Below are 144,179 nucleotides of genomic sequence, written 5' to 3' on the forward strand. Positions count from 1 at the left end.
CACTGAGAGGTCTGGGAAGGAGACTGAATGGCAGAGCTCCGCCATTAAGTCACCTTTTATGGAACGTTCAGTCACCTTTCAGTTAACTGAATGCTGTGGTTTTCCAGAGTTCTGTGTTTTACCTTGTTTACAATTTGTACTGTTTCCAGGATTTAAGAAATTAATCAATGTTAATTATCTTTAGTTAACTTTTTATTAATACAATGGGAAGTAATTTCGGTTTTGGTATCACAACCGAACAGAAATTTCTTGACAAAAAAAGACCACCTGATGTTATAATAGAAAGGATATAATCGTAAATAAGCATTAGTTTTCTCTTGTATAAAATACATGTATATTGGCACAACCCCATCTCCCATCCCTACCCCACCCCAGCAATCAAGGCGCCCCTAGTTTCTACAGGCCTGTTACAGTAAGCATAGAATAAACCGAAGGTAAAGTTACTTTTTGGATGAGGATTATGCTTATAAATCATGTAAATATTTTGAAAATAAAGGAGCTGCAATGTCCCAAGTAATACATTATATTTCTGGCTGTTATTCTAAAGAGCTGCTGTATTAAATGTTTCTTGACGACATATGACTTTTTTAAAATAATGTATATCAAAGTACATACAGAATAATATACAGTAATATTTTTAAAAAGTCTATGAAAAAGCTGTTGAATGTGATCTCATTACTTCATGATATATTGTTCTGAATTTTTTTGTACAACCAAAATATGATTTATTTGTAGAGACAATTGCAAATCTCTTCAAATCTGAGAGAAATCGATACCAGTAACTGAAAAGTAGATAGATATACATTGTATTAAACAAATCATTCCGGACAACGCTCTTGTTTACTGTTGACTGAACTTGCACTTAACACGTCCAGCTAGACAAGTCCCATGTCTCACATTTCACCGGTCAGGAAACCCTATACTTAACACCTTTTATGGAACTACTCACCGAGACTGGTCCCCTGTCTCGTATTTCATCGGCCAGGGAACCAAGCATGGCATTTTTTGCTTTAGACGCTATCTGGTGCTTTTCGTGACAATATTTCAGTCCTATAATGCAATCATATTTACCGTATCAATTATGCTAGAAGACTAAGGATGTAGTATTGATTCAGCGAGGGATTTAAAGAATACGCATTTAAAGCCCCTCCCCCCCCCCCAAAAAAAAAAAATAAAGTCTATATACCCACAATGATTTCAAGGCCAAGTCATAATTATATATGTCCAAATTAGCAGCCTGCATCAATAGCATGATGTTAAAGTGTCCAAAGTCATTGTCAAAAATGTTCAGATCAAGGTTTATAAGCTAATTTTCTTAATATTCTGTAAGAGGAATCCAACAACCAGACCAGAATCCACCCAGAAGCAGCAACATTTACTTTCGCGGTATGACCATGGAATATTATTGAAACATTCCTTCAGATCATGAGAAAAATGTTAATACAGTTCATTCCAATAAACGGTATTCAAGTTATAGTCGGTATATGGTATATATTTATTCATCTGTGACGAAATTACAAATTAGAAACTTTTAAAGTTATAGTAAATATGAGCAAAAGATGAACGTGATATATCTAAATGTCGAAAGAAGGCCACGGAAGTTTTTTTTTTTTTTTTTTTTTTTTTTTTAAAGTCAAACGTTCTACAATGTAGTATTTCATCTTTTCCATTTGTATTGAATAATTTTCAATTTGTATTGTATAATTTTTATTTGTATTCTATAATTTTCCATTCGTATTGTATAATTTTTCTTTCGTATTCTATACACTGTAATTCTATAATTTCTATAATTATTCTATAATTTCTATTTGTATTCTATAATTTTCCATTTCAATTGTATAAAAAATCATTTGAATTGTGTATTTTTTTTTTTAATTTGCATTCTATATTTTCCATTTGCATTGTATAATTTCTTATTTGTATTCGATAATTTTTCATTTGTATTGTATACAAATACATTTTGTATTGTTGGAAAACCTAGTCTCCAAATACATGTATACTACATAAATATTGTCAATGAGGAACTCCAGCATTTTTTGATAAGAACTTCAGAGAACTTGTGTGTAGAATCAGAATGATGTTTTATAAAAGTAATTTTGTAGATGACCAAGCACAAGATATGAAAATGTCAGTAAGTCCTACTGTTATTGAAAAAGCAGTTAACTATGATATCAAAATGCAATTCTAGGTACTGTAAACCAACTATTTTTCGCGTCAACTTTCATTCGCGATTTGTCACTTTGAAATCAATCCGCGACGATTAATTTTCACGACTGAGGAAACATTGTCTACAAATACAAAGCAAAATAAATGGTTTGCGGCGATTAATATTCGCGAGTTAAAGTAGGTCGCGAAACTCGCGAATATTTCTCGTATGCGAATAAAAGTTGGTTTACAGTATATGTTGAGTTCCTACCGAATCACTGTTTGTTCAAAAGATGGATCCCTTTTGATTAATATAAAATGTCCAAGAAGGAATAAAAAGACTTTCTTATGCATTCTTTGGTAAGAGCATGCGCTACGTACGAAACATTTCTAAAACGAGGCAAGCTATTAACAATTAAGTTGATTAAACAAGAATATGGACAGTATCGTTTAAAGTCAACATTTCGCAAAATTCTTTGGTCAAAATAATGACCTTTCCAGCAAATACAAGCTATCATTAAGTCGAATGTTGACTGACATTTTTCATACTTATTGTTAGGCCATTTTATTTTCACACTGAATTGTCTACGGATTTTTCCATTTGCCTGATCTCGATTAGGAGGGGTGTGACCGATCGACAGGGGATGCTTACTCCTCGGTGGCACCTGATCCCACCGTGTTTGCTCCAAATTTTATTGTTGCAATGGACTTTTGAGTTTGATTACTGTTCGTTATCTTTATATTTCTCCTTAAGAATTTTCTTGGGTATACACCTGTGATATGGACATATGTTCGTAGCTAGCAACCTTTTGATCCCATTCACCCTCGAAATGAAAAGTTGCCTGAATGCACTATGATGCATTGAGGTAAGCACTCCTGTCTGTTTTAGTATTCCACCAGAGTTGGAGTGTTTCAGCATTGTTTTAATTTTAAGATAGGGTTATTCAGGTGGAACACCACACATCTAAATCAAGACTATCTCTGCACGACATCAGTAACTTCCTTAAAAAATACAAATACAAATTACGCTGTATTAAAGATGGAGGGGAGATAGATCTGATTTGGTCTCATATGTTAGTGATGTATACGATACAAAACAATGATGCGTCGAATGGAGTCAGTTTATTGGAAGTATAATCAATTAACCGAATAGTGGTTGAATCAGCTGATTACCAGTGACATTTATTGACAATATTATGGTTATATGCCTTGCATTTTCACAGCAGCATAATTGAATAAAATACCTGGGTGGACTTCATTGTTTCGGACTGCTTTTTTATTGTTTCTCCACATAATGGATTAATATTTCGATGTTACTTTTATAGCAGTCCTAAACAATATATTTCATTAGAAATCTCAAGCATCTCGTGCTTTTAATAATATTTTTACCGCTAAGTGGCCGACTTTGAGTTGTTTTGTCTTCAGTGGATGCACTATGTTAAGATACAAAGAGTGATAAGTATTGTTATTTAAAATTCCATCTACTCGTAGTACACTCTTCAAACACTGTCACCGTTCACGGTAGCTCAGTCGGTAGAGCGCTCGCTCCGTGATCGGGAGGTCGTGAGTTCGAATCTCGGCCGCGACAGACCCAAGTCGATAAAATGGGTAGCAACTGTTCCTTCGCCATGCGCTCGGCACTTTGAAGTGAAAGTTGCGGGTCCTTCGGATGAGACCTTAAAAACCGAGGCCCCGTGTCACGGCAGGCGTTGGCACGATAAAGATCCCTCACTGCTCAATGGCCCTGAGTGCCGAGTAAAGGTCAAAATTTGAAGCCCTTCACCGGTATATGGTGACGTCTCTATATGAGTGAAAAATTCTCGAATGGGACGTAAAACAATACACAATCAATCAATCAAACACTGTCGAATCTATAAAGAACAGGAACAACATATAAGCAAAAAATGAAGGAAAAGGTTCAAATCAGTTCACTTCTTTAGGTTTGATCGACTATAGACGTTAATGGCCAATTAATATGCTATATGACAAACGTGATGACCAACATTTCCCATCAATTTACCATATTAATATAGTACATGTAATATTCCACTATCACCTACATATGACGTTCATGTTTCCCAAATTCAAGAGCATGCTTTGAGTATACGATCAATTCTTTAACCGAGGCAGGCTTCTGACAAATAAATTCATGATACAAGGCTTTTAAAATTCTCATTTGAATTCGGCATTTCGCAAATTCTATGGTCGTTAAAATGACGTTGTTTGCAAATACAATCTACTTCGAGTCGTATTTTGACTGACGTTTGATAACAATTGTTTGGCCATTTTTATACAAATTTTCACTTCTATCAGATTATTTGATCAATACAGAGGGCTCACGGCAGGTACGACCAGTCGACATAGGATGCATAATTATCATTAGGCACCTGATCCCACATCTGGTATTTCTAAGGTCTGTGTTTCGTCCTGTTAACGTTTTGTATCGTTTAAAGGATTTATGAAATTGATCACAGTTCATATATTTCAATGATTACAGTCTATGAGCAAAAATAACTTTCATCAATCTGTCATCTGATTATCTTATTTGTAACATTTTTTTCTCATCTGAAATTTCCACAGCTGTGTACAAACTGACCAAATAGAAATCTTCATAATGTCTAAAGGCCTTTAAGTAGCATTTTCATAGGAACAAAATCTCCATATTGTGGCTCCAAACTAAACAAAGAGTGAATTAAGATTTCTTATAAAGCACGTACACTATATAAATGCAAAAACTTTCAAACCCTTCTTGTTTAGCATCCAGAGTCTACATGAGAAAGTTGTATATTTTGTGTGAAATTGCTAGCTTGTTGTTCCTTACAAAATACATACATACATGTAGGTACTTTATTCAGTACCTATTCAAAGACTTTGGGGAAAGGGGTCTTTTTACACTCTAAATTTCTTTACTTATTTATCCCCTCATGGTTGCTCTTATCCTCTCAGAACAAATTTCAATTTACCCTGCATGGGGATGCTTGTAATTTGACAAGTCTAACATTTCTATTCCAAAAAAATCTGGCCCTAAGTCTCAACTTGCATACCCAAAATACACACCTGAGGATGGTTGCAGTGAGTGTGACCAGGCTTTCTCCTCCATGGCACCTGATCACATGCAACTCTGATATTTTAGAGGTCTGTGTTTGCTCTGCTCCCCATTTGTATTGTTTCAATGGACTTTTGAGCTTGATTATTGTTTGTTATCTCCATATTTCATTGTATATTGAAAAATACAATTTTATGTTGCTTTTCTGCATCAGATCTTAATGAGTATAATATATATCTTAAAATTGCATTCTGATTCAACACTGTAACTCTTATGCAGAACAAATCCAAGCAGTATCTGAACTCTAAATTTGATATTTACAGATATTGCTGATTGTGATATACTGTTTACCTCAATATGACTGGAAATTCTTATTAAATTGAATGCAAGATTAGTTAATATTTTCTTTCTTTTCTTTAAGTACATTGTAGTTTCTTTGCATTCTCAAAGAATATAAACATAGGTAATCAGAGATTACAGAGCTCACCTCAATGAATGTTGTCTTTAAGTAAGGCAAAGTCCCACACTAAACTAATAATCTAGGAGTGTGCATCCCTAGATGCAACATTTATGCAATTTTGGTCTGATAGGGCTTGCAGTTACTTGGGAATAGACTTATCTGAAAACTTAAAACTAGTCACTCATCCAGAAAATGTAAGTCAAATCCAGCATCCAAAGCAAGTTTTGAGATTGTTCGTCCCTTGATGCATCATCCATGCAAGTTTGGTTCAGATAGGCCTTCTAGTTACTTGGAAATGAGATCTGCTCCAAAAACTTTAATCTGGTTACTCATCTGGAAAATGTACGTCAGATCCAGCATCCGAAGCAAGTCCAGTAGTGTGAATCCTTAGATGTATCATCCATGCAAGTTTGGTCAATATAGGGTTTAAAGTTACTTGGAAATGAGATCTGCTCCAAAAACTTTAATCTGGTTATTCATCCAGAAAATATAAGTCAGATCCAGCATCTGAAGCAAGTTCAGTAGTGTGAATCCTTAGATGTATCATCCACGCAAGTTTGGTCAATATAGGGTTTATAGATACTTGGAAATGAGATCTGCTCCAAAAACTTTAATCTGGTCACTCATCCAGAAAATATAGGTCAGATCCAGCATCCGAAGCAAGTCCAGTACTGTGCATCCTGAGATGTATCATCCATGCAAGTTTGGTCAATATAGGGTTTAAAGTTACTTGGAAATGAGATCTGCTCCAAAAACTTTAACCTGGTCACTCATCTGGAAAATATAGGTCAGATCCAGCATCCGAAGCAAGTCCAGTAGTGTGCATCCTTAGATGTATCATCCATGCAAGTTTAGTCAATATAGGGCTTATAGTTACTTGGAAATGAGATCTGCTCCAAAAACTTTAACCTGGTCACTCATCTGGAAAATATAGGTCAGATCCAGTATCCGAAGCAATTCCAGTAGTGTGCATCCTTAGATGTATCATCCATGCAAGTTTAGTCAATATAGGGTTTATAGTTACTTGGAAATGAGATCTGCTCCAAAAACTTTAACCTGGTTACTCATCCAGAAAATATAGGTCAGATCCAGCATCCGAAGCAAGTCCAGTAGTGTACATCCTTAGATGTATCATCCATGCAAGTTTGGTCAATATAGGGTTTATAGATACTTGGAAATGACATGTGCTCCAAAAACTTTAACCTGGTCACTCATCTGGAAAATATAGGTCAGATTCAGCATCCGAAACAAGTCCAGTAGTGTGCATCCTTAAATGTATCATCCATGCAAGTTTGGTCAATATAGGGCTTATAGTTACTTGGAAATGAGATCTACTCCAAAAATCTTAACCTAGTCACTCATCTGGAAAATGTAGGTCAGATCCAGCATCCGAAGCAAGGGCTTATAGTTACTTGGAAATGAGACCTGCTTCAAAAACTTTAACCTGCTCCAAAAACTTTAACCTGCTCCAAAAACATTAACCTGGTCATTCTTTAGCTGATCTTGCAGCATCTGAAACCTGGTTCAGTGGTTCAAGAGAAGCTAAAAATGTTCAAAAGTTTACGACCGACGCACGTCGCACGACGGACGATGACGGACGAAAACAGATAGCAATAGGTCACCTGAGTGACTCAGGTGACCTAAAAATACAGATCTATTTATTTTCAAAATGAAAAGTTTATGCAGTATTTACAGATGAATTTTATGAGAATTTTTTTTAGTGCAACTGGCCTGTTTATTAGAATTCTGTAATTAACAACTGAAAAAAGAAATAATTATTTATTATACAAAATAGATGTATGAATAAATAAATCAGTAAGTGTTCAATAAGTGTTGTGTACACTAACACATATTTACAAACCCAATTCAATACACATACATGTAAAGACAATTACACATTCAGCATCCATTGTTCATTAAAACTTCCTAAAATTTAAATCTACAAACCAAGTCTGTTTTTTTCTACTTCCAAGCATTCTCTCTATTAATTAATTCCACACTTAAGTCAGAGTGATTCCCATTTTATTAATACCTAGATGCTTTCATCTTTCTATTAGTTTTGTAAATCAATATCATGGAGTTCAGAGTGTAGTACTTCAGAGGTGTTTAGGGTCTCACAGTAGTTGTTAGGGTATGACAGTGATCTTCAGGGTATTACAGTGGTATTCAGGGCACTACAGTGGTGGCCCGCCGCAGAGCCAGACACCCTGAGACTACATCACCTGTCATCATTCTAATCCGAGAAAATTCTTCCGCTGTTGCATACCTCAGTTTTGTCTCTGGATCTGTATAGTAAGCCTAAATAAAAATAATATTTTTAAAACTAGAAATATGCCCATAGGACATGAATGCCCCACTGAGGGTATATTAGTAATGCAACATGAAAATTTGTATCAATTTATGAAATTTGATGAGAATATCTTGAATAGTTTCTTTAAAATTGAAATTGAAATCTAAAAAGTTGGATATAGATGATAAATTCTTACCAAATTATGTATAAGTGCATAAGCTTACATAAATATATCTTAAACTTAATGGTTTCTTTAAAATTAAGCAAAATGCAGATTTTAGAAAAGTGAGGTCAAGGTCACAGGAAAGTACAAGGTCAACCGTTTTTGATGCAGTTGAATAGTTCTCACAAATACGTATCAGCATATTAAGTTTGATAAAATATTTTGAATGGTTTATTTAAACTGCGCTAAACACTACATTACAATAAATGAAGTTAAGGTCAAAGGAAAGGTCAAGGTCAAAAAATGTTGATGCAATTGAAAAGGTTACATCAGTATGTATTAGCATATGAAATTTGACACTAATTTTAGAAAAGTGAAGTCAAGGTCAAAGGAAAGGTCAAGGTCCAAAAATATTGATGCAGTTGAATAGATTACACCAGTATGTATCAGCAAATGAAGTTTGACACTCATTCAAGAAAAGTGAGGTCAAGGTCAAAGGAAAGGTCAAGGTCAAAAAAATGTTGATGCAGTTGAATAGCTTTCATCAGTATGTATCAGCATATGAAGTTTGATTACACTAAATTGAATGTTTCTTTAAAACTGAGCTAAACACTAATTTAAGAAAGTCAAAGGAAAGGTCAAAGTCAAAAAATGTTGATACAGTTGCATAGCTCTCATCAATATCTATCAGCATATAAGTTTGATAAAAATATCTTGGATAGTTTCTTTGAAACTGGGCTTTGAACAGAGCTAAACGCAAAGCATGACAGAAAGACAGACGGAAGGATGGAAGGACAGAAGGTGGACATGACAAACACTATATGCCCCGGCCATATTCATGGCGGGGCATAAAAAATCTTAGTTAAACTAATAGAGGTTTGTAACGTAACAAAATTATGTCTAGTATAAACTTTTGATCTTTAAAGAAGCGGTTATAAACACCTTGTAGAAAATATACACAGAATACACTGGAATAGATGGTTATTATATAATAAGTGGTGCCTTCCGAATCTTTCCTCTTTACCATCCAGGCAATATTTTCAAGGCATCATTTTTATAAAGTTGCACAAAGCAATTCAAGGAGAGTTTTTAATGGAAAAAAAGATAATTTATCAGGGTAAATTCCTCTGGGACAAAGCAGCAAGAATTACTGAAGTGCCACTTACTGGAAGTCCAGATATGTCAGAATATTTTTTCGCAGGTTTAAAGGAAGGTGGAGCATCAATAGAGCCATCTATACAAAATAAATGAAGTGCATCAAAATAATGTATTCCACTTATTTGTGTGGTACGACATACTTTATTGAACGTGATAAATGTAAAGAACAAGGTACGATTTCAATACAAATCTTGCCCTGTGTTTTTCTTAAAAATGAAAGTGATGTAAAAAATTAAAACTCTGCTTTCTGAATCATTGAAATTCCATGCAGAAAGATCGTACAAATCATTTTTCTCACATAGCCTTCTAAATGCTAATTGTGACGTCATAAACTTGTGCATTTTCCTGTATTTTCTCAAAAAGTTGCAGAAGACATCAATTTTCAATGGAATTTTCTTTCAGATAATATTGTCCACAGGCATCACCCACAAAGATTTTGAGATAAGTGATTTTTCAAAGAATTTTACACAACATATCCAAAAATTCAAGTGTTCAAGTGGGCGACAGCTGTGGACACTATTTTCTTAAGGAAAATAACCCTTGAAATGGGTCATTTTGAGACTTTTTCTGTTTAAAATAGAGAAATGCATCAAATTAATGACGTCATACTTCCATGATGGTACTCCTTCATGCCATATTCTTTCCTGATTTATCACAGTCATATACTCAACTAATACTTAAGCCAGTTTCAAAACCTTTTGAAAACATATAATTTTTAGGGCACAATAAAGCTAAAACCGTACCTTCTTCTTTAAGCATTAAGTTTGCATGTTTAAATTTTTAACATTTGAATTTACATGACAAATGTAAATTTAAACCCCCATATGATTTTGTCTTACATGTTACATCATCAGGTTTCCACGGTAACAATTTCTCTGCTGTGACAATTTGTTTCAAGTTCTTCCACACTCTCGATTTCTTACTTCCTGCATTTCCTTTGGTTGAATGCTATAAAATTAAATCACACTGATATTGTAAAACAGGATCACAAAAATAAATAGCTCCATCCAGTTTTTATTTCATTTTCTGGTCTCAGTTGACTTGTGTGTGGTTGGAAGATCATCAGGGGCATAGCTAGAACTTTGATGAAGTATAGGCACAAATTACCCTGTGTGCCGTGATGGGTCTGGGGGCCACCTAAGACCCCCAGCGGGTCCAGGGCAGTGCCCTGGTAGGGGGTTCAGGGGGGCAAAGTCCCCCGACAGAAAATGGATTTCACGATTTTAAGACCTCTGGGTGACAAATTCTGGGAATTTAAAATATAAAATTCTGGGTCTCTTTAAAAGGAAATTTTATATTAAGAAGAAAAGCTAAGAAAGTGCAGTCCAACTTTTTAACCAAAAATCTTTTGTTAGAAGAGTTTTCATATTTTTTCAGCGTAATCAAATTTAGAACATGAAGAAGAAAGTTAAGTCGCCCGCATGGCGCAGTGGTTAGAGTCATGGAGTAAGGAGTTGATCCTTACGTCCTGGGTTCAAATCCCACTGTGGGACGTGGAGACCAGTCCTTCTGATGAGACCATATAAACTGAGGTCCCGTGTCACAGTACCGGTAGGTGCTGTTATGAAAAAGATCCTCAATGGCCCTGAGTGCCGAGTACAGGTCAAAATTTGCAGCTCTCCACCTGCAAGTGGTGGCATCTCCATACAAGTGAAAAATTCTCCAGAGGGATGTTAAACAACAAATGAACATATTTAAAATGTATTAAAAAATAATGAGACACAAAGCAATGTTTTACAATAAATAATGAACAAATATATTTTTTTTTCAGAAAAAAGCTAGTCTACCCACAAAGAAGTGGTAAATTTGGTTGGACAGCCATAAAAAGAGGTAACTGCTGTTAAATCAAATTAATTAAAATGAAACTTAATACCACACATATCTTGTGAGTGTCAGGTTTTTTTTATATCTATATTTAATTACATGTACTTGCATATAGAAATTTCCAAGACATTTTATAAGAAGTCCTACAGTGAAACAGTCGGTTAACTATTGCAGGTTAAATTTACTTTGCACAGATCGATGGATATTTATACATTCATGATCTCTCTAGCAATGGAGAAAATGATATTTAGTCATTTATTTTCTTTCTTATTTTACAGTTTTGTTTCTAATTTTTTTCCTGAAAAAAATTAAGTGTAGGCACGTGCCTTAAGTGCCTAATGGCAGCTATTCCACTGATCATGTTTTCATTATAAGCAGTTGAACCGAGGTAAACAGAGTGAAAAACTCTCTAAGCATTTCTTCTGAAGTAATGATCTGTATAATCATGAATACTTCTAATATTATGACATTGAAATATAGTTGTTTAACATGTATATCATTGTCCCTGAAGATAGCTATGGATAAAGACATCAAATGAATGCAGACAATTTTCACTTTTTTTCAGAATAACTCAAACACGAGTCCCAAGGGCCTTGAATTGCTCTTCTGATAAACTGTACAACCTATCGCTTCTATTTGAAGCTTCTAAGTATCCTGTATATTTAGATAAAGCCTTGAAATTCCAAAGGTAGGTCATCATGACCTACATTTTAGATGAAACATTCTGAGAACCTAAGATGATTCTAAGCCAATTAGTACCTGAGAGTAGGTCATTGTGACCTACTTATCACATGTTATTCTCTAAGGACCCAAGATGCATCAACTAAGTTTGATGATTCTAAGCCAAATAATACCTAAAATATTTTTAAAAATTATAACAATAAAATTTCAAAAGTAGATCACAGTGACCTTTTTTCAGATGACATACTTTGAGGACCCAAGATGCATCAACTGACAAAGTTTGATGATTCTATGCCACTTAGTACCTGATATATTTAAATAAAGTCATAAAATTTCAAAAATAGGTCACAGTGACCTCCTTTTCAGTCGACTAAGTCTGCGGACCCAAGATGCATCAACTGACAAAGTTTGGTGATTCTAAGCCAATTAGTACCTAAAAATATTTAAATAAAGCAATAAAATTTCAAAAGTAGGTCATGGTGACCTACATTTCAGTCAACTTACTCCGAGGATCCAAGATGCATCAACTGACAAAGTTTGATGATTCTAAGCCAAATAGTACCCAAAAATATAAAATAGACATAAAATTTCAAAAGTAGGTCAAGGTGACCTACTTTTCAGTTGTCATACTCCGAGGACCCAAGATACATCAACTGTCAAAATTTGATGATTCTAAGTCAATTAGTACCTGAAATATTTAATTAAAGCCATAAATTTTCAAAAGTAGGTCACGGTGACCTACTTTTCAGTCGACCTACTCTGAAGACCCAAGATGCATCAACTGAGCAGACAAAGTTTGATGATTCTAAGTTAATTAGTACCCGAAATATTTAATTATAGTCATATAAATTAAAAAGTAGGTCATGGTATCTACTTTTCATTCAACCTACTCTGAGGACCCAAGATACATCAACTAACAAATTTTGATGATTCTAAGCCAAATATTACCCGAAAAATATTAAATACAGCCATAAGATTTCAAAAGTAGGTCAAGGTGACCTACTTTTCAGTTGTCGTACTTCAAGGACCCAAGATGCATCAACTGACAAAGTTTGATGATTCTAAGCCAATTAGTACCCAAAATATTTAATTATAGTCATATAAATTGAAAAGTAGGTCACGGTGAGCTACTTTTCAGTCGACCTACTCTGAGGACCCAAGATACATCAACTGACAAATTTTGATGATTCTAAGCCAAATAGTACCCTTAATATTTAAATATAGCCATAAAATTTCAAAAGTAGGTCACGGTGACCAACTTTTCAGTTGACGTTTTTTGAGGACCCAAGATGTATCAACTGAAAAGTTTTATGATCATAGGCCTTAAAATGTCCAAATTATGCTTCTAAGACGCTTTGAAATCGAATGCCTGCAAAGTTCAAAAAGTAGGTCACTGTGATCTACTTTTCAATAAATATGTTTTGAGGCCCCAAGATGCATCTACTTACAAGATTTAATGATTCTAAACCTCTCAGTATTCAAATTAATGACCTTTGACCTTTATTGTTTTGAAAAAGATCAGCCATAAAATTCAAAATATAGGTCAAGGTGAAGTACTCCGAGGACCCAAGATGCATCAACTGACAAAGTTTGAGGATCATAGGCCTTAAATTGTTCAAAATATGCCTCTAAATCATTTTGAAAAAGAATGGCGGCAAAATTTAAAGAATAGGTCACCGTGACCTACTTTTGAGTCAGCATGATATGAGGTCCTTAGATGCATCAACTGACAAGATTTGATGATCCTAGTCCTTATAGTGAGCAAAATATGAACATTTTAATAAAATGTAATTTTTGGTCAACTTTGAAGTGACTTTGAGACCACACCCTTTGCCCCAGGGTGATGCCTTGAACATTTTTAATCTACAACATATCCTCACCCTTTTGTATAAGTTTGCTGATTATCTGTCCAGTGGTTCTTGAGAAGAAGATTTTTTAGCAACCAGTACTTTGTTTCTATTTTCCTAATTATCTCCCTTTGTTTAAGGGTCACAACCCTAGTTTTAGTATAAACAAAAGCCCTTGGGCCTAGGATACCCTGTGACAAATTTGACAATAATTGGCCAAGGGGTTCTTGAGTTATGGCCCATATTCTAAACAGTTTACGCACACCGTACAAATGGCCATAGCATTAGCTCTTTGAGCCTTTGGCTCAGAAAAGCTAAAAATGAAAGTGTAGATGTACCGATAATGGAAAAAGTAAGAAGGCAATTTAACTTCAATTTACTGTTCAAGTGAAAAAAAGTAGCAGATGCCAGATGGAGCTGCTGAGCAGTTACTTGGTTCAGTGCATTGGTCAAATTGGCATCAATTCTAATATTTGGCATATACAATTACCTTTATTTGTTATCATGTGTATAATATGAACTTACGACAAATGTGGGATCTTTGAAGATGGGTATCTTGTCCTGGGTCTCTGTGGAAAATCTCTCTTGACTATCAACGATCACTTCCTCTGTCTCAACAGCAACAACGACGGTTTCCACCTTCACCTCTGCCTTCACAATGCTTTGTGTCTCTGGAGTCTTCTGTAATTTAACATGCACTTTAAATTGTTATGTCTCCTTATAAGATTGCAATTGTCTATATGATGTTAAACCCTTTTTCCATTCTGTATCCAAAGCATTTATAATAATGAAATGGCTCTATATTGTAAAAGTGTATCACAATCAGGGTTCTCCACATTTCAAAATTTAACCATGGAGGAAGCTGCGCGAAGGCGAGATGTGACCGAAAACACAGATGCGTGTTAGACTTCCTAACCTTCATTAATCAATGATTTATTTCATGAAACTTAACCACCGCAACACAAAAAGTTGAAATAACCAATAATTTTTTAAGCTAAAAAAAATATAAAAAGATTATTTATCTTACTTTACAAATGAACCAAAATTGGCCCAAAACTGTAAGAACATTTTGAACGAATTTCAAAACAATATTTTGATAGAGTAACCATGGCAACATTATTCAAAAACTAATATATACAGAATTGATGTTGCCTGTTGTATGAAACGTTTTATTAAATATGACTAAAACTGATGAATGGGTAGTAATTTGAAAAAAAGTTAACAGACACACAAACGAACAAACGAATGAACACCGACATCCTATCAAAGCCTAAGCTTTTTTAACGGCATGGTCTATAAAAACTTACTGATGGCATACATGGTAAAAGTAACTTAATATAACCAGGGGCATAAATTTGACATAACTGCTTCCTCTGTTCTGCTTTTTTTTTTCTAAACGTTCTTTTTTCTGCATATTGCATATTTTGGATCTGCTTCGTTTGCAACATAGCATATTGCAACTAGTATACCACGTACATGTGACATATTCTGTCAGTCACACCTTCACCACTTCAGAATGAAAGCTAGAAAGTCTCTGGTTTTATCATTCACTATAAGACATGATCAGACTAACTATAAGTCAATGTATCCTTTGTAAAGTCTTAAAATGTATTGAGAAATCTTTTGAGGAATAAATGAGTGGTTTGCAATAAAGAGGCCCAACAAAAGATGTCTAAAACGATTCATTAGAAAAGAAAAAAATTATCTCAAAGCAAACTATGTCTTAATTATTAGAGTAGGTTAATGACTGATAAATTTATAAAATACAAGGTTGTAGTGGGGGGTGTCTGAAATTGTGTTAGGTACCTGAGGTACCTAATTGTGGAAAGAAAAAGTAGGGGGTGTCTTATTTATTATCGACTTTTTTTTATAGCGAGCGCAGCGAGCGCGAAGCGCTGCTCGTCACTGTGAGCTCTTAAAGCAACGCCTGGGCGAAGAGAAAATTTGGACTTTGCACATTGATCCAAACGGATTTTTTTCCACAGTTACCTGTGGTCCCATAATACTATACGAATTGCATCTCGCCGCAAACAACGTTCTCGCGGTAACAAGAAGTTCCAAGAAAAAAATAAACACACCTTGATTTGATGGATGTATAGCAGATAAATAGTAGATTAAACCTTCATCAAAATTAGCACTGTTCAGACTTCGTTTTGGTAATGCAACTTACAAGCCACGTCATGTGACGTCAGAGTCTAGACGTATTAAATGTCATGTGCGATTTGAAGAGCCCGATCTAAATAAAATTGAATATAGGTATCTGTGCTCGCCCTAACGGTCGCACCGTCAACATATCATAAAACAGTCAGTTACAGAATACCATATGGAATCACCGATAATGAAATTTTTACAAACTCCCATTATAAGTAATGGTGGGCCCAGTGAGTTCAACAAGTTCTGTAGACTTAAGCACAAGAATTGAGGAAATTTGAACTGAAATCTGAATATTCGTCAAGCAAATTTTTAATGTGTGAATTAAACATTCCGAGATCCAGTTATTGCAGAGACCTTAAAGGCAGAAAAATTTATTTGCATCTTCTCTACTGTGAATGCCTTTCATTAAAAGATTGCACTATTTAGACTATGTTATGGAAGTGCACGCAACTAACTGACTAACATGCGACGCGATACTTGTGTCGCGATTCAATTTTTACAATACGATCATACATTTTAAAAAAGAAACAAATCATAAGATTAAAGAAAATATGTATTTGAATTTCAAAAGGCAAGTAAAAGGTGGTGATACAATAAAGAGCACTACTTGTGCTTCTGTAGATTAAATAGCACTTTGTTCGTGTCAATACTAGCAATGGCAGCCTGCTCTGAAACTTTCCCCTTCGCAATTTTCTCCCTTGTGTGTGTCAAACTATTAAAATGAGGTCGAACCCGATCTATTTCAAGGAGTAACTAAACTTGATTATAAAAAAACGTACCGAACCGAAAATCGAGGTAGTGAATCGAACATTGAACCGAGCAGTAATATTGAACAATATCGATATTTCGGTGAATCGTTTCAGCCTCACATGAGGCTTTAGTCTAGACTGTCTCGTGCGGTTTGAAGTTTGAAGAGGATCAATGTTAAAAGTGTAAGCCATGTAAAGGTTTTTGATGGTATACAACTGCCCACGCCCCAACGTTCGCACCATAGAACATAATATGCATGTAAGCTAGCTACTGAACGTACCCCCCCCCCCATCCATTCATCCCTGTTGTATATGGATAAACATCAAACGCCATACCTTTGTTGCATGTTCATTAGTCACTGAGGACGCTTTTTTCCGCTTTGTTGGAGTTGTTTCAGGGCTGATGTTTCTTGGAGGTTTAATTACTCTTTTACTTCGATTGGCAGCAGCACTCATTTCAACAGGATATCTAGTTTGCACTATAAATTTTTATCCTCGGATGGAATAATTATTTCCGTATTGTACGGTGTATGATCGAATCGCCCCACTAGGCTATCTATTTTCAAATATTATAATATGGTTGACACTATATCAGTCGTTATCTGAATGATCAGTTGTATCTTTGGAATTCTATGAGGCAGATTTACTTTACTTTATTACTTCCTCATATCATTTTTTTATCAGAGAAAGAGAGGGAGAGAAAATAGGTCAAAAATTGTTTAATTATGTTGGAAACATATAGTCCTACCAAAATGCTTCACTTAAAAATTATATGAAATCCAGTCAAAGTGCCCCCTAACAAAACCGTCCCGGTCAAAGTGTCCCCTGATTTTGGAGCAATACATCTTGATTTTACATGAGCTCTCCTAATTACCCCCCCCCCCCTTTCCAGAATGAGTTTTATAGATCACGCTAAAAAAGAATAATATTTACTAGGCTTTTTTATTGTGTTACCTGACCTTTTAAATAATGTATTCTAATCCTTTTCAAAAAAGCACTGAGTTTAATGATAAATAAAATCAACGAAAGAAAGAAATTTTTTTTGTCATTTCACCGATAATTTATGTTACAGTCACTTACAGTATATACTGTACTTTACTTTATATCTTAAGTCTAGAATTAAAGTTACCAATATTATATTCGTTTGTAACTGCAGCAGTTTTTTTCACCTGTTGCTATACCAAAAATTCTATAAACCATTACATAAATAGCCGGGTTTTTTTAGAGTTCTTCGCGACAAGTGTAAGTTTGGAAGCCAGTTGAGGTGTATAGTATACACTCGTATAGAGTTTCAACGTGTGTACCGAGGATCACGGCTACTGAATGTCCCAATATATTTTTCTTCTGAATAGGTGTAAAATATATTAATGAGGGAGTGACTCCATATATATACACGAGAAGATTCTGCAATTCATCGATATCCGGGATTTGATTGACAGGTAGAGCAAGTGGATTACGTGCGTGATGCGTTGAACTGATTCTGTTTTGTTTCGATTTATAAAAACTCGAGGTGAACTATGATTTTAAAAAAAAATTAAGAGAGAACGAGATATGTATATGAGAAGCGAAAAAAAAAAACCGGAAGGCTGAACCTGAAAGTAAAATCTCTCTCTCTCTCTCTCTCTCTCTCTCTCTCTCTCTCTATATCTTAACATTCTGAAATACGGAATTCAGAATCATTTTTAAGCATTATGAAAAAAAGTAAATTGTATATAATTTGAAGGAAAAAAAATTAGAATGCTGCATTGGCAGTTCAAGCGATTTTTTTTACGTTTCGTACCGATCGTAGAAGATTCATATAATAGCTATAGGGGGAAAAATCCCAGGTAGAAATACTGACACTTACATATTCGACAGTAATAAACGTTCAAATATTGAATTTTTACCCGATCCTTACACTTGTCACCTTTTCATAAAAGAAAATTATCATTATATGGCGTCTTCTAGTAGAAGACCACGGACTTCCTTCCTTCTGTACAGATTGATAAAATACTGACTATATTCATATATACGGCATATGAATATCATAATAAACTGACTCGACATTTTTATTTTTTCACCATTCTTATTTACGATTTAGTGATCAGAAAATGTTAAATTAGTTACCTGATATCAAAGTAAAATTATTGATCCGTATAGATCTATGTGTTGCATTAAGTTTAAAGACGATTTACTTGTATTTGGATCTATCGCATACATCAGAAATATAATAATTTGCACAATGGACATTGAATTTTTGTTTTCGTAATTTATTATCATTATTATACTATCTTAAATAATCGGTAATAAAAAATAAATAAGTATTATCCTTTTCAGTTCCATTGTTTCACTATCCATCCTTAAATTAAATCATTATTTTTCAAGTTTCATTATTTCTGTTTGAATTAAATTATTTGGATTGTGAAGCCTTAAGTCTGCTTGTCACAAGTTGTCAGAAATTCAACTTTGGGTTTTTAATCATTTCATTTTTTCTTCAAAATTATGACTCTTATCGAGAAGGCCTCCACGTGGCAAGAGCTGGGCAACGGTATTTTTTTTTTTTTTTTGGAGGGGGGGGGGGTTATTAAATGATACCGGAGAAAATTCTCAAAAATTTCTTGTATGATAAAAATATTTCTGTATTCTATATTAAAATAAAACCTAACAAAAGTCACCTGTTATATGGAAACTTTTCTGAGAGATTATCCAGTATATTATCCTATGAAATAATTGGGTTTAATAAATGGATTTTGAAGTTCAATATTCATCTTTGGGTTTAAATATTTTTTATATTTTTTCTTCAAAATTATTGCTCTTATTATATTATCATTAGTATACAAGTGAAATGGGAGATTTCTAAGCGGAAGCGTTTTGATCGGATCCCCGGGTAGAACAAAACATAGTGTATGTAGCATACTTGATTCTTATAGAATTCGGCCGAGCCGAACCAAGCCGGGTAAACCCCGGTACGCTCTTAGAATCAAGCGAACAGGCTCATATAAAGTAATAGAAATATTGTATTTCTATCGTAAAACATTATTTAGCACAGAAAAGGACTACACTTTTTGCAAATATGTTCATTTCACAAGCGTACCTCGATCAAAAGCTTACGTCTTAAAAAAAAACAACTTTCAACACTACTATCCCAAGGACGCCATGTTGAAGCCGCCCGAACCTATCAAATTTTCCCGCTCAATCGGCTCACCCGGCTTGATGCGTGCGCAATACCGGCTGAGAATCAAGTGTGTCGACGGTCATCGCCGGTTTACCCGGGCGCGCCGGATGGTCAGAATCAAGTATACTAATATAGACAGACAGCTACTGGCAATAGCAAAAGACGCCGTCACTGTAAACCGTCGATATAATGTAGCCTATTTAGTTGAATGATAGTGAGAGTATTGTCCATAACTTACTCATAAATCTTTCAGAAGGTCCTATGTGTGTGCGAGATTGGTTCCTCGACTGTTTATGGAGGAATAAAGGGAAAATCAAGTATGTGCATCAATGAAATCCCCGAATTTAAGTTTAGCAAAGAGGAAACGTGACGCTGCTTTAGACACTTTGACGTTATCATCCATGCGCCGTAAGGCGATACCACACATAACATAAAGTCTCATATTTTGTTTATTTGAGCAGATATCTATCTGAAAGGACTATATTCTGTAGTGGCCAGTATCTGCCCCCAAAATAAAACTTTGATGGAGAAATCTTTAATTATGTTCTAAGCCAGGTGGATATTTGCAGACTTCAAAGCATTAAATATTTTTATCAACTATGACATCATTAGTTAGATATGACGTCAATAAAATGACGTAAATTCCAAATTGCAATGATTTTGAGAGAAAATAGCGTATTTTACGTCGATATTTTGATTGGAAATTATCGAGCGCAGGTCTGCTCAGACTAGATCTTTTGATATAATGTGTAGAATGATAATATCAATGAAATATGTGAATATGGTACCTGAGCAAGCTTGCGCTCTATAAATACTATAGTCAAAATTGAACAAACTCTGTGTATTTTGGCCTCTATTTTAAAAATAACGGAAATCCAAATAGTTTGTGACGTCACAGAGACAAGAAAAGCCAACTATTTTTTCCAATTTCATAATACATTGTCTTAATTTGGATTATTTTAATACAATATATGCACTTTTTCTCATTTCAAGAGATTTTCAAAATTTGACTATTATGGGGGCAGGAATACGCCCTTACCGTATATAGTTCTTTGCTATATATATTGATGAAAAATGTACTAAAAAATAGCGAAAGATTTACAACGCAGTGATGAATATTTTTCAATCTATACAACTTGTCCACGATTTTACCGGACAACCCTCGTAAATTTATTTTTAAAAAATGCACATTGACACAGTATGTCTCTAAAGTAAATGCATGCATGTCTAATTATCATTTATATTTTATAATTATTTCTTATAAATTTAATTGTAATTCTGTGTTGCTTTTATAGATGTGCCAAAATGACTGATCAATGATCCTTGACTTTATAAAGAGGGATCAGCATGATCACTTGCATTGAAGATATGATTACAATGTCATGTAGTACATCATGTGAGGGTGCATCATCCCCCTGTCCACCCATAAGAATTTCTTTAACGCTAAAGATATACCAAAAAAAAATATTGCTTGTTTGTTTGTGTGTTGTTCAACGTTCCCTCTCGAGAATTTTTCACTCCTAAAGAGACACCACCACTTGCCGGTGGAGAGCTGCAAATTTTGACCTATACTCGGCACTGAGGGCCATTGAGCAGTGAGGGATCTTTTTCGTGCCAGCACCTGCTGCGACACGGGACCTCGGTTTATATGGTATATAATTACCGATTAAAATGCACACAATCTCAGCATACCTTTATGTGCAACAGAAATGAACTGTTAATATCTGACATTTTATGAAGGAATTATAGCCATTTACCCCAGTAAGAGTTATCTCTCTTCTCAGAGGGTTAACCAACCTTAAATAGCTACAATTCAAAATATATAATTGCAACTGGGTAATACACAGCTGAGCACTTTTTTCAGGGGAATCTTACTAAAAGCCCATACATTTGCTATATCTGAAACAAATTGCAATGGCCAAGAAGAATAATGAGAGACAATACACTTTTCACTTAATTTTATTGAGTGATATAATTTTTGTAGAAAGAAAATGACTGGAATGCTTTCACATTTAAATAAATGAAATTATTTAATTTGCGAGTACACGCCGATCAATTCATATGAATTTAAGACATACATATACATGTGACACACTGTTAAGTAAAAATTCATTAACTTGAACCACACTGATATGTTCATGCAGACACAACACAAAAGGCCTACAAATTTCCCCCAACTTTTCTTAAGAAAAAAGTCAAAAATGATTGAATTATAATTTCAACACTGTGCATAAGGAAAATGCTTTCAAATTGAATTGACACTGCTTCCCTCTTTTAAATTATATTTTTAGAAGAAAACTATCAAGTTCTTTACAAATTTTAATTTCTACAATCCTGCTCGCTTACTTTCAATTGACTTCATTAATAAATCATGTATGGAAACTTGCAATCAGATTAATAAACACATTTAATTAATTTTATGATTGCTAATATTGAAAAAAAAAAATACTGTAAAATCACTGATTTTCATGGGGACAAAATTTCATGCTCTGCCAAAAAATGCATGTATGTAGGTTCCTGTGGATTTCATTTCGTGGTTGAAGAAATTTACTTAACTGAACATTGCCAATTTTTTTCGTTTCATGGTGGACATGAATTAGTGGGTCTCTCCATACCTTAAAAACAATGAAAATTGAATTTCCGCAAAAATTAACGATTTCACGCTAATTAACATGGGTTTCTAAATACCCTAAGCTAAATGCTCTGCACAAATGTACGAGTTATTCCATAATCACCTTTTTACTAACTAAAATAAAATATATGTAATCATAATTTTTTTTTCTTGAAAAAACCTGTATCAGCAAACAATTCATTACCTTAAGTTTTACTTTATCTATATAGGCCTCAATACTGCAGTGCATATATTTCACATAACTACTACTACATTCACACAATACATTACAAAATTTAATGTTTTCTGAGCATATTATATAAATATGCAACTTTGTATAATAAATAAAAGATAAAAACTTTCTTTATGAAAATCAATTTTGAGAGATGCTTTTGAATTCAAAGATTACACATTTAGCATGTTTAGAAGTATACTTTCATAATTGTAAATAACATAGAAAGAGGCATATACATGTACACAAACACATTTTCAAAATTAAAAAAAAACAATAACACTATCAAAGACACATATTTAATACAAAAGAGTTAACTTCTTATATAAATCTCATACATACTAAACCAAAGTTATAATTTTATTTGCTGCCCCTTCCTGACAAGGGGATCACTTAATTTTGGGTTTATTGTTAGGTAAAATAAAATTTCTATACTGAAAATGTCCATAAATTACATTTTGAAGTACACTCATCAACTGATTAACAAAATCATAAATTACTGTGTTTAAAGCAAAGCTTCTGTAATTTTTTTTTTAAATCCTATTTTAGAATGTACTTAAATTAACTAACAAAATTAAACCAGTGCTAATTAAGATGCAAAATTATGATCATTGCCAAAGTAGAATGTAATTATGTTACGTATTAATAGAAAGTCAGACTGTCTATTAGTTATTTTATGAGTTTTGGGTTCAAAAGTAAAATCATTTTTGTTTAGAAACAGGTGCTGCAATACCATATTCTTATTTGGGTCAATCACAAATTTAACAAAGAAAATTTTAACTTTGGCCATTAAACAGTAATTTCTAAAACATAATAGACAGGTACCCTTTAGCCAGGACAAAATTTATACAATAATCCAACACATGAAAAGAGACAATAAACAAGCATCTGTTTGAAATTAACAGACAGAACAACATTAGAATTTTTGAAATTCTCTCAACATTTTTCCTTAAATTTTCTGTACCACGTACATTTCATCTAGCTATATCAAAATTTTAAGTTTTTTTTATAGCTTTCGACATTCTTCTTAACATTGGCACCAAAAGATAGTAATAAACATATACGAGGGCTGTTCGGAAATTATTGAGACATTGTGTATATTCTTCTTTCTAATGAACGTTTTTCGGTGAAAATTTGCATATACATTTGACAAACTCTAAGAAGTAATAAAAACAAGAAATATTTTAAAAATATTTTATTTCATCGTCTCAGTGGTATATTAATGTGTCAATGGTAGGGGTACCCGGCGCAGTCACGAAATCGGATATTGAAAATATGTAATACCAACATTAAAACTCCCGGTGAACCCATAGTAAGACCGAAAATAATTTAATTTATGTATATAATTTTTCAATTTAACTTTGACTTCATTTTGTGCAAGTTTGTTAGAATTTCGATCAGAAATACGGAGATCATTAAAAAATTTACGCGCAGTATAGCAATCTGATAACAACGACAACACGGATTTTGACGTCAAGGTGGAGCAGCGATCATACCTAAAATTTTGTGTAGCGGTATTGAGAACTCTTGTCCAGACTAAACGACCTGCTAAAACAATAACAATAAAACATGTCTAAGGGTTTGATTTTTTCATTGGTATATATTATTTTCTTACAAATAATTCAACCAGAGTAAAAACAAAAGCTCCGAATGACCATCAATAATTTCGGACTAAATAACGTTGACCCGCGTTGCATCACTCGAAACTGCATGATGCTAAGCCAACCTGTATTTGACATTTTGTGTATATTTTACACTGGGGTAGCAACAGCACACATTTAATTTTTTTAAAGAATCGATTAAGAATTATAAGAGACAGTTTGATTTTTGAAATGTTATATGTAATGACAGAGAAAGTAGATTGAACGCTTCCTGATCATTTCAGAATGAGAATATATCGGCTGACCTGACGTTAAAATGACGTAGCGATGCTGCTCCAGGTCAATAGACATATGCTTTTTTATAATTTCACCGGAATTTATTTAATTATCCTATAAATTACAAATTTTGTACATTTGTTTTATTTGTTCTGTAAAAAACGTTGACGAATTTTTATGAATTTATCTCTTTCCTTTGTGGTCTCAATAATTTTTGAACAGCCCTCGTATATCAATTGAGCCTATATAACCACATTATTTTATGGCAGATCGATCCTTTTCTTTATTATGTTCTGTATAAAGATATTGGCAGTATTTCTCCAGGCTTCTTTGGCCTCCGGCATCCTACAGATTTCTGGTAGAGTATCACAGATGTAGCCCTTGGGGCAGCAGTATGTGCCGCTCTTGCAGCAAACAGCCTACAAAACAGAAATTACATTCACATATCAATTTACTCTTACAGTATTTGGAAAAGAATTTTCAAATGAATGCACCCAATAGAATTATCCAACTTCATCTTTTTTTTTTTTAGATATTTATGACAGCTTTGATGCTAAATAATGTAATATGCATAAAAGAGGATTCAATTAAAAGTAGTATGGTATTTATAACCAATATGAATACATATTAATTGTATTGAAAGTTAGAACACTTCATGCAGCTCAATTTTCACTACAGGCTTTTTCCTCGGAGTAAAAAAGTAATATGAACATTGAAGAACAACAGAAATTTATTCTTAAAAAGGAGAAAGTGGATCTTGCTCACCTAAAAAAATTAAAAAGTATGAAAAAAGAATTTCAAAGTGCTCTTATATTTAAAATCAGGTTGATTAAGAAATTGTTTTATGCTCACATGATTATATGCACAGCACCCAAATTTGCCTTCTTTATTTTTGCAGCATGTATTTTTGTCTGGACAGCTTGTTGTCTGATCAGGACAAACAACACTATTTTCTTTTTTGGTGTTTTTTGTTTCTATATGAGGTCTCTTATGAGCAGGTTGTTTCTCAAACCAGTCCATGACTAAACTGGACCCTCTTTGACACTTTCCTGAGGACACTTCACAAGTAGTCCCAGAAGGGCAGCAGTGTTTACCATCACTACAGCATACAGCCTGAAAATACATTGCAAACATGCTGGAGAATCACTCACCTTAAGTGACAATTCATATAATTCTAATAAACCTTACCCCCTCCCCCCCCCCCCCAACTTTGGAGCTTTCCTGAATAAATGTATCAACATATTTATACATAATTATATATGCTTACACCAATGAATCTTACCTTTGGTAAGGGACAACATCCCCACTGTCCACTAGCAGTTTTACAGCAAGTCTGTCTATCCTTGCACTCATGCTGACCATCAGGACAGACCACATTTTCTGACCTCAGTAGAGCAGTTTGTTTCTCAAACCAGTCCATGACTAAACTTGACCCTCTTTTACATTTTCCTGAGGACACCTCACATTGAGTCCCAGAAGGACAGCAATGTTTACCATCACTACAGCACACAGCCTGAAAAAATACATTTCAAACATTGGAGGGTCAGATGTAAAAAATTTCACTATGTAAGCAAAGACTAGAAAATGAAAACTTACCTTTGGTATTGGACAACATCCCCACTGTCCACTGGACAGTTTACAGCAAGTCTGTCCATCTTTACATTCATGTTGACCATCAGGACAAACCACATTTTCTGACCTCAGTAGAGCAGGTTGTTTCTCAAACCAGTCCGTGACTAAACTTGACCCTCTTTTACATTTTCCTGAGGACACCTCACATTGAGTCCCAGAAGGACAGCAATGTTTACCATCACTACAGCACACAGCCTGAAAAAATACATTTCAAACATTGGAGGGTCAGATGTAAAAAATTTCACTATGTAAGCAAAGACTAGAAAATGAAAACTTACATTTGGTATTGGACAACATCCCCACTGTCCACTGGACAGTTTACAGCAAGTCTGTCCATCTTTACATTCATGTTGACCATCAGGACAAACCACATTTTCAGACCTCAGTAGAGCAGGTTGTTTCTCAAACCAGTCCATGACTAAATTGGACCCTCTTTGACACTTTCCTGAGGACACCTCACATGTAGTCCCAGAGGGACAACAGTGTTTACCATCACTACAGCACACAGCCTGAAACAAGAGACCCAAGGGCCTTGAATCACTCTTCTGAAACATAGGTAATCAAAGATTACGAAGCTCACCTCGACGAATGTTATCTACATGTAAGGCAAATTTCACATCATATTTTTTTTCTAGTTTGGGTACATCCCAAGATCAATATCCATGCAAGTTTGATTTAATTATAGACCTGCTCAAAAAACTTTTGACCTGTTTAGTAATCAAGAAAATTTTGGTCAGTTCCAACATCCAAAGCAAGTCTGGAAGTTTTCATCCTTAGATGCACCATCTATGCAAGTTTAATCATAACAGGCCATAATATTATATAGCTACTCCAAAAAATTACCCTGGTCACTCATCTGGAAAATGTACGTCAGATTCAGAATCCAAGGCAAGTCTGGAAGTGTCCATCCCTAGATACATCATCCATGCTAATTTGGTTAAAATATGGCTAAAATTCACTCATGTGGAAAATCTAGGTCAGTTCCAGCATTCGAAGCAGGTTGGTAAGTGTACATCCCTAGATGCATCATCCATGAAAGTTTGGTCAAGGTAGGGCTTATAGTTACTTGGGAACGAGACTACTCCTAAATCTAAACCTGGTCTCACATGTGGAAAATCTAGGTCAGATCCAGCATCCAAAGCAAGTGTGGTAGTGTCCATCCCAGGATGCATCATCCATGCAAGTTTGATCAGGGTAGGGCTTATAGTTACTTGGGAATGGACCTGCTCCTAAAACTTTAACCTGGTCACTCATCCAGAAAATCTAGGTCAGATCCAGCATCCAAAGCAAGTGTGGTAGTGTCCATCCCTAGATGCATCATCCATGCAAGTTTGGTCCAGGTAGGGCTTATAGTTACTTGGGAATGGGACTTGCTCCTAAAACTTTAACCTGGGACGCCGACGCCGACGGTATAGCATAAGCTCATCTCGACTTCGTCGAGGTGAGCTAAAAATTGTACAACCTATCACTTCTATCTGATGCAATTAGTATCCTGTATGTTAAGATAAAGCCTTGAAATTCCAAAAGTGGGTCATCATGACCTACATTTTAGTTTAAACACCCAAGATGAATCAATTGACAAAGTGTGATGATTCGAAGCCCCTTATTATCTCAAATATTCAGATATATCCATGAGATTATGAGATTCCTAACTTTGGTAAACATATGCATAGACCCAAAAATGCCTCAACTGACAAAGTTTGATCATTTTAAGACTCTTATTATTTGAAATATTTAGATGTTGCCTTGCAATTCAAAAGTACGTCACTGTGACCACTTTTTAGTTGACACATTCTGAGGACCCAAGATGCATCAACTGACAAAGATTGATGATTCTTAGCCAATTAGTATCTGAAACATTTAAATATTGCCATAAAATTTCAAAAGAAGGTCATGGTGACCCACTTTTCAGTTGTCGTTCTTTGAAGACCCAAGATGCATCAACTGACAAAGCTTGATGATTCTTAGCCAATAAGGACCTGAGAAATTTAAATATAGCCATAAAATTTCAAAAGTAGGTCACAGTGACCTACTTTCTGGTTGATGTTCTCCAAGGACCCAAGATGCATCAATTGACAAAGTTTGATGATTCAAATCCAATTTATTCTTGAGTTATATAAATATAGCCAAAAAATTTCAAAAGAAGGTCAGGGTGACCTACGTTTTAGTTGATGTTCTCCCAAGACCCAAGATGCATCAACTGACAAAGCTTGATGATTCTAAGCCAATAAGTACCTGAGATATTTAAATATAGCCATAAAATTTCAGTGACCTATTTTTTGGTTGACATTTTCTAAGTAACTAAGTTACCTCAATTAACAAAGTTTGATGATTCTTTGCAGATTAGGACCTGAAATATTTAAATATAGCCAAAAATTTCAAAAGTAGGTCACAGTGACCTACTTTTTGGTTGACGTTCTCCGAGGACCCAAGATGCATCAATTGACAAAGTTTGATGATTCTTAGCCAAATAGTAAACGAAAATATTTAAATATTGCCATAAAATTTCAAAAGTACGTCAAGGTACATGTTAACCTACTTTTCAGTTGTTGTACTCCAAGGACCCAAGATACATCAATTGACAAAGTTCAATAATTCTAAGCCAATTAGTACCTGGGATATTAAATTAAAGCCATGAAATTTAAAAAATAGGTCAAAGTGCCCTACTTTTTGGTTGATGTTCCCTGAAGACCAAAGATGCATCAACTGACAAAGTTTGATGATTCTAAGCCAATGAGTACCCAAAATATTTAATTGTAGCCACATAAATTGAAAAGTAGGTCACAGTGACCTACATTTTAGTCGACCTACTCTGAGGACCCAAGATACATCAACTGACAAAGTTTGATGATTCTAAGCAAAATAGTACCCAAAATATGTAAATTTAGCCATAAAATTTCAAAAGTAGGTTATGGTGACATACTTTTCAGTTGACATTTTTTGATGCATCAACTTACAAAGTTTTTTAATCATAGAACTTAAAATGTCCAAAATATGCCTCTAAAACACTTTGAAATCGAATGCCTGCAAAGTTCAAAAGTAGGTCATTGTGACCTACTTTGTAATAAATAAGTTTTATGGCCCCAAGATGCATCATCTTACAAGATTTAATGATTCTAAACCTCTCAATATTTGCATTAATAACTTTAAATATTTTGAAAAAGATTAGCCATAAAATTCAAAAAGTAGGTCAAGGTGACCTTCTTTTTAGTTGTACTCCAAGGACCCAAGATGCATCAACTGACAAAGTTTGATGAACATAGGCCTTAAATTGTTCAAAATATGCTCCTAGTCCTTATAGTAAGCAAAATATCAACATTTTAATAAAATGTAATTTTTGGTCAACTTTGAAGTGACCTTGAGACCAAGCCTTTGCCCCAGGGTGATGCCTTGAACAATTTATCCTCATCCTTTTATGTAAGTTTGGTGATAATCTGCCCAGTGGTACTTGAGAAGAAGATTTTTTAGCAACTAGTACTTTTGGTTTTATTTACCTAATTATCTCCCCTTGTTTAAGAGTCACAACCTAGTTTTTGTATAAATGGGAGCCCTTGGGCCAAGGATACCGTGACAAATTTGACAATAATTGGCCAAGGAGTTCTTGATTTATGGCCCATATTCTAAAAAGTTTACGCACACCGCAAAAATAGCCATAGCATTAGCTCTTCGAGCCTTTGGCTCAGAAGAGCTAAAAATACATTTCAAATATTGGAGGGTCAAATATAAAAAAAAATTCACTATGTAAGCAAAGACTAGAAAATGAAAACTTACATTTGGTATTGGACAACATCCCCACTGTCCACTGGACAGTTTACAGCAAGTCTGTCCATCTTTACATTCATGTTGACCATCAGGACAAACCACATTTTCTGACCTCAGTAGAGCAGGTTGTTTCTCAAACCAGTCCATGACTAAACTGGACCCTCTTTGACACTTTCCTGAGGAAACGTCACATGTAGTCCCAGAAGGACAACAGTGTCTACCATCACTACAGCATACAGCCTGAAAAAATATCGAACATGTTGGAAAAGTCACTCCCAAAGGGATAAACATCTACTTTCTGATTCACTTGCGTCTTGGGTAAGTGAATTAACTCGCAATGCCATGCAGCAATAAAAAAAAAAAACCATCGTTTCCCTGAAACTAAAATCCATATTTTTCTTTATTTTCAGTACAACCCTTTGTGAAATCTGATTTTTTTTTCTCCCTGAAAAAAAAACCTTAACAGATGACCGAGAAACTGAATCCTGATCAGGTTACATTGTAGGCCAAAAATAACTGAATGTATATTCCGTGAGTGTATATTTAATAAACTTTTTTATAATATCTATACATATTAATAATAAGAAAATGTAACAAAGATGTGAGAGTAAGATAATAGAGAGGTTTAACAAACCAATGTGTACGCGTACGTGTAGCAGGGGATTCCCCCCAGAAATATGTGCATTACGTCATCTATTTTGCTATTGACGAAATTCACACATATCCACTTACATGCAAATTGCCGAGTACATGTAAGTCCAAACTTGTAGCTTAATATGTTTCCTTATCCGCTGTTGATTTCAATAAGTGTGCGATTTTCTATAACCTGAAGATTTGATGCAAATATTGATATAAAGAACTAAATGTCTATGGATGAAATATACAATTATATAGAATGTTAAATACACAACATCTAGATTTTAAAAACAGACTTTGACGGATTAAAATTATAAGAACTCTTTTCAAATTATTTCTTATAAATATATGCATAAATTCATCAAAAACAGTGATATACATAATAGATTTCATGTGCTCTCTAAAGATTATCAAAGAAAAGTACTTCTATATTTACAGACCCTGAAACGTGCTACTACCCCAAAAAAGCGTGTGACTTTCGTGCGCTTTTCGTTTCGTGCAAACCGTGTAGCGTTTCGTGTAAACCGTGCAGCGTTTCGTGCAAACCGTGTAGCGTTTCGTGTAAACCGTGCAGCGTTTCGTGTAAGCTCCAAAGCGTTTCGTGCAAACCGTGTAGCGAGCGTGCGAGGAGCGTGTGAGAAACGTGCGACTTTCGTGTAAGAACCGTGTGAGAAACGTGCGAGAATCGTGTGAGAAACGTGTAGGATTCATTCGGAAGTCCTTTTATTTTAAATATGGTTACTGATGGATCAACATCTCATTCTGTGGTGTCTGTAACTAATATTATTCGGATATATCATATACCGGTGGTATTTTAAGAGTGAAAAAAAAATACGGAAACAACAAAATAAAATTACTCGGTAATGTATTACATATTTGTTTGAGTTTCTCTCTTTTTTATTTCAATAAAGATGGACAGAAAATGTGTTAAAAGTAATTAATTATATGCACATAAGTTTAAAGGTATTTGATTCAATACATTTTTTAAAGGGGGCAATACAGAACATTTTTTAAAAGAAAATTCATAAGGAATCCGGTCTTGTCCTTTTCATTCATTTATTTGAATCTCCTCACCATTTTACAATTACGGGATGTGGGATTATAAGAAAATATCGGTGATTAATACGAAATAATAGATAGATATGGCAGGCGTGAAAAATAAAACGCAAAATTTAGTGTGTTGATATAAATGTGAAGTATTGGAATTCTAGGCCGGGGAGCACAGTTTACTGAATTTCTTTATAAACGAACATAATTTTCTTATAAGATTGTGATACAAATAATTTGAAACGATGAATCATTTAAAGTCTTTTTATGCATAAAATTGGCTGATTAATAATAGTCATATAAATGAATTATAATTCACGTGCATCGGCAAATACAGGGTTAAATATTTCCGGGGGGGGGGGATCAAATGAAAATACTAACCGAGTTTTTCTTGTCAACAAGTCTTTAATTGATAATTTTCTTTTTTGAAATAATTTAATGTTTTTTTCAGGGTGCACCCGATGCACCCCTTAAAACAATATTGGAATCTTCTTTACACTTTCAACACTCTTCTTAAGACCGTGATCAAGGTCATTTACAACAGCGATCATGGGCTCCGCGTGCCCGGACTGAAACTTGTTCTGCTATTATTTCTTGTCAATCATAGCTAAGATGACACCCGAAAATAACGATTGATTTTTAATTCGTGAAATTAAACAGTTTTATTAGTATTTAATGGGTATAAATAAATACCCGTGAATTTTATTTCTTAAATTTATCCTATTGTCTGTAAACAGTGAATTAGTTTGCCAGTGCATTCGTGAATAAAATAAATCCTGAATAATCACATATTAGTTGTTTTATTAATCACGCAGTTCTAGAGCATATTTTTTAGTTTTTAGGACATTGGACATTTATATATATTGAATATATTGTGAAGAGTCGCGACTATTGATTACACAATTATTGATTTTTTTGTCTAGACGGGGTTGGAAATCAAGGATTTTAAAAGGTGGTGGGTATAATATTGTTTTTATTTGATAAACACAATGCCTCAAAAGAGAACTAAAGAGTCACAATACCTATCCCCCGGCTTCTCTACCATATAATGATTAATTAAAGTTTATCTCTGTAATGAAATGATATATGTACCATTCTGAATAAAGAGCATTTAATGAATTACATGTATCGGGTCCCGCTGGATATAAGGGTATCCTTTTTCCTTAGAACGGGCACTTGTTTCTATAATATATTTTTTTTTTCCGATGGGATACTTACTGAAACAAGTGCCCGTTATATTTAGTCGTGTACAGATTTGAAGATACAACAGTAAGATCTCGGTAACCCCCCCCCCCCCTTTTCTGCACAATGTTCCTGTTAGATGCAGTTAACATATTACCTTTGCAAATTATAAACAGAACTTAATTTAGTCAAATGAATTTTTTCTTTTACTAAATCAAAAAATGTATAAATCAATCAATAATTAAAAAAAAAAGGAAAAGAAAATCAATCCGTTTACAGAAATCATACTTAATTTAATCTTTTTTTTTTCCAAATCAATAGCTAAGTTTAATTGTCAGTAATAAATAACTATTTAATATCAAACTATAATTGGAAAAAACATCAATGCTGTAAAAGATTATGATTTACAAATATATTTTTTTTTTCAGTGCGTAATTTAGAATCTAGTGAAAAAAAGTTTGTACACTGACGATAATAAGTAGTTCACCGGGCGGGTCACATACTCAGTGACAACTATTTATTAATTACAACTGAACATTGAATATTTTATCTGTTAATATACATGTAGTACTGGTGTAGCGAGTTTTAATCTTAACTTAATCTGAATGATTGCAATTCTTAACTAATCTTTGATTAATCCGTAATAATTGAAATAAAGTCCGAAAGATTCCGAATAGAAAATCCAGATCGAGGCCAAAGCGTGCGAGAATCGTGTACAAAGCGTGTGAGAAACGTGTACAAAGCGTTTCGTGCAGGCTTTCGTGTAAACCGTGCAGCCTTTCGTGCAAAGCGTTTCGTGTAAACCGTGTAGCGTTTCGTGCAAACCGTGTAGCGTTTCGTGTAAACCGTGCAGCGTTTCGTGCAAACCGTGTAGCGAGTGTGTACCGTTCGTGCAGCGAGCGTGTGGGGTAGTAGCACGTTTCAGGGTCTGTAAAACACTTACAAGTACACGTTCACATTATACATTGCTTAACATGAAAAATAATGTAAACGTGTACTTGTAATTCTGACTTGTAGTTTACACCTACAAGTACACATACAAGTGAGCTTGCTAACCCTCTGTAATATTTTTTATGATATTTTTGCTAACTCCATGGAAGAAAAAAAAATATAATGGATCCCATTTTTGAATAAAAGGTGTATGATCTAGAATCTCTTCCATTCAAGGGATATGAATGCAAAAACATGTCAGACGCATTCCTGACTGAAATCTATTGTTTTATTAATTAACTAATGTAAAATAAAGATATAAGTTTCTATCAGAAATATTCACTTCCATGATGATACAAGTAAATCTACAGTTTCCCTTGCCCAAACTAAAAATTTACTCATAGTTTGGAGAAACATACATCCTTACACCCCTGAAACTTACATTTGGTATTGGACAACATCCCCACTGTCCACTGGACAGTTTACAGCAAGTCTGTCCATCTTTACATTCATGTTGACCATCAGGACAAACCACATTTTCTGACCTCAGTAGAGCAGGCTGTTTCTCAAACCAGTCCGTGACTAAACTGGACCCTCTTTTACATTTTCCTGAGGACACCTCACATTGAGTCCCAGAAGGACAGCAGTGTTTACCATCACTACAGCATACAGCCTGGTAAACAAATATTATGTGTACATGTATATTCATTTATTTATACAGAGGTTTTTCAAATATGCATCATAGTTATATTTTTAACTGAGTAAAAGGGCCTTTGGCCCTTGATGGTAAGAATAAACAAGAGAGCCTTTTTGGTTTGAGTAACTTAAAACTCTTTAGCTTTAATGATGAGAAGAAAGAAAAGGCTACCTAAAATTGAAATTAAGGCCCATGTGCATCCGTTTTGAGGTAGCCCCATTGCAATTTTTATCATATTTTCAATTAAATCAATATGCATACATTTAGTAATTTTGTGAGATGTTAAATATATCTACAGAATGACTCAAGTATTACTATAAACTTTTAGGAAGAATTTTCATTGTGATTTTAATATAGAAAATTCTTTAATTAAAAAATGCCTCCCGCATCTAATTTATCACCGTTTTTAATAAGAGAAAATGAACAAATTCTTAAAAGGCTACAAATGAAGGATGCATGACTGATGACTAGATAGCAATATAACTTGTGTGAAATGATGCATGACTGATGACTAGATAGCAATATAACTTGTCAATGAGTGAAATGATGCATGTCTGATGACTAGATAGCAATGTAACTTGTGTGACCTAACAACGATAACTTACATTTGGTACTGGACAACATCCCCATTGTCCACTGGCAGTCTTACAGCAGGTCTGTCCATCCTTACATTCATGCTGACCATCGGGACATATCACACTTTCTGCCTTGACCACTGCAGGCAGTTTCTGGAACCAGTCCATCAGTATATTATCTCCTCTCTTACACTTCCCAGAGGACACTTCACAGGTGCTTCCCTCGGGGCAGCAGTGCTTCATGTCAGCACAGCACACTGCCTGTGTAATAAAATCAACAGCCAATGAAAATGCAGGATTTCCATTTATAATAACCTACTGGTTTAAAGAACAAAAAAGTATCATTTTCACATGACAAAATCTTTAATCTTTGTAGAGCTGTATATACATGTACACTAGGGGTGCAACAATACACTAACCTCACGATACGATACGTATCACGGTATTCAGTTCACGATACGATACGTATCACGATACATGACAAGGTTAAAAAATGTTTCAAGTTTCAAGTTTGTCATCATATTTTTTTAAACTTGACAGGGTTATACAAAATGTTCGTATTTTTTAATAATAATTAAAATAACATTTTGTTAACTTGAATTGGATTATTAGGTAGATCTATTCTAAACCAATGACCAACAGGGAACTACGGGGACCTTTCCTAATAAACTCCCTTTTAAAATGGAATGAAAAAGGAAGACATTCATTCTTTTATTCCTTTTATTAACGTAAAAAACCAATTGTCATATTTGTCGTGTTAATACGTTTCAGTCAACAAGACAGCGAATTTTCATCAAAATACACACGTGATGGAATATCGTGTATTACCAAAGAATGCGTTTAGATCTAAAGGGTTTATCATTTGTCTTAACATCTTTAACTTATAATCACATTAAGTCCTTCTCCGTGTTAAATCTGAGGTCTGTAAGATGCTGGAGATAAGTTTAACTGCTGTAAATGCGTTATCGGCGACCTCACGTTTTGCGCGGAAGCCATTTTGAAATAGTAAAGAAGGAAATAAAATGGACAAAACAGATAATTCTGACCGATTGAACCGAACCGCGATATCAGTTTAGCGTATCGTGAATTGAACCGTGGAAAAATATACCGCGACATACCGTCAAACGGTTTATCGTTGCACCCTTAATATACACTGTATATGAAAAAAATATTTTATAATTGTTTATATCAAAGCAAATAAATGGAATCACTTATATATAGTTGAATACATTGTTTATATTTCACATGGTTATTTTCATGAATTAGGTGCATTGTTTATATATGAGTTACGAATAAGTTTAAACCTGCTTCTATTTTATTCCTAACAAGAACTTTTCTTTCACATCAAGACCAACTATTGAAATCACATTAGAGTAAGTGCCATATTTGCCCTCAAAATCAAAATTTGATGGATAGGTCAATAATCCTGCAGACCTAATTAAACAGCAAGAGGGCAATTAACCTACACACAATCTTCACACAATGAAAAGAAAAAATAGTTTTGTACTTTTCTTCCCAGACTTTGGTAAGAGGATTTTTAAATGACCCCCCCCCCCCCCTTAAATTTTCACTCTTATTTAACTGCCTTTGAAAGATATGAATATTTACATGTATCACTTAAGAATGCTTTGTGCCAAGATTGGTTAAAATGGACACAGTGGTTTTGGAAAAGATTTTGTAAATGTGAAATGGCTACAGACAACACACAAGACAGACAGACTGACAACTGATGCTCTTTGATCATAAATACTCTCTTGATCCTCGTCTTAGGTAGGCTAAAAATTATGATAATTAGTGTGAAAATTCCATTTTTCAGACAAACTGACATAATGCAAAATATACTGAAACAAGAGATGTTTGTAAAACACTTATTTATGCCCCCCCCCACCCCCCAATAATTGGAGTTTTTTTCCAAGTCCAAGGGGCATAACTCTGTCAAAAATTGCTCGATCCTACGGTAACCCAAATCAGAGCTTGACCTAGATATTTTTGTGATAAATCTGTATACCAAATTTCATTTCAGTATGTCCATCCTCTGTGAAGAAAATGAACTGAAAGTGCAAATAATTGGAATTTTTCTAAGTCCAATACGCATAACTCTGTCAAAAAATTGTTCAATGGTACCCAAAACGGAACTTGACCTAGATATTCTTATGATAAATCTGAATGCCAAATTTCATTTCAGTACATGTGCAACCTCTGCGAAGAAAATGAATGGAAACTGCAAATAATTGGAATTTTTCTAAGTCCAAGAGGCATAACTCTGTCAGATATTGTTCAATGGTACCCAAAACAGAACTTGACCTAGATATTTTTATGATAAATCTGAATGCCAAATTTCATTTCAGTATGTGCAACCTCTGTGAAGAAAATGAACGGAAACTGTTAAGGGACCAACAGACAGACCGACTGACAGACAGCAGCAAAGCAATATGTCACACTCCCTTCTTCAAAGAGAGGCATAAAAATAAAACACATGTACTAGTAGGCAGATACCATAGCAATCTTTAACAATGTGCTTGAAATGAAAAAACTCTATTAATTTACCTTTGGCAGTGGGCAGCACCCATATTTTCCACTAGCTAGTTTACAACAGGTCTGGCCTGTCTTGCATTCCGATTGGCCATCAGGACATTCTTTGTTTGCTGTCAGTGGGATCAAGTGATGGGATTCTTGGGATTTTCCCTCCTTTATATGCACCATGTCCATGCTAATTATTCCCAAACTTTCTCCTTGTCCTATGCATTTCTTTTCCTGAAGGTCACATGTTGTTCCTTGTGGGCAGCAGTGAATATGATCGGAACAACAGACAGCCTGTAAATGGTTCAAACTTTTGTGCAATGTTTCTGTACATGTACATATGTAGACCTCAAAAGATCAACATCAACATAAGATTTAGCAAAGTAAAACTCTCTTCGAAAGAAGACGTTTATAAGAAACTTGCCCTTATTTTTTTAAGGGCTATTAAAGGGACCTTTAACACAAGAGGTCCATAGACCACAGTGCTCACCTTAGTCACTATGGTCCTGCTGTTTTTCACCAGCAGCTTTTTTTCAATATACTCCTGGGTAAAACTTTGATTTGTATTGTGACCCCACCCTATCTGCAGGGGCCATGATTTGAACAGACTTGAATTCTCACTATTTGAGGATGCTTCTCTATCAATATGACTAACCATGGCTTTACTGTTGTTGCAGGGGCTGACAAATAGATTTTTTATGCACTTATCCAAGGGCAAGTGGTGAAAATTCACTTGCCCTACCTTAATTTTTGATTGCCCAACCATAATTAATACTGTATTTATATAAATTTCAAAAAAATAGGAAGAAAAATACTGAGTAGATGCAATCCTCTGTGCCCAAAATTAAATCTATGACTTAAATATTTATTTTATTTTTTAAGTCACTTGCCCACGGGCAAGTGGTTGATAAAATTTCACTTGCCCTCTCCTAAAATTCACTAGCCCCGTGCGTCGGGCAATGGGATTTGTCAGCCCCTGGTTGTTGAGAAGATTTTTAATGATTTTCCCCCCAAATATATTCCTATGTAAAACTTTGATCACCAATTGTGGTCCCATCCTACCCTTGGGGGCCATGATTTGAACAAACTTGAATCTGCACTATCTGAATATGCTTCACATAAATTGACTTATCAGGACTATGCTATTCTTGAGAAGAAGAATTTTTAAGGATTATTTCTTATATATTCCTTTGCAAAACTTTAATCACCTATTGTCCAAACCTTACCCCCTGGGATCATTTTTGTGAACAAATTTAAATCTGCACTATTTAATGAAGCTTTCACACAAGTTTCATCTTTTCTGGACCAGTGGCTCTAAGAAGAAAATTTCTGAAAGATGCAATTAAATTTTCACTTATTCTAAATTATCTCCCCTTGAAAGAGGGTATGGCCAGTCCTTCACATAAACAAACTTGAATCCCTTTCACCCAATGATGCTTATTGGTAAGTTCAGTTGAGAGACAGATGGACAGCTAGACATTTCGATAAGAAAAGCTTTTGGCTCAGGTGAGCTAAAAATGCTAACACAAGCTAACTCTGAAACCATAAATTTTGCATCTAAAAGTAATTGTGGCAGTCCCATTCAATACATTTTGAAGTCTAGTTGTACAATCCGTTCATATCTAAGCAAACTAGTAGAGTATATTCTTGAAAAAATACAGACCAAAACAGTTCAATGACACTGTGGCCAAATTTGACAGGTATGAGGTCTTTGTGCATGTTGTGTGGGACATTTCAAAAGTTATATTTGAAGTATAAATTATGGACAAACATACAGAAAAACATCTTAAGAATAACAGTAGACAGACTGAAAATAAATAACCCCATCCCTCCCTAACATTAAGCATGTTTATATTAACCTCATTATCAGAAACAAGTTCTGTTTGTGAAACACTGATGCCCCCATGTGGCAGCTAGCTCATGGCCAAAGTTAGAGTTTTTCAAAAGTAAGTCAATCTCCAAGATGAAGGTCATGAGGTCAAAAATGTTAGTACCAAAAGAAAGGTCTTGTCACAAGGAATGCACAAGTGAAATTTGAAAACCCATCACCACTGTTCAAGTGCTATAGCCAAGATTAAAATTTTCAAAAGTAGGGCAAACTCCATAGTCAAGGACACGAGGTCAAAAATGTTGGTATCAACAAAAAGGTTTTGTCACAAGGAATATACATGTGAAATATGATAATGGAACTCTTATCATCCTTCATTCAAAAGTTATAGTGGAGATTAAATTTTTGGGGACAAACAGATAACAGACAGACCAACACTATATGCCCCCTAATTTCCTATTATGGAGGCATAAAAAGTAGTAAGATCTTCCAACTTAGACATATCCATGGTATTTCAGATATCAGTCTTCAAGACAACAAAGTTCAACTTAATACATATTGCAGATTTGAAATACATACATCCTGGATTGGGCAACATCCATATTTCCCACTGGCCAACAGACAACATGTCTGACCATCCTTACATTCGGAGGCTCCATCAGGACACATGACAGAGGATGTTTCTCCCTGGGGATATCTGGCGGCTGGAACCTTCTCAATCCAATGAAGTTCCAGACTATCACCTCTGATACACTTCCCAGAGGAGACTTGACACTGAGTGTTCTGTGGACAGCAATGCTTCCCATCACTACAGCACACAGCCTGAAAAAGAAAACACGTAGAGTACACCACACAGTAAACATTTTTTCTTTTTTTAAATCAATGGAACTGATGACCTCAACTGGAATATCAAGTAACAGAAAAATGCTTAAAAGATTGTTTAATACTTCACAAAAAGAAAATAATTCTATCTTTATGGCTGCATGCATAATTTTTTTTTTTATATTCAGTGAGAAAAGTTGAAAATGAGAATGCAAAGCTTGATAAATAGACAGAAGCTCTTCTGGTTAACAACTAAAAGAGCTAACAATAGTGGCTTGTATTGTATATGGATTTCAAAATCAGAAATGCTCCAGTTATATTTAAATCTCCAATAAACATTTTCTTGGTTCTAATTATCTCTTCAACAAGAAGATAAGAACACAGAATATAGAGAAAATAATCATATACACTATTAATAGTAAGGAACATATATCATGTATAATGTTGTACCCCAAAACTTACATTTGGTATTGGACAACACCCATAACTTCCACTAGATAGTTTACAGCAAGTTTGTCCAGTCCTACATTCATGCTGACCATCAGGACAAACCACATTTTCAAACCTCAGCAGAGCAGGTTGTTTCTCAAACCAGTCCATGACTAAACTGGACCCTCTTTTACATTTTCCTGAGGACACCTCACAAGTTGTCCCCTCTGCACAGCAGTGTTTCCCATCACTACAGCACACAGCCTGAAAAAAAACACATATATACAGTATATGAAATAATTATTTAGTTAGTTCTCATTAAAGAAATATGAATGCTTAATAAAAAATAAGGAAAAGGCCAAAGGGCCTCAAGGGTCACTGAGTTATTTATGATCATTTTTTTTTTTTGTTATTTTACATCCCTCTCAAGAATTTTTCACTCATATAGAGATGCCACCACTTGCCAGTGGAGAGCTGCAAATTTTGACCTATTGCACTCGGGGCCATTGAGCAGTGAGGGATTTTTTTTTCGTGTCAGTACCTACTGCGACAAGGGACCTTGGTTTATACAGTCTCATCTGAAGGACCAGACTCCATGTCCCACAGTGGGATTCAAAACCCAACATAAGGATCAACTCCATACTTCAGAACTCTAGAGCAAACACTCAAACGCTCCAACCACTGCGCCACGCGGGCGACTCACGATCATTGGTGAACAACCAAAGGAGAACTTCTCCCAAGGTAGAGTAAAAATTTCCCTTCATAATCAATGGAACCCTGTCCTAGCATCAAAATTCCTGACCCAGTGATACGGATTTCACTTATCTAATAAAACCACCCATGCTCATTAACAATGTACTTGGTTTGCCTGCTAGACGCCTATGGAACAGAGAAGAAGATTTTTAAAAAATAAATGCATCTTTTACTTTATGATCAGTAGATCCATGCAATAGCACAAGAAACCCTAAATACATGAGAACAGAAAATAAGAAATTCAATGAATTAATACATATGATAAAAATAAGCATGCACAAAGTTTGTATGCTCAATACAAAGGTACAGAGACGATGATTTTCAAAGAATGAATGCATTTTCACTAAATTCTCTACCGAGTCCCTCCCTACATGTAACACCAAAACCCCTGACACTGGGAGCATGAATTTCACAATTTTGGAAAAGCCAGCCTTTGCTCATCATGACGATGCATTTAGTTCGTCTACAAAGTCTACAGGGGAAAAGGAAAAGGTTTTTAAAGAATTTATGCATTTTCACTGTATGATTAATAGAGCTCCACCCTACCACTATCTCGAATCCTCAGAGATCTCGAAGATTTTTTCAGTCTCATTGAGTTCAAGATAATGAGGTTTGACTGTAGTTAGTTAATATTTGCACTCCCTTAATTTCACATCTTTGCTTTGTATTGTCAGATAGTTAAAAATGACAATTTCCTTTTTTTTAATCTCAGACTATATCAAATATGATTGTACACAGAGTACCCAGATGTGCATAATATTTTGTAGTATGTACACCATACAATTTAATTTCCTAAAAACTTACCTTAGGTAGAGGACAACATCCATACTGTCCACTGGACAATTTACAGCAAGTCTGTCCCGTCTCACATTCTGACTGACCATCAGGACAAACCACATTTTCTGACCTCAGTAGAGCAGGTTGTTTCTCAAACCAGTCCATGACTAAACTGGACCCTCTTTGACACTTTCCTGAGGAAACATCACATGTAGTCCCAGAAGGACAGCAGTGTTTACCATCGCTACAGCATACAGCCTGAAAAAATCATTTACAGCACTTCAAATTAATTTTTTTTCAGATTATGTACATTGAAAATAACCACTCTCCTTTATGTTACATCAGAAAATGCTTATTGGAAGAATGTCCCTTTGCTAAGGGAGATAAAAACTGCTCTTCAACAAAAACAGTCCTCTGCTATGGGAGATAAGAATTGCCTTCTGCTAAGAGATAAGAAGAGCCCTATGCTGTGGAAGATAAGAATTGCCCTCTGCTAAGAGATAAGAAGAGCACTCTGCTATGGAAGATTAAAAAAGCCCTCTGCTAAGGGAGATAAGGTCTGCCCTTTACTTGAGGAGATAAGAATGGTCCTCAGCTAAGGGAGATAAGATCTGCCCTTTACTAGGGGAGGTAAGAATGATCCTCAGCCATTGGAGGTAAGAACTCCCCTCTGCTATGGGAGATGAGAACTGCCTTCTGCTCAGGAAGTTAAGGATGACCTTCTTCTAGGGGAGACAAAAACTGACCCCTGTTAAGGGAGATAAGAAACACCCCCTGCTTAAGGAAGCGATTGCATGGCATCACGTGATCGACTCATGTGATGTTTAAAAAAAGAAGATTTACGGCAACCATTTTTGGAATAAGGAGAGTGATTATGATTACGCCCATGACAAAAGGTTTTCGTGGCAATATTTTTTAAATGGAGAAAGAATAAGATAGGCCCTAAAGATGTGATGTTGCAGAGTGTTGGTGAGCGTCGACGCAGATTTTTTTTATCCATGTGTTTTTTTTTGTTTTTTTTTTCGTTTTGACACGTCTAGCCTTTGTCGTAGTTCTGAACGCTGTAATCTGTTTCATAAATAAATTTAATTCATACTTGGATCTTTACATCCTCTAGTTTTAATTAAAATACTAGAATTTTATTTGAGATCGTTTTTTTTTTTTTTATTATTATAGGGTTTACATCTATGAATAGACAATCATTTCCTAAAAGCTTCAGACAGCGTGATTTTCTCAGTGATTAAAATGAAAATAGGCCTATATGGAAGCATAAACGAATGCGATTTTCATATATACGTGTATAGACCAGTTTCAGGTTGCATGCTGGACATGAACGTATTTTAAAAAAATATCGCAAAGGAAATTGTTTTCCTCTGTAAGATCTTCTCTAGCATTTTCAATGCTTACATCGACCATGTACATTGTAAACATTGAATCATCGGCACATATATTGCGTAAACATTTGTTGTAGTAAATTGTTTTATGCGTCGTATTTGGTAAAAGAATTGAAACTCAACACACTTCTTAAAAGAAAAGAAAGGTTTCTTTTTGCAAGTTTTCACAAATCTATCAATAAATACGCATGTAAGAAGGTTAACTCTGACAATCGAGGAACTACAGAGGTACCAGGCATATCTGAGAAAGAAAATTATTTTGAGCATAACGTTATATAAATTTAAAAAAAATTTCAACTCATCAGCTCAAGGGAATATATTTGAAAAATTAATTTAATTTTTGAAAATTCACGAGGACATGAACAAAGACGCTTCACCTCAGCATATTTCATGAACCGCGTGATCATGAAGCGCAAATTTATAAAAGTCATTCAACCATTATTTTGGAAACAAAACAGTTTGCACTAGGCCTATAGTTTTGACGTCAAGTGTGGCATTATGACGTCACAATGGAGATATGTAGGCTTACCTAGTTCATGAGAAAATGAACTGTTTTCTAACTTGCAATGAATGTGTAGGAAAAATATTTGCAAATGTAAATATTACACAGCAAATCAATAAAATTTGTCAAATAAGATAATATTTATTTTATATACGGTATATATTGCAGATACAAGTTCTCTGAAATAATCTACTAATTCAATGTGTTCAAGTGACTAACCCCCCCCCCCCCCCCCCTTCCGATTCCAAGTCACAGTGCAGAGACCTCGATGAGTGTTCAGAGCATGAACAATTTGGCCCTTGGACCACTGTGCACTGGTTTAGAATGTATATATTTATATTGAAATAATAACGGAATGAATATTGTGGAGATGGAAAAATAAAAAAAAAAATTGCATACTGTTGTTTTTTGTGTACATGATACTTATATCATTCTGCTATCATTCTGCTCTACGTATAAAATGAGCAACCACCACAAGATTTTCAGAAAAAATAATATTTTATTAATCTGTACGTATTGATTTTTTTTTAATAGTCTTTTAACAGATTATGCACTTTAAAGGTTCAGCAACAAACCATCAGATTAAAATTTATGAAGACTTTTAATATTTTAGGAAGGGGGGGGGGGTATTGAAATGCATGTAGCTTAAAAAAGAATGTGATGACCCCACTTCATATTTTAACCATAAGTCACTTATAATAATTGTTACAAAATATATCAATTTTAGGAAAATTCATTGGGCAATTTTTTGTCAAGACATTGAAAACTGCTCCTGGGGTGAAAATATAACTGCAAATTTACAATGACTACTCCCCAAAGCAACTGTGGCATTACTATATCTATCAATAGTTTCCGATATAATTTTTATTTTCAATGAATATAAAGCATATTATTTAATATCTGGTGAAAATTATTTAATTTGTTTCAATTTTGATATCTGTATGGCATACTTAAAATTTCACTACATAAATATCAAAATATTGAAAAACGGTGGTTACCATGGCAACCATATCTTCTTTATAACCCTGATGACCATGGTTGACATTTTCATATTATGATACCATTAACGTAAGGCAAATTATATGTAAAAATGAGAAAAATTCATCGAGCGGATTTTTTTCATGGACCCTTGCAATCTCTTCCTTAAGGACATAAATATGACACTGATTTATTACTTTATATTCGTCTATCAAATGTTCAACTGTCTCAAATAATCATCTTATATATAGTTATTAATTTGATTAAAAAAATCACCTTTCTCTCTATTTCAGCAGGAAAATATTCATTACAATTACAGGAAAAAATAGCATTACAGGTGACCAAATGAGGTTCATTTTGCCAGAGAACAATTTAATCTTCAAAACAATGACAATTTTTAACTTTTAATCCCATTCAGTATGCATAGATATTTTCACAGAGTTTTCAAGACTGTATATCAAAATAGCTATTCCCATAAACTTACATTTGGTACAGGACAACACCCATAACTTCCACTGGACAGTTTACAGCAAGTTTGATCAGTCTTACACTCATGTTGACCATCAGGACAAACCACATTTTCTGACCTCAATAGAGCAGGTTGTTTCTCAAACCAGTCCGTGAGTAAACTGGATCCTCTTTTACATTTTCCTGAGGACACCTCACATGTAGTCCCAGAAGGACAACAGTGTTTCCCATCACTACAGCAAACAGCCTGAAAAAATTTACAGCATTTCAAATTAATTTTTCAGATTATGTACATTGAAAAATAACCACTCTCATTTATGTTAAGAGCCCTCTGCTATGGGACACTAAAAAAAGCCCTCTGCTAAGGGATATAAGATCTGCCCTTTACTAGGGGAGGTAAGAACAGTCCTCAGCTATGGGAGATAATATCTGCTTTGTACTAGGGGAGATAAGAATGATCCTCGGCCATTAAGAACTACTCTCTGCTATGGGAGATGAGAACAGCCCTGTGCTTAGGAGCTTAGCCCTCTTCTAGGGGAGACAATAACTGACCCCTGTTAAGGGAGATAAGAAACACCCCCTGCTTCAGAACATAAGTCTGATATAGATTTATCACTATATATACAGTCACACCTTGTTATCTTGAACTCAATGGGACTAAGATTGATTGATTGATTGTATGTTGTTTTACGTCCCATTTGAGTATTTTTCACTCATATAGAGACGTCACCATACAGTACCAACCAGACCCAACCTGACACCAAAGCAGTCCCAGAAAGCACTCCCCGGGATTGCTTTGGGACCGCTGTGGGACTGCTCTGGGACTGCTGTGGGACTGCTCTAGAAAGCAGACCCAGCAGTCCCTGGGACTGCTTTCTGGGACTGCTTTGTTCACTTATGCGTGAAAAAGGTTCTGAGTGACTTGATAGCTCCACCCCTTGTGTATTCTGAATTTGCAGCTCCCTGTTGTTGTTTTGTTTTCTTTCTGCAGAGAGGTGTTTAAGATAATTTTAAAAAAAAAAATTTAAAAAAAAACAAGTATTTCTTACAAAAATTAAATAAATAGAGATAGTTATACATTTAATTACTAAATGTCTTCAGGGGGCTGTAAATTTACACAATTGTAGTCAAAAATTAATTTTAAGGAAATAAAAGTAGTTAAAGAGGGAAGTCAGGGGATGATTTATCCCTTAAATTAAACTTCAATACAGGTGTTTGAAAAAAAAATTATCTAGGCCTATTTAATAAATTAATGCTGTCAAATTAATATGTACTAAAGTTTGCATTAGCACTTATATTTAAAAACAAACAAACAAAAACAAACAAACTTGTCATTTCAGTAAGATACATGTATTCAGAGGAACGTACTGTACTGGATTTTTTTTTTAATTGAAAAAGCTAATTCCATGATTAAAAAAGAGCATTCCATACTATTTTTTACCACCCTCAAAAAAAACCTAATAATTTATTAAATGACCATGAAATAACATTATTCTACCATTCTTCTGTCACATAAACAATGTGAACAATTATTCGGGGATTTATTTAGGAATTAGTTTTTAATTTATAAACAAGTTATTAAAAAAATAAACATTTGAAAATATTGGGAATTGTGACTTGTTTCTTATTTGTTTTGTTTGTGTTTACCTGGCCGATTAACACAGTTGTATAAAATGGTGTCTACACCTGAGGTTTCAATCGCCTTTTGGCATAATTAGCAGAAAGTCAATGCATGTTATTTGGGTATCAGTGTTACACATCACTGAACACGCTGGTCAACATTGACACTAATTTCAATCTATGTACTGCAAAAAAATCTTTGTTTCAATAATTGTGTATAAATTTATTTCGGGATTATTTATTTTGGACATAATCTGAGGGTTCCATTTGCATGATTTACAGATGTATATAATAAAGCACTTAAAACTGAGAATCTAAAGATAATCAAATTGGCAAATCATTGAAAATAATCATGACTGAAATATAATACTCGGCAATGTTTAACAAAGAATTTTTCAAAAGCTCCAATACTTAAGAAAAATGCATTCAGAGTATAATATGGGAATCGGGCTTGCTCTATAATTATTATATCTATTTAAAGCTAATTCCTGTAGAAAATAAACAATTCAAGTTTAATTTTCTATATAAAAAAAAATAAATATGAAAACCAATATCAATCAAAATAAAGAAATTGGTTTATTTTGGTTAAAAATTAATATACCAAATAATTGGGTTTAAATATTCATGTTATTAATAGGTGTGAACGACTTCTTCATTCAATAATTATTATTTGTTTCTATACGCGTACTGTGATTTTCTTAACAGTTCAGAAATGACTGTCGCGTAAGAATTGTGAATATTTATTGATACTACTCAGAAAGAAATGCTCGTCAATTTCAACTGCCTTTTATATAGTTACATTGCTTATTGGTAATCCCATTCTGAGTAAGCTCTGCCCATTAAATTAATTAACCCCGCCCACTGGGACTGCTTTCTGGGACCGCTGGGACCGCTGTGGGACTGCTCTGGGACCGCTATGGGACTGCTTTAGCAGTCCCAGAAAGCAGTCCCTGGGACTGCTTTGTGTCAGGTTGGGTCTGGTTGGTACTGTATACCGGTGAAGGGCTTCAAATTTTGACCTTTACTCGGCACTCTGGGCCATTGAGCAGTGAGGGATCTTTATATATGCATGTACATGTACATTGTAGTCATGTATCAAAGTGTTTTCAGTGAATAATAGGAACATAGCAAAATAACAACACTTTCATTTGCAGGTTTTTTTCTCTTTTGCAAATTTTGTAGGGATGGCATTTGAATACAAAACTGCAAATGTGCATAAAAAAAATTCCTCAATACATGGTCATTTTCCTTTTAATCTGTGACTTTGTTTCAGAATGTGTACATAACGTTTCAAGATTTTATGTACAGTGTGAATTTTAAATACCTTTGGAAGTGGACAACACCCATAACCTCCACTGGACAGTTTACAGCAAGTTTGTCCATCTTTACACTCATGCTGACCATCAGGACAGACCACGTTTTCTGATCTTCTCAGAGCAGGTTGTTTTTCCATCCAGTCCATTATCAACTGGTTCCCTCTCTTACATTTTCCTGTACCAGTATCACAAGTAGTCGCCTCTGGACAACAATGTTTACCATCACTACAGCAGACTGCCTGAAATAACCAAGATGACATCCATCCTTTTTAGGTAAAAATGCAAATATTCATGCTCTGTTCATATTACATATCAATGGTGCACATATACGGTAACCGTATAAGTGGTATTTTTAGCCAGTTCCAAATTTAGCGATTTGTCCTTAAAAATCTGTATTTAATTTTAGCTAAAAGTAATTTTAGCAATTTTATGGTGCATAGAAAGATGACGGTAACCTTTAATGCTGAATAAATTGTTAGTAATATTTATTTTTAGCAATCTCAACACCCTAGCTGAAAAATGTCAAAATTGAATCCTCGCTAAAATTTCTGCTTATAAGGTAAATGCTTTGAAGTCTAAAGAGATGCTTTCATCAATATACATTGTAAGTAGCAAGATTATTATGTAAATGATTTTAAGTTAATTTAAAACATTTACCTTTGGCAAGGGACAACATCCCCATTGTCCACTGGACAGTTTACAGCAGGTCTGCCCAGTCTTACACTCATGCTGTCCATCAGGACATTTTACGCTTTCTGACCTCAGTAGAGCAGGTTCTTTCTCAAACCAGTCCGTGACTAAACTGGACCCTCTTTGACACTTTCCTGAGGAAACGTCACACGTAGTCCCAGAAGGACAACAGTGTTTACCATCGCTACAGCATACAGCCTGAAAAAATACATTTCAAACATGCTGAAAGTCACATGTAAAAAAAAATCACTGAGTCAGTAAAGAGTAAAAAATGAAAACTTATGGTCATTGATCAGTAGAGCTAAAAACTCACATTTGGTATTGGACAACATCCCCACTGTCCACTGGACAGTTTACAGCATGTCTGTCCAGACTTACACTCGTGCTGTCCATCAGGACAAACCACATTTTCTGACCTCAGCAGAGCAGGTTGTTTCTCAATCCAGTCCGTGACTACACTGGACCCTCTTTTACATTTCCCTGAGGACACCTCACATGTAGTCCCAGAGGGACAGCAGTGTCTACCATCACTACAGCATACAGCCTGAAAATACATTGCAAACATGTTTTGTAATTCATTTACTGATCACGTGTCATACAGAAATGTTGTCTCTGATTAAATAAAGATTAGAAAATGAAAACTTACCTTTGGTATTGGACAGCATCCCCATTGCCCACTGGACAGCTTACAGCAAGTTTGTCCATCTTTACATTCGTGCTGACCATCAGGACAAACTACGCTTTCCAACTTCAGTGAAACTTTCTACAGAAAAAAAAATGAAATTGCTTTTAATGAATTTTGATTTCCGAGTATAATACACCATAAATCTACCATATACATGTACCTGTGAACACGATGTACTAATAAACCTTTTTTAGTGAATTACCAAAACACAGACATAGTATTTACATGCAAACACAATCATTTCCCAAGTCAGTACGAGTCAGAAGTATATGTGTACAGTGGGGTCTTATTAATCTGGACGCTTATGCTCCCAAGCAAATCATCCGGATTAATGAAGCTTCTTGAATACCAAAATGGAACTTTTACACAGTAAAACTCAGTTATAAGGAATTTTCTTATAGGGAAATTTTTTTTCTGAGGAACTTTTTACGAATCCTGTAAAAGATTCTGAAAGACCTTAATTAATTAGAAGCTGATCATGCTAAAACAGGTCTTCATATGCAATTCACTGTTCAGTTTTTATCTTTTAAAACAGGATTGGAAATACCTGGTTTTTTGATGAGAAATGAGGAAGCTTTAATATTTAAAACATATGCTCTTGTCCTGGAGTACGTGTACTTATCGGTTTTATTGTTTCCTTAAGTGCCCGGTATCACAAATTACATACAACGTGTACAAAATAGAAAAGATATATAGAGATACACATGTACATGTATCTCAGTGAGGAAAATATGTTTTCTACAAACTGTTTTTCTTATTATCAATCGTAAACTGTAAATGTATAAGACTTAGCAGTGTAACTTAAAACGGGGCAAAATTGTTTGCAAGTGTGAAAGGATGAAATTAACATGGGGCAAAAATAACCCTGTATACAGTATATATATATAAGAAAATGCATTAAATATTATAACTAGAACTTGTTTTAATTCACTTGATAATACTTTATGGCTAAAAAAATCATATTTCATATTTTAAGGTGGATCTGCTTGGAAAATTGTTAACCACCCGGCTTCCTTCAGGATGAGCTTAGAGTATCTTTCCATTACGAAGATCTGGTATGGACATAATTGTATAGAAAGAGAAATGAACACTCAGGATGATTCCCAAATACAGCTTTGTTTTAAAGGGGGAAGGCAGGGGCTGACAAATAGATTTTTTTAGGCACTTGTCCAAGGGCAAGTGTGTGGTGAAAATTCACTTCCCTACCTGAATTTTTGCTTACCCAATCATAAACTAATACTGTATTTATATATTTAAAACTAGAAATATGTCCATAGGACATGAATGCCCCGCCGAGGGTATATTAGTAATGCAACATTTTAACACAAATTGAGAAAAGTGAGGTCAAGGTCAAAGGAAAGGTCAAGGTGAAAAAATATTGATGCAGTTGAATAGCTTACATTAGTATGTATCAGCATATGAAGTTTGACACAAATTTAAGAAAAGTGAGGTCAAGGTCAAATGAAAGGTCAAGATCAAATAAAATTGTTTATGCAGTTGAAAGGTTACATCGGTATGTATTAGCATATGAAGTTTGATAAAAATATTATGAATGGTTTTAAAACTAACCTAAACCCTAATTAAAGAAAAGTGAGGTCAAGGTCAAAGGAAAGGTCAAAGTCAAAAAATATTGATGCAGTTGAATAGCTCTCATCAGTATGTATCAGCATATAAAGTTTGACACTAATTTAAGAAAAGTGAGGTCAAGGTCAAAGGAAAGGTCAAGGTCAAAAAATGTTGATGCAGTTGAGTAGCTCTCATCAGTATGTATCAGCATATGAAGTTTGATAACACTATCTTGAATGGTATCTTTAAAACTGAGCAAAACTTATTTAAGAAAAGTGAGGTCAAGGTCAAAGGAAAGGTCAAAGTCAAAAAATATTGATGCAGTTGAATAACTTACATCAGTATGTATCAACATATGAAGTTTGATTACACTATCTTGAATGGTATCTTTAAAACTGAGCTAAACACTAATTTTAGAAAAGTGAGGTCAAGGTCAAAAGAAAGGTCAAGGTCAAAAAATGTTGATGCAGTTGAATAGATCTCATCAGTATGTATCAGCATATGAAGTTTGATAACACTATCTTGAATGGTATCTTTAAAACTGAGCTAAACACTAATTTAAGAAAAGTGAGGTCAAGGTCAAAGGAAAGGTCAAGGTCAAAAAATGTTGATGCAGTTGCATAGCTCTCATCAATATCTATCAGCATATGAAGTTTGATAAAAAATATCTTGGATAGTTTCTTTGAAACTGAGCTTTGAACAGAGCTAAACGCATAGTGTGACGGAAGGACTGACGGAAGGACAGAAGGACGGAAGACGGACATGACAAACACTATATGCCCCAGCCATATTCATGGCGGGGCATAAAAAAATAGGAAGAAAAATACTGAGTAGAACATGCAATCCCCTGTGCACAAAATTAAATCTATGACTTAAATATTTATATTATTTTTTTTTAAGTTACTTGCCCACAGGCAAGTGGTTGATAAAATTTCACTTGCCCTCTCCTAAAATCCACTAGCCCCAGGCGTCGGGCAATGGAATTTGTCAGCCCCTGGGGAAGGGGGAGGAAGGGGTTGGGGTAAACACATACAAAATATTATGTTAGCTATAATGAAACACTACGAACAGAAAATTCCCTGGATTACGTTTCAATTAAAAAAAAGTGGCACTTTTATTCCAATTTGACAATTAAGAAATCAGTTTAATTCTATCTGATCAAAATTATATCCTTACTGCAAGTGACTTAAAATTGATTTATAAGCAATGTAAACATCAGAATCTTATGACCTCCACCTTCTCCCTGACCTGTCTGTAGGTAGAGGATTGGACCAGACCCCCTTTGTGACACTGGGACGTGGTTATATTACAGGTATATCCCATCGGGCAACAGTGGACTTTATCGGTGCAGCATACAGCCTAACAAACATCACAAAATGGAAAATTTCAATATGGATGCAAATCTGACGTTGGAAGAATAAGAAGTCGATTTTTTCAATCATTTTATTTTTAACCCTAAACTTCAATGAACAGGTTTGTGAATTACAGGTATAAAATTAAAGAAACCTAAAAATGTTGATCTATACATCATAAAGTAGAAAGGAAATTTTTAGCGAACACAACATACTAATTTATCTAAATTGTTTGAGATATATACAAAATCTTCCTTCACTCTTATCATTTTCAATGATAAAAATGCTGACATCACAGGAAAAAGAATCTATTTGTAACTTGTCTGACCTTGTTGTGTATGACGTGTAAATTTAAAATTTTACCAATGCATTCATCATCATAAGATGTCTGTTCTCAAAAACTTCCTGTTCAACATGTTCAGGGAGTCATAAAACTTAATTAATGCATTCAATTTGTACGATTGCAAAATTCCCGAACTGTTATGGAATTCCCTAGCATTATTTTAGAAAGGAAATTATGTACAATGACCTCAAGCATTTCATTTAAAAAAATAAGTGACATTTAGTTAGTTAATTGTTATCAAGAGTTTTGTCAGCTCTTCAAAACAATATAATGATGGTGACTCCTGCTATAGAAAATATACCTATAGCATGTACATGTAAAAAGTAAAGAACTAGGTTCACTTTATGCATAAAATAGCCCTGTCCTTATACCAACTATAATTTGTCTATCACCATATATATTCCATTTTAAACATCAATATATTAAAAGTATAGAGACTTAGTACATGTACTTTCATTTCCTAAAAAAAAAGGCCCTATGAATCTTGTTCTTTCCTATTTTTCACACCCTTCATCATTTCCTTATTTCCTCAAGCATTATATGATCTGATACTGGTGTACCCACTAGCGAATTTAAAGGGGACCAGGGTGCTTAACCATGACTGAATACTAAGTACAGATGAATATTAAATAAATGTTTTAAGCATACCTAAATTAACTCACAAAACTGATCTAAAAAATTAAAAAAAAGACCTAAAACTAGATATAACTTCTAGGGGCTTTGCCCCTGGGCCCCCACCTTTGATTTCCCTATGACTCAATAGGGGCCTTGAAATGGCCCCCAGACCCCCCACCCCACCCCATTGAGCCCCCCTTCTAAGGAATATCGGATTCACCACTGGGTGTACTAATACAAAGAAGGTTAAAATTTACAGAAAAATAGCCAATCTTCCCATTTCACCTGTTCTATTCCTTCAATGAACACAATTCTTTTGACAAAGATTAGTTTGCAATATATTACAGTGGTCTGTGATAATCTCTGACCACTGACAATTTAAAATTTCTTATATGTACATGTAATTTACAATTAACTCCAGGATTTAATATCTTCATCTGTCAGTTATTCTTACATTAGCCAGAGGACAGCATCCATATTCTCCAGATTCCTGGACACAGCAGGTGCTTCCATCTGGACAGAAGGATTTCCCATCCTGACACTGAACCCCTGGAACAGCTGGGTTCTCCTTGGGATGGAAATAAAGTGTATCACAGTTAACAGCTACCACAACCAATGGTAGAAGTAGAAAGCCTTGCATCTACAAATGTATATAGATAAGAATATGAAGTACATGGGATAATTTTTGAAGGTATGCAATAATGTCAGCTTGTCATGACTTGTAATTAGTCTTGACAAAAAGTTTCTGTGATTTTATCACTATAAAGACCCTTTCTTCATCATGTTCATGCCTAGCTCATTAATTTGGAATCAATACCCTCTAATGTTTTGTTTTGAACATATTTTATTAAGTACATCAAAAGGATTGGAAACAAGTTCTTTACAACTTACAAAGTTCCTCTCCTTATATATAACAATTTGTCATGCAAAATAGAAGAAAAATAATACAATTAATACAAGTGAAAAAGCAATTAAAGAGCATATCAACTAGAGAATCTACATGTTTCGTCAATAAATTTATGAACAGCAGCAAAAATACTGTTATTTATCTGTAAAGGCAAATTAACGTCTCCACATAATAATAGATTTATATCAATAGTAACCAATTCAAGAGTGAACAAGCGATTAAAAAGAGTACTTCTTGCATTAGAATAATTTTTGCATGCAAAAAAGAAATGGTACACATCTTCGTTTTTTCCACATAAACATACGGGACTATTTATGTTTCGTTTATAAAGATCATAATTTAGTATACAGGAATGTCTTAGCTTAGTATGAATGATATTGGTGTATCGCTTACCAAAAGAGAAGTATGATGGTGGATTTTTAATTTTTGTTATCAAGTTTTTTCGGAATGTTTTGATTGAGATGGCTTCTCTAACCTCTGTTTTTAGTAAATTCCATTGTTTTGCAGCATCAGGTACAAAAGAATTTCTAAATAATTCTAATCTACACCTTGGAACAATATAATCTTGTTTATTACGGGTATTGTATAGGGATACATGCTCACGCTTATAGGGGACAATATATCATGCAAATACTCAGGTACTCTTCCCGTGTGAATTTTGAACATAGTTGTCATTTTTGCAATATATCGCCTGGTTTTTAAAGTTTCCCAACCAGTTTCAGAATATAGTGCTTCTCTAGACACAAAAATCGGAAGTCCTGTTACAATTCTAGCGGCAGTTAATTGTACTTTTTCAAGCTTTTCAGAATCTTGTTTAGAGCAGCCATCCCAAACAACTGAAGCATATTCAAGCATAGGTCTGATAAACAAAATATACAATTTTGATAAGTTTTTTTCTGCCCATTTTGAACTTCAATTTCTTTAAGAGGCCTAGTTTTTTATAAGCACTGTGTACAACACCATCAATATATTCTGACCAACTAAGATTTTGTGACAATAGTAAACCCAAATGGCGATGGACTGGAACACACTTCAGTCTATCGCCTTTAAAAAATAGCTTAAGCATAACAGAAATGTTTTTCTTACTGAAATAAACGACCTTTGTTTTGGATGGATTGAATTTAAGAAGCCACTTGTTTGACCATAGTTCCAAATTATGTAAATCATGATTAATTTGTATTCCATATCTAATATATTATATGATGATTGTTGAAGGGAATTATCATCCGCAAACAATCTACACATTGAAATCATATTTTCAGCAACATCATTAATATAAATGAGAAATAATAGTGGTCCTAAAACAGAACCCTGAGGTACACCTGCAAAAATATCGTGTTTTGATGATAACAGATCCTTATACATAACTTTTTGTGACCTTTGACATAGATAACTGGAAAACCATTGGAGAAGATCACCTGATATACCATAAGTTTTTAATTTAAAAATGAGACCTTTGTGCCATACTCTATCAAAAGCCTTTGAAAGATCACAAAAAACCATACAACCATCATCTATGTTTTGAACTATACTATGATACGTTTCTAGTAATTGATATACAGTTGAATGAACATGCAGGAATCCTGCTTGGTATCGATAAAATAAATCATTAATATGAAAATAATTGTACACGTGTTTAAATATTATTATCTCCATAATTTTACTAACACAGGATAATAACGATACAGGTCTGTAATTGGAAACCACAGAGGGATCATCCTTTTTGAAAAGAGGAATAACGTGCTAATTTACAAAACGATGGAAAAACTTTTTCTGACAAGGACCTATTAAATAACACAGTAAGTGGTTTAACAACAGTAGAAAGAGTGGATTTTAACATTTTATGACTAATACAATCAGGATCAATAGCTTTGTTCACGGGAAGTATTGATATTACGTCTAATACTTCTTGTTCATCAATTTTAATATTGCATAGTGTGTCATTACACATATAGTACATTTGTGGCAGTGTTTCTTTAGAATCATCAATAGAGGAAATCGAAGAAAAATACGAATTTAATGCTTCAATCTTGTCTAAGTCGGAATAAGCTACTTGTCTTAAACCGTCATTAAATATTTGTATTGGTGGTATTTCATTAGATAATTTAATATTAAATGAATCTTTCATTAACTTCCAATATAACTTATTGTTATTTTTACTTGAGTCTTCCAAGTAGGTTTCTATATTATCATAATAATTTGAAATTGCGTGCTTTTTCATATTGTTAACTGAATTTCGGACTTTTCTATAAGCAGACCTATCAGAATCTTTTTTAGTTTTCTGTGCTTTATTATGAAGACGGTTTCTAATTCTTATTGTTTTACGTAAAATTGAATCAAACCATGGTTTGTCACGAGGGCGAATGGTTATAGTTTGTTCTTGTATGCATTCACGAACACAGGAAAGGAATTCCAGCGTAAAATTTTCAGCTGCAAGGTCTATAGTTTTAGCTTCGTTGATGTTTTTGATCCAATCACAATTTTCGATAAGAGAGTTTAATTTTTTGAAATCTGCATTTTTATAAGCCCACACTTTACGCTTGTACGAACGATTATAATTTATACTGGAAGAAACCGAGATATAAGTTGCTCTATGGTCACTAACGGAAGCGTCAATTGTTAGAGTGCCCGATTCACATACTTGAATGTCAACAGATGTTAGAATTAGGTCAAGGAGCGTGCTGGATGTGTGTGAGATTCTAGTCGGTTCATGGATATTGTTAACAAAATTATGTGTTGAAATAATTTCATGAATTATGTGTGTTTGTGGAGCATTAAGAAGATCAACATTCAAGTCACCTACTATTAATAATTTATCAGAAAGTTCGCCTACTTTGTCAATGCACCATGTGAGTTTTGTCCAAAAACTACTATCCGAGTTTGGAGGACGGTATATGCAACATAAAAAGTATTTACAGGTATTGTTATCTATTTCAATACATATACACTCAATGTCAAGGGGTTCAAATTCCTGGCGTCTAAAAGCATGTATTTGATTAGACAAATAAATCATAACACCGCCCCCAAAACAGTTTCTGTCTCTTCGCAATATTGTGCTAAAGCCGTCCAAATGCAAGTCCTCGTTAACAACTGTTTGGTCCAAATGAGTTTCGTTAAAACATAATATATCAAAGTCATGAACGAAAGAATTTAAATAGCCTAGTTTGTGTCTAATGCTACGGATATTAAGATGTAGTATGTCAAGGACACTTTCCATGAAAGGACCCGGATTGACCTCAATATCCCCGCATACCAACAAAATAAAAGTAAAAAATTGTAAATAAAAATTAATAAACACAGATTTTTGAATAATGATTGACATGCCGCAAACGAGTTGTTTGAGCATATTTCTGAATAAATGAAATACATGTATATACACACCTGGAAAAACCAAATATGAATATGTTTTATGTGTGCCTCTACTTGATAAATAAAACAGACCGATTGCAGCTCGGTATTGCTCGACTGAATTACCCATTATCAATCTTGTGATACATGTAGTTTTTAAGTAAATGGCTGCAATCAGTAGCTGCTAAAATTCTGACTAATTCATAAATGCAAATTACTGGGTTCTCAAATACGGTTGCATGACTTAGATTTTGACCATATATAATGAGATTATAAAAATACATACAAAAATAAATGAAATAAAAATAAATACCCTCTAATGAACATTTCCAATCAGTGTTTGGAAGCTTCGTGACAATCAGGTTAAGTTTTGTAACCTTTTTCACGGGGACTGCAAATTCATTAAAAATGATAATTTTTGTCACTTAAGATTATATTAAAATATCTATATATATATACAACTGTGTACATTTCTAGAGATCTTCAAAATTTGGCTTTTATGGGGACAAAAATGTGCTTTTACCATATATAGTCCTTTGAAACCAGACACAAACACTATTAATGTCTAGACATCAAGTAGTTAAGCATGTTAACCATCTAAAGGTCCATCACCCTTCTGTTCATTCAAGCAAAATTTTGATTTGATGATAAAAATTTTCCAAACAAAATCTTACAATTATGATAAAAAAAAATGTGAACTTGGATACCTTGCAGTGGTGCAAATTTTTTCATAATTAATTACCAAGAATTTTTTTTTTCAAAGGAATACTACATGAGAGTTATCTCCCTTATATTTAGGTCAATGAACGTTAAAAATCTCAGTCATACATGCATCTGACCTAATGCTACTTGTACCTTCACCTATAATTACTAAAATCCTGAATAAATACTACAGGTAAATACTCATCAGTATAGCTTTGGCCTTCAAAATCAGATAAGACCATACAATGTCAATTTTCATTTAATATAATCATTGATAACTTGATCACGAGAAAAAATCCCGTGGTATTATCAATTTGATTTGACCCAGTTCTATTTGTAATGTCAATATAAGTCATCGAATGACCCTGTATATCTAACACCTTTGATAAAATTATAAGAAAGTTATAAGTGTCTGTCCAAATACTAGGCTTTGTACTCAATAACAATCTAATGCATTAACTGTTAACAAGAAAACCCACCAGGTGTATACATGAGGAAGATCACTTAGTGCTCATCAGAAAGCAAATTAAGAATTTCTAATACCTACTTAAACATGTTAAAGCCTAAAAAGCTGAGTACAATTAGTAAAAGGAAAAGAATTTATCTGCCATATTTCTCTTCATTCAGCATTAGTTCTAGAGACCCTATATAAGCCGTTCACTTGGTCACGGTTCAATGTAATCGACTTTTAAGATTTTACCTGTGTGGACATACCCTCAGCTACATTATATTGTACATGTAAAATACCCGGTAGAGACAAAAGTAATTACTGCATGCTTCCTCCATGACAAGTGAAAAAGTTACAAAAGAAATATAGATCAGATGCACAGGTCAGTGCAGTACAAACAAATAAACCTAAACTGTCATAAAAATATTAGCAAAGGCAATGTAAATAATGTCATCTATTCCATGCAGGTAGCCAGAAAGCAACCAGGTGTAAACAAGGCGAATGGAATACGCCAGTGCTGATATCAGTAACAGGAAAACTAATACCGGTATGGAGTGTTGCTATTTATGAGTTGTGTTGAACTTTATGTTGAGGCTGATTTTAAATACGTCTACATGTACCTTTGTAACGCGAGTGAAGAGGATTCTATAGCATCATCTCAAGTTTATGATGGTTACGTCACTAGGAGCCATCCTTTCCTTGAATTAACTAGAATATAAGGGTACTTCAGGCCTGTCAAAATCTGCCAGTACCTGGTACTTTTTTCCAACTGAAATCATGATTGTATTGGCCAAAATATTGGTTGGAGAAAATTCATTAGAATATTTAATTAAAATCACTTCCACAAAGTATCTCTTGTTTTTGATAAAATACCACCCCTTTTTAATATTTTTGAATGCCCTAGCTGGTACAGCTGTACACTGTACAAGTAGTTTCATAGTACACTGTATATTGGAAATCACATTTTAAAATCACTCTAACTATAATACTAAAACAGGACTATTCAGTTAAAACAAAATCACAACCTCTTAGATTCACCCCCAAAAACTATATATCAGACACAGTATTCTAAAAAATTTAAACTTAATTTCATAAATTTTAGAAAATTCAACAAATTAATTCATATAAGGAAGTCATTAATATACATCATTCTACTTTTGTAAGATGTGTGAAGATTGATCTCAAGGCTTATAGTTATTATTATGTTAATGACACTACATCGTCTCAAGCCACGGTCCGGAGTCCGCATATAGCTCTCTCCTACCCTGGCTGCTTGATCTCAAAAAGTGTCGTAATCTTGAATATTTACGCCTCTATGTTGTGACGTCATGTTCAGCCAATGACAATATTTGTTTCCATCGCAATTGAAATCAACAACTGACATCAATAGTATACAAGAAATGTTTCGTATACTGCAATTGGGCATTGAAAGGTCATGTCAAAGTTCATTATCCGACTATGCTTTACTCGCATTGGTCAATATTTTAATGAGCTGCGAAATATTCTCTTCTCATTCAACCACGGCCAGAATGGGAGAGGATCGTACATTTTGACCGTGGTTTGCGACGATGATGACACTAAAACCTCCTTCTTCCCTGTAAAAAATTAGTCAAACCTCTTATCTCAAACTTGATTGGAACCTAAAAAAAAATCGATAGCTAAGTATTTGATATATCGAGGGCAAAACACTTAACATGCTTAAAGAATAAGTGGTTGGGACTTCCAATTCAAGGTATTCGAGATATTGGTGTTCGAGATACCAAAGTTCAACTGTATACTGTCTATTAGATCTCAGGGAGGACCAAAATAACAACAATTACAGGAAATGTCTGGATGTGAAAAAAGTGAAAGAATATATTAGGAACACATGGTTAGTAATATTTTGAGATTGCAGTTTAAATATACAGAGAAATAAATCAAGAAACAGTACACTTTCTGTACACAATAAATATACACTTTTTCAGTGGGTGGCACTGTAGCTTTCTGGTTGTCCATCCATATTTTTTTTCAGACCAGCATGTTACAAATCTGCACAAGTCACTCATGTGACTAAAGAGAATAAAATTTCATGTTTCCCTGGATGAATTATCATGTGCCACCCCCTTTGGAACACTCTCATGTTTTTTGTCAGAGTTATCATTCTTGGCCCAGAATATCCAATAACAGTCCCACTGTGTTGTTTGTAAGATTTCACATTGCATTCCCAGTGAGAACAAGTACAACTGTAATACCTAATTTACAGGACAAATAAGATTCTAAGAACACTTTATGCAAAAGCAGAGAGCTTGCAATAAAGTAGTGCTTCATGTGTTTCAGATGCTTTTTTAATATAGAGTGAATTTGGTCTTTGACAGGTGCTAAAATTTGAAAGTTTGTATTTATTTTTAGAAGTTTAATTATAATAATGATTGAAAACGGGGGTTTCTGATCTCAAAAAAATTAAAGCATATTTTTTTTAACTCTATCTGAAAATTATTGATACATAATTATTAATCTCACTAAAAAGTAAAATTAAAAATAATGCAATGCAAAGTCTGTTTTAATTACTTCCTGTTAAAGGAAGATTAAAACAGCTGGACTTATAACATCAACCTATGATAATTATCTACGTGACTTTAATGTTATAAAACCACAAAAGGAAGGTAGAAAATGGAAAAGATTATACATATAGCAGGATTCAAACATGTACCCCCCCCCCCCCCCCCCCCCCCCCCCCCGACTCTAAGCAGCAGATAGATGCTCTACCAATTAAATTTCAAAATCAGAATCTGGCCAAAAATAAACAACCAGTTTGAACACCAAACATTCCAATTGTCTTATAATATTACCAGATCAAACATATACATTATAAAAGAAAAGCTAACTCTCAATATATCTATGTTTCAATCCAGTGATTCATGTAGCTGCAGAAGATAGGAACCTGAACAGATGAATGACCAGAGAGCTACAGTTCCATGCATTCATGGTGTAAACAAGTCAATTATTTTAATTGTCTCAATTTCAGGCCCATGTCAGACAGTCATTTAACAATGGTTGTGGGGAATACTTTGTTGTAAAAGTAGTGAAAGATTATGTCAAACCATACAGTTAATAATATTTCAAGAAGGCAGCTTAAAAATATTGAGATACTTCTCCCAAACATTTTCATTTTTTTAGTTAGTAATAAATATACATTTCTCTAAACAAGTGCATGGAACTGTAGCTTTCTGTTCTTTAATCCCATTGCAGGGATCGACATTAACGGTTGTCCGATTGCCCGGGACAAGTAAACTCTCAGTTCGGGCAAGTGAAATTGTCGACGTACTTGTCCAATCGGGCAAGTGAAATTTTCTTATACAAATGTACATATTTATTTAGTTTACATTAATTTATAAATAAAACAATAAATCGAACGCTTGATTTCCGCCATGCACCTGACTGACAATGCTTTTGCATCCTTGGTAGCGTTTCTGGATTATACCGCTCATTTAAAAATCAGCTTCGTTATTTTCTTTCGTAGTAAATACGCTCTACGTCTAATAAAATTTTGTTAACTTCTCATTAGGAAATCAGATTATTAATTCAAGCACAGAATATAATTATAGTGTAGCATGATGTATCCTGATCAAGATAAGATCCATGTTTCTTAGCAACTGTCTTCCTTAAGCGTTGCTTTACTCTTATCTCTGAAAATCACGATTCACAAAAGGATCCTACCGAAAATAATTTTTAAAAATATGAATTTTATTAAAAGGAAACGGAGGGTTATTGACTTATTGTTGCATGGCAATGTGTGTTAACAGGTTAAATTTACAAGAACAGTGGTATACATATATGTACAAATGCAGCATGCATCGACATTTTTCAGGTAGCTCAACTTGCCAAATTGGCAGTAGTGTATTTGGTCACATTTTTCATATCATAACGTTTACAGTAATTAATAATTTTCTTCTGAAGTTCTTTCCTAATTTTGGGCAACCAAGTTTTGCATTCGGACAAGTCAAAGTTTGAAATCACTTGCCCGAAGGGCAAGTGAATCTGAAAGTTAATGTCTATCCCTGCATTGTTTTTTTAATAGACCACTGAGTTTTGCAGCTATTATATCACTGACAGGATTGCTTCAGACATCTTCCAGGCTTATCACAATGACACTTTCTAAAAATTTAGACTGACTGAAAGTTACATGTTTTTGCATAAATCTTAATACTTTATATGAAACTGAAAGATACCCCTTCAAAATATAGCAGACACACATGCTATTTCTGCAAACACTTTTATACGTACGTAGATTAGCATATTTTTTTTTCATCCTAAAGGCATTGAACGCTTCACACGATTAAACAGCTGTTAAAGCAAAGTACGATAGGAAAAAAATAAAACATCCCTATTTATCTCGGTAACTGTAGCATTTAAATTATAACATATTCCAGGAAAGGTAAAGTGAAAGTACATGCAGAGCTTGTGTGCAGAAAGAACTTGCTATTAAAAAAAAGTAACTGTATTCTTTTCTCTGTCAATTATGAAAATTTAAAGATAAACTCCTTACCTTGTGTCAACTCTAAGAACTAACACATGAAATACGAACTCGATTTATTTAGTCACATGAGATGAAGTCAGGTGGCAAAGCAAATCGACCAAATGTGTTTACTTACGCGACATTTCATTGGATATCATACTTAAAGCGGTAGCGAGTTGTTTCATCTCGATACTTTTTCATTCCCGGATAAAAAGATATTTACAATTACAGATAGAATGAAACGGTGTACGGGTGGGTGACATTGCCTTTTTTTCTAGTTTCTATACATGAGAAAAGTTCACAAAATATAGATTTAAAAAAAAATTAGTTATAATAATGTATCTTAATGAGTTACAGATCAAGTTTGCATTTCGTTCCGCTTCATTGATTTTTGACGGAATTACGGCGTTTTCAATTTTTACGGGTTTTCCGCAATTTTCTTCTAAACGCTTGTAGATATTGAGCTGATTTTTGGTATGTGGCTTTACCTTCATTAGTTATAGATCAAGTTTGCATTTCGTCCCGCTTCATTAATTTTTGACGGAATTATGGCATTTTCAATTCTTAAAGGGAACCAGATTACACTTGCCGGTAGGGGACTAGTATTGCTAATGCAATACTTTCAGAATGCTTGTTGAGTTTAAAAGCCTTCTAACAAGCCAGTCAAATTTGAGTATTCTTAATAGAGGTATAATAACATTTTTTACATACTAGTATTTAGTTGCTTTCTTTATTTTATTGAACAAATTATTGATAAACATTTTTTTTCAACTTTTTAAGTTATGTGAAAAGGAAAAAAAAAACACGATTCGAATTCTCTCCAAAGCTCATGTTTAGGCGCAAGACTGAACGCATTTTTTAATTTATTTATGACTCTAATAGCTACCCAAGTTATACTGGTATAACCTGGGTTGGGGCAGTTTACGCTGTATAAACCGCGAAGCGGTTTATAAAAAAGCGTAAACTGTTCCAACCCAGGTTATACCAGTATAACTTGGGTAGCTATTAAATAAACAAGTTTGTTGAAGTGCACGTAATTTTTTCAGAAAAATTCGATTTTCGTATAGAAATGGTTCAGACTTCATTTTCGTGAAACATACAAAATAGATTTTACATTTACTTTTCCGTCATTTAAATGTTAATGAAGAATGGAGACTTGACCCATTCATGTTCAAAAATCATATTTTCATGGCGCAAAAAAGCCTCAAATAAACCCATTTTCCACTAAATATGCTTAACTGTCAACTTGAAAAACAGAATATTAATTAGGCCTAATGAGTCGTTCAGTAAAATATATGAATCAAATGTGTTGAAGATGACGTTACTGAAAACATAATTTTAGTAAAATATAACTTTTCCCTGAACTTTGAAAATTGAGAAATATATTGTCTCAGAGCGGAGATTTTCCTCGCCTTGTACGTCCTCTTTCTTTAATGAAACTTTAACAGAATCATCATTGCGTAGTGCTATTGGGCACCTCCTATTTTTTGTTTCGATTGGACAGATATTTGGGGTTTCCCATTGATAAACCTGGGACACTGCCATTCTATACCATTGTGAGTACCCGTCTTTTATCCGCAACTCCTGCTATACCCCTGAATACAATTTAATGAGACTTTCATATAATCTTTACATAGTACACCTTCTATTTTTCTTTTCGATCAGACAGATACTTGGGGTTTTCATAGCAAAACGCAAACACTGACTTTCTCTTATCCGCAACTGCTCCTATATCACTAAACTAAATTTAAAGTCTTTCACAGAATATTTATTACATAATGCCATTGAGCACTTCTTATTTTTGTTCTGATTGGACAGATATTTGGGATTTTCCATAGAAAGAGGAATTTCTGTTCAGTCCCCCTCCCCTCTTCCATCTGAAATGTTTCTTACCTGTATGTATAGGACAAGATATTATACATCTTTTAAAAAAATCATTGCTAACAATTTTTTTTCAAAAGCAGGGTTTATATTTCTTTTTTTAAACGTTCAGTCGGGTAAATTCCAAGACACGGATTATATATGATTTTTTAATGTACACAGGGTTATTTGTCGAAGGTTGAAAGTCATGCATGCAAACACTGGGTTGATCCAGGTCAGACTTGAAACAATGTCACCTTGACTTCAACCCCCTCCCCCCAGGGGGTTTCGGAATGAACCAACTCTTTGAAACCTTCTGGTCTTTGTCTAAATGTGAAAAACTAAATTAAACAAGAGATGTTTGTGAAACACTTATGCCGCACCCTTGAACATATATTAAAGGGTTGGCAAGATCGTACCCAAAACAGAACTTGACCTAGATATTCTTATGATAAATCAGTATACCAAATTTCATTTCAGTATGTGCAACCTCTGCGGAAAAAAAAAATGAACGGAAACTGCAAATACTTGGAATTTTTCCAAGTCCAAGGGATACAACTCTGTCAAAAATTGATCGATCGTACCTAAAACAGAACTTGACCTAGATATTCTTATGATAAATCAGTATACCAAATTTCATTTCATTATGTGCAACCTCTGCAAAGAAAATGAACGGAAACTGCAAATAATTGGAATTTTTCTAAGTCCAAGGGGCATTACTCTGTCAAAAATTGCTCGTTCGTAACCAAAATAGAACCTAACCTAGATATTCTTATGATAAATCTGTATACTAAATTTCATTTCAGTAGGTGCAACCTCTGCAAATTAAATGAACGGAAACTGTTTGTGAACCGACAGACCGACCGACCGACCAACAGACAGCAGCAAAGCAATATGCTCTTCCTTCTTCGAAAGGGGGCATAAAAAGAATTACACTTTGTAAAAAAATAAATAGTGATTTTAAACAGACCCTGCTTTAAATACTTTTTTAAATTTTTAAATTCTTTTATATGGCATGTCAGGGGTCTGAAGTCCCGGAAGATCCAGATTTTTGTGATTATAAACTAAAGTGAAAACTTTTATATACATTATGTACTATTAGAAAAGAAGGAATATCCTTATGACCTTTTAAATTATAAATTATAATTAAAAGACAATAATTAATGTAGTACCGGTAGTGTGTATTCATATATCAATCATGCACATATACAATTAAGACTTTTAAAATGCAACTGGTATAACATTTATACGACTGTAAAGGTAAATCACAAACATACAAAAATAAAAATGCTCTCACACGTTCATTTTAGCAATATCAGTCTTTGCTGTGAACACCGTATGGAATATACATGTCAGGCCCGTAGGAAGCAAATTCAGTTTGGGGGGGGGGGGGGGGGGGGGCACAGCCATACATTTTTCAGTTGACAGTTGAGGGGGCACTACCAAAAATTTCCTGACAAGCAAAAAAAAAAAAAAAGGGTAATCAACTACCAAAAATTCTTTGACAAGCAAAAAAAAAAGAAAAAAAAAGGTTATCAGACATTTTTATTGAGGGGGCACCAGCATATACTACCTATGTTTACTATAGTAATCTATATATCGGCAAAATTATTGGGGGGGGCACGGCCCCCCCGTGCCCCCCCCCGGTTCCTACGGCCATGCATGTATCTAACAAAAGTAGCCGCTCGCCCTTTCAATATGGGGTACCCAACAAAAATTAACACAAGTGATGTATAGCAAAGAGTAAAAAACTAAAAAATGATTTTCAAATTTGAACATCTTGGGTTTTGTCCATTCACTAAATTCAGGCTAACCATGTTCGCACCGTCCCTTTTACAAATTGGCCACATATCGGACAGTTCCTCATAGCTGGAGCACAGTCAGGACAACAGCAGAGATGACCACAGGGCAACATGGCGATTGAGGCGTCGTTCTCTCTGCAGATTTTACAGACACGAAGATTTCGTAACTCTCTGTACTCTTCAATCAAAGATTGGGTGTCTACAAAAATAGAGAGATCAGTTGTTTTTAACAATCAAGTAGAAACAGATGTAATTTTTTAACATAAAGGAAAGCCATTTTACCGTTTTTTTAAGTAAAAAAACAAAGGAAAGATTATAGATTATTGCAGTATAATTATAATGTATATAGTAACCCTTAGTGAAAGAGAGGATAATCTTTGGTTTAGGAAATCTAGTGAACTACATTTAGCTAAGGGACCCGCTGACATTTAAAAAAAGGTTTATTTCAAAATTTAAAAAAAAATACCCAAACAAAACAACAACAAAAAAACAAAAACAAACAAAGGAAACGAAAATAATTATGATAAAAAGCAATTTTGAAAAATGTATATGGGTACTTCAATTATTTAAAACTATTTTCACAATTTAATTTCACTTTTTGGGGGATGGAAAAGGGGGGGGGGGCAAAAACCAGCCCAACAAGGAAGTTGTCACAAAAGAAAAATACACCAGTCTGTCATTTTATTTTCATTATGCCCCCGGATCGAAAGATCCCGGGGGTATATTGTTTTTGTCCTGTTTGTCTGTTAATCTGTTGTCAACTTTAACTTTTTGATTGGTTGGAGCTATGACTTTCATATTTCACATGTGTATTCCTTGTGACAAGACCTTTCTTTGGGTACCATCATATTTGACCTTGACCTTGGAGTTTGACCCACTTTTGCAAAATTTTATGAGACTTTAACCTTGGCCATAACTTCTGAACGGTTGGTGCTTGGGATTTCAAACTTCACATGTGTATTCTTTGTGACAAGGCCTTCCTTTGGATACCAACAACTTTGACCTTTTGACCTTGACCTTGGAGTTTGACCTACTTTTGAAAAACTTTAACCTTGGCTATAACTTTTGAACAGTTGGTGCTTGGGGATTTAAACTTCAAATGTGCATTCCTTGTGACAAGACCTTCCTCTGGATATCAACCTCTTTGACCCTTTGACCTTGACCTTGGAGTTTGACCTACTTTTGAAAAACTTTAACCTTGGCCATAACTTTTGAATGGTTAGAGCTAGGCCTTTCATACTTCACATACTAGTATGTAATTCTTGTGGCAAGACCTTCCTTTTGATACCAACGACTTTGACCTTGATCTAGGAGTTTGACCTTTTTGAAAAAATTTAACCTTGGCCATAACTTTTGAATGGTTGATGCTAGGGCTCTCATACTTCACATATGTAATCCTTGTGACATCACCTTCCTTTTCATACCAACCACTTTGACCCTTTGACCTTGACATAGGAGTTTGACCTACTTTTGAAAAACTTTAACCTTGGCTATAATTTTTGAATGGTTGGTGCTAGGGCTTTCATACTTCACATATGTAATCCTTGTGACAGGGTACCTTTGGATACAAACCACTTTGACTCTTTGATCTTGACTTACTAGTTTGACCTACTTTCGAAAAACTTTAACCTTGGCCATAACTTTTGAATGGTTGGTGCTAGGGCTTTAATACTTTACATATGTAATCCTTGTGACAAGACCTTCCTTTGGATACCAACAACTTTGACCTTGACCTTGATGTTTTACTTACTTTTAAATAATTTTAACCTTCGCCATAACTTTTGAACAGTTGCAGCTAGGGCTTTCAAATTTAACATTTTTTATCTTTTGGCCTGGATTTTGACTTGCATTTGAGAAACTTTAACCTTCACCAAAAGCTGCCATACGGGGGCATCAGTGTTTCACAAACACATCTTGTTCTTCCTTGTAATACTGATATAGATGACTACGGAGAACTCAGGGATTTATCAGCCTATTTTGGGAAATGCCATTTTTGGGGAATTGGGAAAAAATTATCGGCTTTTTGATGAAATTGGGAAAAATTAAAAATGTTGCTTAAATCATGTATTCAGGTGTAATTCATTTAACATTTCAGCATGAACTCTAATTTGGGCAACCAAACAGACAATATATATGATCCAACTTCATACAAGATCAATTATGAATAACAGACTAATAAAAGTAAAATTGACTTCAATGAGTATAAAGTGTTTATACAACTTAGGGTAGTACATGTGCGTATGAGATTCCAATTTAGGTCATTACAGAATCTGTTTCTGGAGAATATATAAATCTCCTGCAAGTATACATTTTCTCAAAGTCCTCTTTTGATATGTATTAATGCATTGAAAACATATTTTTCTATTTGAAATAATGCCTACAGACCTTACCATACACTCGTAGATCAATTGAGTAGGTAGAAATAACTTAATAAATCTATATAATTACACAATATCACCATTTTCAGAAAAACGGAGGAAATTCGGATTAAAAGTTGGCGATGTTTTACAGTGTTTTTAAACATGTGTTATGACTGTAGCTTTGCTTAATGACTTAAATAGATGAATATTACAGACAATCTGACAATTTTCCTTGTGTTTTTCCAAGATAATTAAATACAAAAGCATTGTTCACCAATTGGGAAAAAATACTAGCTGCCAAATTGGGAAAAATTTAACTTATTTTCAATTGGGAATGGGGCCGAATTTCGGCCCCTGAGAAGGTACTGATAAATCCCTGGAACTACACGGTCTCTATTTATAAATGTATCTAATGATAGACTGTTTTGTTTGGGTTTATCATGAGGGGCCCCTGTACGTGCCCCAGGATCATTGGTAGATAAAAATGTTGGCTTCAAACTCGTCAATGACGACATACATTCTGTATCACTCTGATTTGGGGGTGCCGGACTTTGTAATCGAACAGTCGCTTTCGTCTGTATACGCGTATTGCCAGCTGTAGGTGTTGTTTCTAACGCTTTTGTGTTTTCCTCATTCGATAGAATGACATCCATTATGTCCCCTCCAGAGATTTCTCCAACATCTGAAAATTTTCAAGAATTAAGTCATCAAAAGACAATGAAAGCAAACTAACTAACAACTCTCAGTAGAATTACACAGACTGTTCATCATCATTTAATTTTTTTTTGAATTAGAAATGCTTACTTGCTCACCCGTGCCAAACGCCCAAGTGATTACAATTTGCAATTGTTTTGTCGTCTGTCTGTCTGTTGTCAGTCTGTCAACCTTTTTTAATTTTAAATCTTTTCTACAATAACTTATATTAATTAAGTAGCATGTGGACAAAGTGAGGAAGTTTTATGTTGATAGTGCAGGGGTACGTTGAAATGACTTACGTTTTGTAAGTTTCAATAATTCAAAGGCCTCCTTTACCATCTCATGAGAATAACCCATTTGAAGTACACTTTGAACTGAGGATAAGTCGAATACATCGGCGAGGACTTCATTCTTTAATTCTGTTCGTGGTATTGCGGATGCACTGTTCGTATGGGGAGATGATTGCTCTGCGCTTTCAGCTAGTTCTTCCTGAAAAGTAATTTTTGCATTTTTATAAAATTCAGTTAATTAGCTACAGTTAAAATTACATTTCTCAGATTCTTTTGAGATCTTTCAAATTTTCTCTTACCTCTTCTTCGTGTTCAATCTGCACCATTGCCACAAACTCGTCACCTTTGTTCTGTCTCAAGAAAGCACACTTCGGAAACCATCGGGCGTGTTCTTTCCATGGTTTATCCTGTGGTTCCCAGTTGCGTAATCCACCACCACAGAAGAAACAACGGGTGTAGTCCCCATATCCTGCGTAAATAAATCCCGCCATTGCAAGATCACGTGGTTTTTGCATTATACTTGATGGCCAGTCTTTAAAAGAACTAACTCTTGTTGCCATTACAGCATATGAAGGGTACTTTGGACGATCAAAGCTAATTCCGAGTGGATCTAAACTTTTAATAAAGTTGTTGATCTTTTTCTGTCGTTCCCTTGCTTTCTGGTGAGTTGTTTTTATCTCTTTTCTCTTTGAATTTGCATTTTGCTCCATATTTTTTTGGTGACTACATGAGGAAACATCCTCAGTAATAGGCGCAGGTGTTGAATTTTGCAAAACTTCTTGTCGCCGACCCACAGGACTATGCGTTCTTCCGTTGTTTTCTCGTACTGGCATGTTTCCGACAGTTTCATTTTCTCCAAATGGGACATTTCTGGATTGTCCAGAATTTAAAAATGGACAATTTGGAGAGGTCTGCTGATGAATTCCTCTAGGATCGTTTGCTAGTTCCAGTCCATGTGTTTGATGTCCACAGGCAAAGCACGCGACTGTATCCCCTTCGCCAGTGTAGTAGAAGCCTTCTTTGGCAAGTCTTAGAGTGGAAACAGAACAGGCTAGAGGAAAGTTACTGTATGTGAAGACTCGTATCATTTCCATGTTCATAGAATGGAGTTCACTTGTTGATTGCAAACCAGTTGGGCTCATGGATGACCGACTAGAACTCAATTCTCTTTTGACAAATTCTTCTAGGTTTCTCGAACAGTCTTGTACTGGATAAACATGAAAATTTATTGGCTTCAACCATTGAAAATGCTTGATCAAAAATGTCACCAAATCAGTTACCTTTTCATAACTTGTCTTTCCTTTCAGACTCAAAAATGATGATTCCTTTTCCATGTTTTGGTAAATATTAGATTTGTCCAAATATTTTATGTCTTTTAACAACATATAAGGTTTGCTGACGTTGCTTTTCAAAACTGTGTTTTCAAGATATGAGTTCAGAAACCTTTCAAAGATTTCCTCAATTATAAAATGTTTAGACTCGTCATCATTAATTGTTTGAGTTTCTTTATTTTCCATTGCTGTCTGCTGAAAACCTGAACCCACTTTTATCTCACTGCATTGATGACCACAACAACGGCATTTCCAAACGGTCTTAGATTTGCTTTCATTTTCTTTTGGTTCAACTGGTGTCCAACCACCTTGACGGTAAAGATGAATTTCTGTTACACAAATCTCTATAATAGATATGTTGCTACATGTAGTTCCTAGAGTGGAAGATCGACTGCATAATTCTCCCAAAGAAACATTTCTTTTTCCAGATAAATTTTCCATGTTAAATCTATAGTGATTTCTGAAATAAAAAAAAACATAAATAATTGTGCTTTGACAGAAAAAGAAAATTCCTGTTTAATTTCTTTGATATTGTTTCACACATTTCACTACTTCTACTTTTTAGACTGATTTCAGTAAACCTTAGAACACGGGTAGGTAAACTTCACCAATATACCGTACATATACACTATGCTCAGTATAGTCGGATTAATTGAGGAATAACTGTCTAATTTTTTGGTTTCATGATGTGATCAATCGATTGGCTTGCGTGATAATTTGCATAAACGCCGAAGGCGTTTATGCATAAAATTATCACGCAAGCCAATCGATTGATCATCGTCATGAAACCAAAAAATCTGACAGTTATTCCTTATATTTACATGTTCTTGATTCTGCAAAGTCACGTGCTACAAGCCCCGTTTCTGTCTCTATTTGTCCCGCCCTGCACGTGATTTTTTTTCACCACGCCTTTCGATGAACCAGTAGATTTATGTAGAAATAAAGTATTTTTTTATCTCGAACAAAGACATTGGAAATGTAAATATAGCGATCTGAAGGTATGGTACATGTATATGTCAATCGTTGCAATAATTGGTCTTTTCTATTTGTATTTGATAATTGTCCATTTTGCATTGTATATATTTCACCAGTATTTTACAATTTTTATTTGTATTCTATGATTTTTCCATTCTTTACTGTATATTATCCATTTGCATTTTTATTATATACATTATACAACTTAAAATTTATACAACTATACAAATAAAAAATTATACAATACAAATAACCACTTATACAATAGTCATACAATTGGAAAATTATAGAATACAAGTGTCCCAAAACATTGAATATTGCAACGTTTGACATACCATATGAATACCTGTGATTAAAACTATGTTCTAAGGAAAATAGAATATACTTATCAAAAACTTTTAAGCCCCCGATCGTTTAGTTTAATTTCGATTTTGGGTTTCGTTTCCTTTCGATTTTGGGTTTCGTTTCCTTTCGATTTCGTCTCGCAGTTTTTACATGCAGTAAACTCTTTCTTACCTTATTGTTACCGACCTAAAGGACAAGCTCGTAGGAAAAAAAAAAACAAGATGGCAGTTAACACCTTTAAAGGATTTTGGTCCTTCTTATAATATTGCCCAATATCGCAAATTAAAATGCGAGTAAACTGGTGTGTAGATAATTTATTTTCTAATCGATAGCGCCCGAATCCAATGCACTTTTACTTTCGGTGATTTCCTGGAAGTTGGAAAAAAAATCTTTCATTTAAGAGAGAACATATATTTGTTTCTGTGTATAATTTCAGTATATAAACATCTTTTCCAGGCTTTTATAATGAAATGCACGGCTTCTTGATATTCTCTCAGAAAATTAATCATTTGATTAACCATCCAGATTTGGAACTCACTGCTGAAAGAGAAAAAGAAATATTCCGGAGAGTTTATGACAATAAGTCTTAATCAATATGCGATTAAATTGTGAGAAAGATGCGTATAATTATTTTTTTCTCATTAAGGACATGTATTATCATGGCAAAGATGGCAAACTCAAATTGTTTAAACGGATACAAAATGTTACTGTCGAAGATTTTAGACATTTAAAATTGATCTGAATGATTGAAATTCAGAAGCTAGTTTATCGAAAAATTGATAGTTAAAATTTTTGTACAAGCCCTATTTTTTCACTTGAACAAATCCTTGGTAAAAAATTATATTAATAACAAACATATTTATGCTGGTATAAACCCGAATTTTCCGAAAATGGACGTCGTTTGACTTTACCTTAATTCCTATTTTTAGAACAGGGTTTTTTCTAAAGCTAAACTTGGATGAGATATGAAAATGAAGCTTAAAATAGGCAAATGGTGACTGCTTTGGTTTTAAAATTAAAGATTGAAGAATTTCAGACACCGGTTATTAGTATTTCGAATTTGAATTTTTAAACTGTAAATCAAAAATAAAAAAGAAATCAAGACTATCTGTAGTTCTAGACTGTAAATCCCGGAACATGTCTGTCAAGTTCTGACACACTTATTCAGAATTTGAAAATATATATATATATATATATATATATATATATATATATATATATATATATATATATATATATATATATATATATATATATATATATATATACGCCAAGGATAAAAGCAGCGAATATGCACATTTTACTGATAAATATGATTTTTTTTCTTTTGTAAAAATTCACAGGTACTTGGGTCTGGGTTTATAAATATGTATCTACCTTATTGATATGTAAAAAATGTACTTAACTCTTTTTTTTAACATATCAATAATGTACATACATGTTTATAAACCAAGACCCAAGTACATGTGTAAAAATTAGCTTTTAACGCCCTATGAATAGGCCGAGTATTTGATACAAAAGACTGTATTCAGAAAAAAAAAGTCTGAAATGTATCGATTAATCAAAGCACAAAATTTTTCAGATTTATTTGTATTTTAACAATGCCTTATTCATTAACTTTCTCTTTTCATGTATATAAGCAACTTTACTTTTTTTTATATATACATATCAATAAGGTACATACATATTTATAAACCAAGACCCAAGTACCTGTGTAAAAATTAGCCTTTAACGCTGTATTAGAAACAAAAAAACTGTATTCAGAAAAAAAAAACTGAAATGTATTGATTAAATTAAAGTGACACTGTGACGGACAAACGGGAAAATTGACAACAGTAGAATTTTTGCAAGACACATGCAAATTTTGTTCAGTTCTTGAAGATATTAGGTTTCAGAAAATTACAGATTTCAAAACCTAAAAAATCGAATTTAATGGAGAAAAATAAAAGCAAAAAAAATCTCTGTATAACCCATCACAAAAATATTGCTTCACTTCTTCCTCTTTATTGTACGCATGCACTGAAAAGTTGAAGAATTTACCATGGTTTCAATTCCATAGATATAAATGTCGGATGACTGAGAATTTTGATATAATCTTCAAAAAAGATGATCATAACTTATTCCTTACTTCTGCTTGCCCCAATTCAATGTTGTTTACAAGTTTCACGCTAAAAATAAAGGACGCGTGACCTTGACATTGTTGACATTGACGATAAAAACAAAGCGATAGATACAACATCTGTTTTTCCGGCACTTACATTATGCAGTTTTTTTCTTGCTTTACAGTGCAGTTGAGTTGTCGAAACTTCGCTATATTCATATTTCACAGAAATCTTTTGTTTTGTGATACAGTTTTCTTAAAAGAAACACATGGTTTTTGACTCATTATGCAACTTTAAGGGAGCCGACTGGGGTTTTATTGTGTGAAAACTACTATAGAGAAACTCTTTTATTTTATACCATATGTACCTTACATTGACTTCAGTATACATGCAAAGTTTTGTGAAAAATCTACCGTCTGGTTATTCTTTCGGGACCATCCCAAAATACAGGTACATTTACTATAGGATTATATAGGAAAATACCATTTTTTCGCACTTCGGATTAAATTATACAAATGCTACAATAGACTTTTTGCTCAAATTATATTATTTGATGGGTAATACTATATTGTACATTTTGTGCAAGAAATACAAAATTCTACCGCCTGGTTTTCAGAGGGGGCATCTCAAAATGTCAAAATTCATGATATTTTCCTGTTTTTATGAAGTACAACAAAACATGAAAGATACCACAGATTTACATAAAAAATATTAAAAATAATTGCTAGATTCTCAATTTCCTATGTTTAAAATTTCAAGAGCATATATTTTATACTTTTTATTTTATGCCATAATTAATGACCCCGCTTAAAGAACTTCGGTTATTCATAACGTCAAAACACACTATTACGACGTCTATCTACCCATCATTTGAAAAATCGCTTTAAAAATCAGTTATTTAAAAACGTAATTAGATTTTTTAACCTGAGATTTCCTAAATTTGTTATTTTTTATAAATTATGTAAAAATAGTTGCTTTCAAAGAGTAAATACGCTTTATTTTACTATGCTGCGCGAAGTATTGCGCAATGAAAACCCCAGTCGGCCCCCTTAAAGCACAACATTTTACAGCTTTTATTGTGTTTGAACGATACCTTATTCATTAATTTTCTCTTTTCATGTAAGCAAGTTCGTTACGAAGTACAAATTGTACTTCGGGTTCGTTGCCACTGAATATATACAAATTTTACCGATGAATTTATTAGTGAAACCTACTACATATATGTAATAGTCTTTCGATATATAAATATATTCACAACTTATAGTGCTATCAATGATTTACCATTGTTTCAATGACCATTCACACAAAAGCATTTTTATGTTCATGCAGCTATTATCGTCTCGTTTTTCTTTTTAACATCATACTCGATGCTATATGATGTTCTAGAAGCTTCCGTCAATATTAAGATCGGTGAATGACGAAAATAATTTGCACATTTCCCTTTTTAATCGGTTATCGCAACGTATTTCTTTTATATCATTTAAATCAAATTTTGATAGAATACTTCAGTAATGACGTTTTATGAATGAAATATATGAAGATAACGAACAGTATTCAGACTCAAATGTCCATCAAACAATACAAAATAGGAGCAGAGCAAACACGGACCTATAAACATCAGAGGTGGGATCAGGTGCCATGGAGGAGCGAGCATCCCCTGCCGACCGGTCACACCCGCCGTGTGCTTCTTGTCATGATCGGGAAATAACGGAAAAATCCGTCGACAATTCAGTGTGTAAATAATGGCCTAACAATTTGTATGAAAAACGTCAGTCAGCATTTTACTCAATGATAAATTGTATTTGCTGACAAGGTCATTGTATCGACCTTAGAACTTACGAAATGATGACTTTAAACGAGACAGCTGATCTTCTTGTTTCATCAACTTGTTTGTCAATAATTTACCTCGTTTTAGAAATTGTACATACGTAGAGCATGCTCTTGCGTATCGAATCAACTGAGAGATATATACGCCGTATGCAGGTGATGAAGGTATATTGCTGTATAAGTAAGGAAAGTTGACGATTGTCATAAAGCTTGGTTGTTAGATTACCATTAACGTCTTTTTCAAGTAAAATATCCAAATATGAAGTGTCAGACTCTGTGGTATCTTTTATCTCAAGCTCACAAGGATATATCGTACCGACATAAGAATGGAAATAGCCATTGTTAATTGACAATACGTCGTCGATATATCTAAATGTCGAGTTGAAGGCCACAGCAAGTGTTTTCTTCTTTTCACGTACAAGATTTTGGACAAATTCTGCTTCATATGAATACAAAAAAAGGTCTGCTAATAACGGGACGCAATTGGTACCCATGGGAATTCCAATAGATTGTTTGAAGACCTGGTCTCCAAAAACCACATAGATATTGTCAATCAGAAACTCAAGCATCTTTTTAATGTCAACTTCAGAGTACTTGTGTGTACGATCAGAATGTTTTTTAACAAAATAATTTTGCAAATGACCAATGACAAGGTAAGTAAATTTACGAGTTCCATTTTTATTGAAAAAGCAGCTGTCAATGATATCAAAAAGCCTGGACTTTAATTTATCATGGGGAATGGTTGTGTAAAAATTTGAAAAGTCGTAAGTTTTTAAGCTGTTGATTTTGGTAAAATCTTGTGATTTCAAATTTTCCAAAAGTTCCTTGGAATTTTAAGTTTCCACATCTGATTTACACCACTTCTGAAATTAATAAACGATTGCTTGTTGTCAGTTTCACTAAAAATTGCCAGTAACTTAGATCTGCCAACTGAAGCCACCACCGTACACACGGTTTTGCTATTTCGTGGCTGTTTATAGAAAATGAAAGTAGACTTTTAATTTAATGTACAATACTTACTATGTGAAAGAAATCTAAATATAGTTTACGGACATCATCTTGTATCATGTGTATTCTTAGAAGAGTAAGTAAGAACTCTGGTGCTCCCGTTTCGAAGTATATCAATTTGGCAGAATTTGTACGTGTACATAATTAAATTGGCGTTTACAAAAATTTAGCGCAATCACTGGGTATAAAGTTGTTGACGAAATCATGCATTACCGCTATACATGTCCGTGCCGTATATTGTATTTATAAATGATTTCTTAGTGGTATTCATAAATTAGCGTATCGTTGTCTGCGCCAAAGCCGCTAAAATATGAAGCCCGTTTTTTTAAGTACACATTCTTTAGAGTAATTGACCAAAAAAATTTGAATGTAATGGGAACAAGCCACAAATTTTCTCTCTTGTCTCTTTTTAACATATGGATCCAAATAAATTAAGCTGTTTAATGTAAAATTTGTGTTTCCTTTATACTGATAGAGTAATTTAGACAATTAACAAATTTAAACCTGTAAATATATCAGAAAAGAAAAACATATCCAATATTTTTTAAGATAAAGTAGATCCTTATTCAAGGCCTTGTTACGTCTTACCAGTTATTACAGAACATCACAATTATATATAGGAGTTGATGTAAAAAAAAAAATTCAGAAACATCAAGTCATACACTGTATTAGCTATTGTGAAGTCAGCACTATTGTAGGTTTATAGAAGATAATTTCCATTTTTAGAAACATCAAGTCGATATGCATTTCAGAATATTTAAATAGTAACACAGTAGCCAAATAATAATAATAATAATAATAATAATAATAATAACAAAAAATAAAAAAACCCAAACTCCTTTCCCAACCGTGAAAAATCTATTTCTTAACAGGGGTCCACGTGTTCTAGAGGTGGGGTGGGGTCCAAAGTCATTTTTTATTCGATTCAGTATATACATTTAATAACTGCAAATTCTCTAAATTAGCTAGTTTTTCTTAAAAAGGATGGCTTCTTCATTTTTTTCTTTGAATGAGAACTGCAGCTTATTAACTGAAGTTCCATTAAACATTAAAACTACAGATTCTCTGACTTTGAAATGTTTTTTACTTACAAAATTTTAAAAAATCAACTTTTCCCTTTACCTGGCTTAGATGTTTTGCATGTTAATAGACTTTTGTTTAAAAAATGGACCGACAGTCCTTGTGGCTTTCAACTTGGCCTTACATCTTCTTTAATAATGCAAACAACCATAAAATTTTGCCCTACAGTTTTTTGAAACATAAAGGGATGGATTTGAATTGATGTTTAGAATGATAGATTTTTCAAAAATTGTATTGAGATTTTGATGATTTTGAACTTGAACACTGGCATACATGTACTTTCAAAAATCATTCCAATTTTCAATTTTAATTGCGTCAGACCTTTGAGCGATGAAATATCGGACTTTGATGTTGCATTCCAAGTACGATCTTAATATGATTTCCTGAAACAAAAAAGAAAAAAAAACTTGCCTTCCTTGACCTTTTTGGGGGAAAATGAGGGGTATATTATATATATATATATATATATATATATATATATATATATATATATATATATATATATATATATATATATATATATATATATATATATATAATAAAAGAAGTCTGGAGTTTGAAATTAATAAAGCGAGATATATAGCTATGACTTTTTGAGAGAAGTTAGCAATTTGTGAGATCTTGGTCTTTAACCTCACTTCCAATTCTAGGATAAAACCAAGATTAAATTCACTCTTCACATTCTTTACAAATTCTTCATGAACTTTTTTTGTCAATATATAAATATATATTTTTTCAAGAAATCAAACTATTTGGTATAACCACAGAGAAAAAAAATGTTTATAAATTCCTGCATAGGTCAGTTAGAGTACATTCAGAGTACATTCAGTTTGCATTTCCAGAATACAAATGCAGACTTATATAATAACAGTCCTTGTTTTTCAAATAAGCGTGACAAAAATCATGCAGTAAGAAGTAATGTACCTAGTACTTAATACATTTTTTCATGCAGTGCGTCAAATCTATCTTAATATTTCTTACCTAAATGTGTGAGCGACGTAGAACGCAATGAACATGATGAAGCTATAAATGGACTATAGACTTTGTTCCTAAATATTCAATAGGGGATTTTCCGATTTTGACAGTGAATGCTATTAATAGAATCTACTTTCCCTTCTTGCACATTTTACAATAATACTTCTTTGAGGGTCAGCCAAAAAAATTGACAAATTAGCTTACCTAAAAAATCTTCAGTTAGACAAGCCAAAAGAAAACAAAATTGTCAAAACTCGAAAATCCAGTTGGAGGTGGAAAGGGGGGGGGGGGGCAAGCCCCCTGATACTACGTGTTTGACAATTTAATTTGTAGCAGACGATTCTTCTTGTGTGTGTATATTACATCATCATAAAAGTCTCTAAAAATTACATGCATGGTTTTGCGATATTGTCGATTTTGGTAAGTTTTTGAAATGCGACATTACTAACTTAACGCCTTCTTGCAATACAATGTTATTGTTCAGTGCTATGTTTGAAGCCTACGCGCAAAGTAGGAAGTGTTTCCATATTGTACCACATGTGGAAATTGTCACATTAAACTATTACACTGTACTTACTTAATTAGGCCCCCTTCGTCCCAAGAGGAGGCGGTTTCCATCATACGACACTCCACCGACCGACTCGGCTCTAGGCTGTCTTTCTTGTGAGTCTGTCCAGGTGGTTACTGTGCTTCGGTCGTCGCCAGCTGTTTCTTGGCCGACCTCTCTTCCTCTCGTACTGAGAGTTCCAGGTAAGAACCTGCCGATTTATGCTAGATGGAAGTGTCCTATCCAGTCCCACTTCCGTCGCAAAATCTACTTAACTATATATATATATATATATATTCTTGTCCTGTCTTTTTCCCACTGGCAGTTCTTCATTTCTGATCTTTGTTGGCCTGTTGTCATCTGAATTCTCTGAACCGTAGAGCAAAACAAATTTCATTAATATAGGCTGACCGGACGGTTCTGATTTTGGAACTGACAATACGCATTTTTTTATCTTGAGTCCTTGCCCATCAGCTATATTTGCAAGTATGGTGGGGTCTTGTCTTGCTTCTGGTTTCGTTGTGGGATAGAAGCGCCGTTCATGATCAGTGATGTCTAGGTCATCCAGCTGTGTCTAGGGTGTTTACTGAATTCCATTGTTCTTGCCTTTTATGATTGTCTTCATGACGCCATCAATAAAAAGGATAAAGAGGAAGGACGACAGTGGGTAACCCTGTCGCACGCCTGTCTTCACTTTGAAATTGTCTGACACCTGTCCTACATTGGCTACTTTACACATGACATATCTTTGTACATGTAGGTGCACCTGGACTAGGGAGATAAATTTAGGTATTCTATATAGTTCGCCGTGCGCAGAATGAAAGAGACAGTTGGTATTAAGCTCCGGGACCAGCAGGAAGGCTTTCGTAGGAATAGGTCATTTGTTGATCAGATTGCCACCTTGCCTATCATAGTGAAACAGTCAATAGAGTGGAAATCTCCTCTCTATATCAATTTTATAGACTATGAAAAAGGCATTTGACAGTGTCGAACAGGGTACGTGACCATATAACAAATCTTTAGAAAAAAATTGAACTTAAATGCAGGTTTCCTTTACGTGTATTAAAAAATTAAAGACTATTTTATGTAAGAAATAAGATATCATTTTTAAACATCTATCGGGATATAAATACGGGTTGGTCACGAGATCAAAGTCCATAAAGCCCGAAAGGTGTTTATACGGATATAGATACGCGTTGCTTTCAACAGTGTTATATAAAAGAAAACATTTGCAAAAGTAAATACACATGTATATAAATATAATATGTATTTAAAGATATATGCAGAAACTAAAAATGACGATATTAAATTGTATTCTTAAGGATACATGTATCTACTTAAATATGGTTTAACAATCGATAATGATAATATATATGTAACGAAGAGAAACGTAGCACCTGGACTAAAACACATTTACTATTGTTCTACATACATGTAGTCATTTTTATTAGAATTATGTATCCTGGTGTTTTCTAAATGTGTACCAAGTTTTGTTGAAATCAATTCAAACTCTGTAGGAGGAGTACCATTATCAAAGAAATGGACTTTCTTTTTTTATTCTTTTTAGTTGCTATACAAAATGATAAATACATGTATAAGTAATATGATCCTCAGTATATGCCACACAATATTCTATTTCAATTATACTCTCCGAAATTAAAAACCATTGAAGAGCATTTTGTACCCAGGTGTTGTACAGTGTTCCATGATTTTTCAGAAATGATCTCCATCATCTTAGTATGTAATGTCACAAAATGTCTTTATTTTAAGAGCGTGTCTCAGAGGAAAACATGCAAAATCGTCCAGAAGGGTATATAGTACTTTTTATTTAAAACGTGATTGAGTTTCCCGGGTTCTAATTGACAAAACTATGTAGTCTTGGAGACTAGAGGTCCGTTTTACAAAAGAACTTACGACTAAGACCAAAAACTTAATTTGATTGTAAAATTTTGCAAAATTAATTATTCTCTTTAAAATTCCTATCGTAAAAAATTCTTACTACGTTCCTTTTCAAAAGATTAAAACCATTTTCAATATAATGTAAATTAAAAAGTTATAAGCAGAATTAAATTTTGGTCTTAGTCGTAATTAAGTTCTTTTGTAAAGCGGGTCCTAGGTTTTCCAACAATCTATAGAAAAACCAAATACCCATGGATACCAATTGTGCCCCATTATTAGCAGACCTGATTTTTAATGGTACAACGTATGAAGCAGAATTTATTAAGAAACTTCTAGATCATGAAAAGAAAAAGATTCCCGCTGTGGCCTTTAGATATTTACATGTAGGTATATCGATGACATTTTATCAATTAACATTTTTTTCATTCATACGTTGATTCGATATTTCCCAATTGACTCGAAACAAAAGACACCACGAAGTGTGACACAACTGCTTCAAAGTAGGGCATTTTACTACGGAAAGGCAGGATGGCAGACTAACAATTATAGGCTTTGCGATAAATTTAATGTGATGACTTCAATTTTTCTATCCTCCACTTCCCTCGTATTTTAATATGTAGAATATATATAATAAAAGGCTGCAAATATAAAACTTTGAGACTTTACAAAATCACTGCAAAATAATTGCTGCACCAGCACTCTATTCATCAACACATGTCAAAGATTTCGGAAATAATTGCATCTATTTATGAACGACGAAGTCACATGTAAGGCTGAACTTGGGACTTAAGTCTTAATATGGAGGTACAGCGTAAGTGAAGAAAAAATGTGCTTTGTAAAAATTAATTTGTGTTCTATCAAATATAATAAAATCACTGTTGGCATATAAAAGTGCATTTGAAGTATATTTGTACTATTTATCAAGTTTTAAAGAGAGCTTACAATTGTTTTTAATGTTTTTTTTTTTACTTTGACAAAAAAAAAGGTCCATGGACCACAACGCTAACCTGAGGAACTTTGGTCCTGCTATTTTTCAACCCCCTTGTAATACTTATTGTGGCCCCACCCTACCCCTAGGGGTCATAATATGAACAATTTAGAATCTACACTATTCCAGGATGCTTCGAAATAAGTTTCAGCTTTTCTGGCCCAGTGGTTCTGGAGAAGGAAATTTAATTGTAAAGATTTTTTCATTATATTTTAATGTAAAACTTTGATTCCCCATTGTGGCTCCACCCTACCCCGGGGGCAATGATTTGAACAATTTAGAGTCAACACTACATATGGATGTTTCCATACAAGTTTCAGCTTTTCTGGCCTAATGGTTCTGGAGAAAAAGATTTTTAAACATTTTCCCTATATATTTCAAATGAAAACTTTGATTCCCTATTGTGGCCCCACCCTACTCCCAGGGGATATGATGTGAACAATTTAGAATTTACACTACACCAGCTTGTTTCCATATAAGTTTCAGCTTTTCTGGCCCAGTGGTTCTGGAAAAGAAGATTTTTAAAGATTTTTCCAATATATTTCAAATGTAAAAACTTTGATTCCCCATTGTGGCCCCACCCGACCCCGGGGGGTAATGATTTGAACAATTTAGAACAGTGTTTCAGGAGGCTTCCACATAAGTTTCAGCAATTTCTGGCCCAGTGGTTCTGGAGGACAAGATTTTTAAAGATTTTTCCTATATATTTCAAAAGAAAACTTTGTTTCCCTATTGTGGCCGCACCCTACCCCCCGGAGCCCTGATTTGAATAATTTAGAATCTACACTACCCCAAGATGCTTCCAAATAAGTTTCAGCTTTTCTGATCCAGTGGATTTGGAGAAGATTTTTTAATCACCCAACCTTATTTTTGTCTTTTCTTGATTACCTCCCCCTTGGAATGGGGCTTGGTCCTTCAATTTAACAAAATTAAACTCCCCTTCACTCAAGAATGCTTTATTTCAACTTTGGTATTTCTTGAGAAGAAGTTGAAAATGTGAAGAGTTTACAGACGGACGGACAGACAGCTAGACGGACGGACGACGGACAACAGGTGATCAGAAAAGCTCACCTTGAGCTTTCAGCTCAGGTGAGCTAAAAACAGTCTCTGTATCATTCCTTCGAATTTCCATCTTCTTTCATCTGGGATTCGGACACAAAAATGGAGGCTAAGATGAGTTTTAATAAATAAATACAATTGATAATTTATCAATGTTAAATTATATATTCTGCCACCATCTATACACCAAATAGAAATAATATTATTACTCAATGATGCAGTTAAATCTGTTGCCATAACTCTGGACGGGAGTTTAAAAAGTTCATAGACATTAACGAGGCAATTCCACTCTGCATGAGCTGGGCATGGAAAGCCTCGTACTTTGTCATCAATGTATCATAACGGAACTTCTCTTCCTCCAGTTGTTTATCCACTGCGTCAGTCTCCGACAGTAGGGCGGATCTCTCGTTCTCAAGGGCGGGGATCTGTAACTGTAGGCTACTCAGTTCCTTATCGGTGGATTCTATCTTTCGTCGTAAATCTGTGACTGAAAGGGGGAAAATCAACACGAATTCTTTTAAAAGGGGTAGGGGGTACGTACTAACTTCAAACAAAAATCTGACCACAGAATTTTTTCAACAAGCAAAGAAGCAAAAAAAAAAGGGGGTGAGGTTAGAAAGTTCTTATGGACGAGCTGCTTTCCTTTTTACATGGACGAGGGGTCCTCAATTGTTTCCTGGGGATCGAGGGGGGGGGGGGGTAATTCTATAATTATTTCGTTGGTTACTTTATAAATTTATACTTATGATTTATTTACTTCATAGCTATAAATTTCATAATTCTGTAAAATACCAAGGAGAAGATCCGGACCCTCGACTACTATAAGCCGTCTACATCTTGAACTTGAGGGGACAAACAGACTTAATTCTCGAATCTCTGGCTTATCAAATCCTCACTTATTAGTTTAAAAAATACTTGATACAAACTTTGTTTGCCAAATTTCCTCTTCACAATCCTGGATTCTCTGCCTAACTTTCTGATCTCTTTGTCATATTTCTGCTTCATAAGCATCGTCTCCATTTTGTAGTTTCTATCTTCTGTTTGAGAAGAAGCGTCAGTAAACTTGATGTCCTCGGATGTTGAGGAAGATGGGGATTCCAACGTCTCATCGACATGGCTGTCCACCGGATGAAAAACTAAAACAAGCATTCACTAATTCTGCTGTTAATGCTGTCTTTATTAATTTTTAATTTGAAGTTGAAAATGATTACATGACAAACTTCAGTTTGAAAATTAATTAAAGACAATACTATTGATAAAGGTTTACAGACTTTCAAGTAATCACAGACCGCTTTCAACTTGATTTTTTTTAACATCTTCTAAAATCCGATAAAAAAGAAACGATTCATTAAAATATATGAAAGTCTCATGCAGTCCAGACTAAAATATCAATCAGATCTACATGTATTTTACACCTGTACACGATATGTATGTCTGTCTGATTTTGTTTATTGAATTTTGTTCGTGAGTTCGTTCGTTTGTTATTTTTTTGTTTTTGTTTTTTTTTTTGTGTGGGTTTTTTTTTTTTTTTTTTTTGGTTTGGTTGGGGGGCGGGGGGTGATGTCATTTTGATTTTATGTCAGCAAGAGTTTAATTTAACCACGAATACAAACACAATCTTATAATGATTTTTAATTAACATACATGCATTTTGATATAAGCTTAATTTAAAATAAATTTCATACCTTGTACAATGTTGAAACATACAAAAAGTGTTGCTGCAGATACAGCGTGTTCTGCTAAAATCTCCTGTAAAATATCGGAAATTTAAACACTATAGAGTTAATTTTCCAAATAAATAAATAGCATTAAACTTCAAAGTGTGCTGTTGATATACATGTATATACTTACGGTAAGAACATTGTCAATTTCTATAGGGGGACCAAGTCCCAATGACAGTATTGTTCCTATGCACAAAACCAATGGGGCGTACAAGCAGAATTCCTCAGTAGAAATGAGAGGTTCTGGAACCCTACAGGAAAGCGTTTACGTGAATTTTTGAATGTTTAACTGTTGAATTTGATAAATGTATTTAAATAAAACGTTTTACATACCCGCCGTGATCGTTAAAAAATTTGAATTTGGGGTATGGCATCATTCATGTCTTCATTTAAAAGTGACGTCATAAATAAAACGTCATAATCATTGGTATCGATTTGACGAAGCATCAATGCCCCCTAACATACACCAACAAGCCCCCCCCCCCCCAAAGTATCAATTAAAAAAATCTAGATAAGGCTCTAAATTCGCTCTTGAGTACATCTGGGAGGACAAATAAAGAATTCTGTAGACACGTTTTTTTTTCTTAGATTTCTTTATGTGTATTTGAAGTTTTGACTCTAAATAGGACAAAAAAATGTTTGAATAGATAATCAAGTCAAAAATAAATATTTTATTAATGTTTGAAATATGTGTCACGTAACACATGACAGACATATAACGTAACATGACAGACGTATGATAAAACTTGACATGATTAAATTACATTTCTGATGCTTAGCAATACAAATAATCTGTAAAAAATAAAATTAAACAATTCCTTAAACAATGCAAAAAAATTTTTCACTCTTACGTAGAAGAAAAAAGATTTTTAAGCTACTTTTGATGCACAAACTGATGATCGTAACACTGACAGACTCCTTTACTTAGCCAGCCAAATAAACCATAAACTTTCATTATTTTATCAAAAAGATAATGTTGCCGTAAGAAATGGACATTATTCAAATTTTGATTCCTCATAGATTTTAAATTTGAATTTTTAAAAAAATATATCTCTGCTATACGCTTTGAAACATACAAAATTTCCACCATGTCTGTCATTTTACGATATTTCTTGAGCAATACTTGTTTGAAATGAGCCAATAAAATTTATCATTCAAAGCTTATCTTTTATTCTTGGAAATTATAATACACAAGACATTATTATTTATGAAAATACTAATGAAATTAAAAAAATAAATTATTTCATATAGATCAAACCTATATCGTAACATGTACGGATGCACGTAACCCTGACAGACTCGTTTTTAAAACTGCAAGAAAACAACTACAAAATTGTACTGTTTAAGTTATAAAGACAAATTTTGCCATATGATACACTAATATTCTTAAATAAAAATACTTTTTGGTTTAATTCACTGAACGTATAAATCTGAATGCACCCGTTTGTTTCACGTAACATGAACAGACATTCGTTTTGTCCGTCACCGTTACGATAGTATTCAGGCAATGTCTGTCAATCGGTGCGTTATGTAAGAAATGTCAAATTTTAAGTGTTTATGTAGTGATGAAGAGCGTGCAAGTTCATATTTTAAAAAAAAAATCCAAAATACACCTACCAGCTGACAATATTTGATGATATGTGTTTAAAATCTAGGATAAAGACAACTTATATTTTCATGAACGTAATATACTTTGTGTAACGTAACACTTGACAGACAAACGTTCGTGGCTTCTCGGGCTCTCTCTGTAGCTCTTCTTATCGAAATGTAAACACATTTGCATAGAACACTGGAGAAAATTTAAATATTCATAACTTTTAAGTCAAATGTATAAGAAGAAGCATCTCCGAGCTCCATTCTTAAAATAGAACGTAACGCCCACTTGCCATGACAGACACAGGAAGCATCCCACAGATTTGTTAATTTCTAAGCACATGTGCTTTTCTGTTGAATCTGCGATCACTTAATTGATAAACAGGTAAATTTTCTATCAGTAGACAAGAAAGATAAAATAGTTTGCATAAACAATGGTCCATTTTATAACAATGTACGCGGTGTATTGAGTCTGACAGACGTTACGTTCAAAATATGAGAAGAAATAAATTCCTATTTTTCTGTTATTTTAGACATAATGTGCATTAAAATACTTTTGTATGTTAATTTCATCCTTCCTAAACAGTAGTGAATGAAGATATTCTGTGTACAAGGTATTATCGCCGTATATTTGACTTTTATTTTGACATGGTTGAAAATGTCCCCCTACACGTGCGTAATTCTAGTGGAATTATCAAATTCATTTCAAGAAAAAAAAAGTAAGTTGATGAAAAAATCTGCTTATTTTATCTTTTTTATATATTTGCAATACACTTTTCAGTATAAAACATTTCTTATTTCAATTTTTTAAATAATTTATTTTATATTCCTCTTGTTACAATCATATAGGTCAAGATGTACTCAAGAGCGAATTTAGAGCCATAAATGATTTGAACCCTTCTAAATAAATTCTTTTGTAATTTTTAAGCCCCGTTTCTTCTCACTATAACCCCTTTTTTTCTCTCTCCATGCGTTTATAAATGAAAATTCTACAGCATATGACCCCCCACCCCCCACCCCCACCCCACCCCAATTAATAAATACATGTAAATAAAAAGTGAAATAAGATAAAAATATATAAAATAAAATAAGATCTTTAAAAAACTTAAGCTTGAGAAATATTATAGGCTAAGAGAAACGAAATAGGACTTATCTACATAAGAAATTAGAAAGGATTAAAATCAGTCAGAAACATATCTTCTGCATGACTTAGGCGGATTATGATTTAATTTAGTCGAAAATTATTCATTCGAGATGAATATTTTTTTAAGATGGCTAAGCTAAAAATGCAATCTAATTGCATGAAATTATAATTAGATGTTCGAAAACTCTACCGCTTCGCGGATTCGGAAAATTAAATTTCATAATTAGATTAGGAAAAAAAGGGTGATTACATGTGAAAGCCATAGAGATGGTCAGTCATTATATTACACTACATGTATTATACTATAAAGATATTCAAAACATTGTACATGAAATACTGATAAAAGTTACAGGAACACAACAGTGGAAATTATACAGATCGACACGGTACATTCAGATATTATTTTTGGTTGTGTATTTAAATCCCTTGATATCGCGCCTGATGGTAAACTAAGCTTATCCAATGATTTATTGCATGCATGCAAAATAGTTCGCCCAAATGAAATATTAATTTTTTCTTTATAATTCAAGAAAGGGCATTTGAAAAGTCCGCCCAATTAATGCAGCCGATTGCTCTGATCGTGGGGAATGTTGGCTGTTCAAAGCCTCTTATTTTGTACCACAATAAAGCCGAGGAATCATTCTAAACAATAGGATTTTTATACAATGAACAATGCAGGTTATTTGATGCGTATTTTTTTTTTTTTTACAGTAATTGATTATTTACCTAAAAAGATAAATGACGGGATAAAGTGTGGCAAAACGTCTTGTTTAATAATGTATGAATTTTTTTTTTTTTTGTTAAAAATGCAAGAATCTGAGCAGAATTTACACATGCATTTTTGACTTGTTTTCCTATTTTTAGATTCCTGAAGTCCCAAGTTAAATAGCACTTAGTGACAACTATAATGAGGTATGGCCCCAGAGTCGGGACAGAAATAGAAGTGATGTTCGGTTTCCTCTAAAATTAGATATCGGTTTTTCCTATCTGAAAAGCGGTATATATAATCACAAATGTATATATAGTGACTGGGATGGCCGTCCTTCCGTCAGTTACCCTTGCATGGGAGGTACGCAGTCATCTTTTATCCGCAACTCCTCCTATATATCTCTGAATAAAATTTAATGAGACTTTCATAGAATCTTTGTTACATCATTGCCATTGCGCACATCATATTTGGGGTTTTCCATAGCAAAATATGGACATATGGAGGTATACTATAATCTCTTAATCTTATCCGTGGCAACTCCTCCTATATCAATGTATAAAATTTAATCAGTGAGGCCTTCTTTAAAAATTGTTTGGTTGCCCTTTCTCAACCGACTAGCTAAAAATGGCCCGACTCAAAACTTTTTTTTAACCTCCAGGAAATAATTATTTTTTATGCAATCTGGAAAATAAATTTTGAAAATTCAGCATTGAAATTGAAATTTTCTGAGAAAAATTAATTTCTCACCTATATACCGACCCAATTTTTTGTTCTGCATGAGTCGAGAGAGAGAGCAAACAAACATTATTTTAAAGTTGGCCCGAGACATTTCACAGAATCATCTTTACAGAGTGCTATTTTCCACCACCTATTTTACGTTTTGATCAGATATTTGGGGTTTCCTATATCAAAACATGAAGGATACCATTCTTGCCATAATGTGGGGGTGGGGTACCCATCTCTTATCCACAACGCTTCCTATACATGTACCACCGACTTAAATTTAACGAGACTTGGGAAAAAAAATCACAGAATCTTTACTGTGCACGCACTTCCTATTTTATATTTTGATTGGACAGATTTTTGTTTTGGAATTGAAAATTGGGGGGAAACAAATTCTTACCTACCTACCGACTCAAATTTTTCATCCTGAGTCGGGAGAGGGCAAACAATCATTATTTTAAAGTTGGCCTTATCGTGATATTATTTCCCGTGTTTCTTTGGTCTCTCCACTCCAAACTATCTGTAAATTGTGAATAAAATTCATTATATATATATTCTGTATGTCTAAGTGTATTTCTATAATCATTGTTCCTTTGTATAATATTGTCCCTCATGAGCCCCAACATGTAATTAGTAAATGAAATGTTTAATTATCATAATTGTAAAGATTTATAGCATCCTCCAGTTCCCTTATTTCAATCTAAAAGAGCTTCCTACGGACAAGCATTGGCTTTTTATTAGTAGACCACTAATTTTCGCAAGATTAATTTTCACCGTTTTCGTGGCATGAAGAGACCTATAAAGTCACGTCGTCAACAAAGTCACTCTACACCATCGGCTCAAACATTGCTCTGAAAGAGGAACGAATGACAATTCTGCCTAGGAGATTGCCTCAAAGTGTTAAAATTTCAAACTACAGTATCGTGTTTATTTCTTCAACCACAAAATCAAATTTTCATGACACAGTCTTTCTTTTGCAAACCACAAAAATTGGACTCCATTAAAAATAAGGGGGTTTACAGTGTGATGTTCACTTTTTCAAAGCCAAAGTACTTTCTGTCCTCTTCCAACTAAGCACTTTTAGACAGCTAGCTGTTTTATTTCAGCCCCCCCCCCCCCCCTTAATATTAATGTTTCCTTCAAAGGAATTTACATACATGTAGGTTTATTAAAATACAGAAAATATCACTGATACAGTTAGGTAGATGCAGGTCTGCATAACAAAGCACATAGTTACATCATGTGCATGAACTTTATAATTGTTTCTATAAATTTATTTTAAAATGTTTATATATAAAAAGATATTTTTTTAAAGATATGTAAATATGCAATATATTTTCAATTCATCTAGTACAGTACCTGACAGACAGGTAATTTAATAAAAAAAACTATTACACTGTACATGTACATACTATATAATACTAAAAAAAAGTCTCTTTCATCACAGATACTTCATATTTTAAAACATTTTCTTTATGATTAACAAAAAATCTATACTATAAAAATTTTTATAGTATAGAATTTTTTTAATTATAAAGAAAATGTTAAAAATGTCAAGTACCTGTGTCCTTCATATACATAACATATGCAGCATTTTCAATTCCTGTCATAACTCACTTTAGGGTACTAAAAATACAATGCTAGGGCCAAACATTAAACAAATTTTCAAAACTAGGATGTTTTGTTACTTGTACATCTCTACAGAGCCTGATAAATTTGTAAGGTTGGAATGAACTTTATACATCTTTGAAGTCTTCATGCAATCTCTCTCTCTAGACCATGTGTGACACATTTTAAAACAATGTTAATTAATATCATAATGATAATAAAAACACATGGTCAGGACTTTGGTTTCTTCTGAGGAGGTCCAAATCGCTCCATAGTCTGAATCACCAGATTTAGATGGTCAAAAAAAGAGTTGACACCCACTCTCATCATACGAGCTTCCAGAGCTTCAAAATGTCTGCAAAATAGTAAAGACATTATTTCAAAATAAATTCCAGAATTATCATCTAAACTAGTTTGTGTTATATATGTTTCTCTTGGATAAAGGGAGGGAACTGCAAGTACACAAATCTGGACTGTTCTAGGGACATAATTCTACTTCTATATAAATTATTTAGATTGCTTGTTGACATTTTCCAGCTGGGATAATATTTCATGCTTTTTGAAATTTGGAAGATCAAAAAATCTTACACATTGAGCAAATTTCCTTTCACTGTGAGTTCTTTCTTTACGCCACCCCTTTTAGGCTCGGAGTCCACACTGAGTGTTCCGTAGGCAATCTGTGCTTCATCCTCTGTTGGAAATGGTACACTTAAATCACTGCAAAAAAAGGCAAGTGTGCATGAGTAAGATTTAAAAAAATCTACCTCTTAAATGGGTTTCCCCTTCAAGTCATATGATTTAAAGCTTTGAAACCAAAGTGATCATAATACTTAAATATGTTTAGCAAGAAAATCTTTTTATCTCCCCCCCCCCCTTTTTTGATGTCTCTTTGCTATCTAAATTGGCAATTAACTGTTCACAGTAGAAAAACAAAATTTTTGACTTTTCATAAAAATATATAAACCAACCCCTGTATTGTATTATGATAATCACTCTCTTGAAGAAGTAAAAGAATAAAATTTCCTTAGAACAATCATAGACCACAAAGGTAGTTTAAATGTAGGAATACATGAGCTGTCTAAGAAGGGCTTAAAAGTAATATTCGCCCACAGAAATATTTTCTCCAATTTCATTAAGTAACTGGAAAATATGTTTTGTAAAAATATTTCACACTCTTGTTTGTCCCACTTTATGCTAGCAATGAAAAAATAAAATAATAACTCATACGATAATCTAGCTTTACAAGAAAAAATCTGTCCCTATGAAAAAATATTTTCATTTCCAATGTCTTTGTCCGAGATAAAATTTCAAAAAGTAAAAATACTTTATTTCTACATAAATCTACTGGTTCATCGATAGGCGTGGTGAAAAAAAAAAAAAAAAAACATGTGGGGTGGGACAAATAGAGACAGAAGCGGGGCTTGTAGCACATGAATTTGCAGAATCAAGAGCATGTAAATATAAGGAATAACTGTCAAATTTTTTGGTTTCATGACAATGATCAATTGATTGGCTTGCGTGATAATTTTATGCATAAACGCCTTCGGCGTTTATGCAAATTATCACGCAAGCCAATCGATTGATCACATCATGAAACCAAAAAATTAGACAGTTATTCCTTAAGTACATGCTAAATATTGTAAAACAGTTCTAGAACTCAACAAATCAGCATGCAATATTTCATCATTGTGTGAACTAGGTAGATGTCCTGTTTCTTCTTTCATTAAAACCCAAGTTATGATGCACTTTGTATTATTAAAACTCTTGTAAGAATATCAACCCCTTGTTATATAACTTGTCCTGATCTGTTGAATACTGTAGTAGTTGACGTTTTTTTTCTTTTTTGGTTAAGTTGACATATTTGGTTTGAGTTGACTTGGTTATGAGTGGGTCAGGTTATGAGTTGACTAGAAACCATACTATCAATAAGGAAAATAATTTAAATAGCAATGACTACAAGAACAAAGATAAAAAAAAAAAATGTCAAAATTCGAAAAAAAAGAACAGTTGAAGTAAATTGTAAAAGTTAACTATAAACACTTAACTACTGAAAAAATAACTAAATTTACAGAAAACTCCAAATTATACTCGTATGTAGTAAAAATAAAAATAGGCAAACGTGTACCAGCTAGATTCTACATGTGCATCTTGTCTTTGTTTGCTAAATAATAATTAAAAATACACTTTCGACTAAAACCAAACACTCACACTTTCAACTTTTCCTCTGTCATTTTTTAAAAACTTTAGCTGAGCCCCTAAAGTAGTTAAATTTGCAGAAAAATGGCGGTCGCTAAGTACATCTACATGAGTCGGTTTTTCACATTTTTGCCTTTTAAAGTGAAAGTGAAACCGGAAATCTGTTTCACGCATGGGCAATCTTCCCATGACAAATAACTTCCGATAGATCGTGTCAGTAGTAGTTGATGTCAGTCACGAACAATCAGCTGTTGTGTACATTTCTTGGAAGATAGAAACTTATTTTCGTTTAATATATGTAATTTTGTAACCATTTGTTATATATTTTTGAAATAATGTGACCCTAGGGTGTTATTTTACGTTTTATACCGATTCCAGTGAAGAGGGAATCTCCGGTCTATTTTTAGAAACCCCATTCCAAACTTAACAATGGGGTTACTTTTTTCGAGATTGTGGAGTTTATTTACAAATGAAGGTATGTTTTTTTTAAATTGATACTATTTTCATTAACACAATTTTGATTTAGATGCAATTTTTGAAGTCCTTTGATGTAAGTTGTTTATACCCCATCTGTCTTCATGAAAGTTTTTAAGGTCTTCAGGTATATTCCCCTTAGAGAAGTTGACAGGCTTTAGCCAACAGTGCATCCATGGATGTAGGCTAAAGCCTGTCCACTTCTCTAAAGAGAATATGTCTTCAGGGAATGGATTTATGTATATTGTCGCATACTTTTTCAGTTTTGGACACTTTTCAATTGCAAATTGCATGAACACTTTTCACATTATTTTATGTCTGAAGTTTTCTTGGATTTCATCAATTTGATCTTATGCTGAACTTCTGAAAGATCACAGATATATACATGTAGTGTTATATGGACATGTGACTTCAATCTTTCCGAAAGACATCGGTTGGACCTGACTGATGTACAGTGCCTATCGATCTAGTCTATTAATTAATGCATCATTTTTTTTTACACCAGGCCAGTTTTGAGTTTTACTATTCTGACATGGTGTCATATAAATGTTTCTTTTAAGAAAAATGATCACACAAATCATAAATGAGTGACTTGTGATAAAAATCGCTTGAACCGTAAGATTTCCTTGGTTCTGTATTTTCACATTTTTCACTTTCCTACATAAGGTTTTTCAGTTTGACAAACTTTGGTTAGGTCCTGTAATTGTTCCTAGAGTGCACAGGACCAAATGGCCTGTTGAGTGTTGACCCAAAAAACTTTTGCAGATTCCTCTTCTAATTTCCAAATTTGTGCTTGTGTGTTTGATTAACACCACTGCAATTTATGTTGATATTAAACATGTTAAAAAAAATTGTGTTTGCATGTAATATATGACATCAGTATATATCATGTATATTGATCATTACACAATGTATACAATCATTACACAATGTACATGTATACATGTACAACACCTATAGTGACAACACAACTTAGATCACTGTCTCAGTTTGTCTATGCACTCGTCCACCCCCAAATTTGTATCTACGATACAGAACCCGTCTCATTCTCTAAATAATACTTAAAACTATTCTATCCTACATACAATAGTTCATATGTTATATTCAAGCATTTCTTTTATTTCAGCAAAAACTTATGATAAAATTTCAAATACTAGATGTATTCTGGTGTACAAATGAATGTATATATATAACTGTACTTGTTATGTGTGTACATGAACCATGTAATATTGCAAGGTAGACTAATTGTCAGTCATGAATACATCTTATAAATTAGTGTACAAGCTTACACTCAAATGATAAAACTACAATTCATATGAAATTAACACATTGTCATCATGAAGAAAATTCCTCTATTGTTTTGAAATGAAAAAAAGTATTAATTTTAAGGATCAGAATATATTGTGAGTCTTGTATATGTGCTATAGGCTTTTGATGCTATATAAATGGCAAATTAAATTATCTATTTGTCATCAAAATTAAAATTTAAATATTCTAAGTCATATATACATATAATCATGTATTGGGTGATATTTAATCACCATTTTTTCTTTGATTATTAGTTATATATATAATATCTCATACTTGGAGATCTGATTATTTTTTTCAATAATGAATGAAAATCAATCAGTGTTCATGCATAGATAATGCATCAAGTCCTAGGAAATCCATCTTCAACAGGTCACGAACCATAAAATGTGTGTCTGACAAGTAATTAGCATAATTATAGTTACAGGTATTGTGTTTCCATGATCAGCTGAGTGGGCTTGACTTCAACTTTTGATTGATAAGTTTAGATCTACAGTTCAAAAATTTATAGGTACCAACATGTGTAAAATGATGGTTGTTCTTCTTTTCCCACCTTTAACCAAAAAAAGTAGAATCATGCTGCATGTAAATGGTATTTTAAAGGTTATTATTCAGGACTGCTCAATTTTTTGTATGTGCAGATAAAACATATTATTATATATATCTTTTTACATATATCTGTTATAAAAAAAATTGTATATATCTGTTATAAAAAAAAATTGTACAATTTGGCTACATGTATCAGGCCCGTAGGAAGCAATTTCAGTTTGGGGGGGGGGGGGGGGAACAGCCATACATTTTCAGTTGAGGGGGCACTATCAACTACCAAAAATTTCTTGACAAGCAAAAAAAAAAAAAAAAGGTCATCAGACATTTTTATTGAGGGGGCACAGGCATATAGTATCTATGTTTTCTATAGTAGTCTGTATATCGGCAAAATTATTGGGCACGCCCCCCCCCCCCTGCCCCCCTGGTTCCTACGGCCATGTGTATTATTTACTTCTTAAGACTTCAGTTTAGACATTAAAATCTGAAGTAATGATGATACACATTTATGCATATGTTACACAAATTGGAAAACATACCGTTAGATGTTTCAATGAACATGTTGAATGTGATGAATATGATACAGCTATGCTGTGCTGGTGTTATTGGCACCATGCATATATAGGGCAATGTTTTCCATTTGCTATGAGTGATTGTTGACAGTTGCTCATGTATTTATGGTGCAGTACTCCAAAAAAGACCTTTAGCTGCATGATGTGTCACCAAAAACAGATAATATTAAATCAGTACTTTTCTGCTATTGTAGAACACAAAGTCATCATTGTGGGACTGGACAATGCTGGGAAGACTACCATCCTGTATCAATTGTAAGTTATTTTTTGTACTAAATATGCGGTTTGAAAGTATGCATGTACTAAACATTAAATAGGTAGACTTGGAGTTTATACATTATTTTTTACTGCCAGGGATTTTTTTTTTTGATTTCTAAAGAAAAAATCATAAATTTATGGAGGTCAATTAAATGAAAGAACAGGAAAGTTCACAAAATGTCTATTGTTACATAATCACCTTCAGTAAAGTCTTGTAATGTTTTTGGCTGTGGATATCGGCTTGGATAACTCAGTGGGTAGTGCACCTGACTAGTGATGCAAGGGTCCCAGGTTTGATTCCCAGTCCAGCCATACATTTCTCCTTTCCTGTTACTTAATTTGGTGCCTTTTACCATGTTGACCACCCCTGAACTTGAAGGTAAAAGTCCTGCCAGGGGCAAATAAGAACTTGGGTTGTACGTGTCTTCGAGAGCAAAGACAATTTAAGGAGGGAGGAATGTAATGGTTTGGGCCGTGGATATGGGCCTTTTGTGGATAGCTATGTCGGTAGAGCACCTCTGTAGTGATGCATGGGGCCCAGGTTTGATTCTCGGGCCAACCATATACATTTTCTCCTTTCCTGTTACAGTCTCAACAGTATGCTTTGAAGAATGCATGTACATAACAGTGCCTAAGTGGCAATTCTGCATGGACTTTTTTCCTTCTTGTACATGTGGTACATGCTAAATTGTATTAATGTAATACATGTGCACATGGTGTTGAAAATCACCGTAGACCGAGAGTATTTAATTGACAAATTGTAAGCCTTCAATTGCTAAGCTATTTTAATTATATGTGTTAATTAAATCTGGCATGATAGATGAGTGCATGAGATCTGCTTCTGACAGTATGAAGCATGGAAATCTCATAATGGTACTAAGGCATTGTTGTCCTGGGTTTTGTGTCGTTTTACTCCCACTTTTGTGGAAATAGAAAAAACACAAAACCTGTGGCTTTTGACAATGGACATGATGGATGGTAAAAATAATCATCTCATTAATTTAACATGTGAAAAAAAAAATGTTTTCCATTCTCAAGATATAAAGAAAGCCAATATGTATTACAGTCTGATTTTACTGTCTGATTAAATTATCACACATTAAGCATATGTCAAGTCATACTAAATTCACCTGTGGCCTACAGGTGTATGATAATTATAGATTTATTCCTTTCACCAAGGTGAAATTAGGTGATGATTATTATCAACACTCGATGTATCGTTTACTTGAGATGCTTACATAAATGATATTAAAAGTAATCCGCTATTCATTAGGTGGGAGATGTATGGAGAATTATATTGATTCTGAATGTGGATGATTTAATTTAACACTGTGATTTTCAGATGTAGGGTCTTGTAAAAATCCTAATCTCTCAACATGCTACTTAAGTTTATAATTTTATTTTTTACCTGAGTTTTGTAATATACTAGCTCAGGTCTTTCCTAATCTACCATTACCGGGTACTTTTAATTCCAGGCTGAAATTATGTTTGTACCGGCCAAAATATTCAATGGAGAAAAATTCATTAACATATATATTTAATTAAAATTGCTTCCATAAGGTACCTCCTATATTTGTCAAAATAACACCCGTTTCTAACCTTTTTGAAAGCCCTGCTAGCTATAGAACTGTAGCTTTCTAGGACCAAAAAATGCAGACAGTCATACCAGAGAGCCACATTCCTCCATTGCAAAAACCTTCGATTTACAGGAAGTTTTTTTTTGTATGAGTATTATTTCTTGTAGTATATGCATTCCCTCTGCCTAGAGGAGTGCCGCCTAAAGCATGGTATTTGTTAAATAACATGTATAGTTGAACTTATGTATCTTGAACACCGATATATTGAATACATTGTACCATATGGATATATATGTCAAAGTGATTTAAAAGTCCCAACCACTTATTCTTTAAGTATTTTACCCTCGATATCTCAAATCCTTGCAAATTTCAAAGTTTTTTCTCAGCACTATCAAGTTAGAGATAACGAGGTTTGACTGTATTTTACTCCTACTCTTTATGACTTGATTTACTTTACAAACATTCCCATTACAGCCCTCTATCATGTCTTTGGCCTTGGAAAATCACAGTACTGTAGATCTATACAAGTACTTGTTAATGTGACTAAGTTGTCTTTCCAAACTGCTGAGTTATGACATTCTTGAAATAGTAACAGGTTTATTAACATTTATTATATTAACGTTAACATTTAATTACCAGTTAATTAAGATATTTTGAATATTCATTTAAATAATTTATGATTAAAAGTGCCAGAGATGTAAAAGTGCCATAGACTTTCAGTTCCCCTGCAAATATATACATAAATACATGCATATATATTTAAATTTGGCTTTTTCACACAGAGAGTTCACTTGTGAATAGACATAGATTCATGCATTTTAGGAGAAAAGTACAGTACATGTGCACAGCAATGGGATCAGTTATCTTCATCTCTGTTTGAACTAAGAAGGTCTTTGTTAAAGTTGTTACAAGCTGTAGTATTATTATACACTATACTGGGATTTATTCTGTTTTGTTCAGGTGAAATAATCTTCATAGATCTATCACATTTCTTGCGATGTTGAAAGTACAAGAGCAACAAAATAATCATGTTCTTAATAGCAATCTCCTGTCATCTTGTAGGATATTATGATTTAAAAGATTTAAATGTCCAATATACACTCCTAGATTTTTTAAGTACTATTGAGAAAATGAAAAAGTTTTTGTTATTCAGTAAATACACAATACGCAGGATTCATTTATATCTTATCTATTGTGTCAATTCATCCATTGTGTATACAAGTAATGCGTATCAGTATATATATTTATGAAATTCCCTACTTTTACCTTTAATGCGAGTGCAGAATATAGAAATATGCTACAGTAGTACTTTTATAATTTTCACAGCAGAGGTCAGACAAATGTTTCCTTAAAAAAAAAATCGGAAAAATATTGCACTGGGTGATAATACTAGTGAGGTTTAAAAGGCAAGGTGAATGCGGACAATTACCTTTGAACCAGAAATCTTTTTAAAGAGAAGGCCTACCAACCCTAAACCATGCACAATGTTCTACTGGGTATAATCACCTGCTCTTGGTCCCTTATATGATTGGTCAGGTAAAATCACAGTCTACAAATGTTAAAGAATAGAATGTATGTCAAAAAGAATTGTTGATTTGCCACTGGTTTGGCTATTTATCTTGATTTAAAAGCCCCATGTACACAGTCCCAAAAGCACTTTGTGTCCCTCTCCAGAGTTCATCTTCATAATGATGTCCACTGTGATGGCTTTTGATTTGAGGATTTTGATTTTTTTTTTGACATTACTCATGGGGTTTTAAATTATTAACCCCATACAACTAATAAAACCGAGTAGCACAAGAAATGTCACAAAAATTTGTAGAGTGTCATTTGTAAAATTTTGCAACATTTTATGTTGCCCAATGTGATAAAAAAAAATTATAGCTATCGGATATTAAAGCATTCACATTGACTTAGACCCCTTCTCCTTTTTTATTTCATAATGATGTTGAGTCTTCATGATTAAGTTTACATGTACTTGGTGTTTTGTAACAAAACCCCCTTTTTCATAAACATTAACATGATAATAATTAAAAGATTATTTTGATATTACTGGTAGACACTCTATTTTCTAATCTTAATTTTAGTTTAATGAATGAAGTGGTTCACACATCGCCGACCATTGGTAGTAATGTGGAAGAGGTGATATGGAAGAATATCCACTTCCTGATGTGGGATATTGGAGGCCAGGAAACACTGCGGTCAGCCTGGAACACTTACTATAGCAATGCTCAGGTGAGTATTTTACTATACAAGGGGAGATGTAAAGGAAAGTAAAAACTGATTTTTAAAGGACTATATCTGAAGTTAGAGTGAAGTTTTATCTGCAAAAATGAAAAAGAGAAGATAAATCTATTGTCCTAGCTGCAAAAATAAAAATCTTAAGAACTAGTAGCTTAACAGGAGTTTTGTAAACTTGTAATTAAACTTGTAGTTGTATAATCACGATAATGTGAACAAATAATTTGTTTCTATACCTGAGGATGGATTTGAAATTATCACCTCCCAAAAAAACTCTTGGCACCTGAGGCATTGGTCACAGTTCTTGAGAGACAGTTTCAGTATTAATCCTCAAATACATGCTATGTATATTTTTTTATTTCACTGGATATCACGCATTTCTCAGTGAATCAGATTTCAGTACTTTCAGTACTAGATACATGTAAATATATTGTAAACAAATTGGATTTTGAATTAATTCTTCTTCCTTTACTCTTTGCTATATACATGTAATGTACAAAACCTAGATTTTGTAAAACATGATTTTGTAAAACATTTGTGTAAAATGCTTTGAATTCAAAAATTGCATACATAACTGCATACTTTCAATCTTTATTTCATATAACCACAACAGAATATTCAGACACATGTGAATACTTGTTTAATGCTTAATGACTATTGTTTCTTTTTTCTCTGTACAGTTTGTAATTCTGGTTGTGGATTCCACAGATAGAGAAAGGTTGTCCATCACAAAAGAGGAGCTGTGTAAAATGCTGAACCACGAGGTACGTCACCAAGAGATTTCATTTTTTTTCTCAACTTGATGATAAATCACCTGAAAAACTGAGAATATACATTCCCTCCTCCTTGTTCTTTTAAGTGGTATTTCATGGTCTTGTTTTGAGATTTTTTTGCAAGGGGGGTTATGGGGGGATGGGGGTTATGGACATATAGTTTTTGGTCTGTCCGACAGTCTTTTTATCCACAAAAACTTGAACCTTGCTAATACTTTTAAATGGGTGGTGCTAGGGCTTTTATATTTTACTTGTATGTTTCTTGTGACAAGGCCTTTCTTTGAGTATACCTTTATTTTTGATATCATGACCTTGAAAAACAAAAACTTTGCACATAACTTCTGAATGTGGTTTTTAGAGCTTTCATATTTCACATGCTTACTCCTCTAAGGCGCCTGATTCCACTTCTGGAACTTTTAGGGGTCATGTTTTATGCCCTCTTCACAGATTACATGTAGTACTGTTTGTAGGTGTTTTGAGATTGATCACTGATCGTTATCTTCACCTATTTCCATGTATCAACATTTTTGACCTCTTGATCATGACCTTGTTTGACCTAGACCTTTGACCAGCATCTGAAAAAAAATTAACTTGCCCGTAACTTTTGAACAGTTGGTCTAGGGGTTTCATATTTCATGTGTTCGATGTATTCTTTAGATAAGACCTTTCTAGGGTACAGTACCAACATTTTTTTTTATGGCTTTGACCTTGAAGTTTCACCTATACTTTTGAAAGACTTCAACCTTGGCCACAACTTCTGAATGGTTGGATCTTCATAATTGAAGATATTCATGTTTCACATGTGTGTTCCTTATGACAATACCTTTTTTTTTTGGAAATCAAATTTTTTTTACCTTATGACCTTGACATTGGAGTTTGACTACTTTTGGAATTTTTTTTTTAACTTGACCATTAGTTTGAATGGTTGGTGCTAGAGCTTTCATATTTCACATGTGTATTCCTTGTGATTAAAGAGCTCTTTCTTTGGATACAGACATTTGTCCTCTGGACTTCAACCTAGGTGTTTGATTTACTTTTGGAAAACTTTTAAACTTGGCCATAAGCTGTCATATGGGGGCATCAGTGCTTCACAAACACAGCTCGTTTAATCTCTTATACATATTCACTGTTCATCATGCATTACACATAACTGTTTAAAAAGTCCCCTCATTGCATAAAATACATTTGCAAGTTTTATTACATGTATAGTGTTGAGGAATGTTGAAAGAAAAAAAGTTACATATTTTATTACCTACTTTTTGCCTACTACCCCTTCATGGGCATAAGGTGCCCACGAGATTTCTCCAGTCATTCCATTCTGAGCAATCTATTCCAGTTCTTTACAAGTTTTGTCTATTCTTTTGGTGTCAGCCCCCAGGTCTGTCCATTACCTGTTTTTTAGCCTATCCCCCCCCTCTCTTTCAGTTTGCCTTGGGGGTTCCAGCACAAGACCTTCCTTGTGATGTTAGTACATGTACATGTATTTTGCTTGTGTAGAATGTGCTCTGTCCACCCCAACCTTTAGTTCATTGTCTCCTCTTCAGTTAGGGCTTGTTTTTATGCCCCCGGATCGAAAGATCCCGGGAGTATATTGTTTTTGTCCTGTCTGTCTGTTTGTCTGTTTATCTGTTTGTCTGTTTGTCCGTTTGTCCGTTTGTCTGTTTGTCTGTTTGTCTGTCTGTCTGTTGTCAACTTTAACCTTGCCCATAACTTTTGATTGGTTGGAGCTATGACTTTCATATTTCACATGTGTATTCCTTGTGACAAGACCTTTCTTTGGGTACCATCATATTTGACCTTTTGACCTTGACCTTGGAGTTTGACCTACTTTTGCAAAATTTTATGAGACTTCAACCTTAGCCATAACTTCTGAACAGTTGGTGCTTGGGGTTTCAAACTTCACATGTGTATTCTTTGTGACAAGGCCTTCCTTTGGATATCAACAACTCTGACCTTTTGACCTTGACCTTGGAGTTTGACCTACTTTTGAAAAACTTTAACCTTGGCCATAACTTTTGAACAGTTGGTGCTTAGGGTTTCAAACTTCACATGTGTATTCCTTGTGACAAGACCTTCCTCTGGATATCAACCACTTTGACCCTTTGACCTTGACCTAGGAGTTTGACCTATTTTTGAAAAACTTTAACCTTGGCCATAACTTTTGAATGGTTGGAGCTAGGGCTTTCATACTTCACATATATAATCCTTGCGACAAGACCTTCCTTTGGATACCAACCACCACTTTGACCTTTTGACCTTGATCTAGGAGTTTGACCTACTTTTGAAAAACTTTAACCTTGGCCATAACTTTTGAATGGTTGATGCTAGGGCTTTCATACTTCACATATGTAATCCTTGCGACAAGACCTTCCTTTGGATACCAACCACCACTTTGACCTTTTGACCTTGACCTAGGAGTTTGACCTACTTTTGAAAAACTTTAACCTTGGCCATAACTTTTGAATGGTTGATGCTAGGGCTTTCATACTTCACATATGTAATCCTTGTGACAAGACCTTCCTTTGGATACCAACCACTTTGACCTTGACCTTGACGTTTGACTTTTATTCAAAAAACTTTAACCTTCGTCATAACTTCTGAAGAGTTGTATCTAGGTCTTTCAAATTTCATAGGTGTATTCCTTGAGACAAGACCTTTCTTTGGGTATCAACATTTCTTATCTTTTGGCCTTGATTTTGACTTGCATTTGAAGAAACTTTAACCTTCGCCATAAGCTGCCATACGGGGGCATCAGTGTTTCACAAACACATCTTGTTTTTTCTTTGCCACAGTGTGGTGGTGTTGATTTTGTCAGACCAACTCACATCTCATATACATACAGGTATCATTACTGACTTTATAGATTGACTTACCTGTAATAATTTGATAATTTTTGGGATTTATAGTTTTTGTCCAAATATTACAGGCATATACATATCAGTGAATTCACTTTCCATGTGTTTTTGAGATTTATAATTTAAAAATTCATATTTTTGAACAAATATTTATACTAATTTTTAATACTAAATACATTATTATTTTTTTAAATCCATACAATGTGCATGAGTCAGCAGATATCTTTTCTCTCTCTCTGTTAATTAAAAGAGTGTAGGAGAGCATGCATAGAAAGTGCACAAGATATATTTAGTTCGTGTAACATGTGATAAAAAGGGACTGTACAGTCATGACATATTTATGTAACCTATGTAGGTCATATGCCCTACAGGTGAATTATCTATATATAAATAATGAGGACTGTTTATAGAGTGATAGATGCAAAAATATGCAGATGATTGCATGCATTTGCATAATAAGAATATAGGTGTAGTTGCAAATTACAGGAAAAAGCTAGGTTATTGACTAAAATTCTGAGTTTGAATTTTTGTTTTAAATTTTAATGCATACATGTATACACTTATTTTTTTTAGTTTGAAAAATTTGTTAGTTTTCTTTATACACTATTGTTTTATAGGATCTTAAGAAGGCCGCCATTTTGGTTTTTGCAAACAAGCAAGATATTAAAGGCTCCATGTCAGCTGCCGAGATTTCTCAGCATTTAAATTTAACGTCCATTAAAGACCATCCCTGGCACATACAGGGCTGCTGTGCCCTCTCAGGGGAAGGGTAAGTTATCCTCAGGAGCTGGGGCAGTGTCAGCATTAGAAAAGCAGAACGATTCTTTCATCTATAATTTTTTTTTAATTAATGTGGGGTTTTTTTTCATTTTAAAATTGATCACAGGTTTTTGAGAATGAAAAAAAAAAAATTTTAAAGAAAATAATTGTTTTCAAAGGAAAAAAAAGTGTTTTTGGAGGAAAAAAATTATTTTCGAAAGAAAAAAAAGTTGTTTTCGAAGTAAAAAATGTTTTTGAAGATTAAAAGCAATTTAATTGTCATAGTAAATGAAATCTGCATTATTTTCAGATATCAACTTGTTTTACATACATGTACATTTATGTAGTTAATCATATTATTTTCAGACAATTCCTTTGTTATAATTTTAGGTTGTATCAAGGCCTGGAGTGGATCACAAGTAAACTTAAGGGACGGTGACCTTGGTTGTTACATATAAACACTATACACTGGTTAAAACAAAATATTGGAGGTCAAAGGTCATCAGACAAGGTCATTAGTATTGCTTTATCTATGTGTTCTTGTGTTCCTAGTCTGTTCAGCCCTCAGGAATCCACATTAGAGGGGTTTTTTTTGTAATGATCAGCCCAAATACTTATTGGCATGAGTCATTTTCATGGAACATTGTTAGATAAAGCATTGTTTGATATATACCCTTTGATGATTTTGTTTACACTGAGAATATCTTTTAACATGTTTAAGAGAAGATTCTTTCTGCTTATTTAAAACTTTCATTTAAAAAAAATCTTCCTTTTATATGTTGTATATCATGTATATGGTCAAATCAGATTCATTCTGACTTTAAAGCTGTGATTAATTTAGTTAAAATGTTGTTACAATTTCTTTTAGGCCTTTTTAAATTTATATATTTGAAATTTTAAGTGTTCAGTGCCATTGTAATTTTGTAAATGTGAACTGTATTATCTTTTGAAGAAAGAAATCTGAGCTCATTAAAAGTTGAATGGAAATGGTGCTTGGCATTGCTTTGAATCTGTAACTTTTGTTTTTAATGCCAAATATGTTCATGTCCAGCTACATGTAGCAGTTGTTTTTATTACATTTCAAAATTGTTTTAATGGACAGGATTTTTGAGTAATTTGAAGAAAAACACTACCTCCAAGTAAGGGTAAGGAAATTGCAGCTTCTAGATAAGCAATAGTGCTTTATTAATTATGGGACTCATTTGATGAGGGTCTTAAATTATTTACCTGTAATTCATATGGCTTTGAAATAATAAACAAACAAACAAACAAACAAACCAATAGTATCGTATATGAGAAGAAAATCTCTGCAGACTTGCCCAATGTCTTCACTGCAAGTCTATGATACACATTAGGTGTTCAATAAATTAGAAATATTAACCATAGAATAAGGGTACATTTGTACATTCAAACATTTGTAAAGAAAGTGATAAAAATTGATAAATTTTCATGAATGAATTACAAATTAAATGTATAGTAAACTAATGGCCAATCAAATGAAAATCAACTTTTTATTTGTTGTGTGGCTCCCATTTATAAACTTTCCTAATAAATCAGCTGACTTTAGACAAAAGATAAGTAAATTTAAATGTATCCAATGTAAAAAAGGATTCTCCTCGGAGATTTCATGCCAAAATTTTTTACTTGCAGGAAAACAAATTTCTGGTAAAATGATCATTGCGGGCTCAGCAATCCCCCCCCCCCCCAATTTTACAGGAATATTATAATAAATATCATAATACCTTAATTATAATTTCAAGATTCTACCTTCTTATTTGGATCAATGTTGTTTTCAAGCTAATGTATAAAACTGCAATGTTGCCAAAAATTTACTTTATATGAAAATTATAGATTTATTGCCATTTTTACGTGTACTCTGTGTGGATTTTTATACTTAAATTTTAACTACATGTAATTCAATATGGCAGGCCATGTCTCTGTTAACAAGTAAGATTGATATAAGCATGCTACAAGTAAGACTATACTGTTCATTTTGAGGAAGCTAGCACTCTTGAAATACTCATGAATATGTTGTTTGGACTTTGAGGAAATTGTATATTAAAAAGTTTATCTAGTTTATTTTCAACATAGGGTATCTGCCATATTGTTCAACAACCATGAAGTATCACTGCTATTGACTTTCATTTGGAAAATACATGTGAATAATGTTTCCAATTTCTCTATCTTGGTGTTATATAATGTTAAGAATACTGTATCATTGTAAATTTCTGTATTTTGAATTCTATTTGAAGGGGCAAGTCACTCTAACTGCATATTTGTAAAACTACCATGGAATTAAGACTATTCATTGAGCAGTGTTAAGAGCTTCCATAACAAATGATACAGTGTACTTGTAGATGTAAACAGAAATTATTTAATGATTAATCATGAAACACAGAGGTAAAGTAATGAAAGGTTAATGTTAAACAAAATACAAAGTGCCATAAAATGATGTCTCTCTTCTAACACAGATAATAAAATTTGATTTTTTTTAAATTAATTTTTCTGATAGTTGATGGGGGAAAATTGCATTATACAAGTACATATAATGTTCATTTTTGCATTATATCGCACATTAGGTACCTTGACACTATACCCTTAAGACACAAAGTTGTCCAACACCAGGTTAACTTTGAGAACATATTGTTAAAAATCACAGCATTGTATACTCTTGAAAAGCATTATGTTGATTAACTAAATTTATATATGCATGTAGGATTTTAGCGACTAGTTAGGGCTTTAAGAAGTGAGAATGTTTTGTGATATCCCCTCCCCCATTTTTTCTGATGAATCACAGTTTCTTAAATATGTTATATATAGGTCCCTCACCACTTTTAAACTGTTTTTTTTCACTGCAACTAAGTTCAGATTTCCTTTTAACATGTAATATTTTCATAATTTTAAACTTTATTTTAATATGTCTTGTTTCAGAATGAAAATAATATTGATATAATTTAAGATGCTCAATTTTGACAAAATAAATAGCACTCTTCAGTACTGGGAGATAAGAATAGTCATCTGTAAACATCCTTAATTATACAGTATATCTAAAATCTTGCACATTGTTTATACTGTAATTGTGAATTAAATTGCCCAAATTTTGTTTGAAAGTGGAGTATGGAAGCTATTGTTTTTCGAGATAATGTGTCCATTTAAAGCCAGTACTTTGTTATGCACAATCACTTTTAATTTGTGAATTGTTGTTATTGTTTTTTGCATGGTTCAAATGGTGCAGTGTACTTGTTACGTTTGTACTCATTTTATTCTTTGTTTCAAGTAAGTGGAGTTTGTTTATTCATAAATGATAATTCATGTTTTTATGTAGACCATGACATTTCAGTCTATTTATTTATTAAATTTTTATAACATTATGGAAATGAACAATATAACAGACCTGATTTAATCAGCATTTGAAAATTTTTAATTTTTTGCAAGTGTTCAGAACATGATTTGTATGGCTATCAAATTCAATGATTTAAGCTGGAGTGTCTTAATCTTCACAGTGTTTGACTATTATACACATGCAAAATAAATGTTAAAGAATAAATACAACTATCCTGGTTGTTCTATAAATAGAGGTGTCATGTCTAAAATGAAATTAACAGTTACATTTTTTTTTTGAAAATGTGTATTCAGATCATATTATGAAGGTGTCTGCCAAGTTTCATTGTCTTTTAGGTTGTAAATTTGAAATAAAGTATGATTTTAATTACTAGTAAGTCTTTGAATTCATTGGCTTGATAACATTCTAACATTGTTTTTAAGAAATTATCAGAAATCAAAAATTACCAAAAAAAATCTTAATAAGAACTTTATTTTTCTTAAACAAGCTTGTTGCTTAGTTGATGTCATATAAAAATATGAAAAATATTTATATCTTACAATATTGGGCAAAATTCATCAACTTTATGTCAATCTAGATCAAATAATTCTCATTTATTTCTTGCATTCAGTGCATGATTTTTTTTCCACACTGGAGCTGCACGTACCACAGGAAAGAAAGCATTTTAACAAATGTATATTTTTATATGACAAATATGTACATGCTCTATTGAAAGAAAATGTATATATAATTTGGTGCAAGTTTTGTTTGGGATAGAAGATTATGTATGTACATGTATGCTGGATTGTAAGTTGTATGAGAATAAAAGTTGTGACACATTTACTTGAATTTTTGTTATTATTTAGCTAAATATACATGTACATGTGTATAGCTTTTTTTGTACAGTTCTCATTGGCTGTTCTCTGTACATTAATAATCAATGTTGATTTCCCAGAATTTTGGGTAGTCACTCAGTTTCATCTATTACTTTACATTTTTATCCCCTGCTTTCACTCGAAGTTGGGATTATTAATTTTGATCTGTCCATCCCTCTGTCTGTCTCTCTGTCATTCAGTCTGTGTGAAAAGCTTTTGTTTGCGGATGATATCAAACAAGAGGCCCAAGGGCCTTAACGGTCACCTGAGTATAATAAAACGATTTAGAAGTTAAATACACTGACAGATGAAGCTTTTTTGCCCTAAAGCAAGAGAAGTAGGAAGATCAGGATCAACAAAATAATTAGTCTAGTATTCAGTATCAACTCATAAATTAAGTTCTAATCTGTGCTCCACTTAACACTATCACCATGCAGACTATTAACAAACTATTAGTGCTTCTGTACTATTTTTAAACCCATATTAAGATCTCTAGCATTGACCTCTCTTATGGTCTTTGAAGAACTTTTAATAAGATAAGTTATTTTTGTCTCATTTTTATTTATCTATTACTTACAGGTCTACCTGATTATTAAAACTAAGAAAATACTTTTTGAATTATATGATAAACATTCTTGCATAATTATTTTATTCTATTTACCTTTCAAATACATTATTTACAGTGATTAATTATCAAAAGTGAACGGAAAAGGGGAATAACTTCTCTCAGTAGAATACAAATTAATAGAGCCCTGCCCGGGACTAGAATGCTTAGACAAATGGTCCAGATGTTCAAAAATCTGGTAGAAATACGCTTACTTATATCATTTAAACTTTTACTCAGTTTTCTTCCGATATGCCCAGAAGCAGAGAAGAATTTCACAGGTACAATGCATTTTCACTACAGATTCAACAAAGCCTTACCCTAACACCAGAACCCAAGACCAAGGGTCAAGAAATTTACAGATTTGGAAGAGTTACCCTCATCATCATAACTATGGACTTCAAAGAATTAACACTTTTCCACTATATTATCAAAAGCCCCCCCCCCCCTCATTATGTCAGAACCCCTGACCCTAGGACCACAAGATTTAAAAATTCTGTTCGAAGCTCCCATTTTCATCATAGCTAAGCAATTTATTTATCAGCTCAATGCTAAGGAGCAGACAGGATTAATTAATGATTAATTAATAGAATTAATGCTTTTTCACTATATAATCCATAGAGCCCCCCCCCCCCTCTTCCTCAAGAGCCCCAAAAACTGAAGCCACATATTTAAAAATTTTGGAAGAAGCATCCTTGCCTATCATAATCATGCACTTAGTTTGTTTAAATAATCTCCAGTAGCAGAGAAGATTTTCAAAGAATTAATGCATTTTCACTATATAATCAATAGAGCCCCGCCCTAACACCAGAACCCCTGGCCCTGGGGCCATGAATTTCACAATTTTGGAACTGGCACTCTTGCTCATTAAACTATGTACTTAGTTACTTTTTTTAATACCCAGGAGCACAGAAGAAGATTTTCAAAGAATCAATGCATTTTCACTATATAATCAATAGAGCCCCGCCCTAACACCAGAACCCCTGACCCTGGGGCCATGAATTTCATAAGTTTGGAAGAGGCTCTCTTGGCTATCATAACTATGTACTTAGTTACTTTATTCAATACCCAGGAGCAGAGAAGAAGATTTTCAAAGAAATTATGCTTTTTCACTATATAATCTATAGAGCCCCGCCCTAACCCCAGAACCCCTGACCCTGGGGCCATGAATTTCACAATTTTGGAAGAGGCTCTCTTGGTCATCATAACTATGTACTTAGTTACTTTATTTAATACCCAGGAGCAGAGAAGAAGATTTTCAAAGAATTAATGCACTTTCACTATATAATCTATAGAGCCCCACCCTGGGGCCAGAACCCCTGACCCTGGGGCCATGAATTTCACAATTTTGGAACAGGCACTCTTGCTCATCATAACTATGTACTTAGTTACTTTTTTTAATACCCAGGAGCAGAGAATAAGATTTTCAAAGAATTAATGCATTTTCACTATGTAATCAATAGAGCCCCGCCCTAACACCAGAACCCCTGACCCTGGGGCCATGAATTTCACAATTTTGGAAGAGGCACTCTTGCTCTTCATAACTATGTACTTAGTTACTTTATTTGATACCCAGGAGCAGAGAAGAAGATTTTCAAAGAAATAATGCACTTTCACTATATGATCTATATAGCCCCACCCTGGGGCCAGAACCCCTGACCCAGGGGCAATGAATTTCACAATTTCTGAAGAGGACTTCTTGCTCATCATAACTATGTACTTAGTTACTTTATTCAATACCCAGGAGCAGAGAAGAAGATTTTCAAAGAAATAATGCACTTTCACTATATGATCTATATAGCCCACCCTGGGGCCAGAACCCCTGACCCTGGGGCCATGAATTTCACAATTTTGGTAGAGGGCTCAATGCTTGTTACAATGATGCCAACAGTTTGACTGCTTGATGTCCTGGAGTAAAGAAGAAGATTTTTAAAGATTGCATTATTTTTGGTGGTTTTAGCCCCACCCCTCAGGCCCCAGGGGGGCAGGGACCATGAAATTCACAATTTTTGTTCCCCTTCACCCATAGATGCTATATGCCAAATTTGGTTGAAATTGGTTAAGCGGTTTCAGAGAAGAAGCTAAAAATGTTCAAATGTTAACACACGACGCACGACGCACGCCGACGGACGAGAACGGATAGCAATAGGTCACCTGAGTGACTCAGGTGACCTAAAAATGCCTTTGAGCTTTTGCTATGAAATTTTATATCACAACCCCCCATGGCTTAAACAAGACCCCAATTGATTTAGATCAAAAGGTTTAGGTAAGAAATTCATAGTAACATTGTATAAAATGGTTTTCTGATAATAACTTTAGTTTTCTGAGATTTTCAATGAAATGTTATACCTTTTGTCAATATGACTTGTAAAAGAACCCTATTGATTTTGAGGTCAAAGACCAAGGTCAGAAATCCATATATTGCATACATAGTTTTCAGATGATAACCAGTTATCTGTAGGCGTTTGCAAGGAGACTTAAGGTCATAAATTTCCTTAACTTTGAAAAAAAAAACCTACTAACTTTAAGGTCAAAAGCTGAAAGATCATGATTAGACTTTTTTAGCTCACCTGAGCTAAATGCTCAAGTGGGCTTTTCTGATCCAAATTTATTTGTTGTCTGTCGTTGTTATGATTGTTAAAAGCTTTTCACATTTTCATCTTCTTCCTTAGTACCACCGGACTAATTTCAACCAAACTTGGCATAAAGTGCCTTGGGTGAAGAGGATTCATGTTTGTTCAAATGAAGGGACATTCCCTCTTCCTAGCGAGATAATCAAGAAATAGTGAAAAATTGGTGGTATCTTTTAAAAATCTTAAGAACCACTGGGCCAAAAAAGTTGAAACTTATGTGAAACCTTCTTTACATAGTGTAGATTCAAGTTTGTTCAAATCATGACCCCTGGGGGTAGGGTGAGGCCACAACTGGGGATCAAGTTTTTTTTTACAGGAATATAATTATTAAAGGAATAAATATGAAAAAATCTTCAAAATTATTCTCAAGAAAAGCAATGTCTTGTAAAGTCATATTGATAAACTTTAATTCTGGTTGTATTCTAGCCTCTGATTGGTTAATATCTAAAAAGGAACACAGGTTAAATCTGAATAACCTGATTGTTTAATGATTTTAAAATTAAATTATAAGGAATGACTAATTTTTGTCCAAGTTATTTGAGTATAACCTGGTTTGGGTCAGTTTACGCTGTTTTATAATGCGCTTCGCGGATTATTAAGCGTAAATTGGCCAAAACCAGGTTATACTCGAATAACTTGGCCAAGAATTAGAGTCATTCCTAAAATGGAAACATCCTCAGGTGGTGCATGTAGATTTAGATTTGTTCAGATATGACCCCCTGGGGTAGGATTGGGCCATAATGGGGAATCAAAGTTTTTCATAGGAATATATGGGAAAAAATCTTGAAAAATTTTCTTCTCAAGATCAGCAAATCTAAAGCCTTGATTAGTCATATTAAAGTATCCTCAGCTAGTGTAGATTCAGTTTTGTTAAAATCGTGACCTTTGGGGGTAGGGTGGGGCCACAACAGGGGATGCAAGTTATCAAAGTTATAAAAAAGAATATAAGGGATATATCAATATAACATTTCTTCTCAAGAACGCCAAAGCCAGTCTTATTAATTCAGAAGCATCCTCAGCTAGAGTATAAGTAGTTTCAAATGTGTTCCAATCTTGTCCCTGGAGGTAGGGCAAGGTCTCAACAGTAGATCAAATGTTGGAACCACATTTATATTCAAACTTTACAATACTGAAATGATTTTTGCTTTTTTCTAGCCAATGTGCTCAGGTGAGCGATCCGACCCTATGGGATGGGCCTCGTTTCCTTTCTCCATCTGCTTTTTTTTCCAGGTCTCCCATCCATTTTATTTTTTTATTTCTTAAGCGAGAGACACAAATTCCCCAAATTAACATGTCAGAATATATCATTCACAGTGACTTGACAGTTTTTTTTCTTTAATACCAAGCCTGCTACTTATCATTACTTGGTGTTGGGAATTCAAAAGCAGGGCCCTGACGAATTAGACAAGCTAATTCCATAGTTACCTAATTGGTACACTACCCACCAATATTCAACCCCGGGGCTTCTTAAATTCGACATTTCTTCACAAATTATATTTATTTATTTATACTTACTTATCATGTATACCGTAGGAAAAATCGGGGGAAAAACGCAAAATAATCGTTCCATACAAAAAAACAGGCCCGTAGAACGCGGGGTGGGGTTGGGGGGGACGCTCTCTTTTTCTGAGTATAGTATTTTGCTACATATAGTAATTTGTCTTTAGATGCTGGTTGGCCTCCCACTTTTTGTTGCTGTAAGGTCGGGCACCGCCAAATTCCAGGATTAATTGTTGTTGTTTATTTTTTCGCTTGTCAGATTATTTTGGGAAGTTGTCCCCCCCTCTTTTGGTCCTGTTTTTTTAACTTGTCAGATTTTTTTTAAAGAATTTACCCCCCCCCCTTTTGATTTTTTTTATATTGAACGATTTTTTTGCGTTTTCCCCGATTTTTCCTATGGTATTCGTGATCAATAACTGTTATAAAAATAATTTGTAAAGAAATTATCCAAGACGCCCCGGGGATGAATATTGGGGGTGGGGTGAGGGGTCCTATCCACGAGTACCTGTAGCAAATTCAGGGGCTGATACTCCGCTAATGAAGTTTGACATATACATCCACCATGATGACCAAACGTGGAGACAAGGTACACATTTTATTCAAGACACAACATATTTGTTCTCAACATTTTACTCAACGTAAGCAATACCTTTTAACCCCAAAACTTAAGACAATAGTAATTTGATTAAAAAAACAAACAAACAAAAAACTACGCGTTTTAACATATACATGTATACAGGATAACATTTTTTAAGTAAAGAAAATGTTTTTTTGATAAAACGTCAAGTACCCGTGTTTCTAACAGGAAAAAACGCTAAGGATATTCTATCGCTTTCTGTTCAATATGCTATTTAGTAATAACTAGACATTATACACATGATACAATCAACAAAACAGTTTTTTATTCAATTTCTTCTCTTAGCAATTCAAAATTATTCCAAAGAAAAACGAAATTCTTTTATTCTTTTACTGTTCTATTTGGGTTTCAAGTAGAAATTTACTTTGCAAGAAACATATACATAAAACAGAAATATATAAAACAGGGATTTAGTACATTTGTTGAGGTACATATGCATCATTCCATCTGCACGTCTTAAAATTTCATACAGGCACCACTGGAGGGGGGGGGTGCCGGGGGAACCACGTTAACGAGATCTAAATCAACTTCTGGGGGATCCGTGACAACTTGATTCACGGATTTTAATGGATCATATCCGTAAATCGGCTTACAGTTACGGGAGGGATACCCTTTTGCATAAGCTAGCTCTACTTTAGAAGCACAGATATGGTGTCCATACACCTCATTGCCTCTAAACCAATGTTTCCATGGTGGCAATTTCTTTTTTCTTCTACCTTCGTACATCGTATTTTTATCAGGGCAATGGCATATCTATAATAGGTATTAAAAATAGTTATAAATTAAGAAAAGAATTGTTACATGTATTATTATAATTCGCAAAATTATGATTGTCTAGAAATAGTAACAATTGATCCATGGGTCAGAACGTTTACGTTAGTAATGTTAGCCATGCTGTTCTTCGCAAGATTAAAAAAAAATCCTTTTTATTCCCAAAAAATATGTCACCTCCATATTTTGGCCCCACCCATAGATCGTTTGTGAATAAATGCGAATCTTATGCAAATGAATGCGTAACTTCTAGGTAAGAACGCGTAACTTTTGGGTTAGAACGCGTGGAAAGAACGACAACTTTTGCGGAAAATCGCAAAATTTTCATGAATAAACGCATCATTGTCGCTAAACTTTTGTGACTTATAAACGAAAGTTTCTTTGTTCTAACATAAAAGTTTTATTATTGCCAATAAAGGTGTAAATTTCGCCTTATAACGCAAAACTAACATGCACTTACTAAACATTCAAAAGCCAACTAAACACACAATTGTTGGAAAAAGAAATAATTTTTGTGTTATAACGCGAAACTTTTTAAAGATATATGCAAAATATTTACGAATACACTCTAGGGTATACAGAGCGGGGAGCTTTTGAATTAGCACGCGAAACTTGTGCGAATAAAGAATAACTTTTGCGTTATATACAACGAAGCACTTTCACGAATAAAATTAAGTAGTTTTGCAATGATCTACCTCGAGTTACCGCTCTTCGGGTAAAACAGCACAGCTTGGTACGATTCTGGTAATTATATTATACATACTTTAAGCAACCCTGCCCTCACACACCAGCGGTAAGTTTACAATACCTCTGATTTCCAGAAATCTTCATGCTTCAGTTCCTGAAAATCTTTGTTCTTGCTGTCTTTGATTTCCGTTGTAATGTCATTTCGATCCGTTTCCTCATTTCCAAAGACTTTAATTTTCAATGAATCTTCGCATGTTTTATCCTGATCCCTGCGTCTACAGTCATAACATTCTTGGCGTGTCTGTTCCTGGTTATTGTTTTCACGGTCTTCCAATTTTTCTATAAATGAACTGCAGCATCCCATACTGAAGATTTTTCATCAAGAACTACAGAATTAGAATGGATTGGACATGTGACATCATTAGTTTGTTTCTGTTTGAAGAAGTTAAACAAGAGGCACATGTACCCCAATGCCCAACTTTCATGGTTCTGCTTTTTTTCAAAAAAGATTTACAAAAAGCGTTTGATTTTATATTGTGCTATTACTCTAACCTACTTTGATCACTAAAAAACAGCTTTTACTTAAATGTTATGATATGCAAACATTCAAAGATACTGCAAGTAAAAGTTTGTTCAAAGTTTGGTCCACAGAGGAAGAGTGGGGGCATTATAGAGAATCAAACTTTTACATGAGAATATTTGAAAAAAAAAAAACCGTTTTATTCAAAACTGGAAATACTCGCATTTTATTGAAATACCAATGTCTAAAGTTGCGTTTATTGAAGAAATACGATTACCGCCAAAAATGTAATGCGCTAAATGAGGCTACGCACAATACCTAGTAAACTACCTCGAAATAGATTGGACGTCATGTGATCACGGAAATAAATTTCAGGATAAATTAAAGCATAGCTCTCAAAAAAAAAAAAAAAAAAAAAAAAAAAAAAAAAAAAAAAAAAAACAGGGCTGAATGGTTTAACTGTAAAGACATGAGAGGATTCGATTGATAATGCTTGAGAAGGATCCAAATCACATGATACATGTAGTAAACACCTTACCTTGAACAGGCACACGGTCCATTTAAATGGATGAATAGTCGGGAAATAGCTGTCAGACTCATGAAAAAAGCATGCCACTGGTGTAAGAAATTGTAACGTAGAAAATAAGATAACCCTTAAATAAAACAAGGACATTTCTCACATTTGTTCCTCTAAAATATATCTATGCTGACTTAAGACGACGGGATCAATTTTCCTCCTAACTAATAGACTAAAATATAGTGCATTGAACAAAAATTTGAATTGTGAATTGCAGTCATGCATACTGAATAGCTCATAATTACAAGGAATTACATGTAAGTTGACTCTTCTATATTTCTTCAAGAAACCGCTTCCTATATTCTATATTATGGGGAAATGTCGATGGAATCATTACTGTCAGCGAAAAAAAAAATGAAAAAAGTATACATATGCTGTAATCCAATTGTTTCCCTATCATTTTTTTTTCATGACCATAGGGTGTATTATCTACTACAATGACAATTCATAGATCTATTTTACATGGCTTTTGTGGCAGTTCTTCCCTCGATGTCTGTTGGATAAATAGCAGATTTGCTGGATTGCTTCATGTTTAATTTTTACTTAAGAACCCTTTCTTCACAGCACAATAAAGATTTCTGAATCTGCAGTATTTTTGTGTAGCTATAATAAGCTGTTCTTTTGTTTTGTTTTGTTTATTTGTATAACTGGATAAGTAAATTTGAAAAAAAAAGTTTTGATGTATTCCCTTTTGATTAAACAATAAAAATTAACACTTTAACATTTATATATATATATATATATATATATATATATATATATATATATATATATATATATATATATATATATATATATAAAATATGTAATTCACACATAAAGAAAAATGGAAATTAGTAATAAGTATATTTTCAAAATATCACTTCTTGTCATTGGCTACTGGCGCGTGCAGGCGGGCACTACCTTCAACCTTCCTACAGAGAGAGCTGTAGGAAGGTTGAAGGTAGTGCCCGCCTGCACGCGCCAGTAGTCTCGCTTATATGCCCCCCCCCCCCCCCGAATATTTACCCCGGGTCAAAGGATATTTCTTATGTCTTTTTTCATATTTCTACTATGCAATTAAAACGTATTCCATATGAAAAATCCGAAAATAAAACAGAATATATACATTTGTGGTATCTCTCTATTATATAAACATGCAGCTCGAGCAAATATCTTCATACCTGTATGAAGTTTTTCGAAGGTCATAGGTCATTATGTGACCTAATCACACAGCGCAGTAATATCTACATAAAAAGACTTACTCCACTTAGCAATATAGCATGTTTTTCATGCATAAAAATGTACAAAATACGCAAGTAAAATAATAATCATTTTATTTACAATGTAAACGAGTATTTAATACAGTTCTTGATCGATTTTACATAGAGAATAGAAAACTACGTGTTATAAGTTTCATGTCTGAGCTGCATAGTCTCGACGTTAACCCTTATTTTTCTCGCAGACCTCTGAATGCTATAATTTTTTTCCATTAAACTTTACTCACAATAAATTTGAAAATCTGTTGAAAAATATCAATATAATGCAATCACGCCACAAACAGCTGACAAACACTGCACTTTGGAAGTTCGGTAGGCACACCTCCATCATCGAGATCGTTGTGACGTTGTCTTAACAATGTAAGCTGTCGCCAGTGTCTCCATGTCAACATCATAAATTAATAAATATGCCTTACTGAAATCGTAGATTTTAAGTTTTTGATGAAATTTTGTACTTAATTTCAAGTTATCTGGTCCGGACAAGTGTCTCCATCCATCCCTTTCCGACCGAAATTCCTCCAACTTTTTAGTATCAAACATCGGACGTGTTTCTTGTGTTTTTTAACATCGAATATGGACTCTCGTGAATACAAAAATTCCCAGACACCAATATGGTCACTATAATAATTGATCACAAGAAGCCTTTCACAGAATATTCCCTTCAAAAAAATCCTTTGCCAGATGAATTTGAAGCGTAACCGCTTTTCAAGCCGATTTACACCTAGCGTAATTTGTCAAAATCTACGACGTACAGTTAGTGCAATATTTATATTCGATTACATTCGATTGTCCGTCTCAAATGCATATATAAGTAATAAATAACAAGTTTAAAAACTTCAATGGGAATTGAAGTGGGTCGGTACGTGATCAAATCTTCTGAGAAGGCCTTCGGCCTTCACAGGATTTGATCACGTGACCGACCCACTTCAATTCCCATTGAAGTTTTTAAACTTGTTATTTATTTCTTAAATAAACGTTTTATTTAAAGAAAAATGTCATACCCGCGGTATTATAAAATAGAGACTTTCTCTATACTCCTCGCTGACCTCCACATTGACTTTCTTTTAACCTTTCACTTCTGACCTTTCACTTTTAACCTTTCACTTCCAGGGCATGGCAAGGCACCAGATGTGACAGGAATTAAAGTATTTTCCTAGTAATCCATGCAGATGTAATTTTACTCATTTAGCCGATTTTCTCGGTTTATAAGTCACGTTAGTTATAATCTCATTTAGCATATAAATTTTGTCTGAATTCAACAATATAGTTTCCTGGACCTTTTCATCACGTTTGCCCAAATATAAAGTTTTATATATTACAGCGAAAATAGTGTTTACTGTTATAAATAATTACTGATTGAGGAAGTTTCAGAAAGCATTCTAGAAAGAGGTTTGGGTACATTTTTACTAGGGATGGGTATCGGCAAAAATTTCGTATCGTGATTTATTATACCTCTACTCTTATTACTCTATATAAAATTAATACCATAAAACTGTCTATTTCCCCGAGAAGATACTATTTCCTCCATCTGAGGACTACTCCCTGAAAAATCAGAGCTACTCCCTGGGACTACTCCCTCATGAATATTTATAATTAATTTTAACCAATTAAAGTGAACAGTAGGCGGAGGTTCAAGGAATCTCGAGTCCGTGACGTAATGTTATTAGCAATGTAACTATGACGTCAAAACATTTCGAAATGCGATGTCAAAATCATACTGGAATAGACCGTTTCACGGTAACTGCGGTACTGCTCTTTTGCAGGGCAAAATGATATAGTTTGGTGAAAAATGACGTAAAAGTAATTGTTAAATATACGTCATTTAATTATATCTCAACAAAAACTTCGCCAAACGTTCTTATTTTGCCCTGCAAAAGAGTAGTACCGCAGTTACCGTGAAGGGGCTAATTTCTAAGCAAAAAGAGGACAACGATAATCCTTCGAAATGTCAGTGAAATCATTATTTTTTTTAAATAATTTTATTTTTTCCGTATTGATGCATTATATATTTAACAAAATTGGAATCACATGCATTTTTGATTATTTATATAAATGCCTCTATATTGTTTTAAAAATGTCTGTCTCTAGTTAATAAATCTCCTTTGTTTGTTTCGGTATAATAAAACAGTTATGGAATGGGTACTCGGGAAATAGCAAATTTATGGTTCCCCTCGGCAGGAAACTATTTCCCTCGGCGGCTTCGCCGCCTCGGGAAATAGTTTCCTCCCTCGGGGAACCATAAATTTGCTATTTCCCTCATACCCATTCCATAACTGTATAATATCACGATTTTTCCCTAAAAATATCACAATAAATCGTGATATTTTTACACACAATTTTTACTACAATTTAAAATGAATTTCCATCATATTTCTTAAAAATATGCTATAAAAACATAACTTAACTTTTTAAATTTTCATTTATTTAATATATAGCTTATTTTGATGCCGTTGTTTAACTGTTTTCAACCTTTTTTTTACACTTCCTATAATTGTCATTCAATAGTTTGAACAAATAAATGAATAATTTTCGATATTTATAGTTATGTACCAAATACCGGTATTTTAGTCTTCGTATCACGATACGTATCACGCAATGAAAAATCGCGATTTACCGGTATACCGATAAAATCGCGCATCCCTAATTTTTACTGATACTGTGTATAGATGAAATTTGAATCGTAACATAATTTTCTGTATACCTTTAACATATTTAAGGGAAAAAATATCATTAAAGTGTTGCCACAGTATGGAAGATTCATACATCTAAATTTCTGACCATAACAGCATAAAGTCGCTTTAGACAAATCAGAATTTGCATAAAATTTTATGGATGACAGAAAAAAACATAAAATTTAAAATATTTAAAATTGTTTCCTATTCTCGTTCTTAATTTTTTATTTCAATAGTTAGTTTAGAATAAATATTGATTTTATGAATAATCGAAAAATGAATTAAGTCTAAAAGTGCTCCATGTCCTGGATCTATTTCAAAGGTTATTTTGTCTTTTTTGTCTATATCACTGTAAGGATGACAACACACACACACCACTTGAAATATGCCATTGAATTTTCCCTCTGTTAAAATACGTCAAACCAGAAGTCTCTGATGAGACCTGAAGCATACTGTTGTGTACCTGGTGAATCTAAGAATACATGTGTATTTAAGTATCAAATCTTATTGAAATTGGACAAAAACTGTAGAAGTAGCGTTTGACAGAATTTCACAGATATATTACAATTTTTTGTAACCATGGCAACATAATTTGTTGAAATAAAATAAATCAATATACAGAATTATATATCTTAGTGAACTTGCAAAGATATGTACTAAGTCATACTGAAATTAGAGTTATTTAACTCTAGGAGGAATAACATTTTGAAAATCTGTTTACAGGCAGATGGATGGACAACAGACGCAATACTGTTGCATAAGCTCTTCTAATCTCTGACCAGTATCAGGCCTGTAGCAACGGTTTCAAAAGTTTGGGGGGGGGGGGCAGCTTCCCCAAAAAAATGTGACAAGCAAAAAAAAAAAAACAAAAACAAAAAAAAAAACATAAACTGACCGGGGGGGAGGGGGGGGGCGGGGGGAAGGCAACTTCCCAAAATTATCTGACAAGCAAAAAAAAAAAAAAGGCTTATTTACTGCCCAAATCCTGGAATTTGCTAGTGCTCTACCTTACATCAAAAAGTGGGAGTGGGGGGGGGGGGGGGCAACCAGCATCTAAAGGAAAATTTACTATAGCAAAATACTATACTCAGAAAAAAAGTAGGGCGACCCCCCCTCCCCCCCCACCACCACCACGTTCTACGGGCCTGAGTATAGCTAAAAATAAGAAAAACACCTAGTGCCACTTTTAAAAATCTTATTCTAATACTGTGATCGTAACATTTATACAATCTCATATGACAATGCTTCTTTCAGCTGGCTTTGAATCCATTTATGTAATTCTACATCTTTTACCCTTGAAAATAAGTCCTGAAAGGAAGAAAAGGCATGAAATTGCCTTCCAGGCACACAATCAAAAATTTCAGCTTTCTTGAATTGGTCTATAATTAATTCAACATCAGTCTTCTTGGATGGCTCTGTTCGGGTTATTCCTTTTGGTTTCAAGGCAATTTCATGCATGGCATTCTGTTTAATTTGATCTTGTACTTGAAGTGACAGGGCTGCCTTTCTTGCACTCTCGTATGTAACGTTTGCTCCTTGTGTACGTAGTTTTTCCTTCAATCTATGGACCATTATTTCAACTAAATTGTCGTTTAGTATGTTGTGGCCAGTGCCACCAGAGAGGTTTGATGTACAGTTCCACTTGTATTCGTGAGCATCTCTGGGACTCAGAATGCAATGATAATATGCCAAGAATCTAAATAACCAGATCTGGTATTTTGTGTGGTTACATACCCCTGAAAGCAACATCTGAAACTTAGCATTTATCATGATTCTGTCTCCATCTCCCATATTGTATCCATCATTGGTGTCTTTAAGCAATAACAAACATTTCATTAGTGAAGCCCTGTACAAGGATATTCTATATGGTTTTTCCTCTTCTTCTGTTTCAGTCTCTGTGAAATCCCACAAATGTTTTTCTTTTAAGTGTCTCTTTAAATGGCCTACTTTTTTGTACTGTTTTTCACAAGATACACAGATGTACTTTTGCAGTCTATGATCAAACATGTCTTTGATTTGTTGACTTTGGACATCTAATTCTTGTACTTTCTCCTCGAATCTTCTCAAATCTACCAAGATAAGGAAAAGTAAAAGGTTATTTATTTAAAGAGTATTAAGTAAAGATGCAAGAAAAGAGTTGAAAATGTCTAACACCTCACTACTGTAAATTTACTCAGTCTTATCAAGGAAGTGATATGTTTAAATTTTTGGGGCTCATTATTACTGTATACAGGGTTATTTTCGCCCTGTGTTATTTTCGCCCTTTCACACTTGTAAACAATTTTGCCCCGTCTTAAATTCGCCCAGTCACAGTTTTGTTTAAGAAATTATACCGCATTCTTTGAATTCGCCCCGTTTTAAAATTCGCCCATCTGTGGGTATGGCGAAAATAAAACGGGGGCGAAAATTTCTCTGTATACAGTACATATATTTCTAATTGATATTTAAACAAAAAAATATTCTTTGCAAAACAATTCTTTTTATGCGACACAAGTGCTATTATGGAGGAAACCCTACTCTATAACTCCAGTAGACATGATAACATGCCTGTTTAATACTAGAATACTTGATATTACGATTACTTAATGGAACTCTTTCATAGTGGAGGTAGGAAACGTCTGTTGGCTGGGGCCAATGTTTATTGAATACAGCACGAGATCGATCACTGTGGATTTTATAAGGACAGATAAGAAAGAATGCCTGGTGAAATATCTTGCTGAACACTTGCTGAACCCCGCTAATAAAATTTTGGAGGAGCTAGTCCTCATGTTTTGTATTTTTTATGATACTTTTCATTAAGCTTACTCTTTTAATTAAATTCAACCATTTCTTTCTGAAAATCGTTACTTTTGGAAACTGATAAAATACTCTAAACATTCATAATTAGACAACCTATTTTGAGTTCAACCCTCGGCAATACATTGCTATTTCGGCATAATGATTGTTTGAATCATTCGATTGTTGCTAGCGCTCTCGAGCGCTAGCAACTACGTTAGTCTATATTTCTGGAATACGCATGCTCGACTTCACGGTCGGGCATTCTGGGAAAACTACTGAAGATAGACTGTACGATGATAATTTCTTTTTATCATAAAAAATAGATATGATCCGAAATCTAAATTTCTAAATTTATTGTCTAACCTAAGATTAAAAGTACAAGAAAAATTTGGGTCATATAATGCCAAGATTGTAGAGATCAACTGGTAAAACCTAGCTTTCCTTACAGCTAACCATGTACATGATAATTCCGGCAAGCTCAGAAAAAAAAACCCCAGGAAATCTTTCAGAGTATGTCGGACAGACACGAGAAGCGATTGATACAATGCAATAGCACTGATATATTATAAATCTTTAATTTTTCATTTTTCCTTTTTTGACGGAAAAGCCCGAGTAATGATCCGATTGTTATTGCTATAGCGCTCTCGAGCGCTAGCAACTACATGTACGTTAGTCTTTTTTACTGGAATACGTATGCTCGACTTCACGGTAGGGCATTCTGGGAATACTAGTACTGTAGATAAATGTACCATGTCAATTTCGTTTTTTAATCTGAAAATACATATGATCTGAAGTTTCGTGTTTTGTTGTCTAATCTTAAATAAATGTACAAAAGGTAACAGTTACTGCCAGAACTGTACAGATCAGTTATAATTTTTAAAATTATAATTAAAAAACTAGCTATTTTTAACTATCTTCCTGGATCTTTCCGGCAAGCTCGGAAAAACAACCTCGGATGTTTTCAGAGCTTGCCTGAAAGGTCCGAAAGGATGCGATTGCTACAGAACAGTACCACACTGGAATATTTTTAAACTAGGTGTTCATTGGTTCTACTTATCTCTTATTTTTCACTTCAATATTGAAATTACAGTAAACTACAGAATGCTTCAAGCACAGTTAATGATTCATGCCATTGCCAATGTGAAAACCCACTCTAGATTCACCATTCTGAATTAAGACACATCCCCCCAACACCACCTCAAGTGTACCACTGTGTCTTCCTATTGATAATTAGGGACGACCATTTGATTCTGAAGGGGGGAGGGGCAGATTTTGGAAATAAATAATCTGTCCTCAAAAATAGTTGAAAATAAATAACTGTCTTTCCACGATCGGCAAGAAAATAAATAATCTGTCCTTGACTATTGCTACTTATCCCCCCCCCCCGTTTGAACTTTTTTTTGTTTTTTGTTTGTTTGTTTTTTCAGTGAAGAAGAAAATAAATAATCTGACCTTGATCATCTTGAAAATAAACAATCTGTCCTTGACTGGCATGAAAATAAATAATCTGACTCGAAAAATTTTGCCAGACCCCCCCCCGACCCCCCTCCTCAGAATCAAATGGTCGTCCCCTTAATCGATTCAGCAAATTAATCCAATAATTTAGATATCTAATTCTGTGGTTTATGATAGCTACAGCGCTAGCTCACCTATCTTTTTAAAAGATAAGCTTGTACATAACTACTGTAAACAATATAATGCCCCGGTAATCTTGCGAGATTTAGAGCTTCCTCGACTCTGTCACACAAGAGCGACAGTAATTTGATAACTGCGAGGTAATCGCGATATAAGTATTCTCAAGGTATTATGCACCATGACAAAGGACCAAACTTCATCTTTAAAAAGTATCTTACCTGGATTAAGGTTTACATATCTATCTAGTATATCCTTGGCAATTTGCCGAAGAAATTTGTACTTGTCATCTGTAGACTGAGCCTCAAAAAGCTCTTGCTTCCGGTTTGGTTTGGAATCTAAGTTGTCCTTTTCAAGAAGATGTAGGCATGCTCCTGTGATCAAAGCATCCAAGCAGTCCATCAAAAATGCATAGTGAGCTCTAAAATAATTTAAAATTTAAAAAAAAAATTGTTTCCTTCAAACATGAAATAAAAGTGACTGCTTTATGAAACCTTACAGTTAGGTTCCTTTTTATAAATCAAAGATTGTCTGTGTGTGTTTGTGCAAGGAAACTTAATTCTGGCCAAACAATCATGATGCATAAATGAATGTGACTGCAAGCTCTGGTGGAGGCACAATCTTCACAAGTCTTGTTTCTTTCTTTCTCTTTTTTTTTTTTTTTTTTTTTTTTTTTTTTTCATTTCTTGGGTTTTTTCTATTGCTATTCAGTGTTACTGAAATTTTAGTTTATTTCTTAATTTACATTTCATTGATAGTAATCAATAGATTGAAAAATTATACATACCTGTATTTTTGAATTACTTCGTCACCCCCATGGACATCAATTCTGTGAACAAAATTTCGCAACTGGCTCAAAGTTCCTACTTCTCCTAAAGAACTCGGCTTGTAGAACTGCCGATACACAAGCTGAAATTTTATGAATCAAGATTAATAAAATTTTAAAAAGTTATTCTAGAAAAATGCAGTGTAGAAATAATTTACTTTAATGACCTATTTTACCTCAATTTAATTTTTTTTAAAGAAATTTAAATTTCTATATATCTGGATTGATATGACAGATATCATACACGTGGATATTAAGGGATAAACAACATGTTTAACATAGATGTGAAATTTTTTTTTTATAACTAGTTTGCTATAATGTATTTCAGGAGAACAGGATTAAGAAAACCTGAGAAACTCTCTAAAAACACTTATAAAAATTGAAGTTTGTTCCTTCAATGGGGAAAAAAACAGGTTTTGGTTGGATATTTATAACAACAGACTAACAGAGGAAGTTCACTAGTTTCTTTTTACTGTACATAGAACCTGATTATTTAAATAAAATGTATATTACCTCATCTGTGTAAAGGTTGGATTAGTTTAAAAGAGGTTTGCAATAAAAAAAAAAGAAAAAAAAAGAAAGAAACATAAAATAAATTATGGAATTCCATATACGACAGCCAACTGCTTACTGCCAACTGCTTACCGCCAACTGCTCACTGCCAACTGCCACACATCTTTGAATAAATTTTCATATTTATATTGATATTTATGTGAATTTTCATAAAACCAGGCGCGGATCCAGGATTTTTTTTTTTTTACAGGAGGGGTCCACCCCAGTAAAAAAATATCCAACCCAGAAATTTCTTGACCAAAAAAAAAAAAAACAAAACAAAAAAAAAACGTAAACTCCCTTCCTAAACGTAAAAAACCTATTTCGGCGGGGGGAGGGGAGGGGTTGACATCTTATGCTTTGTTGTCTCACGGGGGGGGGGGGACGTGTTTTAAGATTAAAAACAGGAAAAAAAAATTTTATTACCAATTTCAAATGAGATCACAAATAAAAAATGTACTTTATCACTTTATCAATCTCATATGTTAAATTTTACATAAGTTAAAACATACGGTGAGATTTAAGAGTCGTTTATCCATTTTCATTTTCATGAGTATTTGAAAATGGTGATGTTTTCAGCCTGATTTCAATTGATAAAATTTTCTACCCCCTTATGAAAGGAGTTGTAAATAAGAGCAATTAACTTTTTGTCACGTCTGGTTTTTAAAATTAGTACTTAATACTAATGAACTTTTCTTTGCATTCAAACAAGTTTTTATGTCCAAATTGCCATTTATATTGAATTAAATGGATGGAAAATGTAGGCGGGAATCGAGAGTTAGTGTGCGTAGTTCTTACAATAATAACAAAATTTGGCGGATTTGGGAATTTTTAAACTGTAAAGGCGAGGAAGAAGTAAATCGGAAGAAGGGGTATTTCCTCTTAAAAACAAAACATTTATATATTGTAAATAATATAGATGCCGATCCATCACTTCAATTAACTCGGTCAGTTTTATCCAAAATGATATACACATGTATGTCCAAAATAGATCCGTAGAAATTATTGGGGGTGGGGGGGGGGCATGCAATTGTGTTAGAAAAATTAGAGTTAGAAAATTGGTAAAACAAAACAGACACATTAGCAGAGTTTCGGAATGACTGAAACATACATGACTGGGGTGGAGAGTAGAGGTTCCCTACCCTCGGGGAGAACATATTAGAATTTAATTTTAAAGCTCCTGGTCATCTCCTGGCGGATCTATGGGATATGTGTGATTCCTATACCCCTAGAATTTTCAGAGTTATTTTAAAAATATCTACATGTATGTTAAAGTAGTGAGAAAAATTACCTTAGACCCCCTAAGAAACACAGACCTCTCCAAAAAACAAAGACCCCTTTCAAAATGGTAAGGAAAGTCATCTAACAGAACAAATTTGACTAAGGGAAAATGTCGACTCCTTCCTCCATCCCTCCATCACTACCACTACGAATTAAATAGGGTTTTCAGGTTACGGCAATTTGTTTAGATTTCATTTTGTTTGTTTGTTTGTTTGTTTTTGTAACAGTAGATGTTAAACCCCCTCCCCCATTATTATCTATATACCTAAAGCATTCAGTCTTTGCTCATGTCTGTCTGAGGACATAAATTATTTTACGGGGACACTTTGCAAGTGAAAGTCATGTTAGAAAAATTGATAGAATGAATGTGTTTTGAAGAGTAAAAATATATAATTTAAATCAGTATAAAAAAGAACGGAGAAAAAACTTTTAACCATGAAATATCCCTAACAAAAAATATTATAGTTAACTATAGTTTACTATAGTTAACTATAGTGATAACTTTGACACTATGAAAACTTTGATTTACTATAGTGATAACTTTGACACTTTGATTAACTAAAGTGATAACTATGAAAACTTTGATTTACTATAGTGATCACTATGACACTATAGTGATCACTTTGAAAACTTTGATTTACTATAGTGATAACTTTGACACTTTGATTTACTATAGTTAACTATAGTTAACTATAGTATTTTTTTGTTAGGGATGGAGAAAATGAACAGTAATCAAACTCAAAAGTCCATTGAAACAATACAAATCGGGAGCAGAGCAAACACGGACCTCTAAAAAACATCAGAGGTGCATGGGATCAGGTGCCATGGAGGAAATAGCATTCCCTGTCGACAGGTCACACCAGCAGTGTGCTCATTGTCATGATCGGCCAAACGGAAAAATCCATAGGCAATTCAGTGTTTAAAAAATGGCCTAACAATAAGTATGAAATATGTCAGTCAACATTCAACTTAATGATAGATTGTATTTGCTGAGAAGGTCATTATATCAACCATAGAACTTGCGAAATGATGATTTTAAACGAGACTGTTGATATCCTTGTTTCATCAACTTGTTTGTGAATAGCTTGCCTCGTTTTAGAAATTGTTCGTACGTGGAGCATGCTCTTGCGTATCGAATCAACTGGGAGATATAAATCCTATATACTTGTGATAAATGCATATTGCTACGTAAGTAAGGGAAGTTGACGATAGAAAAGTTGAAGTTGTCACTTTTATCATAAAGTTTTGTTGTTAGGTTACCATTAACGTCTTTTTCTAGTAAAATATCCAAAAGTGATGTGTCATATGTGTCAGGCTGTGGTAACTTTTATTTCAAGTTCACTGGGATATATATATATATATCGAGCCGATACATGTATACATGTATAGAGAAATATCACGTGACAATTACGTAATATACATGTACATGTAGAAATATCTTTGAAAAGTCTTCTTCTCAAGAACAGCAACATCAAGATTGTTCATATCAATATAGATGCATCCTCAGTAGTATACAAACCATGACCCTCGGGGTAGGGGGAACAATAGTAGATCAAACTTTGGTGTAGAAATATATGGGATTTAAAAAAAAAAAAAAAAAGTCTTCTAAAGCCATGATTAGTCAAAATATATATAAGTATCCACATACTGTATAGATTCCAGTTCGTAAAAACCTTGCCCCCCGCCTCCCCAATTGAGGAGATATATATTTAAACTTTTCAATACTGAACTGATTTCTGCTTTTCTCTATAGCCAAAGTGTTCAGGTGAGTGATGTGGTCCATGGGCCTCTTGTTAAAGATGGTAGCATATTTCACTTTTTTCTAATTATCTCTTTTTAAAAGAGGATGTTCACGACTCTTCTTTTGAATAAACTTGAATTCCCTACACTAAAGAAGGTTTAATTTAGGGCAAGTTTGGTTGAATTTAGTTTTTTAATTGGTTCATAAGAACAAGTCGAAAATGGTAAAAGTTTACAGACTGACAGACAATGGAAAAAGCTCACTTGAGCATTCACAGAGCTAAAAAGTAGTGTTGTAAGTGCTGATATGGGGGAAGGAGGGCAACTATAGATCGATACGTTGTCACTTAAGTACTGCTAATTGCTAAGCGGTGTAAATCACTGAATAAAGGGGGGAGCCTTTCCATTTGTTGAAGAAGCATGTCTATAGGGAAAAAAGCAAAAATTGTTTTTTCTCCAAAATAGGCGGGCCATTCACTCTTGTAATTTATATTTATGCGTATTTCGGAACGAAAAAGTGTGTTCCCCTTAGATCCGCCACCGAGCAAGATGGATAGTGACTGTCTTTATGTAGATCCGCCATGCACCGAGTTACATGGATGGTTTTGGATTTCTTTGACTTCATATATTGTTTAACAAAATAATGAATATAATTATTAGGTGTTCATGTTTTCTTCATGTATATATTTTATTTTAAGATATTAATTTCCGTTTAATAAAATCACTCGCGTGTAACATACCTCCTGATTAATGCCTGCAGGGTCATAATTAAGGTCCTGGCCATAAGTCTCTATATGTTCTCTATTTCTATTGGGTTTTAGTTTTGAGATCTTGTATTTTATTGGTTTACTAAATTCCCCCCAAATACTCTGGTTTGCTCTGGTCAGTCTTTGTCCAGATTATTACACGTACCCTGTATACAAAACTTTGAAAATGTGACCACTATGATACTATAGTACTTTCCTCGTCTTTTGGTAAGCTTATATCAATTTTGTTGTGAAAGTATTTTATTTTAGTGTACAACGTACATGTAGGTAGAAAGTCCAGATGGTATAAACGGTAATTTTTCCCCGACTTTTTTTTAGACCACTACTGGGATATGTTGTCTTATATAGTTCCGGATCATAACACTCCATCTCGATCCTTAACAAGTCCACTCTCAGGTACAGAATATCATCAGGAAAACGGGGGTGGGGGGGGGGTGGGGGGTGGATGGGCTGCCAAAGCCACCTCCACTATTTTTGCTGTCAAGATCACACGCAACGTACCTTAAAATGTACCTAGCCCATTGATACATGTAAATTTCCAAGATCTTTTTGATTTAAAATCAATAGTACCATCAAAAACTCAGCATACATTTACCAGCTGTTTTGAACACATATCAAGAAAATCCTTGTTTTATTCAAAGAAAAATGTACAAAATTTACAAAACATAGTTTTACTTTTAGCGATATTTCCTCAAAATTTTTTTAAAAAAATTTATGCTGAATATTCATTTTTTAAAAAGTCGCACAAATGCCCTTAAAATTATTGGAATTCTTTGATTAATATATATATATATATATATATATATATATATATATATATATATATATATATATATATATATATATATATATATATATATATATATATATATATATATATATACAGGGAATAAGAAAATAAAGTTTAAATTTTCATTGAAAGGCTCTTTTGATGAAGTACGTACGATCATAGTGATTACCCTATAATGTTAATCTATCCTTTTTTTGCACAAAAAGAGCATTGTCTCCCACCCCCTCAACCTCAAAAGCTGTTACACGTCCTTGCACTGTTGAATGAAAGGGTTTAGTCAGGCCCGTAAATGTAGGAAGCAATTTCAAAGGGGGGGGGGGGTTAATCTTTAACAAGGTCATCAGACGCTGTTGAGAAGGAACAACAACAAAAATAGTAGTATTTTCTAATGCATAAACTGACCAAATTATTGAGGAGCACAACTGTAAATCATAACTTTTTTTTGGAATGAAGTATAAAAAATTATTGGGGGCACCTGTTCTGAATAATAATCTACACGTAACTGGGACTGATAATCTAGTCCCACTTGCCAGTATTGCGGTAGAAAAATGTCTTTCCCAGCTACTACTAGGATGGAAAATAATGGAAATATGAAAGCCTAGATTGATACTTTTTAGTGGAGGAATATATTTTTGATGGGGGGTGTTCTTTTTTTGTGTTCCTTTTTACATGTTCTATTTTTTTATTACAAGTATGTGTGGGTCAACTCTATTCCATTATCGTGTGTAAAAATGTAATGCCAATCTGTAAATAATAATAATTAAAAAAACCAATATAATAATTATATGATTGTTTAATCTGAATTAATTTCCATTGGCAGATCAATATGTCAGCTTTAACCTTTTAACCTTTTAAGGTACAGTGTGTAATTGCGCATGTCTCATGCATGAACACTGCTCTCAACATGCTCAAGAGGCCATGTCTAGGTAGCTTATGAAAGATACAATTATCTACAAAAAATGTGAAAGTAAGTTTGTTTTTTTAGTGTATTTGATATTATTGAATGTGTATTATACTTTGTAAGGGACTGGTCGACTTTGGTACTGTCGGTCTCCACGTGGTAGGTTATAGCGAACACTCGTATGACTCGGGCCTGATTTAGGGTTGTGATGAATGACGCTCGGGGGGCGGGGGGGGGGGGTTATATCTGTAATGCTGAATCTTGTATGTGTCTGCAATCTCAGTGAGTGTCCACTTAATCCACCCATAACGCGTACAAATAAATAATTTGTTGTAAAGTAAAATACATGGGAAAAATCTTATTTTTCAATCAGAGTTATCCACCTTTGATTTTGATCTTCAAAAAGAAGGTAGAGATGTTTCTTGCACACAGTAGGACGAAATCTGGCTATAAAGAACAATGTCACAGGTATTTCTTAGAGTTTTATTTTGCCTAACGCATTCTAATTCAAAAACTTAAAGGAATAATATTACTAAATTTGCTTGTCGTCTTTAGAACATGGGATTTCCATGGGATATACATGTTCCATATTTTCAAAAGTTATGTCCCTTGACTGCAATCTCACCATAGAATACATAAAGCCTCTGTATAACTTTTGGTCAGTTGATAAATAGTATTTTGATTATCCCAGGAGGGGGCTACACATATTCCATTGTCAGAAAAAAAAATTAAAATGCAGTAAATTTAACAGTCAGCATGCCCAAAGTCCAGGAATCAGAAGATAGCTGCGGTTGCATCATCTACTGGACTTTTCAAAACAAAGAGCAGTGAACTCCTAACCATGCAATCAAAGAGCAGTAAAATCATACTTCTGATACTGAAGTTGATTTCTCAATCAAATGAAAAATATAATTACTTACTATGTTGGATAAATATGTTAATTAAAGAAATATTACAATGTTTGTATATATACTGTCAGTCATTAAGCAGTTACATATAACTATTTTTATACTTTTACCTGTTTAAATGGTTACAATATTGTAATAAAAAAAAGTTGATAATGATCAGACTGCAAATATTAGAATGGAGGAATAAATACCCAGGACATTGAAGCATTTGTTACAACATTTCCGCTTTAAATAACTAATTATCTGTAAAATTAATATAACTGTAATGATATTTGTAATACTAGCTGTAATTCATTGTTTATTTGTAAGAACTTGATTTTTGCATTCATTGGCTCGGCTAATCTCCCCATCTTCTTTTGCATACAAGTTGCTAGAGTAAAGATTAAATAATTATTTTAATAATATTTACATCCACTGAAAATTATCTCCTTTATTTCTTATGAAAACCATGGTCATTTATCTATAACATATGGTTAAGCAAGCCACCTGTTCAGATTTCTTGAGCAGTGGCCCTCCCATCAATGAAACATACAATGACATACATATCAATAATACAATATTGATCCAGACTAGGTCATTTACTGATGGGTATGGCCAAAATTTTTGTATCACGCTATATCATGATTTTTTCCAACAATATCATGATAATATCACAATATTTTTGAATGCAATTTTTACTATGATTTTAAAAGCATTTCCATAATTTTTCGAATAAATATATGGAGTAAAAACATAACTTCACCTTTTCATTTTCATTTATATATTGATAAGGCATGTCTGAATGCTAGGATGCCATTGTTTTTCTGTTTTAGATCTTTTTTTTTAACACTTCCAGTAATTTTAAAGCAAAATTTTGAACAACAAAACTAATTATTCCACCATTTATTATTAGTATTATGTACTTAATACCAGTATTTTAGTCTCCTTATCACGATATGTATCATGCAATAAAAAATTGCAATATCTACCTGTATACCATAAAATTGTGCATCCCTATTTATTTCCTCTTGAATTTTCATTGACAGGATGCAGATTGGAACATTAATGGAAGCTAAACATGGGACACATTAATTACCCTGACCTGCTGCTATCATCTAAGGACTCGACAGAAAGAAACCTCTGCAGTTCACAGTATCTCAGCTAGTTTATTATGATTGATGTAAATCACTTTTGCTAATTGCTACATTTATTTTTGTGTAATTTCATTCTCACATATATTTTTATTATTAAAGACTATGTATACAACAATGCTGAAATTTTTGTTGCGCTTAAGTAAATATCAAATAATTATCTTTCTACAATATTAAGATGTCTGAAAATTTGATGATCTACAGTATACTTATTATCACTTGACACCATGCTTTTATACTTTCAGTGGTTTTGATCAAATTATCAAATTTGAGAAACTTTTTCATAATTTCCTGCAACTACATTCAAGATGGAAAATAATATAATAATTACTTAGGTATAAATTTGTTAGTGATCATAGTAAGTTTAGTTTTCAGTATTTTTTGTAGGTCTGGTTTTGAACGTTCCCCCAGCACTTCCGCAACATCTATCCATGGCGTCCGCCCGACTGGGTGTGGTTATGGGACCCATAGCGTGTTAGCTTTGTTAGTCTTGAGAGTTTTATTAGTTACTAAATAGGTAGATATTAGTGAAATTTAGTGTGGTTTATTTTTTACAATAGTTTATGATATTAAGGACATACGCAACGTAGATTGAACTCTATTGTCTTTTCCCCTGGAGTTGAAGAGTTCCAATATCTAAAGGAACTGTGTACTACATTTTGATGTCTATATATGGTGCTGTACACTTCCTCTAAAACAAGTTTGGATAGACAAAACATTTAGAATATATGTTTAGTAAGTTTTGTGTATTTTTCTTTGAATTATACAAGAATTTTCATCAATTGATATCTTTTCAAAACCCCTGGTAATGCATGCTGATTTTTTGTCTACGAACATCTGGTGGCGGTATAAACTTAAATTAAGAATATCTTGAAAAATTATCAGTAGGTAAGGTATGTTGCGTATGTCCTTAAGTAAGTTAATTGTTTTAATTGCAGCTAAATTCCAGTTCTTTATCACTGTGGTTAACCATTAGTAACTCTAAGAGCTTGTACAATAAATTTAAGTATTCAGTACTATACTGACTTTATTAGAGTTAGAAATATTTGTTAGGGTTAAGTTCTATAGCAGGTGGGGGTTCCCTCTCCTTTTATTTACCATTTTTCATTTTTTTTTAATATATGATAGGTGAAGTTAAGTTTTTCATTCTCCTTGACAGTTTTTCTCCTAAACTTGCCCTAGTGTCTCAAAGTCGCACACACCGCCACTTAGATGAGTTTTTGAGAAAAACTGACAAGGTTACTTCTTCTACAGAACCCTTGAACATTTTGTTGAGTATATAATGTCAATTTAGTTTAGTCTCTTTAGTGAGTTATTCTTCATTATACTCATGGTATAGGTATACGTTCCGTAGACCCACAAGATATGAATATTAGAAACCTCAGTTTTCATTCTCCTTGACAGTTTTTCTCCAAAACTTGCCCTAGTGTCTCAAAGTCGCACACACCGCCACTTGGGTAAGTTTTTGAAAAAAAATTACAAGGTTACTTCTTCTACAGAACCCTTGAACATTTTTTTGAGTATATAATGTCAATTTAGTTTAGTCTCTTTAGTGAGTTATTCTTCATTATACTCATGGTATAGGTATACATTCCGTAGACCCACAAGATATGAATATTAGAAACCTCAGTTTTAAGTTCTCAAGTAGATGGGGGTTTCCTCTCCTTTTTCTTTATTTCTAATTTCTCTAATTTTATTTGTGCAAGATTTCTTCCACAAGAGAAGTGTAGAAGGTCTTCAGTCTTCTAAATTTCCTCCTAAACTTGTCCTAGTGTCTTCTCCAACTAAGCAAACACCACCACTTGGGAATATTTTTTAAGAAAAACTGATGGGGTCACTTATACAGACCCCGGCCCGCCTTGAACATTTTGATGAGTACTCTCAGTTTAGGGTAATTTCTATAGTATATTTCTTGTACGTTTATTTTCATTGTATTAAAGTTAGTAGGCTTTAATTGTTACTTTGACAGTTAGAATTCTGCATGAATGTACGTAGGTTATTATCGTAGATTTTGGTTGCTGTGGATAGGTTTGCATGATTAACACAGTGTTGGGTGCCCTTTGGTAGCCGGGGGATTAGAGAATTGGTTATCAGCCTAATGGGCTTGTCGTAAGAGGCGACAGAAGTAGGAAATTCCTATCTAACAGCTAACCCTCTGCCATCAACTAATGCTCTCCCAGCACTTGCACCACATCTAACCTTCGCGTCGCACGCGACTCGGTGTGATTATTGATTTTCGTGAGCGAGATGTGCCTTGCGCGGTCTACGTGATTCTTCGTGTTCCTGGGAGCCGTCGCTTGTTTGCTGCGGGCACCTCCGATGTGTGTCTGCTGCCTCGTTAGTCTGGAGAGTTTCCTGCTGCAGTCCCGATAGAGGTGGTGTAGTTGTAAGTTGTGTTAGTTAGGTGTTTGTTAGTGTTAAGTTTAGTTTGTGTAGTATTTCTTGTAGGTGCAGCTTTGTAGTAGTTAAGTTAGTTAGTTAGGCTTTAATTGTTAGGTTCTGCATGAGTGTAGCTCTAGGTTATTATTTGTAGTTGGTGTTTGTTATTTAGTGCTTGTTGTGGATAGGTTTGCATTATTAACACGGTGTTGGGTGCCCTTTGGTAGCCGGGGGCTTAGAGAATTGGATATCAGCCTAATGGGCTTGTCGTAAGAGGCGACAGAAGTAGGAAATTCCTATCTAACAGCTAACCCTCTGCCATCAACTAATGCTCTCCCAGCACTTGCACCACATCTAACCTTTGCGTCGCACGCGACTCGGTGTGATTATTGATTTTCGTGAGCGAGATGTGCCTTGCACGGTCTACGTGATTCTTCGTGTTCCTGGGAGCCGTCGCTTGTTTGCTGCGGGCACCTCCGATGTGTGTCTGCTGCCTCGTTAGTCTGGAGAGTTTCCTGCTGCAGTCCCGATAGAGGTGGTGTAGTTGTAAGTTGTGTTAGTTAGGTGTTTGTTAGTGTAAAGTTTAGTTTGTGTAGTATTTCTTGTAGGTGCAGCTTTGTAGTAGTTAAGTTAGTTAGTTAGGCTTTAATTGTTAGGTTCTGCATGAGTGTAGCTCTAGGTTATTATTTGTAGTTGGTGTTTGTTAGTTAGTGCTTGTTGTGGATAGGTTTGCATGATTAACACGGTGTGGGGTGCCCTTTGGTAGCCGGGGGCTTAGAGAATTGGATATCAGCCTAATGGGCTTGTCGTAAGAGGCGACAGAAGTAGGAAATTCCTATCTAACAGCTAACCCTCTGCCATCAACTAATGCTCTCCCAGCACTTGCACCACATCTAACCTTCGCGTCGCACGCGACTCGGTGTGATTATTGATTTTCGTGAGCGAGATGTGCCTTGCGCGGTCTACGTGATTCTTCTTGTTCCTGGGAGCCGTCGCTTGTTTGCTGCGGGCACCTCCGATGTGTGTCTGCTGCCTCGTTAGTCTGGAGAGTTTCCTGCTGCAGTCCCGATAGAGGTGGTGTAGTTGTAAGTTGTGTTAGTTAGGTGTTTGTTAGTGTTAAGTTTAGTTTGTGTAGTATTTCTTGTAGGTGCAGCTTTGTAGTAGTTAAGTTAGTTAGTTAGGCTTTAATTGTTAGGTTCTGCATGAGTGTAGCTCTAGGTTATTATTTGTAGTTGGTGTTTGTTAGTTAGTGCTTGTTGTGGATAGGTTTGCATGATTAACACGGTGTGGGGTGCCCTTTGGTAGCCGGGGGCTTAGAGAATTGGATATCAGCCTAATGGGCTTGTCGTAAGAGGCGACAGAAGTAGGAAAATCCTATCTAACAGCTAACCCTCTGCCATCAACTAATGCTCTCCCAGCACTTGCACCACATCTAACCTTCGCGTCGCACGCGACTCGGTGTGATTATTGATTTTCGTGAGCGAGATGTGCCTTGCGCGGTCTACGTGATTCTTCGTGTTCCTGGGAGCCGTCGCTTGTTTGCTGCGGGCACCTCCGATGTGTGTCTGCTGCCTCGTTAGTCTGGAGAGTTTCCTGCTGCAGTCCCGATAGAGGTGGTGTAGTTGTAAGTTGTGTTAGTTAGGTGTTTGTTAGTGTTAAGTTTAGTTTGTGTAGTATTTCTTGTAGGTGCAGCTTTGTAGTAGTTAAGTTAGTTAGTTAGGCTTTAATTGTTAGGTTCTGCATGAGTGTAGCTCTAGGTTATTATGTGTAGTTGGTGTTTGTTAGTTAGTGCTTGTTGTGGATAGGTTTGCATGATTAACACGGTGTGGGATGCCCTTTGGTTGCCGGGGGCTTAGAGAATTGGATATCAGCCTAATGGGCTTGTCGTAAGAGGCGACAGAAGTAGGAAATTCCTATCTAACAGCTAACCCTCTGCCATCAACTAATGCTCTCCCAGCACTTGCACCACATCTAACCTTCGCGTCGCACGCGACTCGGTGTGATTATTGATTTTCGTGAGCGAGATGTGCCTTGCGCGGTCTACGTGATTCTTCGTGTTCCTGGGAGCCGTCGCTTGTTTGCTGCGGGCACCTCCGATGTGTGTCTGCTGCCTCGTTAGTCTGGAGAGTTTCCTGCTGCAGTCCCGATAGAGGTGGTGTAGTTGTAAGTTGTGTTAGTTAGGTGTTTGTTAGTGTTAAGTTTAGTTTGTGTAGTATTTCTTGTAGGTGCAGCTTTGTAGTAGTTAAGTTAGTTAGTTAGGCTTTAATTGTTAGGTTCTGCATGAGTGTAGCTCTAGGTTATTATGTGTAGTTGGTGTTTGTTAGTTAGTGCTTGTTGTGGATAGGTTTGCATGATTAACACGGTGTGGGGTGCCCTTTGGTAGCCGGGGGCTTAGAGAATTGGATATCAGCCTAATGGGCTTGTCGTAAGAGGCGACAGAAGTAGGAAATTCCTATCTAACAGCTAACCCTCTGCCATCAACTAATGCTCTCCCAGCACTTGCACCACATCTAACCTTCGCGTCGCACGCGACTCGGTGTGATTATTGATTTTCGTGAGCGAGATGTGCCTTGCGCGGTCTACGTGATTCTTCGTGTTCCTGGGAGCCGTCGCTTGTTTGCTGCGGGCACCTCCGATGTGTGTCTGCTGCCTCGTTAGTCTGGAGAGTTTCCTGCTGCAGTCCCGATAGAGGTGGTGTAGTTGTAAGTTGTGTTAGTTAGGTGTTTGTTAGTGTTAAGTTTAGTTTGTGTAGTATTTCTTGTAGGTGCAGCTTTGTAGTAGTTAAGTTAGTTAGTTAGGCTTTAATTGTTAGGTTCTGCATGAGTGTAGCTCTAGGTTATTATGTGTAGTTGGTGTTTGTTAGTTAGTGCTTGTTGTGGATAGGTTTGCATGATTAACACGGTGTGGGGTGCCCTTTGGTAGCCGGGGGCTTAGAGAATTGGATATCAGCCTAATGGGCTTGTCGTAAGAGGCGACAGAAGTAGGAAATTCCTATCTAACAGCTAACCCTCTGCCATCAACTAATGCTCTCCCAGCACTTGCACCACATCTAACCTTTGCGTCGCACGCGACTCGGTGTGATTATTGATTTTCGTGAGCGAGATGTGCCTTGCACGGTCTACGTGATTCTTCGTGTTCCTGGGAGCCGTCGCTTGTTTGCTGCGGGCACCTCCGATGTGTGTCTGCTGCCTCGTTAGTCTGGAGAGTTTCCTGCTGCAGTCCCGATAGAGGTGGTGTAGTTGTAAGTTGTGTTAGTTAGGTGTTTGTTAGTGTTAAGTTTAGTTTGTGTAGTATTTCTTGTAGGTGCAGCTTTGTAGTAGTTAAGTTAGTTAGTTAGGCTTTAATTGTTAGGTTCTGCATGAGTGTAGCTCTAGGTTATTATGTGTAGTTGGTGTTTGTTAGTTAGTGCTTGTTGTGGATAGGTTTGCATGATTAACACGGTGTGGGGTGCCCTTTGGTAGCCGGGGGCTTAGAGAATTGGATATCAGCCTAATGGGCTTGTCGTAAGAGGCGACAGAAGTAGGAAATTCCTATCTAACAGCTAACCCTCTGCCATCAACTAATGCTCTCCCAGCACTTGCACCACATCTAACCTTCGCGTCGCACGCGACTCGGTGTGATTATTGATTTTCGTGAGCGAGATGTGCCTTGCGCGGTCTACGTGATTCTTCGTGTTCCTGGGAGCCGTCGCTTGTTTGCTGCGGGCACCTCCGATGTGTGTCTGCTGCCTCGTTAGTCTGGAGAGTTTCCTGCTGCAGTCCCGATAGAGGTGGTGTAGTTGTAAGTTGTGTTAGTTAGGTGTTTGTTAGTGTTAAGTTTAGTTTGTGTAGTATTTCTTGTAGGTGCAGCTTTGTAGTAGTTAAGTTAGTTAGTTAGGCTTTAATTGTTAGGTTCTGCATGAGTGTAGCTCTAGGTTATTATTTGTAGTTGGTGTTTGTTAGTTAGTGCTTGTTGTGGATAGGTTTGCATGATTAACACGGTGTGGGGTGCCCTTTGGTAGCCGGGGGCTTAGAGAATTGGATATCAGCCTAATGGGCTTGTCGTAAGAGGCGACAGAAGTAGGAAATTCCTATCTAACAGCTAACCCTCTGCCATCAACTAATGCTCTCCCAGCACTTGCACCACATCTAACCTTCGCGTCGCACGCGACTCGGTGTGATTATTGATTTTCGTGAGCGAGATGTGCCTTGCGCGGTCTACGTGATTCTTCGTGTTCCTGGGAGCCGTCGCTTGTTTGCTGCGGGCACCTCCGATGTGTGTCTGCTGCCTCGTTAGTCTGGAGAGTTTCCTGCTGCAGTCCCGATAGAGGTGGTGTAGTTGTAAGTTGTGTTAGTTAGGTGTTTGTTAGTGTTAAGTTTAGTTTGTGTAGTATTTCTTGTAGGTGCAGCTTTGTAGTAGTTAAGTTAGTTAGTTAGGCTTTAATTGTTAGGTTCTGCATGAGTGTAGCTCTAGGTTATTATTTGTAGTTGGTGTTTGTTAGTGCTTGTTGTGGATAGGTTTGCATGATTAACACGGTGTGGGGTGCCCTTTGGTAGCCGGGGGCTTAGAGAATTGGATATCAGCCTAATGGGCTTGTCGTAAGAGGCGACAGAAGTAGGAAATTCCTATCTAACAGCTAACCCTCTGCCATCAACTAATGCTCTCCCAGCACTTGCACCACATCTAACCTTCGCGTCGCACGCGACTCGGTGTGATTATTGATTTTCGTGAGCGAGATGTGCCTTGCGCGGTCTACGTGATTCTTCGTGTTCCTGGGAGCCGTCGCTTGTTTGCTGCGGGCACCTCCGATGTGTGTCTGTGGTGTTGAATTTCCCTTTTATTTCCTGTTTTCTTTTTGTTTGCGTAATAGAGGAAGTTAGGTTTTTTATTCTCCTTGACAGTTTTCCTCCTAAACTTGTCCTAGTGTCTCAAATTTGCACACACCGCCACTTGGTAAAAGTTTTTGAGAGAAAACTGACAAGGTCACTTCTTCCACAGAACCTTTATACAATTTATTGAGTATTGTGAGTTTAATTTAGTCCCTTAAGCAGCATAGGGAGTTATTTGTCAGTACTTCTGGTGTAGGATTAGATCTGTAGACTTGCAGGCTATGATTATTAGAGACTCAAGTTTATGATATTGAGTAAGTTAAGTTTTTCTTTTGCAGCTTTCCAGTTCTTCATCATAGCAATTCATCATTTGTTATAGTGCTTGCAATTTATTAAATTTAAGTATTCAGTATTGCACTGACTTATTTAGAGTTAGGAATATTATTAATATTAGTTAAGGTTAAGTTTTCTAGTAGATGGGGGTTCCCTCTCCTTTATTTGTTTGCATAATACATATGTAATAGGGAAAGTTATTAAGGTTTTCATTCTCCTGGACAGTTTTTCTCCTAAACTTGTCCTAGTAAGTGTCTCAAATTCACACACACCGCCACTTTGGTAAGTTTTTGAGAAAAACTGACTGGGTCATGCACTTCTTCTACAGAACCCGTGAACATTTTGTCAAATACTGTGAGTTTATAAGTCTCTATAGCATCTTGGGGAATAATTTGTCAGTATACTCATGGTATAGTTTTAAATCTGTAGATCTACAGGCTATGATTATTAGAAACTTTAGATTTAAGTTCTCCAGTAGGGTTCCCTCTGCTTTTCATTTAATATTCCCAATTCCTCTAATTTCATTTGTGCAAGATAATCTTGCACATTAGGGAAGTATAGGTCTTCATTCTTCTTGTAGTTTTTCTCCCAAACTTTTCTAACTTAGCACACACTGCCACTTGGGAAAACTGATGGGATCACTTCTTTTACAGAACCCGGTCTTCTCAGTTTAGGTTAATTTCTATAGTATTTCTTGCTGATCTATTTTCATAGTAGTAAGTAGGGTTTAATTGTTGGAAATGCAGCTTGGAATTGTGCATGTGTCAATCATTATTGTAAATGGTATTTGTTAGTTATGCTCAGTGCAAACAAATTTTTTGGGGTTTATAGGAATCACCTTGTTCATCTGTTTACATGTCTGTCTGTTTGTGCAATCTTGTATGGGCAATAACTTTGTAATGGAGAACAACTGGAAGCTCATACTTGGTACAAAAATTGCTTATGAGCTGAGGGTGTGTCCTGACCTTAACACAAAGTCATTCTCACAAGTTCAAGGTCACTAGCAGAAAAGTGTAAAATTCTTGTCCAGGCTAAAACAGTTAAATAGAGAATTGTTGGAATCTCCTACTTGATAGTTTTTTACTGTAGGGTGTGTCATAACCTTGACCCAGGGTCAAAGTGACAAGTTCAAGGTCACTGGCAGAAAAATTATAAAAAGCATGACCGGTTTATAATTTTTAAATTAAAAAATGTCAATATTTCACTCAAAGATTATTTAGGACCAGAGGATGTGTCATTTTTTTCTAACCAAGGTCATTTTTGCAAGTTCAAGGGCACATTTGCAAAATTGAAAATGACACATTAAAAAACTGAAGCAGGGGTATTATTTTGTGAGGTAACGCTCACAGTACCTCTAGTTCGAGCTTGTGGATAGGTTTGCATGATTAACATAGTGTTGATTGCCCTTTGGTGGCGAGGGCTTAAAGAATAGGTTGTTGGCCTAATGGGATTATCATAAGACTAAGGGGACAGAACTAGGGAATTCCCAACAGCTAACTTTTCTGCCATCATCTACTGCAGCCTGTAGAGGGATGTAGAGGGAAGCTGATTGTATATCCATAATCATTGAACAAGCAGGTAAAGATGCACATTTGGTTAGTTCCTTCCTTTCTTTTCTTTTTCATGAAAAACTTTTTTGAAAAATTCATTTGATTTCAAAATCATTTCTTTACAAATTAATTTTTG

General features: G+C 34.3%; 8 protein-coding genes across 18 annotated transcripts; 1 reads left to right on the plus strand and 7 right to left on the minus strand.

Annotated features, from left to right (window-relative positions):
• Window positions 1–7,415: 7,415 nt before the first annotated feature.
• LOC133193664 (INO80 complex subunit C-like) lies at window positions 7,416–16,975 on the minus strand. Its single transcript, XM_061329619.1, has 5 exons — window positions 16,854–16,975; window positions 14,140–14,295; window positions 10,102–10,210; window positions 9,271–9,338; window positions 7,416–7,949 (listed from the first exon to the last, which is right to left on the minus strand). The coding sequence occupies exons 1-5, from the start codon at window positions 16,971–16,973 to the stop codon at window positions 7,818–7,820; spliced, it is 585 nt and encodes a 194-aa protein (XP_061185603.1). The 5' UTR covers window positions 16,974–16,975; the 3' UTR covers window positions 7,416–7,817.
• Window positions 16,976–21,614: 4,639 nt separating this feature from the next.
• On the minus strand, window positions 21,615–54,150 carry LOC133194063 (progranulin-like). Of its 11 annotated transcripts, none has more exons than XM_061330003.1 (18): window positions 53,965–54,150; window positions 49,596–49,712; window positions 49,263–49,493; window positions 48,917–49,147; window positions 48,268–48,498; window positions 45,340–45,570; window positions 42,186–42,239; window positions 40,485–40,661; window positions 39,780–40,022; window positions 37,400–37,666; window positions 34,883–35,113; window positions 34,023–34,253; window positions 29,795–30,025; window positions 26,302–26,532; window positions 25,988–26,218; window positions 25,674–25,904; window positions 25,244–25,504; window positions 21,615–24,810 (listed from the first exon to the last, which is right to left on the minus strand). In XM_061330003.1, the coding sequence occupies exons 1-18, from the start codon at window positions 54,148–54,150 to the stop codon at window positions 24,652–24,654; spliced, it is 3,774 nt and encodes a 1,257-aa protein (XP_061185987.1). In that variant the 3' UTR covers window positions 21,615–24,651. The 11 variants fall into 11 exon arrangements, with proteins under 11 accessions (XP_061185987.1, XP_061185981.1, XP_061185989.1 ...); XM_061329997.1 differs by having other exon boundaries at window positions 40,485–40,715; window positions 42,009–42,239; XM_061330005.1 differs by lacking the exon at window positions 48,917–49,147 and having other exon boundaries at window positions 40,485–40,715; window positions 42,009–42,239; window positions 48,268–48,370; window positions 49,366–49,493.
• Window positions 54,151–66,926: 12,776 nt separating this feature from the next.
• On the minus strand, window positions 66,927–72,190 carry LOC133193937 (putative inhibitor of apoptosis). The gene is made up of 4 exons (XM_061329850.1): window positions 70,718–72,190; window positions 70,428–70,617; window positions 69,950–70,114; window positions 66,927–67,271 (listed from the first exon to the last, which is right to left on the minus strand). The coding sequence occupies exons 1-4, from the start codon at window positions 72,188–72,190 to the stop codon at window positions 67,075–67,077; spliced, it is 2,025 nt and encodes a 674-aa protein (XP_061185834.1). The 3' UTR covers window positions 66,927–67,074.
• A 12,506-nt stretch (window positions 72,191–84,696) lies between these two features.
• On the minus strand, window positions 84,697–86,659 carry LOC133193665 (uncharacterized). The gene is made up of 5 exons (XM_061329620.1): window positions 86,609–86,659; window positions 86,406–86,526; window positions 86,240–86,303; window positions 85,481–85,690; window positions 84,697–85,041 (listed from the first exon to the last, which is right to left on the minus strand). Exons 1-5 carry the CDS (start codon window positions 86,650–86,652, stop codon window positions 84,776–84,778), a joined length of 705 nt encoding a protein of 234 aa, XP_061185604.1. The 5' UTR covers window positions 86,653–86,659; the 3' UTR covers window positions 84,697–84,775.
• Window positions 86,660–91,592: 4,933 nt separating this feature from the next.
• Window positions 91,593–94,368, minus strand: LOC133193666 (EKC/KEOPS complex subunit LAGE3-like). The gene is made up of 3 exons (XM_061329621.1): window positions 94,261–94,368; window positions 92,641–92,769; window positions 91,593–92,407 (listed from the first exon to the last, which is right to left on the minus strand). Exons 1-3 carry the CDS (start codon window positions 94,281–94,283, stop codon window positions 92,284–92,286), a joined length of 276 nt encoding a protein of 91 aa, XP_061185605.1. The 5' UTR covers window positions 94,284–94,368; the 3' UTR covers window positions 91,593–92,283.
• Window positions 94,369–94,468: 100 nt separating this feature from the next.
• Window positions 94,469–109,776, plus strand: LOC133194064 (ADP-ribosylation factor-like protein 5B). Its single transcript, XM_061330009.1, has 6 exons — window positions 94,469–94,723; window positions 97,343–97,403; window positions 101,071–101,218; window positions 101,905–101,988; window positions 105,470–105,621; window positions 106,002–109,776. The coding sequence occupies exons 1-6, from the start codon at window positions 94,678–94,680 to the stop codon at window positions 106,048–106,050; spliced, it is 540 nt and encodes a 179-aa protein (XP_061185993.1). The 5' UTR covers window positions 94,469–94,677; the 3' UTR covers window positions 106,051–109,776.
• A 5,815-nt stretch (window positions 109,777–115,591) lies between these two features.
• LOC133193938 (uncharacterized) lies at window positions 115,592–117,004 on the minus strand. The gene is made up of 2 exons (XM_061329851.1): window positions 116,762–117,004; window positions 115,592–115,935 (listed from the first exon to the last, which is right to left on the minus strand). The coding sequence occupies exons 1-2, from the start codon at window positions 117,002–117,004 to the stop codon at window positions 115,639–115,641; spliced, it is 540 nt and encodes a 179-aa protein (XP_061185835.1). The 3' UTR covers window positions 115,592–115,638.
• Window positions 117,005–122,889: 5,885 nt separating this feature from the next.
• On the minus strand, window positions 122,890–127,011 carry LOC133193939 (uncharacterized). Its single transcript, XM_061329853.1, has 3 exons — window positions 126,866–127,011; window positions 126,300–126,499; window positions 122,890–123,737 (listed from the first exon to the last, which is right to left on the minus strand). Exons 2-3 carry the CDS (start codon window positions 126,478–126,480, stop codon window positions 122,890–122,892), a joined length of 1,029 nt encoding a protein of 342 aa, XP_061185837.1. The 5' UTR covers window positions 126,481–126,499; window positions 126,866–127,011.
• Window positions 127,012–144,179: the final 17,168 nt, after the last annotated feature.

The sequence above is a fragment of the Saccostrea echinata genome, unplaced genomic scaffold (assembly GCF_033153115.1).
Source record: "Saccostrea echinata isolate AGI-Se365-2 ecotype Australia unplaced genomic scaffold, CSIRO_AGI_Sech_v1 ptg000028l, whole genome shotgun sequence".
Lineage (NCBI taxonomy): Eukaryota > Metazoa > Mollusca > Bivalvia > Ostreida > Ostreidae > Saccostrea > Saccostrea echinata.

Bases quoted from the DNA above. Each gene is read 5' to 3' on its own strand.
- LOC133193938 (XM_061329851.1), bottom strand. From the start codon at position 117,004: ATGGGATGCTGCAGTTCATTTATAGAAAAATTGGAAGACCGTGAAAAC. The intron at 115,936-116,761 runs GTATTGTAAACT...TACCTATTATAG, and splicing joins AAGATTTCTGGAAATCAGAG to ATATGCCATTGCCCTGATAA.
- LOC133193666 (XM_061329621.1), bottom strand. From the start codon at position 94,283: ATGACAGAGGAAAAGTTGAAAGT. The intron at 92,770-94,260 runs GTGAGTGTTTGG...CTTTTTTTGCAG, and splicing joins ACAGAGGAAAAGTTGAAAGT to TGATTTAAGTGTACCATTTC. The intron at 92,408-92,640 runs GTAAGATTTTTT...ACTATTTTGCAG, and splicing joins AAAGGAAATTTGCTCAATGT to ACATTTTGAAGCTCTGGAAG.
- LOC133194064 (XM_061330009.1), top strand. From the start codon at position 94,678: ATGGGGTTACTTTTTTCGAGATTGTGGAGTTTATTTACAAATGAAG. The intron at 101,219-101,904 runs GTGAGTATTTTA...TTCTCTGTACAG, and splicing joins CTTACTATAGCAATGCTCAG to TTTGTAATTCTGGTTGTGGA. The intron at 101,989-105,469 runs GTACGTCACCAA...ATTGTTTTATAG, and splicing joins GTAAAATGCTGAACCACGAG to GATCTTAAGAAGGCCGCCAT.
- LOC133193937 (XM_061329850.1), bottom strand. From the start codon at position 72,190: ATGGAAAATTTATCTGGAAAAAGAAATGTTTCTTTGGGAGAATTATGC. The intron at 70,618-70,717 runs GTAAGAGAAAAT...ATTACTTTTCAG, and splicing joins AGATTGAACACGAAGAAGAG to GAAGAACTAGCTGAAAGCGC. The intron at 67,272-69,949 runs GTATGTCGTCAT...CTATTTTTGTAG, and splicing joins AAATCAGAGTGATACAGAAT to ACACCCAATCTTTGATTGAA.
- LOC133193665 (XM_061329620.1), bottom strand. From the start codon at position 86,652: ATGATGCCATACCCCAAATTCAAATTTTTTAACGATCACGGCGG. The intron at 86,304-86,405 runs GTAAGTATATAC...GATATTTTACAG, and splicing joins AAATTGACAATGTTCTTACC to GAGATTTTAGCAGAACACGC. The intron at 85,042-85,480 runs GTTTGTATCAAG...TCCCCCTTTCAG, and splicing joins GAGGAAATTTGGCAAACAAA to TCACAGATTTACGACGAAAG.
- LOC133193939 (XM_061329853.1), bottom strand. From the start codon at position 126,480: ATGGACTGCTTGGATGCTTTGATCACAGGAGCATGCCTACATCTTCTT. The intron at 123,738-126,299 runs GTAAGATACTTT...TTATCTTGGTAG, and splicing joins ATATGTAAACCTTAATCCAG to ATTTGAGAAGATTCGAGGAG.
- LOC133193664 (XM_061329619.1), bottom strand. From the start codon at position 16,973: ATGAGTGCTGCTGCCAATCGAAGTAAAAGAGTAATTAAACCTCCAAGA. The intron at 14,296-16,853 runs GTATGGCGTTTG...GTTAAATTACAG, and splicing joins CTAATGAACATGCAACAAAG to AAGACTCCAGAGACACAAAG. The intron at 9,339-10,101 runs GTAAGACAAAAT...TATTTTGTATAG, and splicing joins GAAACCTGATGATGTAACAT to ATGGCTCTATTGATGCTCCA.
- LOC133194063 (XM_061329997.1), bottom strand. From the start codon at position 54,150: ATGCAAGGCTTTCTACTTCTACCATTGGTTGTGGTAGCTGTTAACTGT. The intron at 45,571-48,267 runs GTATTTAAAATT...AAATTTTTTCAG, and splicing joins GGTGTTGTCCACTTCCAAAG to GCTGTTTGCTGTAGTGATGG. The intron at 37,667-39,779 runs GTATGTATTTCA...AACCATTTACAG, and splicing joins GATGTTGCCCAATCCAGGAT to GCTGTCTGTTGTTCCGATCA.